This window comes from Plecotus auritus (assembly GCF_963455305.1).
Source record: "Plecotus auritus genome assembly, chromosome: 8".
NCBI lineage: Eukaryota > Metazoa > Chordata > Mammalia > Chiroptera > Vespertilionidae > Plecotus > Plecotus auritus.
Genome location: NC_137782.1, coordinates 65,914,211 through 66,057,266, shown reverse-complemented (window position 1 = coordinate 66,057,266; position 143,056 = coordinate 65,914,211). Strand labels below are relative to the sequence as shown.

Genomic DNA, 143,056 nt, shown 5'->3' with positions numbered 1-143,056 from the left:
AAAATTATTGAAGGCTTCAAAAAACTGAAAAACAAAAAAATTAGTTTGACCTGGTGAGTTAAATTCTATATCACAAAATCACAGACCATATATATAGATTTTTTTGTATATTTATTTTTTTTAGAGAGAGAGGGAAGGGAGAGGGAGAGACATAAACGTCCATGAGAGACATCAACATCAATCAGCTGCCTCCTGCACGCCCCCTGCTGAGGAATGAGCTTGAAATCTGGGCATGTGCCCTGACCAGGAATCAGACTGGTGACCTTCTGGTGCATGGGTCAACGCTCAGTCACTGAACCACACTGGCCTGGCGAGACTATATTTTTTAAGCACACATGGGAGACGTATTTAACACTGTGAACTAAAAAAATCTGGGTTTACAAAAAGAGACTTTATACAAAAGATGATTTCAATAGGGAGAATGCTCTGACCATGGGACTTAAAGGGTCTCAAAGATCAGACAGAAAGGGCTTTTCTTTTTATAAAGAGTGGTCTACAAGGCTAGAAAGAATGGCGGGGGAGGGGGGGCGGTGGATGAGCAGGTAGCCTAACCTACCATTGTGAACACCTTTTACCCTGAGTTTTCGTGCATCAGGCCTCTAGTATTACTATATTATTTTATTTCCATGAAGTTTCCAGAATAGGAACATACATAGAGTCAGAAATTACACAAATAGTTTCCATGGGGTAAAGATGAGGTTGCTAGAGTGTATGGGATTTCATTTGAAGGTGATGAAAATATTCTGAAGAGTTGAGGATCAGTGGTCTCCACTTTTGTTTTTTACTTAATTTATTTCGGTCCTCTCTCTGTTTCTTGATGAGTCTGGCTAATGGTTCATCAATCTTGTTTCTTTTCCAAAACAACTCTTGGTTTCATTGATTTTTAAAAATATATATATATTTTTATTGACATTTTACAGAGAGGAAGGGAGAGGGATAGAGAGCTAGAAACATCGATGAGAGAGAAACATCGATCAGCTGCCTCCTGCACACCTGCCACTGGGGATGTGCCCGCAACCAAGGTACATGCCCTTGACCGGAATTGAACCCGGGACCCTTCAGTCCGCAGGCCGACACTCTATCCACTGAGCCAAACCGGTTTCGGCAATCATTGATTTTTTTGTATTAATTTTTTAGTCTCTATGTCATTTATTTCTGCTCTAATGTTTATTATTTCCTACTGGCTTTTCTGGTTGTTCTCTATAATTCTTTAAGTTATAGGGTTAAGAAGTTTATTGTTAATTTTGCTTGTTTTTTTTGAGGTAGGCCTGTAGTGCTATGAACTTCCCTCTCAGGACTGCTTTTGTTGTGTCCGGAGATTTGGATTGTTTAGTATTCATTTTCATTTATTTCCAGGAAGTTTTTTATTTCTTTCTTGATCTCATTGGTAACCCATTCATTATTTAATAGCATGCTATTTAGCTTCAATGTGTTTGAATGTTTTTGGGTGTTTTTACTATAGTTGATTTCTAATTTCATTCCACTGTAATCTGAGAAGATGCTTGATATGATTTCAATCTTCTTGAACTTGTAGAGAATTGCTTTGTGTCCTAACATGTGGTCTATCTTTGTGAATGATCCATTTGTACTTGAGAAGAAAATATATTCTGAAGGTTGGGGGTGAAATGTTCTATAAATGTCAATTAAATCTATCTGATTCAGTGTGGCCATTACAGTCAGTGTTTCCTTGTCAATGTTTTGTCTAGAAGATCTATCCAGCGGTATATTAAAGTCCCCTAGTGTGACTGAATTATTGTTGATCTCTCCTTTAAAGTCCTCTAAAAGTTTGTTTTATATATTTAGGTGTTCCTATATTGGGTGCATATGTTTACCAGGGTTATATCATCTTGTTGGATCAATGCATTTAGTATTATGTAGTGACCTTTATTGTCTCTTGTGATGGCCTTCATTTTTAAGTCTATTTTGTGAATATGAGTATTGCTACCCCAACTTTTTTTTTCATTTCTATTTGCATGGAAAATTTTTTTCCATCCCTCCACTCTCAGACTGTTTGAGACCTTTGTTCTGAGGTGGGTCTTTTATACACATCATGTAGATGGGTCATGTTTTTGTAGTCATCTACCCTATGTTTTTTTATTGGAGCATTTAATCCATTTACATTTAAGGTTATTATTGACTAGAGGCCCGGTGCACGAAATTCAAGCACTCGAGGGGGGGCATCCCTCAACCTGGCCTGTGCCCTCTCACAGTCCAGGAGCCCTTGGGGGATGTCCAAGGGGTGGGCCTAAGCCGTCAGTTGGACATCCTAAGTGCTACCGCAGATGCGGGAGAGGTTCCCACCACTACTGCTGCACTTGCCAGCCAATCGTGAGGCCAGCTCAGGGCTTCTGAGATGTGGGAGCACACTGACCACCAGGGGGCAGCTCCTGCATTGAGCGTCTGCCCCCTGGTGGACAGTGCGCGTCATAGGGACCGGTTGTTCTGCTGTTTAGTTGATTTGCATATTAGCCTTTTATTATATAGGATAGGCACTTATTGTCATTTTAATTCTGTATGCCTAGGTTTCTCTCTATTTTTTCTCATTACAGAAGTCCCTTTAGCATTTCTTGTAATGCTGGCTTGGTGGTGATGAATGCCTTTAGCCTTTTTTTGTCTCAGAAGCTCTTTATTTCACTGTCTATTTTGAATGATAGCTCTGCTGGATATAGTAATCTTGGTTTCAGACCCTTGTTTTCCATTATCTTGAGTACTTCTTGCCATTCCCTTCATGCCTGCAGAGTTTCTGTTTCAAAATCAGGTAACAGCCTTATGAGAGTTCCTTTGTAGGTAACAGTTTGCTTTTCTCTGTGCCTTTAAGATTTTTTTGTCTTTAATTTTTAGCATTTTATTTATTTTTTTTTTAAATATATTTTTATTGATATTTTACAGAGAGGAAGGGAGAGGGATAGAGAGCTAGAAACATCGATGAGAGAGAAACATCGATCAGCTGCCTCCTGCACACCTCCCACTGGGGATGTGCCCGCAACCAATGTACATGCCCTTGACCAAAATCGAACCCGGGACCCTTCAGTCCGCAGGCCGACGCTCTATCCACTGAGCAAAACCGGTTTCGGCTAATTTTTAGCATTTTAATATGATGGGTCTGGGCATTGGCCTGTTTGGGTTTTTGATTGGAACTTTCTGTGCCTCCTGAACTTGTGTGACTTTCCTTCACTAGGTTAGGGAAGTTTTCTGCCATTATTTCTTTAAACACATTCTCTATCCCATTCTCCCTTTCTGCCTCTTCTGGCACCCTATTATGCGATTGTTGTTTCTGATTGTCCCACAGCTCCCTTAATCTGTCCCTCTGTTTTTCAATTGTCTTTCTTTTTGGTTCTCTGATTGATTTTTTTCATACCCTGTCTTCTAATTCACTGATCCAATCCTCAGCTTTCCCTAATCTGCTGGGTATTCCTTCCAATGTGTTGTTTATTTGTGCTATGTCATTATTTCCTATTGTTCATTTTTCATAGTTACTATATCTTTTCTCATGCTTTTGAGCATTTTTACCATCATTATTCTGAACTCAATATTAGATAAATTTCTTCTCTCCATATCATTTATCTCTTCTTCAGGAGAATTCTCTTGTTCTTTCATTTGAGGGTGGATTTTTTTGTCTCCTCATTTTGGCTGCCTATTTGGGTTTGTGCCTATGTATTAGGTAGATCTGCTACACCTCTCATTCTCTAGCACAGGACAGTGTCAAATACTGACTAATTAGATCAGGCAAAGTCTCAAAGCCCCCTGAGACAGCCTCTGCCTGCAGGATTATGGATTCAGTCTTAAGTAGCCTTCAGGCAATCGTCCATAGGTGTGGTTTTTCCAATAGGGTGTGGCAATTGCTTCTGCCTGGAGGTTAATTGTTATTCTGTTTCTTAATGGGCCTCAGATATTCCACACCAATGGGCAAGGTGTTTTCCAAATTGGGTGGTGTTATCTTCCCCCTAGGCAAAACTGCAAGTGTCTGCATGAGAAAGTTCATCTCCACAGCGTGAAGGAATGGCTCAGCACAGGAAACTGGGGTACCTACCTTCTGAGTTCTGACCCCTGAGCCCTCAACACTGGCTACTACTGACATAGCTCCACTTCAATCTGCTCTCCCTCTGTCAGAGCATAAGGTCAGTGGCTACACAATGAATTTTGTGCATTGGCCCTTGAGGATGGTGCCTGCATTTCCAGCCATCTTTCCCTGGAATATAGGAACCCTACTGCTTTTCACAGCCAGATTTTATGTGGACACCTTTCTCAGTTCTGGTGCTCTTCGTTGGGGGGCCCAGCTTGGGGATTAGACCCCAGAGTTTTCAGTGGCAACACCCCACAGCTGAGATATCTCTCCAAAACTTTAGCTGCTGTCTGTGGGAGCCCATCCAGACCTTCCATGACCCTGGCCTTCCTACACATCTCTATGCCATCTCCACTTTCCATCCTTGGTTATCAGGGATCTCTTCAGCTCATCGTTAGTTGATTATTCAGCTTTTTGTTTGTTTTGTATTTTAGTTGTAATTCCAGTTAAGACCTGGCAGTGTGTCTGTGTAGCATCCACTTACTCCACTGACATTTTTAATCTACTCTGCTCTTGGTTTTGATTCCCTGATGTCGGGATGCTTTCAGAATACAGGACTATGCTTGCTACATAAGCCTGTGCTGTGTCTCTTCTCATTTTACAATGATTAAGAAATTAACCACCTTTGGCTTTCAAAGCATTCAGTGACCTTTGTGTTCAAACCAAAACTGACCCAAGTGTAGAATCCAGATTCAGAAAAAAACATCCCATCTCTGCCCTCCCTCATTTGAAATTGAGAAGCTGGCAGCAATTAGATACCACTGCAATATTTGTGCAATAAATGAAAACTATCCTGTAATTCACTAATACCTGAAGATTAACTCTGGATTCCAGACAGATTGGTATTTATTTTTGTAAAACATCTTCTATTTTGCTCAAAGCAAAATGCTTTTTTAATTCAAAACTTGTCTACATTCCAGGAAAGGAGAAATGCCTGCTGTCCCATTTCACAGATGGGGAATTGGGATGTTCCTTGGCCACCCCTCTCCTGGGCTGGCCAGCCTTGTTCCAGCTCCCATAGGGTCCTCCTACCCCACAGTTTCCCATGCATTTAGTAATGAGACATTTCCTCTACAGAGTGCAACAATTCCAAAGGGAGTGGGGAGGGGGAATCAGCTAAAAACAGTTAATACAAAGAGTAAAACTACTCACTGATTTTGTTCCTATGCCCAGAATGGTGGAAAATCACCTGGGGAGGAAAGAAGGTGACTTTGAACTCAGGACTGGATTTCTTGTTGGCCCTGCCCCTCACTCAGAGTTCACTTCTCAAAAGACAAGTGTCTTCCTATATAAGTTGAGGATGATGAAACACCATCCCAGCATTAGAAAGATAAAAAACCATATATGAAATTTTGACAGTGCCAGATGCTTATCATCCTATATAATAAAGAGCTAATATGAAAATGGTCATCACACCCTCATGCAGTCACACAGTAATGGCTCAGACACTCAACACTGGGGAAAGAGGAATGGGGACCAGCCAGGCACAAATGAGCTCCTGAGAGAGGAATGGGGACCAGCCAGCCTGTGGCCCGGGAGAGGGACAAGCCGCCTGCCCCACGCATCCAGGTGCCAGTGGCTGCACCTGCGGCCTGGGAGAGGGACAATCCACACGCCCCATGGTCCCCACAGTCCCAGGCGCCATCAGTTGTGCCTGCACCTGCGGCCCAGAAGACGGACAAGCTGCCCGCCCCGTGGTCCAGGGCGCCTGTGGCTGTGGCCCAGGAGCGGGACAAGCTGCCTACCCTGCAGTCCTGGGTGCCTGTGGCTGTGGCCCAGGCGAAGCTGCCTGCCCATAGTCCCCTGCGGCTGTGGCCAGCCTGGGTCCTGGGTGCCTGCAGCCAGCCAGAGGGAGGGAAGCCTGAGTCCTGGGTGCCTGTGACCAGCCAGAGGGAGGGAATCCTGGGTCCCAGGTGCGGGTGAGGCAGAGGCGGTTATGGGCGATCAGGCCAGCAGGGGAGCAGTTAGGGGCAATCAGGAAGGCAGGCAGAGGTGGTTAGGGGCAATCAGGCAGGCGGGCAGTTAGGAGCCAGCGGTCCCGGATTGCGAGAAGCAGTCGGACATCCCCTGAGGGGTCCCGGATTGGAGAGGGTGCAGGCCGGGCTGAGGGACCCCCCCCCCACCACCACCACCACGCGTGCATGAGTTTCATGCACCAGGCCTCTAGTTAGTTATAATCACAATCATCTTCACTGTTTACTATGCTCCTTTTACAATACATTCCACCTGAACCCCCTGTGGTATTGGGTCCTCTGGGGAGGTCTCCACCTGGGCAGACAGTGAGCTTTAAGAATAAAAAAAATCCCATGACTTCACCCACAAGAATATGGTGCTGAAATTATTCCAAGATGGAAATGAGATTCCAGCCTCGAGATCATTGCAGACCCAGATGTAGACAGCCCATTCTACAGCAAGCAACTCCAGCACAGCCAAACTGTCTGAGACCATCCAAGGTAGATGTCCCTCACACCCAGCTCAAACCCACACCTGGCCCCTGTCCTCCAAGGCTGCTCCTCCCTCTGCTGTTTGTTTTAGGCCTGGAATCTAATTCCTGACAGTCAATCCCATTGCCAAGCACCTGGATGTGCCCATCACTCACCACTGTTTAAGGGCAGCTCCCAGGTGAACATCTATCACTATACTTGGTAGTTTCACTATACTTTATCAGTAACAACTGCAATACCTGAGCACCTACTATAAGCCAAGCTATGTGCTTGGTGATTTCACTTGTTTTGCTATAGTTATTATGTTCCTCCTATATGCTGGGGCTGAGCTTGGTGATTTCTCACATTTCACCCTAAGAGCAGTTACCAGTCCTTAACCACCTACTGTCTGCAGGGACCTGTACTTACTGATTTCATTCATATGCAAAGAGATTGCTGAGTTCTGAGCACTTGCTGGATATTTCACAGTGTTCTGGGTTGCTTTGAAATTCAAAGTAATGGCTGTGGTGGGGATGCTAAGTTATAGAACCCTCCTCTGTGATCTGTCCTATGAGGTCAGAGCTTCTTCCCTGTACGGTTTCAGTTTTGCCCATCTTGGAAGTTACCCGCCACACTTTCAGACAACATGGTAAAGCTCACATGATCAGTAAAGAACTTACATCACCAGCACCTCCAGCTTCCCTGGTTGGAAAATGGAAATATGTACCAAACCTGTACAGCCTCGACCCATGTAGAGAAAAGGAAGGGATCGTCAATTACAAGAGCTGGCTCCTGGTGAATTTGTCTACAGGGAGGGTGTGATGCTCACTTGTCTGGTGGAGCATGAGCAGCAAGTGGTCACCAAAATCCTTGCCCTGGAGGCCTTGGCTCACCACAAGGACCAGCAGAGATAAACCCTCTGGTGAGGCCTCTACTCCAAATGAACTGCTTTTTAAATTTTATCATTTTTAGTACTAAAAGTAGTAATTTATGCTTCTTATAGAACAATCTCCAAATTTATAGATATAAGTTAGCATTTTGAATGGAACTCCCTTTTCCCCATATTCCACACTCTAAGAGTCACCACTGGTAAGAGTTTCATAAATACCTTGATAGATCCTTGACACCATTTTACATTAAAGAAATAAAGAGGAAGAGAGACCATCCTGTTCAGTGCCTCTTGCTTTCTTCACCTAAGTCACTGTTCATATCATACCTGCCCTTCTCCTTGCTTTTAATATTTTCATGGTCCCTAATCTACCCTACACTTTCCCACCTGGACCAGACACACAGCTGCGAGAAGTCACAACATAGCCATTCTTTGTCCACTCTGTATGACAAAGAACCAGAAACACAATTGTTAACTGAACATTCTTACATGTACATTTCTGTTCTTCTGTAAATTCCTTTCCTATCAAGCACTTTGTGGAGTGTGGAATTTTATAGAAGGTATTCAGGGAGCAATGGAGGGGTCTTTGTCATAATAACACATGATTGGGCTAAGCTAATCAAGATAATATGAGAAAATATTCAAGATTTTACTGCCTACTTTATCTTATATAGCTTTTATTGTATTGAGTCTTACATTAAAGTCTTTAATCCATTTAGTGTTCATACTTGTGTATGGTGTAAGGACATAGATTTGATATTTTTGCACAAATCTGTCCAGTTTTTCCAACGCCATTTATTAAATAGGCTCTTTATTGCATTGTATGTTTTGCCTCCCTTGTAAAATATTAATTGACCCAATAAGTGGGGATTGATTTCTGGGTTTTCTATAGTGTTCCAATGATCTATGTATGAGCTGATGCCATTTCCATGCTGATTTTATTACTAAGGCCTTGTAGTAGAGTTTAATATCATGTTGCATGGTTTCGACAACTTTGCTCTTCTTTCTCAGGATTGCTGGGGCTATTCAGGATTCTAATAAAACTGTGATTTGGAAGATCGTTCCAATTGTCAAATCGGATGCCATTCTGATGTTTTCCAGCATTCAGTATTCACATTCCAAAAGAGAGGTTTCAGCATGAAATTGTAAGTTGTGAGGTCTCTTTTTCATTCAAAATACAATCCAAAATTTTCAACACTATCTGATGTTTCCCTCTATTATATAAATTCCAATTGAATGATCTGAAAGGATGATTTAGGATGGGGAGAATAGGGAGATGGTGTAGCCATTACACCTCAAAAGAGAATGACTGTGATATCTATGTAGCTAGGAATGAAAAGAAAGAAAGGAACTGGAAATAGGAAGGAAATGAAACAAGTATCATTTATATTACTAATTTCAGATTCAGTATTGCAGCCTGGAAAAAGATATCCTCTCTTTCCACATGCTGAATTCATATCAAATTTTCATCCTGGATCTTTTCCATCTGCTAGTTAATACTACATCATTCCTATTGCAGTGTTTTCCTTCTAATAATGGAGTATCTCCTACACAACTCGAATGTGCTGTTTCTTCACTTCATATTACTGTCAAAAGACCATAATTTATGACATCACCAAGTTGTGACCGGAATAAACTGGCAAACAGTGAACGACTTTGGTGACATCAATAATAAACAATGAAAACAGTAACTAAAAAAATATTGACTTAGTTTTTATCTAATAGACGATATGAAGTGTACCAAATGAACTACAACTTCATATGCTCATTGTGAAATTACTTCCATTTTCAAGATGTTTCTGTATAACACTAAACTCAATGAAAGCCATTCCTAAAAACCCTGAGCACAACATATAAGCAACATTTCGTGAGCTATGGAACAAGGAAAATATATGGCATCTTACATGAGACACAGAAATGTAAAAAGCATAGAACTGCAGTAGGAGAATCTCAGAAGAGTCATCAGATCAGGGAGAAAAAAATCAGTGTAATGTAATAGTTGCTTCACATTATAAATCTGTAAGGTTTGTTAGTAAATCAGAAAATGTTTCAAAATAACCAATTTTAATCCATTATTTCCCTTTTCTTCTGAAGATATGAGTACACACATACACACAAACTTCCTCATTACTCCTCTTACTCCTAAATTACATTTTTATGTTACTATATTTACATACTGCATTCAGTGCAAAACAAAACATGTACAGCTGTTATAAAAACTCAGAAAAAGGCCATGCTATTCATATATGTATAAAGATATATATGTATACATTAAATATATATGATAAAATGTTCTGATAATGCAGAAATCCAAAAATTGGGCTTCTAATCATATTTTAGATATTTGTTAAATTAGCATTTGTTAAGGAAAGCCCACTAGTGCTGGATGGTGTCCAGCAGTTACTCAAAAGACCACAGGAAAATTGGAAATAAAAGTTTATAATTCATGGAGGAAGTATACAGAATGCCTGCAGGGGCTAACACAGGCAGGGTAAGACAGAATGCAGGAGGAGTGGCAGTACACAGAGTGTAGGCCTGTATTAGGATCATTATGTGGAGTGTCTTGGGGTTCTCGAGCTATGTCCAGATTGTTCAACTCAAAGCAAAATCAGCAAGGTTTGGCTAGCTCTTCAGAAATCTTACATAAGGGGCATACAAAATGAAGGCCCTGAGGTGCACAAAAGACTATTATTCACAAGGACTGCTGGAGAAGTCATATCAAAAATTTACGTTCACTTGTGACACTTGTGTCTGTGTGCACTAGGGGTTCATGGGAGTTCAGTTCAAAATGTTTTAGCTACACAAAATAAATGACAACACTGAAACACCACACATTTTTACATAAACCCTTAAATACAATCCCATAGATATTTTTTGTAACCATCATAATGTCCCAGCAGGTACAATGAATAAAAAGATAAATTACGGGTAAACTCTTTACACATTATTTAAGGTTTAAGGCCTGTGAGTAAATGATGTCACTCCACTGCATTACAAATTGTTACCCACAATGGTGAATAAGGTGGGAAACATTAACACTGATGGCATGTCAGCACCTCATTCATTACACACCACTGTTAACATATTAGAATTACTTCATCTTTATTAATGAACATATTAAGACCACACATAGTCTAAACAAAGCATTGCCAGCACACTGTATTGCCTTGGGTTGAAATACACATTATAAGCACTCAAAGAATCATGAAATGAATTAAGATATAAATCACATGAATACTTTTGTTTAAAAAAAAAATCAAAAATTCTGTTATACTAAAAAAGGATACAATGGAGGCAAATTACATTTGTCCTAACATTCATCCCCTTGATATTTTGATTTATACTAAAAAATCATGTAACTTTCCTTACTAGATTCTCTAATAAGTACTCAGATTTAAAGTCATATTTGAAAAGTGTTACTGACTTACTAGTTTCTAATGTGAATTCTCTGATATTTTATATTAATTTGCATTATCTACTTTCACACATTTTCTACTTCTTCAAGTCACTTTCACACACAAATTCTGTAGACTTTTCTGAAATGTGTCTTTGGAGGACAAGATTTTCATCACTTATTTCAAAGGCATTCTCTAATATTCAGGAAGACTCTGGGTCCAGGTAAAGGGTTTGCCACATTCTTTGAAGTTTCTCTCCAGTATGAATTCTCGTGTGTCGATTAAGATGTAAATGCTGAATATAGGCTATGCCGAACTTTATTATTTGTATGACTTCTTTTCGGTATGAATTCATTAAAGTTCAGTGAGCCTTGATAAATGATTAAAGGTTTTGACATTCTTTATGTTTCTATTGTTTCAGTCCAGCATGAAGATTATGATATTGACTAAAGTTTCAACACTGGTTAAAGGCATTACCACATTTTATGCACTTGTGAGGATTCTCTCTGGTATGAATTATCTGATATTTAATGAGGTTTGGGCAATGGTTGATGTTTTTTCCATATTCTTTAGATTGCTTCTATTCATCATGTATTCCCCAATATTGAATAGAGCTAGAGCAAGGTTAAAGGCTTTGTCATACTTCTCACATTTCTAAAGCTTATCATATATTTGGTAAGAATTATGCAGTGTAAAGACTTTGCCACATACTCAACCTTCATAAGCCTTCCCTCTGATGAATCCTTCGATGTCTAGAAAGGTGCGAAGACCATGTAAAGGCTTTGCCACATTCTTCACATATATAAGACTTCTGTCCTGAATGAATTCTCTGATGATGGGTAAGGGTTGAAGCCCGGCTAAATGCTTTGCCACATTCAATACATTTATAAGGCTTCTCTCCAGTATGAATTATCTGATGTTTCTTAAGGCTTCCATACTCATTAAAGGCTCTGCCACATTCTGTACATTTATAAGGCTTCTCTCCAGAATGAATTATCTGGTGTCGAACCAGATGTGAGCTCGACATAAATGCTTTGCCACATTCGCTACATTTATAAGGCTGCTCTGTAGAATGAATTACCTGATGTCGACGAAGATTCACCCTCAAGGTAAAGGTTTTGCCACATTCTCTACATTCATAAGGCTTTTCTCCAGAATGAGTTTTCTCATGTTTCTTAAGGCTTCCACACATGTTAAAGGCTTTGCCAACGTCTGTACATTTATAATGCTTCTCTGCAGTATGAATTACCTGATGTCGAATGAGACTTGATCTGTGGATAAAGGCTTTGCCACATTCTTTACATTTATAAGGCCTCTCTCCAGTATGAATTCTCTGATGTGAAATAACATTTGCCTGCCACTTAAAGGCTTTATCACATTGTTTACATTTGTAAGGCTTCTCTGCAGTATGGATTTCCTTATGTATATTTAACTTAGAAGACTGACTAAACACTTTCACATAGTGATTACACCGGAAAGACTCCTCCGGAGCATTTTTACGTTCAGTAAGATTTGATGATTGGTTGAAAGACTTGGCACATTCACGATATCTTTCTGTCTTCTCTACAGTATGAATATTCTGACATAAAACAATATTTGAGCTTTTATCACAGACTTTTGGACATTTATAATTGTTCTGTGGAAGGAGAGTTCCCTGATGGTTGCTAGAATTTGACCCTTGGTTAATGTCTTGCCGAGATTCATTGCATTGATTACTTCTCTCTTCATTATGTGAACTCTGGTAATCATGCAAGAGATAAAATCTTTTAATGAGGGCTCTAATATCATTGCACATATAAAGTTGTTTCCAATTACCTATTCTGATACCTATCTACATCCTCCTACATTTACAAAAAGTATACACTCTGAAACATAGGTGAATATTTCTCCATGAAAGAATAATGGAAACTTCTTTGAGGGATTTGCAAAACTAATTTATAATTTTTACCTCCATTTTAAAAAGACCTACTTTTTAGCAATATTTAACAATTTAATCAAATCCTACATTACATCATTCATAAAATGATTTCCACAATGAACTAGCTGACTTCTCTGGTATTTCAAATTTTACTTTAGGGAATATGCATTTATTTATTTATTTATTTATTTATTTATTTATTTATTTATTTACCTACCTATTTATTCACTTCTTTATTCACTTTAATCCTCACCTGAAGACATGATTATTGATATTTACAGAGAGTGAAACAGAGAGAGAGGAAAACAGAGAGTGAAGAGCATCGATCAATGGCCTCCTGCATGCAACCAGACCAGGAATCGCATCCACAACATTCATTATATAGGGCAAAACTCCAGCCAACTGTGCCACATTAACCACAGCAGAAAATATGTGTTTGTTTTTGTTGTTTTTTTTTTTTTTTTGGTCTTTACATTCAGAGAGACATTGCTCTGCCAACATAGCTGATGAAAAGTAGATATTTTCAAGATTTTTTTTCTCCAAGATGTTTTATATAGTTAATCTCCTTTAAGCAACAAGGATTTTATTAAGGGTAATTGCCCCACTTTAATTATATCCATCAGAACATCCTTTTTTTTTTCTTTTCATATTTCCTCACCCATTAAAAACTTTAGTTAAGTGTAAATTCTCAATGCCACATGTGGTAGATCTTACCTGTAGCATTTTCTGGAATGAATCTTCTACGTCTGACTTTGTAAACAAACCCTGGGTGACTTGAGAAGTCAGAGCTGAAATATAGCAAATTAAGTATGAAACACTACACGCAAGTAAATATTCTTTAAATTCTAATGTACAGAATTAACCTGTGTAAGAAGACCTCAGTGAGATGGCAGAATAGGAAGCACAACAACTTTCTTCCTCCATGGAGATGTTAACTGACCCAATTACCTTCTAAATTGCTTCAGAAGCCAGTTCAAAGACCACAATACTCACCAGAAAGCACAAAATAAAAAAGTCATTATCAAAGAGGAAAACAAGTTACCTACATTTGCCTACAACCTACTCACCCTTTGTGACATACTACAAAATAACTGTGGGATAACTCCCAATTCTCAGTTTCTTCTCAGGATAGAAATCAATGAGTGTACTATGTCTCCGTAGTCTGGATATTTTACAACTGTCTGAGGAACTTGTTTCTCTTTTGAATGACACAGATTTAAAGGAAATGTTAATATACTGTGAATGCATTATGGTACTACTAAGAAGGTAAGAGAGTAATTGTTCAAACACCAGAGAGACTGCAATGCTGAAGAAAGACATCCAAAATGGGAAAATGGGAAATACACACGCACGTGCGCGTGTGCTTCTGGTCAAGATAGCAGCAAACAAAAGCCCTGGTCCAAACGGATTCACAGGGGAGTTTTACCAAATATTCAAAGAAGAACTGACACCTGTACTTAAACTACTCCAAAAAATTCAAGAGGTAGGATCACTTCCAAACTCTTTCTATAAGGCCACCATCACCCTAATTCCAAACCCACATAAAGACATGACAAAGAAAGAGAACTACAGACCAATATCCCTGATGGACATAGATGCTAAAATCCTCAACAAAATTTTAGCAACCCGGATCCAGCAATACATTAAAAAGATCATTCATCATGACCAAGTGGGATTTATTCCAGGAATGCAAGTCTGGTACAATATTTGGAAATCAATAAATGTGATACAGCACATAAACAGATTACAAGACAAAAATCACATGATCATATCAATTGATGCAAAAAAAGCATTCAACAAAATCCAACCTTTTTTGATAAAAACTCAGCAAAGTGGGAATAGAGGGAACATATCTCCAAATAATAAAGGCCATATATGACAAACTGACAGCCAACATCATACTCAATAGGCAAAAAATAAAAACATTTCCCTTAAGAACCGAAAGAAGACAGGGATGCCCTCTTTCACCACTCTTGTTCAACATAGTTCTGGAAGTCCTGGCCACAGTGATCAGACAAGAAGAAATAAAAGGCATTCAAACTGGAAAAGAGGAAGTAAAACTCTCATTATTCGCAGTTGACATGATACTTTACATAGAGAACCCTAAAGACTCCATCAAAAAACTACTAGATTTAATAAATGAATTCAAAAACATAGCAGGATACAAATTTAACATGCAAAAATCTATTTCACTTTAATAAACCAATAGTGAACTCTCAGAAAGAGAAACTAAAATAACAATCCCATTTACCATTGCAACAAAAAAATTAAGATACTTAGGAATAAACTTAACCAAGGAGGTAAAAGACCTGTACTTGAAAAACTACAGGACATTGAAAAAAGAGGTAGAGGAAGATATAAAAAAGTGGAAGAATATACCATGTTCATCGACTGGTAGAATCAACATCATTAAAATATCCATACTATACAAACAATCTGCAGATTCAATGCAATCCCTATTAAAATACCAAGGGCATATTTCACAGACCTAGAACCAACACTCCAAAAATTAAATGGAACCAAAAAGACCCTGAAGTGCTGCAGTAATCTTGAGAAAGAAGAAAAAAGTTGGAGGAATCACAATACCAGATATCAAGTTATACTACACAGCCATTGTACTCAAAACACCCTGATACTGGCACAAATCACCTCACACCAGTCAGAATGGCTATCATCAACAAATCAACCAATGACAAGTGATGGCAGGTCGTGGAGAAAAGGGAACCCTATTACACTGCTGGTAGGAATGCAGACTGGTGCAGCCACTGTGGAAAACAGTATGCAGTGAGTTTCCTCAAAAATTAAAAATGGAACTCCCATTGGACCCAGTCATTCCACTTCTAGGAATATATCCTAAGAAACCTGAAACACTCATCAGAAAGAACATGCACTCTTATACTCATAGCAGTGCAATTTACAATAGCTAAGACTTAAAAACAGCCTAAGTGCCCATCACCAGATGAGTGGATAAAAAAACTATGGTACATTTATACAATGGAATACCACGAGGTAATAAAAAAGAAAGAACTCTTACCATTTGCAACAGCATGGTTGAACCTGGAGAGTATTATGCTGAATGAAATAATCCAGTCAGAGAAAGTTAAGTACCACATGATTTCACTCATATGTGGAATCTAATGAACCAAATAAACTAATGATCAAAAATAGAAGCAGCCCTAACCGGTTTGGCTCAGTGGATAGAGCGTCGGCCTGCAGACTGAAGGGTCCCAGGTTCGATTCCGGTCAAGGGCATGTACCTTGGTTGTGGGAACATCCCCAGTAGGGGGTGTGCAGGAGACAGCTGATCAATGTTTCTCTCTCATTGATGTTTCTAGCTCTCTATCCCTCTTCCTTCCTCTCTGTAAAAAATCAATAGAATATATTAAAAAAAAAAAATAGACCCAGAGTCATAGAAGCATAAACAGACTTTTGAACCCAGAAGGAAGGCAGGGTAGGGTGGATAGGAAGAGATCAACCAATGAACTTGTATGTATATATGCATAACCTGTGGGCACAGACAGTGGGGTGGTGAGGGCTAGTGGGGGAGGATGGGAGTGAGCTGGAAGAGGTTAATGGGGGAAAAAGGAGAACCTATGTAATACTTTCAAAAAGAAAAAGAAAAAAAATATGGAAGTGTAGGTAATTTTGGCACTGGCTTCCTCCCACAACCACATAAAATATACAACTAAACCATAACTCAGAAATGCCAGAGACCTGACTGAAGTTTTAAAACTAAGGATATAAAGAAGAACCTTCATTGAGACTGGTACCAGGGGCAAAGTCACAGAATGGGTTGGTCCCATGTTGAAAAAAATCATGAGATATATTTCCTATGCAGAGGTCATGTCTGAGGAGTGAACAGTCCCAGGCCACCAACCCAGGGTTCCAAAGCAGAGCAGAGATGTGACCATTACTATGGCTTAAAAACTAGCAGTGATTGTGGCTGAGTGAGTCAGAGAGCTGATGGAGACCCAGGCAGTTCCTCTTAAAGGGCTCATGCTCAGACTTACTCAGACTCATGCCTTCTGAGAGCTATGGATGCAGCTCGAAAGGCACGAGGGACATACAGGGAGGAACTGAAATGTCTTGCAAAAGGGAGAGAGCAGGAGGAGGATCTTTCTCCCAGACATGAGTTCTGATAGAAGCCATTGTTCCTTTTCTGAGACATTCCCTGTGAATGGCTATCAGATAGGGGCCATAGCTGAGTCTCCATCGACCTGTTACAGACTTTTCACCCCACCCTGAAGATTTCCTGACTACCCGCCCCATCAGCTTGTGGGGCGACCCAAACTATTTCCACTGGCTTTTCCTTACAAACAGCCTGAATTGGCTTATGCTTCAGTCTTTACTACAGTATGTCAGATAAGCATCAGCTGGCCCTAGTGTGCCCTATACCATTTGCTAAGTAGCCCCAGACCAAAAACTGTATAATGTCTATTCATTGCGGTGTACACCTGAAACTAATACTGTATTTGCAACTATAATTGAAAAATAGAAAATGAATGAAACACACACACACACACACACACACACACACACACACACACACACCAATTACACTTTCTATAATAGGTTTGACAGGCCATTAAAAATCTACCACAGCCGAAACCGGTTTGGCTCAGTGGATAGAGCGTCGGCCTGCGGACTCAAGGGTCCCGGGTTCGATTCCAGTCAGGGGCATGTACCTTGGTTGCAGGCACATCCCCAGTGGGAGGTGTGCAGGAGGCAGCTGATCGATGTTTCTCTCTCATCGATGTTTCTAGCTCTCTATCCCTCTCCCTTCCTCTCTGTAAAATATCAATGAAATATATTTTTTAAAAAAAATCTACCACAGTGGGGGAAAAAGGAGACATATGTAATACTTTAAACAATAAAGAATTTAAATTAAAAAATATATATATGGGCTATACAGGCAAAAAAAAAAATCTACCACGAAGAGGTACACCAAGAGTGTCCACCTCAGGTGATTGGGGAGGCTGAGCCACTGGGCCCTATAGGTCACCTCCCACACAAAGCCACTCCATCAACACAGGGAAGCAGCCAAAATGCTGAGACAAAGAAAGAAAGGGAGGAAAGCAAACTACTGGATATAGAGTTCAAAACCACAATTATAAGATTACTCAAGAATCTTCTAGAAACCGCCGAGAAACTTAGTGAGACCTCTGAGGAACTTAGTGAGACCTTCAAGGATCTTAATGAGAATGCCAAAAAAATGGAAAAGGACCAGTCAGAAATTAAGCATACACTGTCTGAAATAAAGAATAATATATAGAAATCCAACAGTAGACTAGAGGTCCCCAATAATCAAACCAAAGATTTGAAATATGAGGAAGCAAAAAACACCCAACCAGAAAAGCAGAAAGAAAAAAGAATCCAAAAATATGAAGATAGTGTAAGGAGCCTCTGGGACAACTTCAAGCATACCAACATCCGAATTATGGGGGTGCCAGAAGAAGAGAGAGAGCAAGATATTGAAAACCTATTTGAAGAAATAATGACAGAAAACTTTACCTACCTGGTGAAAGAAAGAGACTTACAAGTCCAGGAAGTGCAGAGAACCCCAAACAAAAGGAATCCAAAGAGGACCACACCAAGACACATCATAATTAAAATGCCAAGGGCAAAAGACAAAGAGAGAATCTTGACAGCAGTAAGAGAAAAACCGTTAGTTACCTATAAGGGAGTACCCATACAACGGTCAGCTGATTTCTCAACAGAAACTATGCAGGCCGGAAGGGAGTGGCAAGAAATATTCAAAGTGATGAACAGCAAGAACCTACAATCAAGATTACTCTACCCAGCAAAGCTATCATTCAGAGTTGAAGGTCAGATAAAGAGCTTCACAGACAAGAAAAAGCTAAAGGAGTTCATCACCACCAAACCAGGATTATATGAAATGCTGAAGGGTATTCTTTAAGAAAAGGAAGAAGAAGAAAAAGGTAAAGATAAAAATTATGAACAACAAAGTGACAACAAATACATATCTATCAATAAGTGAATCTAAAAATCAAGTGAATAAAAAATCTGATGAACAGAATAAACTGGTAAATATAACAGAATCAGGGGCATAGAAAGGGAGTGGACTGACAATTCTCGGGGGGGAGGGGGAGAAGGGGATGTGAGGGGTGCGAGAAGAGATTGGACAAAAATCTTACACTTATGGATGAGGGCAGTGGCGGGGGGTAAGGACATGGGGTGGGGTGGGAACGGGGTGGAGGGGAGCTATGGGGGGGAAAAAGAGGAACATCTGTAATCTGAACAATAAAGATTTGTTTAAAAAAAAAAAATCTACCACAGCTGACAGGTAGGCATGGCTCAGTGGTTGAGCTTTGACCTATGAACCAGGAGATCAGGTTTGATTCCCTGGGGCAGCATGTAGAAGGCAGCTCATCAATGATTCTCTCTCATCATGAAGTTTCTATCTCTCTCCCTCTTCCTTCCTCTCTGAAATAAATAAAAATATATTTAAAATAGTAAACACTACCGAACAAAAACAATCTACCACAGCTAATTATTTGTGTTCTCTTGTACAAAGTAATTTCATAAAGAATGTGCAGCTTCTAATGATCTTAAATAGCAGCAAAAGTTCACAAGGCTTACGAAGAAACAGTCCAACCACAGGAACAAAATAAACCTCCATATATTGGCCCTAAGTTAACTAACATCTGTTAATTACCTGACAAAGATCTCAAATAAACCAACATAAAGGGGAAATATTGCAAAATCTAGAAAACATAAAAAACTAAATATTAGCATCAAAACTATGCATGGGAAAAATAAAGTGCGACAAAAAGCGTAAGAAAAAAGACATATATTGGGAGCTGAAGAACACAGTACCTGAATTTAAATATACAATAGAACTATCAGCAACAGACTTGATCAAACAGAAGGAGAAAGAAGACAACTTGGACACCTATCTCTAGTGTTCCTGGTTTGTGAGAACTAAATTCTAGTATCTAAACTGCTTCCCTCACAAATTAATTACATGAGACATAAAAGATTAAAAAGAAATATACCTCACCCAAATATACACTCTCAAAAATATTTTCCATTGAAGCCAAGCTTCCCAAACTATAGTTTAAGGTCTGGATTCCTCTGTCAACCTGGGCCTCTCATCTGGGTCATCTGCTTCCTTCATTCCCACCTACCTGGGTGGATGGATACTGTTCTTTTTCTCTTAAACTTCCAGGGCTCCTTCATGTGCTCCAAAAAGGTGACCAGGTCTGGCTTAGACACAGCAAGACCTGTTTGTAAGAAAAAGGAACAGGAATTTTAAAGGAGATTTTCCAATTTCAAATATATACTGAGCTCAAGTGAGAAGACAGGACATTGTAGAATATCAGAATAGTCTAGAAAAAGTTTCCCCAAAATATTATTTTCTGATATCACCTTTACCATATCAGAGACTACATTTAAAGTTTTCAGAACCTGATTTCCACTTGCAAGTATACCAGCAGAACCCCAATTTCTTTTCTTAATAACATGGATCTGAAACTCTATCATAAAAAGCAGAAGCTACAAGAAGACACTGTACTAATGAAGGAAACAAAACCTTGCAGGTGGAGGAGAAATTCTGGAAGGAAGTGGTCCTCACCCAGGAATACCAGGTTCCTGTAGTTCTGTAACATCACGTCCATGTACAGTTTCCGCTGAGCTGGGTCCAGGCACGCCCACTCCTCCTGAGAGAATTCTATGGCCACATCACTGAAGGTCAACTGTCCCTGAAACTAAAAGAAAAAATAAACAAACATTACTCAAGAGACCATGGGCAGAGGTCATAATGTCACCCAATAAGAAAAGTCCTATTGAACTTTTGTTTTTGGTTTTTGTTAATCCTCAACCTAGGATATTTTTCCATTGATTTTTAGAGACAGTGGAAGGGAGAGGGAGAGACAAAGAGAAACACATGGATGGATTGTCTGTAGCATGTGGCTGACCCAGGGCCTGGGATCAAGCCTGCAACCAAGGTATGTGCCCTTGACTAGAATCAAACCAGAAACCCTTCAGTCTACAGCAGGCGTGGGCAAACTACGGCCCAAGGGCCGGATCCGGCCCATTCAGCTGTTCTATCCGGCCCGCGGAGCCGAAAGAGCAGAGGGTTCTCTTGCTCTCCCTTCCTCTCCTTTACTTTGAATTTATATTAGTTCACACAAACATTCCATCCATGCTTTTGTTCCAGCCCTCCGGTCCAGTTTAAGAACCCATTGTGGCCCTCGAGTCAAAAAGTTTGCCCAACCCTGGTCTACAGTCTAGAGCTCTATCCACTGAGCCAAACTGGCTAGTGCTGAACTGATTTTGAGCCAGGGAAGTATCCTGAGTTATCCAATAACATGACTTTGACACTAATATTCTCTAATGCATTTTGAGAAAGAAGGATGGCATATGATCCACAAAACCAAAGTTGAAGCTTTACTTTTCTAGAAGACAAATTTTAAACATAGCCCAGCCGTCATGGCTCAGTGGTGAGCATCAATCTATGAACCACAAGGTCATGGTTCAATTCCCGGTCAGGGCACATGCCCAGGTTGCAAGCTTGATTCCTGGGGTGGGGCATGCAGGAGGCAGCCAATCAATGATTCTCACTCATCATTGATTTTCTATCTCTATCATCCTTTCCCATCCTCTCTAAAATCAACAAAAATGTTTTAAAAAATAATAATCCTAATATATAAAAACCCTGGGTCGTAATGACCGGTAACAACCAAGGCTTGACCAACCAGAAGTCAGTCCTGCAGTCAGCACTGACTGCTGAGGGGGCTGCAAATCAGGGCCAGAGAGAGGCCTGAAGAGAGAAGCAAGGACTGATCCATTGCCTCTGTGGCAGCTTTTGATCAGCACTTGCCTCTCTCTTTCTCTCCCAGTTTGGCCAGCAGCTGCACCTCCTTTTCTCTTCAAACCTCCACCGGGGCTGATCAGCCCCACCTTTCTGATCAGGCCCCATTGATAGGCCCAGAGATGCTGACTGGCATCGGAACCAACCAATCAGAACCTAATGTGGTTGCTGTGAAGAACCAATGGCTGCCTAGGAGGCAGAGCTTTTGACACTGACTGGCATAGAAACTGACCAATCAGAACCAAATTGGCCAGCAGAGAAGGGCAGTTGGGGGCAGCCAGGCTGGGAGGAAGGGCAGTTGGGGGAGAGATCAGGCCAGCAGAGGAAGGCCATTGGGAGCGAGATCAGGCCGGCAGGGGAGGGCAGTTAGGGGCGATCAGGCAGAGGCAGTTAGGGGCAACCAGGCCAGCAGGGGAGAGCAGTTAGGGGTGATCAGGCTGGCAGGCAGAAGCAGTTAGGGGCGATCAGGCAGGCAGGCAGGTGAGCAGTTAGGAGCCAGCAGTCCCAGATTGCAAGAGGGATGTCCGACTGCTGGTTTAGGCCTGATCCCTGTGGGATTGAGCAGGGATCAGGCCTAAACCAGCAGTCAGACATCCCCTAAGGGGTCCCCAATAGGAGAGGGTGAAGGCTGGGCTGAGGGAAACCCCCCTCTGTGCACAAATTCCATGCACCGGGCCTCTAGTAATAAATAAAGGCATCAACACAGGCATATTCATTTTTGAGTGCTTTGTTTGAAACATAGAGGATCAAGTGTACCAGTATATATTTGTTAGGTGGAGAAGTCATTCTGAGTGACAACTATAAAGTACTTGTAAAATTTTAAGGATTCCTGGGGTGGGGCCTGAGTTTCCACATGTTTAACTAACTCATGTATGACTATGGATAACAATGTGTCTGGTTCATGTGCTTCATTTTACATAGCACAGAAGAAAACACAGGAAAACAATTCATATACAAGACTTGGAACAGTTTTATGGAATTTACAAATCTCATTGATTAGTAAGCCTAACAGCCACAGTCCTTCTTTAATATATTGTTCTAACAGTTTTATACATATTAACCTCAAAAGTAATCAAAGAACAATATTATTCTTCCTTTTTCAAAAAATAAGTTTTTGTTGATTAGAGAGAGTGAAAGGTGGAGAGATAGAAACATCGATGAGCTGACTCATGCATGCCCCCTACCAAGGATTGAATCAGCAGCCCAGGCATGTGCCCTTACTGGGAACTGAAGCAGTGACCTCTCATGGTCACCACTCAACCAACTGAGCCATGGCAATTGTTCCTTTTTTATGAGAAAATTTTGTAAAACATCCAGCAATTGGTAGAGCCTGGGTGTTATTCCAAACTTTACCTGGAATTTGTCAGAAAGAACAAAGACCAACTCACAGACACAACCCTCATGAATGTACACAGCTGTTGTAATTGTAAAGAATAGAAACAAGAAAGTAAGAAAGAAGAGCTCAACGTTAGCATTTTCTGCAAAAACCAAGACATACAAATGGAAATAATGTACACACTGAATGCAATACAAAATAAAATTTTCATGTCAACAAATTACCCTGAAATAAAATCAAGTTTATTAGTTGGTTAGGTTCAGTGGCTAGAGCAGGGGTGGGCAAACTTTTTGACTCGAGGGCCACAATGGGTTCTCAAACTGGACCGGAGGGCCGGAACAAAAGCATGGATGGAGTGTTTGTGTGAACTAATATAAATTCAAAGTAAACATCATTACATAAAAGGGTACGGTCTTTTTTTTTTTTTATTTCAATAGTTTTATTCATTTCAAACATTTTAACAAGAAGAATGTAAACACTAATTATTATAATTTGAAACTTCAAAAAATGGAGGAATCATAGCACAGTAACATACCTTATATTGAAGATGGCAAAGGCAAAATAAAATTGCCTAACAAAGGAAAGGTACAAAAGCCTTTCAAATTAAACTTAAATATAATAAAATAATTTAAAACTAAAACAAATAGAAAAGAACAAAATGTGTAAACGGTAAATTAAACATTTTCTTTAGTGCAACTTCCAAATTATGCCCGGGACGTAGATGTAGATGGCAATGTAGACTGGGTTGAAAGGTTTTTGGTCTTTAAAACATCAACTTCAGTGGGAACAGTGTTGTTGGTCTCCTTTTTAGCTAATGCTCTGATACTGTGCTCTCCAGGGGCGTGTCTCCCTACATCACCACGATAATGTGTCTACCATTCCCAGGGTGATGTCGGGGGACTCGTCCGTGGGCATTACAAGGAGCCTCTGGAAGATTGAGAGGTTGTTCCTTCTACTGAATGGGCGGATATAAATCCGCCCACTCAGAAGAAGGAGCTGCGGCCCTGTTTCCCAGCGTTGCCATGTTAACACTGCTGCTGGTGAAGGAGCCGAGGGGAGAGCAAGAGAACCCTCCGCTCTTTCGGCTCCGCGGGCCGGATAGAACAGCCCAACGGGCGGGATCCGGCCTGCGAGCCGTAGTTTGCCCACGGCTGGGCTAGAGTGTCAACCTGTGGACTGATGCCTGGGTTGCAGGCTTGATCCCCAGAAGAGGGTGTGCAGGAGGCAGCAGATTCATGATTCTCTCTCATCATTGATGTTTCTACCTCTCTCCCTCTCCCTTCCTCTCTAAAATCAGTAAATATATATTTTTTAAAAATTTAACTCTGTAGTTCAGAAATTTGGCAGAGAACACCTCCACCAAGTAAAAATCAGATGCAAAGGAAATCACATCAGGGGACTAAAGCACAGGAAAGGACACATCACTAACATCATGTTATACAGATTTCAATCCACATATACCTCCCAGACTCTGTAAATCGAACAGTGCATTTAAAGCAATGTTCCCAATGTAGGGCAATTTGATATTAAGAGGGGCAATTCAAGAATGAGTTAACAATAAATTTTTTGCATTTCTTATGGTCCTAGGGGCCTCATATAGAATATATGAATATATATTGTGACATATTTATACATTTCAGTTATCTATTATGTTTTGAAACTTTATTTGCTATTTTTTTCATATCACTTCATATTAGTATTTTTAACAATGCCTTAGTGATTTCTTCCTCAGTATTTCAACTGTCCTTTCATTCTTTTATTTTTTCTCTTTCATGGATGCCATGTTCTTTGGATGCTTGTTTAGACCAAGTTAATGGCCTCTTAGGCTTCCTCCACGAGAATAGAAGTTCACTTTTTGAATAATAAGAATTATATGTCACAGGAGGGGTATCAGGATTTTAGAGATGCTTAGGTGGGTCATGGTCAAAAAAAGTTTGGAAACCACTGATTTCAAGAGTAATTCTTTCTGTCCGGCTAGTGTGGCTGTGGTTGAGTGTCGACCTATGAACCATTAGGTCACAGTTCGATTCCTGCTTAGGAATCCCCAGTGTGGGGGTCATGCAAGAGACAGCCCATCAATGATTCTCTCTCACCATTGTTTCTATCTCTCTCTCCCTCTCTCTTCCTCTCTCAAATCAATAATAATATATATATTTTTTAAAAAGTAATTTCTTCTTATCAACATTGCGAGCAAGTCTCTTGTAACGATTTTTCTTTCAGAACCATCTGATCTAGTTGGGGCCTGGATAAATGTGCATTGTCTCAATCCTGTTCTACAGAGCAGATGCTGCAGCTGTACAAAGTCTGAAACCTACATTTCCCATCTACACTTCACACCTCATCTCTATAGGGATCTTGGATATCAATGCCTTCCCATGTTGGTCTGTCACACACAAATGTTTTCAAAAGTTGAAGGTAGGGGTTCAAAACAAGGCACCCTAAGATGTGCTTTAACGGTAGGTACATTATGTTGAGCTGAAGGCACCAAGACCCTGTGGGCTCAAGAGAAGCTTCTGCTCTCCCCCAGAACTGCCTAGAAGAATTTAAATTAGGAGCCTATCCCATGATAAGTGTTAAAACCAATAATGACTTTTTGCCTATCTAGGTGGTAGGCAAACTAATACTTGCTGAACATGTGATCTCTGGTCAAAGATCTTCTGAAGTTTCAAAGTGCATTACCTCATCCCAGGCTCAGAAAGTCTCATATACCAAATTTCCCTTTCAGTCTCTGAACCTCTCTTGCATGTGGGGTCTCTGACTCTGTCATGTGTGCGGAGCTCCCGTACATATCACCTCTATCTGATTAGGCCAGCTGAGAGAGCCTTGAAGGTAGAAGAAAGTATCTTCCTCCCACACAATGGCCATTAACTTATGGTGAGATTCCTATGGGGGACCTGGATGGACACAACAGACAGACAGCTGTGGACAAAAACCCAGAGGTAGCTGACTTTATCTCCCTCCTAAAGGCCTGTTTCCTTGCAGATGTTGAAACTGCTGACGAACTTGAGCAGTTGATGAAGGCTTGACTGCCACATGAACTTCCTGGGGTGGCTCTAGTGAACTACCTGCCATCTTTCCCTCACAGGGCAGGCACTACCAGGTAACCCAATTGGACAAGCAAGTAACCACCAGCAGGCCTTTTCAAACCACCCTCCTACTGTGTCTCAAGCTTGTTAGGGCCGCCAAGCAGAGCCAGCCCCTGAGTCAGCTCAAAGGACCTTCCTTTCTTCTGTGTCATCTCCCTTATCCTTTATTTTTTTAAAAAAATATATATATTTTATTGATTTTTTTACAGAGAGGAAGGGAGAGAGATAACAGTTAGAAACATCGATGAGAGAGAAACATCCATCAGCTGCCTCCTGCACACCCCCTACTGGGGATGTGCCCGCAACCAAGGTACGTGACCTTGACCGGAATCGAACCTGGGACCTTTCAGTCCTCAGGCTGATGCTCTATCCACTGAGCCAAACCATTTATCCCTTATCCTTTAGCAAAAGCCTAAGAAAATATGCCCAGAAATTTCTCTGATAGCTACTCTTGAATTCTATCTTGGAGAACCCAAAACCCCAAATGACAGTAACGTTTTAAAGATGGAACTTGGGCCCTGCCATTCTCAGTGGTTAGAGCATCTGCCCCAGACAGAAGGGATCAGGTTAGATTCCAGGTTAAGGGCACTTACCTCGGTGGCAGGTTCCCCAACACCAATAGGGATGCATGTGGGAGGCAACCAGTCCACATGTTTCTTTCAAGTAGATGTTTCTCTCTGTCTCCCCCTCCTTATTCCCTTCCACTCTCTCTAGAAATCAGTGTGTGTGTGTGTGTGTGGCAGGGGGAGGGTTGGCAGAGAATATATCCTATGGTGACGATTAAAAAAAGAAAAAAAGGAAACTTGGACAGCCATAAGAAAAAAAAGTTAGTAGTTGAAAACAAACTCCCTTTGGCAGGATCATCAGAAATAAAGAAGCAAAGGTCTGCGCCACTACATCCATGAACTGTAGAAGGAAAAGCAGACACATAATTGAGCCAAGACAGCGCGTTTACCTGAGAAGAGGCCATATTGTCTCTTCCTCCTCCTGCTCTGGGTTGTTTTCTCAGGCAACTTTATGTTGACCAATGACACCTGCATCTTGAGGATATGCCGTGCTGCCACCACACTCACAGGCAGAAGGACTTGAAATGCTGAAAAATGTCACACTCCCCTGCCCTTTGTCACAGGAGAGATTAAGAAACAATGAGCCCTAGCCGGTTTGGCTCGGTGGATAGAGCATTGGTCTGCGGACTGAAGGGTCCCAGATTTGATTCTGGCCAAGGGCACGTCCCTGGGTTGCAGGCTCGATCCCCAGTAGGGGGCGTGCACAAGGCAGCTGATCAATGATCCTCTCTCATCATTGATGTTTCTATCTCTCTCTCCCTCTCCCTTCCTCTCTGAAATTAATACAAATATAAAGGGGAAAAAAGAAACAATGAGATGCTACATGAAGACCAAACTGTCAGTTTTCCTTCCTGTCTTCCCTTGCTCTCTGATCACACAAATGTGCACAATTTCCAACCCAGCAATGAGAATGTGGGCTGCACTTCTTTTCCTCCCAAATTCAAAAGAGAACCCTGTTACCTCCCCTGGACCAAAGCCTGCTCTCAACTCTCATAAATGCACCGGGGCAGATAGCTCTTCTGATAAATACTAGCCTCGTTTTGAATCCAAATGACCCAACCCACCTGAGATCTGAGTAGTGTGAGGGGTTGGGGCAGGAACATCTAGACTGCAGATTCCCAGGGTGGATTCCTAGAGGTGGGGTTGTCCTTGAATGGGCATGGCCAGATCCTTGGATACTGTGCAGATGCACCAGGGGAGAAGAAACCGATGTGGTGGCAACAGGGTTGCCCTCAGTATCCTTTCCAAACTACCCTGTCCCCAGTTCTTCGCTCAGTCCCCTCCCATAGGACACATGTACAACAGGACAACATACTCTCTGATGCCGTCCACAGGTGCATCGAGCCTCAAACCCTAAGGGACCAGGAGCAGAAAAGTGTTTCCATCACAGCTTTGTTTGAAAATGAACTAAAGGAGCATAGTCTAGAAGACTGTCACTATATGAGATTGTGAAAGGGCAGAGACTCCATTTTGTGCTAGGCCCTTCATCCTGTCCCCAGAATAAACCTCCCTTCCGGGAAAGACCACAAGAGAGCAGCTAGGCCCAAATTGGGCTATACCGTAGCATGCTCCTTCACCCATCAGGAGGTAGCAGGGCATAGCTCAGATCCAGGAAGGTGTTAATCATTTCCTGCCCTTTGTGCCTTAAGAACCTGCTGTAAAGCCCTGGTGTAAGTCCCTGCTGTAAAACCCTGGAATAAAACCCTGACCTGGAACTGACCAATCGGGGTCAGCCAACTCAGGGGACCCTCCCCCTGCCCCAGACCTCAATAAAACCTTTGTCCTGTTGAAGCTCTCTCTCTCTCTCCACCTCCCCGCTGCGCTGGTGGGTATGTGTGGGACTGAGCTCGAGCTAGCTCGAATAAATGCTCTTTGTTTTTGCATCGGACTCGGCTCCCTGGTGGTCTTTGGGGATCAGGAAATCTGGGCATAACAATTGCTCATAAGCCATTCATGTTCACTTTCTCCAATTAACCCCCAAATACAAAGCAGCTTACGTTCCCTCTTTTATCCTAAGCCCTTCTTTCATTTCACTGTCCCCAGCTTTAATAAACATACTCTCAAAGCCACCTGGGCTCCTGTTGTGAAATCTTTCCTACACGAAGCCAAGAACCCACACACTACCCGTGGCCCAGACCCCGACCGGTACGATTGGGACACGCGGTGTTTTTCTAGCCTAAACCCCGCCTCCCGGGAAGGTGTGCCCTTCCTTGGCATCTGGCCTTTTAGTTACTAAATGGAGAGTTGGGGGGACTCTCCGAAAGGAAGGGGGGCGGTGACTGTAGATTCCCAGGCCAAGGAGGAATCCAGGCCTTAACAGGCCTAGAGAGTCGGGAGGCTGAAGGAGGGGCGCAGAGGGTTTGAGTCCATCTCCCAAGACTTTAAATGGCCTGGGGTGGGAAGGCTCCCCCGTGGAAGGTTTTAGGCAGGAAAACTAAGCGCGGGCGGGCGGTGTGCAGTGGCCCCAAGAAGGAAAGTCCACAGGCAGGGCCGACGCAGAAAGAGTTTAACCAGAAACTAACGCGGAAACCTCAACGCAAAAGTGAAACAGGAATTTTGGGGGGTGAAAAAGACAGGTTTTAGGAAATTTTAGAAATTAAGGGGACCATGGATGCAGTAACCAGACTAGGGGAATAGTGACCAATCAGAGGGGATAGCAAAGCACCAGGATCTGCAGCTTTATAAGCCATAGGGAAAAAGGACTCAGTGGGACCCTTTCCCCCTCCCCACGTAGGAGTCCGTTCTATGGGACTCTTTCCCTCTCCCCACGTGGGAGTCTGTACTTGGTCTTCAATAAATCTCCACCGTTGCTATACCACTTTCTGTCCATGGATTCACTCTTCGATCCAGCGGACAAAGAATCTGGATTCCAGACCAGGGGAACAACACGTGTTCCCATCCAAAAATTCCGTTTCAAAAGCAAAGCCCTAAGGGTTCCAAACCTTTCACGGGGACACGAGACTTACCGCCCTTGGAGACGCGGGTTTGGGGATTTCAAGGTCCGTGGCGTCCCAGGATTCATCTGTATAGGACATTGGGTGGCGATGCTCAGGTTTAAAAGAGAAAGACCAAAAATCGCAGTTACCTCCCCTCTGCCTTAGCCGCTTCCGGGAGTGCAAGACACTGGATGTGCGCGCCTGGAGGCACCGGGGACAGGGGCGTGGCCGGACCCTGCAGGCGACCGACTGGGCTCCAAGCGGCCAGGGAGGTGGAGACCCGGGGTGGGAGGGGCGGGCGGGTGGGGCGTGAGCATGAGCAGGAGGGGAGCCGTCCTACCCCGAAAGGCGCACCCAGGAGAGGGGAGGGCGAGGCTGCGCCTGGGGCGGGGGGTTGGGATGGGGGGGTGGGCGAACTGGCTTGGCCTCAGCAAAAGTGGTGCAGCCCCTGGGAGAGTGCCGCAGGGCGGGTGGAAGACTGTGGCAGGGTCGGGAAAAGAATGTGGCGGAACTGGGCCCAGAGCCGCCTGATGGCAGGAGGGTGGAGCCGAGCCCCCAGAATGTTGGCCAGGGTCAGCTCCGCCGGGGATTATGGCTGGGCCCGGGCTCCAGTCCCGGGTCTGAGTTTGTATTTGCTGATTTCTCAATTTGCTCCATTTCTTTTGTGCCCTGTGAAGCAGGGCTATTTCCTGCCCATTTTAAGTCGATGTTTGAAACAGTGTAATGTAACATTGAGAGTCCGGTGGGCCACTTACGTTGAAAGTTAAATTGTAAAAAAAAAAAAAAAAAAAAAAAAAAAAAAAAGCCCTAACCGGTTTGGCTCAGTGGATAGAGCGTTGGCCTGCAGACTGAAGGGTTCCAGGTTCGATTCCGGTCATGGGTATGTACCTTGGTTGCGGGCACATCCCTGGTAGTGAAAGACCCCTGTAAGACCCCCAAAGGGACCCTTACTCTAGCTCACGGATCGGCGGCAACCCCAATCATCCGCAGGAGGCGTCACTTGATGCAAACAGCAAGAGGCTTTATTCCAGCGCGCTGGGGCTCAACTCCTGACTCACGCGAGCGAGGAGTCGAACCCCGAGCAGACAGTCTTACAAGTATATATAGGCAAAAACTATACATCGGGGGTTACACATGTGAGGGGGAAGAGAGGACAAAGCCGCCAGGAAATTCCAACAGGGCTCGTTAATAACATGTTTAATGACAGGGCCTAAGTTTTCAGTCAACAGTCCCATCCTGTAATCTCCTGTCCTGCTTTTCTTATCTATCAGAGCACTATTTGCTTTATCTGCTCTTAACTCAGTGCTGTTTTCCTGGGACAGGTCCAAGGGTCTTGTTCCCACCACCGGCGAAGGGAGAAGACCTTGGAGTTTTAAGATAAAACGGACAGCTGTAAGAAAACTTTACTCTTTCAGTTAGGGTTTGCTTTTTTCCTGAAGCTCCATTTTCCATTGTTGCTTTTTAATCTCTGGAGTTAAGAAGTTCAGGATTTGCCCCGATAAGATAAAGTAAACAAAATTCTTTACCTTTCACCCCCAGAGGGAGACCCTCACTCTGTCCCACGGATCTACGGCGACCCCAATCAACAGCAGGAGGCGTCACTTGATGCAAACAGCAAGAGGCTTTATTCCAGTGTGCTGGGGCTCAACTCATAGCTCATGCAGGAGCAGAGGAGTCCAGCCCCCAGCAGAAAATCTTACAAGCATATATAGGCGAAATCACACATCAGAGGGGTTACACACGGAGGGGGAGGAGGGGAACAAAGCCCCTGGGGAATTCCCAAAGGGGAACTGGGCTCGTTAATAACATGTTTCATGACAGGGCTTATGCTTAGTCAACAGTCCCATCTGGTAATCTCATATCCTGTTTTTCTTAACTGTCAGAGCACTGTTTGCTCTGTTTGCTCCTTGCACGGGGTTGTTTCCTGGAGCAGTTTTAAGGGTTATGTTCCCATCACTGGCGGGGGACCTTGGGGAGTTGAGATAAAACAGACAGCTTTAAAAAAACTTTTATTCTTTCAGTAGGGAGTATGCAGGAGGCAGCTGATCGATGTTTTTCTCTCATCAATGTTTCTGATTCTCTATCCCTCTCTCGTCCTCTCTGTAAAAATCCATAAAATATACTTTTTTAAAAAAAGAAAGAAAAAGTTAAATTGTCTTTGTTTTAACAGGCTGATAATAGATGTACTCAAAACTGCTAGTGTGAAGTGGTGGACATGCCTGCGCATCTTGGCACAGATGCCAGCTGAACTCCAGCTCTGGATTCTGGGAACCTTGACTTCCATAGTGAGTTGTGGTGAACAATAATTGGATGGAGGAACCATCCAAATAAGCAATTTCATGAAGCAAGGAGTCTGCAGGAGATGCAAATTTGAATGTAAAATTCAAAATTCTACTTTTGTGAAACAAGCCATCACAGACCGACATCTATCAGAACACCATTTCCACTCCTATTCCCCACTCACCCTGTGCTGACTGGTTCTCAGCTGCAGAGAATTTTATAAGGACACGACCTGGAGGGATGAAGCGTGTGATCATTTAGGTCACCATCTGTGAGAAGAAACAAGTCATCTTTTCTGTCAAAAAGCATTTTAGACAGCTGCCACTTTGGACTGCGTAACTTGGCAGCTGCCGTGTTGGCCACAGAAGTAAAGATGTTTGCTTTGCTGCCTAGCTCCCGAGTGTGTTTTGTGTTCTACCAGACCCCTGAATTAGGGGGCTCGCCTTATTTCTACCACCATCCATGGTTTTTGTGTTGTTTTCTTAAAACACAGCAACAACTTGTACAAAATAGATATAAATTGTATTGTACTTTACATATTCGGCACTTGAGGGGAATGATAAACTCAAATACCTTTGCTGAGATAGACTTTTGTGATATCATAATTCATTTGTCATTGACTTTTCTGTATATAATACTGAGAAAGAAAATCGGGGGGCAACTTTGGGGGCTTACATCTAGTTAAATAGTAATTTTACAAGCCCCATTCTAACTGACTTAGGTGGAGCTACAAAGCCCACCCCAAGTGGCCCACCACAAGAAGATATATATATCAAAACCTCCCCATATTGTCAGTTCAGGCTTTGGATCAAAGTCCCCTGAACTAGCAGCACTGCAAAATAAAGGCTTTACTTTCCTGATTCCTCTGGGTGCCGCCTATTGTTCTCTTGGGCCATTTGCCACAACATTCTTGGTTCCCTGACCCAGGAAGCGTCGGCTGGGCTGGCTTTTGGGGCCACCACTGATGAGACCGGACTCCAGGGCACTCGTTCTGGTCTCTGAGACCCTGGGAGGACGCCATCGGCACATTCACTGGTTCCTGGACTCTCGAGATTGCTGTGACTCTGCGCTTCAGCAGACTCACTGAGCAGGAAACAGCTTTCTGGATCCGTGGTTACATTCCCCCCTCACCACCACCACCCAAAGTCCGAGTTCAGGCCTGTCTTTTGGGACAGAGGGACAGAAGAGGTTGGCTGATCACCCCCTAAGCAGTTTATCTGCCTCTGTTTGCTCAGACTGACTGTGGAGCTCTTAGGTAGCTTATCTGCCTCTGTTTTGGGACTTCCTGAGGAGTGTGGATGAAAGGGGTCACATGCTAACATGACAAGCTCAGGGGAGGCCTCCATGGCAGTCTTGCAAACTCAGAGACCTAAAATAACCACAAAAGATGGTCTGAAAATTAAATATTTAACTACAAACAGGTTATAGTGGGTAGTCATGACCTAGGCCAGTATTTTCCCTGACAAAGATCAACTTAGATCTTTACTGAGCCCATTTGTCTTTTTGCCTCTAAGATAACATATCTGTGAAATGTCTGGGTAACTTGTAACTTTTCTCCCCCCCCCCCCCCCCCCCCCCCCGCTCCCGACCCCTCAGGGCACAACAAATGGCACCAGGACATTCCCTCATTGTTCTGTTAATTATGTAAAACTATTCTGTATCCATCTATGTAAAAGAAGCATATGTCCATCATTTCACTTTTTATCCTATCCCAGAGGTTTCCCTGCTTTGCTTTATCCCACCTCCTTAATCTATCACCAATGGATTTCATGTAACCCACTTACGTATTTTCCTTTTTATGGTAAATTTATAAATACAGATGTAACCCGCCATTCTCCAGAGCATTACCTCAATTCATTGAGGTTCTGCTTCCTGGCATATGTAAACAGTTTGGCTCAAATAAACTCGCAAAAATTCTTTACAGGTTTCAAATGGTCTTTTTACCATTGAATGGAAGCCAAACTCGGACTGACTGGTGTGTGAATGAGAGCGTGAATGGTGATTCTCATATGGCTAAAGGAGGTGTCCTCACCTGGGGGACTGAGGCAACCCGGCCCCTCCCTGCGGCGGTGATCCGGTTCCAGGATTTATACAGATTCTCCAAAACTAAGAGACATCATTGACTCCTCCTAGAGAGTGGCCAGAGTGTTTCTGTTGAAACTGTATGTCTTTTTGTTGTTTGTTTAATTTGTTTGAAGATGGGGCAAGTCCTGCTTTGGGAAACCCAGTTAAGCTAGTGAGATTTCTGTCTGTATATCTGTAACGTAATCTTTTAGGGACTTTAATTTTCCTGGTTTATAAATATAGGCCTATACATAATTTTCCAAAGTCTTTGATAACTTAAAGGCTTTGGAGCATTGCTGGCTTAAATGATACTGAAACATTAATTGATCTGAGTTTACCTTCTCTGGAGAATCTAGAGGATGAAGTTGAATCTGTTAATAAAAAGTCTTGCATTTTATTTGAAATCTCTCCTAAAATATAAATGTATTGCTAATCTAAGGAATGTTAATTACTTACATGTCACCTAAAAATTAAGGTTAAGGAAAATATGGCTTTGGTGCAATAAGAAAGCATAGGCATAGAAATGCATTTTGAAGGAGAAAGAAAGTAGTTTCTAAAGCTCGTAATTTCTGAAAGTTATAAGAATGTTTGGGTCTAATACACTTTGATGTATAATCTTTTGGTAAAATCAAGTTTATCAATCCTTCAAAGGTTTAAATTTTAAGAAACTTTCTCTTGACCTAGAATTGACTTTAGATCATCCCAATAGGCTCTGAAATGCCTCAAATGTTTGTTTTCTCTCTCATGAAGGAAAATTTTATACTGAAGGTACATAGGAGCCTTTGTCAAATACAGTTATAACTAATAGTGGTTAGTTATAATATTATAGAATATTGGGTTTTACAGAAAAAATTTGCTGGGGATTATACTGTGAAACTAATTCCCTGGAAGTTAAGAAAAATCCTGTGAATTAGAATGGCCAGCCGAAACCGGTTTGGCTCAGTGGATAGAGCGTCGGCCTGCGGACTGAAAGGTCCCGGGTTCGATTCTGGTCAAGGGCATGTACCTTGGTTGCGGGCACATCCCCGGTGGGAGGTGTGCAGGAGGCAGCTGGTCGATGTTTCTCTCTCATCGATGTTTCTGGCTCTCTATCCCTCTCCCTTCCTCTCTGTGAAATACCAATAAAATATATTTAAAAAGAAAAAAAAAAAAAAGAACATATAAAGTGACTGTGTCTCCTTTAAAAAAAAAAAAAAAAAAAAGAATGGCCAGCCTATGGTGTGGGTTGGCCCTCAGAGGGAACCCTAGATGTCCCAACTGTCAGGGCCCTCTTTGAGGTCATCATGGGTGACCCTGGTCATCCTGATCAATTTTCTTACATAGATCAATGGCTAGAAATAGCTTGGCACAGGGCTCCTTGGGTCCGGCTCTGCGTGTGTAAGAAGGGCCAGAGTAAGGTTTTAGTGGCAGGAGAACAGAAGCAGGTGCCTCAGAAGGAAGCTCAGCCCCCTGTTCTACAGGGTTCCTCTCCCCAGCCCCCCGAGGAAGTGCCGCCAGTTTTACCACCTCCATAGGTGCCTCAAGTGGCACCCAGTGCTCCTTTGCCTGGTCAGGGAGGCTTAGATGCACCACCTCCTTCCGTCTCGCCACAACTGGACTCTCCAGAGCCAGTTGGACAACGTTTGCACTCAGCTGATCAGGGACCCAGTCCCCTCTTGTCTTATTCAGGAGGACCAATCCACGAGGGGCACTTGATGCCTGTAGCTGCTACCCTAGCTTCTCCTGACTCATCAGCCTTCTGAGACGTGTTCAGTGCTGGCCGGCAGCCCCCAGAGGAGGTAAAAACCTGGATGGGAAAGTCAGCAGTGAGAGGTGGGCTCTCATGCCCTCCCCAGGAGAGAAGCTTCTGTGGCCATTCTGACCCAGAACAAGAAACCCAGCAGAGACAGGACAAGCTCCCACCCAGATGAAACACATACCTGCAATTCTGAAAGGACCCTTCCTGGCTCCTAGGAAACTCTGTTGTGGATACCCAGGCTCTGCCACAAAACCTTTACAGCCCCATCATTAAAATGGGATTAAAGAAAACCAATTACGGCCAAAAAAGAAATGAAGAGACATCCAATCTTCTTAGTAATTAGCAAAAGCCAAATAAAACTACACTGAGATGCTATTTTGTCCCTATTCAAATAGCAAAAATAAGGAAACAATGGCTCTTTCCTACACTACTGGTGGGCATATAAATTGGCACTATTACTTTGGAAAATTTTACATTGAACATTCACATACCCAATAACTTGGCATTTCCACTCTTGGCTCAAAAACAAAGGCTCAGAGATGGCAAGTGAGTTTGAAAGCTCACACAGCCAGGAAGAGGCAAGCCCAGTTCTTGGTCCAAAGTCTGGCTGACTTGAGCACACCATTTTTTTTTAATTTTTTTTTTTTTTTTTAAGAACAATCTATTTTATTGAGGGCCTTCAGGGAAGAGTTGAATTGCTGGGAGGACAATGAGATCCCACGTCCTCAGCAGGCCAGATCTCGCAAGCTTTACAACCTCTGAAAACAGGACACATTTTGACAGACATGCTCATCTCCTTCTCAAGGTGCCGAGGACAGAGTATGTGGCAAGGGATCATTAAAGTTTTAACAGACTGATTACAGAAACCATTGCCCAGACACAAAAGCCAGAACCAGGTCCACCAGTCTCCTCCCTCTTGCATCAGCAGCCTTATTTTGCTGTGTTCAAAACACTTCCCCAAGTAGCCTTCACCATGAGAAGCAGACACAGCCTTGCCCACAGCCACACTTCAGACTCCAACACGCATCTGAGAGCAAAGACACGGCCGGTCTCAGGGACTTCAAGAGGCACCGTGTGCCCTCATCATGCCCACCCTTCCCCACTTGGCCCACTCACCCCCCTCCTGGCTACTGGTGCTGCTCCTTGTCCTCTCAGGTGAGTGGGATCTGGAACAGAACAGAACTTACCCCTGGCTGGTCCCGGAGAGGGGCATCAGCTGCTCTGGCATGCCTGGTGGGGCAAGAACCCACCAAGACGGAATAGGTTGAGACCTTTCCTGACCCAGCAGAGCACAGACCTAGTGTCCAAAGAAGCAGAACTTCTTGGGCAGCACAGGGAAGTTAAGTTCCCAGGCTCTGGGTTCTAGGCTCATGCCAGGTGGGTTCTGGTTCGGACACTTGTGTGCCCATGTCAGCTCTTCCACCAAGCAGGCCCGCTAATGGGACATTTCTCTAGAAATGTTGGGAGTATTAAACATAAAAATGGTGAGGTGCAGCCCAGGGTCATTGGTATTATTGGCAGGGCCCTCTCCCTTTCTTGCAAAATGTAAATGCAAGTCCTTTGTCCAAGAAGTATTAAGAATTTTAAAGCTCCTAGCTGGTTTGGCTCAGTGGATAGAGGGTTGGCCTGCGGACCAAAGGGTCACGGGTTTCATTCCAGTCAAGGGCATGTACCTTGGTTACAGGCTCATCCCCAGCCCGGGCCTGGCTGGGGTGTGTGCAGGAGGCAACCAATCAATGTGTTTCTCTCACATGGATATTTCTCTCTGTCTTTCCCTCTCTCTTCCAGTCTCTCTAAAAAAAATAAAAATCAATGGAAAAATATCCTCGGGTAAGGATTAACAACAACAACAAAAATATTCCCTTCTTTATACATATACATATACATATACATATATATATAATTGATTTCAGAGAGGAAGGGAGAGGGAGAAAGAGATAGAAACATCAATGATGAGAGAGTCATTGATCAGCTGCCTCCTGCACACCCCACACTGGGGATCAAGCCCACAACCTGGGCATGTGCCCTTGACTGGAATCAAACCCAGGACCCTTCAGTCCGCAGGCTCTATCCACTGAGCCAAACCGACTAGGGCAAAATATTCCATTCTTTAAAATAATAATAATTTTAAGGCAGCAACAACTGCATAAACTCAAGCATAGGGCCTATGTGACTTTTCACATGGAACAGCCATGAGCCAGCACTGGCCCAGCCTGAGACAAACCTAGGCTCAAATCTCATTCCTGATTGCTCTAATTAACTTCTCTCTGAGCCTCAGGTTTCCCTCTCTGTGAAATGGGGCTAGTCATAAGACCCACCTCCTGACTTTGTTAGGAAGTTCCAATGAGGTTATACCTATAAGTACAGTTGACCCTTGAACAATGCAGGGGTTTGGGGTTCTGACTCCCCAGGCAATTAAAATCCATGTATAACTTTTGATTCTCCAAAAACTCAACTAATAATAGTCTACTGTTGACCAGAAGCCTTCCTTATAAACAGTCCATGATCGCATATTTTGTGGTATATGTACTACTAGAAGCCCAGTGCACAAAATTCATGCACCTGGGTCCCCTCAGCCCAGCCTGCACCTTCTCCAATCTGGGACCCCTTGGGGGACATCCCTCTCACAATCCTGGACTGCTGGCTCCTAATCGCTCACCTGCCTGCTGGCCTGATCACCCCTAACTGCCCCCCCCTGCTGGCCTGGTTGCCCCTAACTGCCCCCCCCCCCCACCGCCGGCCTGGTCACCTCTTACTGCGCCCCCCTGCTGGCCTGGTAGCCCCCAATTGCCCCCCTCTGCCAGCATGGTCACCTGTTACTGCCCCCTCTGCTGGCCTGGTCGCCCCTCATGGGCCCTCCCCCCCCCCCGGGCCGCTGGCCTGGTTGCCCCACGCAGTCTGCTGTTCTTTTGTTTGGTTGTCCCTCACTAACCCCCCTGCCGGCCTGGTTGTAGGCAGCCATCTGGTGAGGGCATGAGGGTTAATTTGCATATTACCTCTTTATTATATAGGATATTCTGTATACATATAATAAAGTAAGCTAAATTTAAAAACTGTTATTAAGAAAATCATAAGCCAAAACCGGTTTGGCTCAGTGGATAGAGCGTCGGCCTGCGGACTCAAGGGTCCCGGGTTCGATTCCGGTCAAGGGCATGTACCTTGGTTGCGGGCACATCCCCAGTAGGGAATGTGCAGGAGGCAGCTGATCGATGTTTCTCTCTCATCGATGTTTCTAACTCTCTATCCCTCTCCTTTCCTCTCTGTAAAAAATCAATAAAATATATTTAAAAAAAAAAAAAAAAGAAGTTTAAAAAAAAAAAAAAAAAAAAAAAAAAAAAAAAAAAGAAAATCATAAAGATCCTGGCTGATGTGGCTTAGGAGTTGAGCATCGACCTATGAACCAGGAGGTCAATCAAACCAGGTTCGAGTCCCACTCAGGGCACATGCCTGGATTGTGGGCTCAATCCCCAGTGTGGGCCATGCAGGAGGCAGCCAATCAATCATTTTCTTTCATCAATGATGTTTCTATTTCTCTCTCCCTCTCCCTTCCTCTCTGAAATCAATAAAAATAATTTTTAAAATAATTTTTTAAAGAAAACACACTTAGAGTGCTGTATGTATTTACTGAAAAAAAAATCTATGTTTAAGGGGACCCACGTAGTTCAAACCCATGTTGTTCAAGGGTCAACTGTACCTGGCACAATGTAAAGATTGAATAACTATTGGCTATTATTATCAGACTCATATATGTCCTCTACGAACATTTAGCTGCAGGCAGGCGTCCTCAAACTACGGCCCGCGGGCCACATGCGGCCCGCCGAGGACATTTATCCGGCCTGCCAGGTGCCGCTGCCTATCCTGCTTAGCAGCCGACTCGCCCCGGGCCCGCAGTGCACATAGGAATTTGTTCATAGTTGTTTTTTTTTAACTATAGTCCGGCCCTCCAATGGTCTGAGGGACAGTGAACTGGCCCCCTGTTTAAAAAGTTTGAGGAGCCCTGGTCTTGAGGATCCTGGGTATTGTTCAGCCTTTCAGCCCAGTACACTGTGATCCACCAGACAAGATGCTTAGCTCTCAACAGGCTCATTCTATCTCTTGCCCATCTGGTCCCTTGCCCCCAGGCCCTATTGAGATCTAGATTCTGTTCATCACACCTTCAGTCCCCCCTACCCCTATGGTAACCCCAGGAGGGGCCCTAGTGGGACTCAGGTGTGGGGCCAGACCTAAATGCTCCCTTGTTCAATGTCTATGACTTGAGGCACCACTTCACTTCTCCAAGCTGATTTCCTTGAATAATGATAGCTAATATTGAGAGAAACTAGCTTGATACGGGCAGACAGGGCAGGGGTCCAGTGGAAAACAAAGGCAGGTGGGACATAGGCCGGGGCATACAAGGCAGTTTGAGCAGCCTAATCACAGAAACCAACCAAGCAGGAATAACAAAATGTTTTTGGACTCAGAGTGGGAGGCAGCTGAAACCAAGGAGGGTCTGCAACAATAAGGTGAACTGATGCACAGGGACAGGGAAAGTTTAGGTCTGTTGCTGGGCAAGAACAATGGAGGGAATCAATCAGGTGACACTGGTAAATATAGAGCAGGCGTAGGGCAAATATATACCTCTAGACCCATGGTCGGCAAACCGCGGCTTCTGAGCCACACGCGGCTCTTTGGCCCCTTGAGTGTGGCTCTTCCACAAAATACCACGGCCTGGGCGAGTCTATTTTGAAGAAGTGGCGTTAGAAGAAGTTTAAGTTTTAAAAATTTGGCTCTCCAAAGAAATTTCAATCGTTGTACTGTTGATATTTGGCTCTGTTGACTAATGAGTTTGCCGACCACTGCTTTAGACTACAAGGCTTCAAGGGGTCAGCCCATTATTGGCGCCCCCCTCATCGTGAGGGGTGTCTGAATCTGCTTATAATAAATTTTCCACACTTTTGCTTAGTTAAATCTTCTGGTCCGTGGAGCTCATTCTTAGGTGTCAGAGACGTGGCCCTGGGAAAAAAACCTCAGCTCACCTTGCAGGTTATCAATATGTTTAGCATTTGCATTGTGCTGAGCCCTCCATCAACTACTGAAAGAAGGGATGTTGAAATCTGACACTTTGTGCATTTGTCTGTTTCTCCCTGCTATTCTATTACTGGGTTTTGCTTTATATACGTTGAAGTTCTGTTATTAGGTACATAAATGTTTGGTATTTATATGGCTTCTTGATTAATTTACTCCTTTATCATTATGAAATAATACTCTTTATTCCTAAAGATAGTGTTTGCTCTGAAGTCTACTTTATCTGATATTAAAATAACCACTCCTTGCCCTAACCAGTTTGGCTCAGTGGATAGAGCGTCCCAGATTCGACTCCTGTCAAGGGCATGTACCTTGGTTGCGGGCACATCCCCAGTAGGATGTGTGCAGGAGGCAGCTGATTGATGTTTCTCTCTCATCGATGTTTCTAACTCTCTATCCTTCTCCCTTCCTCTCTGTAAAAAATCAATAAAATATATATTTTAAAAAATAACCACTCCAGCTTTCTTTTGATTGGTGCTAGTATGCTGAATATTTTTCTATAATTTTTACCTATTTACACCTTTAATATTTATAGTGCATTTTTTATAAGCAACAGATAGTTGGATCTTATTTTTTATCTAATATGACAAGTTCTAACCTGTACTTAAGATATTTAGACCAGCCCTAACCGGTTTGGCTCAGTGGATAGAGCGTCGGCCTGCGGACTGAAGAGTCCCGGGTTCGATTCCGGTCAAGGGCGTGTACCTGGGTTGCAGGCACATCCCCAGTAGGGGGCGTGCAGGAGGCAGCTGATCGATGTCTCTCTCTCATCGATGTTTCCGACTATCCCTCTCCCTTCCTCTCTGTAAAAAATCAATAAAATATATTTAAAAAAAGATATTTAGACCATTTACATCGACCAATTTAAATCTATTATCCTCCTCTCTGTTCTTTGTTCCCTTTTCCTTCTACCTATTATTGGTAATTAAATATTTTTATAATGCTATTTTATCTCCTTTATTGGCTGTTAGCTATAACTCTTTATTTTGTAGTTTAGTGGTTGCTTTAGAGTTTAATTATACACCTTTAATTTATCACCATCTACCTTTTATCATACCATTTCACATATGCAGTCATGCATTATTTAGGGCACGGACTGAGAAAGGCATCATTAGGTGAATTTGTCATTGTGTCTACATTTAGGGTTCATGATGAACAAAGCAACATGAGATTAAATCATACCCAAGAGAAAACGATGCAATCAAGAGCTGCAATAGACATGAGATGTGTGAGGCTGGGCCAGCATAACATGGCATTCTGTTTTAGAGCGTACTAAATACTTCTATTTTAAAAGTAGAAAAAGTACACTCCAAAATGATTAAAGTATAGCATAGTAAATATGTAAACCAGTAACATAGTCATTTATTATCATCATCAGGTATTATGTACTGTACATACTTATATCTATATATATAACAGCCTAAGTGACTGGTCGACTGTTTGGCCAGTTTACAGATTGACTGGTCGCTATGATATGTATTGACCACCAGGGGGCAGATGCTCAATGCAGGAGTTGCTCCCTCGTGGTCAGTGCACTCCCACAATGGGAGTGCTGCTCAGCTGAACAACGGAAACCAGATGCTGGGCTCACGACTGGCAAGCACAGCTGAGGCTGCACACCCAGCGGCTGGTACAGCAGGGCCAGGATGAGTGGGAGCAGGCAGCGTCTGGCCCGGGCTCGGGCTTCTCCCCAGCAGCCTGCCATTTCATGCACTACTACATCCCTTGGAGGATGTTGGACTGCCGGTTTCAGCCGATCCCCACAGGCCACGCCAAGGAACCCCACTGGTGCACGAATCTGTGTACCAGGCCCCTAGTATATATTGTAGTTTTTAAAAAATATACATATTTTATTGATTTTTTACAGAGAGGAAGGTAGAGGGATAGAAAGTCAGAAACAATGATGAGAGAGAAACATCGGATCAGCCACCCTCCATACACTCCCCACTGGGGACATGCCCACAACCAAGGTACATGCCCTTCACCGGAATCGAACCTGGGACCACCCCCCCAAGTCCGCAGGCTGACACTCCATCCACCGAGCCAAACTGGCTAGGGCTATATTATAGTTTTATACAACTGGCAGCGCAGTAGGTTTGTTTACACCATCATCACCACAAGCACATGAGGAATATGTTGCTCTATGACCTTACCATGGCTACAATGTCACTAGGAATTTTTCAGCTCCTCTACAATCTTATGGGTCCACCGTAGTACATGTGGTCCATTGTTGATGAAACCATCATTATGTGATGCATGACTATGGTATAGGAACCTTACAATAGTATACTAACATTTCTTCCATCTCTGCCTTTATTCTATTATTATCTTTACTTAAATAAGCACTATAAACCTCACATTAGAATGTTATTATTTTTTATAAATTTGGGGCCTTGTTTTTCAGATTTGTTAAGTGGGACAGGAGCACTTCTCTCTGAGTAAAGTGCTCTGTCCTGTGTAGTCTACTCATTGCCCTGTGGGTCATGAGGTCTTCAAGTCTGGCTGGTGGGAACAGGCACAGTTCTCAGTCCCGTGCTGAGGGATGGTCACTATTCTGTGCATACGTGTGAGGAAACTACCTGAGGCCAGGGAAAGGCCCACCAGAAAGGATGGAGAGAACAGATCTGACTAGTTCAGATAATGGTGTTTGGGGTGAGTGTTGCTGAACTTCTTGAAATTAAGAACACCAAGAACAAAAGGCATCCCTAGGATTCTAGCATTAAATAGGGGGTGTCACTTGGTCACAACCTTGACTAATAGCACACATCTAGCAGAAGACAGGCAGAAAAAAATATTTAGAGTTCTAAAACCCTTCCCCACATCCTCTTAGAAGGGGATGTTTGCTTCACTGCCCTACCTCACCTCATTTGCAACTGAGAAACACTGTGATATACTGCAAGCTTGTCTTGGAGTGAGACGGAGTTATTCCCAGGGCCTGATGGGAACACAAACCAAGGGCACAAAGCTGATGACTGTGTGGAGCAGAACACTAAGTCACCTGATCTGCACTCAAATCCTGGCCATGACACCTACTGAATGCATGGGTCACCTCAGGTTTCTTCAACTCTCTGACATTAGTTTTCTCATCTCAAAAATAGAGATAATAGCCCATCCAGTGTGGTTCAGTGGTTGAGCATCAACCCTTGAACCAGGAGGTCATAGGGTTTGATTCCTGGGCAGGACACATGCCCGGGTTTCAGGCTCGATCCTCAGTGAGGGGCATGCAGGAGGGGCATCCATGTTTCTATATATCTCTTTCTCCCTTCCTCTCTCTCTAAAACCAATAAAAATATATTTTAATATATTTTACTGATTTTTTACAGAGAGGAAGGGAGAGGGACAGAGAGTTAGAAATATCAATGAGAGAAAAACATTGATCAGCTGCCTCCTGCACACCCCCTACTAGGGATGTGCCCACAACCAAGGTACATCCCTTGACCGGAATCGAACCTGGGACCCTTCGGTCCACAAGCCGATGCTCTATCCACTGAGCCAAACCGGTTAGGGCTAAAAATATTTTTTTAAGTTAAAAAAAAAGAGAGAGGTAGTAAAATAGCGCCCTTCTCATAGAGTGCTGGTACCTATGATGTTCATAACCTGAGTGCAGAAGAACTTCCATCAGTGGCCTCCACCCTCTTTCTCTGAGCTTAGTCTGAGGCCAACCTCAGAGTTCAACCTATCCCCCAGGTAGACTCACTTCACAACGCATCAACAAGCATTGAAGGAGTCACAGGAGGCAGGGAGGGTACTTAGAATGAGCACCACAGCACTTAAGCTATGTGTGCTCAATTTTTTTTAAAAAATGTATTTTATTGACTTTTTACAGAGAGAAAGGGAGAGGGATAGAGAGTTAGAAACATCGATCAGCTGCCTCCTGCACACCTCCCGCAGGGGATGTGCCCACAACCAAGGTACATGCCCTTGCCTGGAATCGAACCCGGGACCTTTCAGTCCGCAGGCCGACGCTCTATCCACTGAGCCAAACCAGTCAGAGGTATGTGTGCTCCATTTGAGGGTTAAGAGCAGGGGCTCTAGAAACAGGCTTTAAGTGTTTGGATTGAGGCTCTGTCACATTTTTGGGGGTGGTGAATTAGTTTGCTAGGGATGTCTTAACAAAGTACCACAGGATGCTGGCTTAAACAACAGAATTTTTTTATTTTTTTATAATTCTACAGGCTAGAAGTCTAAGATGAAGATGTCTGCAGGGTTGATTTACCCTGAGGCCTGTCTTCTTGGTTGTAGATGGCTGTCTTCTCCTCATGTCTTCATGTGGTCTTCCGTGTGTGTGTGTGTGTGTGTGTGTGTGTGTGTGTGTGTGTGTCCTAATCTACTCTTCTTATAAGGACACCAGTCATGTTGGATTAAGACCCACCCATGTGACCTCATTTTAACTTAATTATCTATTTACAGACTTTATGACCAAATGCAGTCATGTTCTGAGGTACATGGGTTAGGACTTCAACATATGAATTGTGGAGGTAGGAGCACCATTCAGCCCATAAACGGTGATCCTGGGAAAGTTACTTAACCTTTCTGGGTACTCAGTGTCTTCTGTTCTAAAATGGGAATGATGCTGCCCACCTCAAGGGAGTGCTGGGAGGAATAAATGCAGTAATACATGCAGTGCCTGGCCATGGTGAGTACTCAAGTGCCATCTGTTATTTGTAAGTTCTCCATTCAATATCTCTGTTCTCTCCAGCCAGTTGCCTCAGCTCCTCTTTCACTTCCATCTCCAGCAACCCCTGGAGTGTCTTGAGCAATTGTTCTCAGTCAGCTAATGACCAGTTTCTGTTAAGCTTGCCTCTTAGGTCTCCAAGTCTTTCCTGCGCAGCTCAAGGCCTTTCTTCATCTATTGTAGGAGTCTCTGAGCGGAGCAAAGGGAATGAGTGGCAGGTGCTGCAACCTGAGGGTCCCATGCTGGTGGCAGAAGGTGAGACACTCCTACTGAGGTGTACAGTGATTGGCTTCTGCATTGATGCCATGATAAAATGGGTCAAGGTGAGCAATCAGGACAAGCAAGAAATTTATAATTTCAAACATGGCTTCTTCCCTGGGGTGACACCCATGATCCAGCAGACGTTGGAGACACTTAGTTGTGACTATTCCATCTATATTCATAATGTCACCAAGGAGCAGGAAGGAACCTACCACTGTGTGAGGTCTGATGGCTTGAGTGAGCACTCAAAAATGCAGCTGGATGAAGGCACCTCAGTGCTTGTGAAGGGTGAGTATCAGGCCCTGCAGGTTAAAACATTCTGCTCTGATCTGTTTTTCTACATCCGTCACTTTTATCCACAATCATGCTGTATACACAAAATCTCAGTGGCACATAACCATTAGTATATCTCACTCACACATTTATAGGCAGCTGGGGTGGTTCTAGTCCATATGTCTTATTCCAGACTGGCCAGAGTGCATTTTCTCATGGAGATGGCAGGAGAACAAGTCAAGTCCTAACACTCCCAGTACATTTCAAGCTTCTGCTGACATAGTATCTGCTAACAGCCCATTGGTTAAAGCAAGTCACATGACTCAGCGTCAATTCAATAGACAAGAAAGTGTACCCTACCATCATGAGGCTATGGCAGAAGTGTGTGGATGTTCCAGAGGGGAGTTAAGAACTGGGGCTGATCATTTAATTTCCTCACTCCCCAAGGAATCAGTCATTTTATCTATAAGTTCACCAATGATGACCTGGATACCTAAATCCTGAGTGTGTCATTCAATAGAAGTGTGTTCTTAAATCAGTCACTTCAGCTCTATGTACTTCACGTGCCTAACTTGAAAAATAGACAACATAATTCCTGCTTCAAGAGTCGTTCGGGTAAGGAACAGATGTTTGTGAAACCACTCTGTAAACTGCTGACATGGAGAGTATCTGTGAGTGTGGTGATGTGGGCGGGGAGGTCCTTTTTCACTTGATGCAAGCATTTCAGGAAGACTTCTCTGACTCCTTCCAAGCTGTGGCTGGTGCCTTCTCTTGGTCTTGCAGTCCTCTGGGTTTCCAAACTCAGGGGGATTTCCAGGGTCATCTCCACAACCAGACTGAGACTTTCTTCAAGGCAGGACATTTGTGTGTCTTTCTGAGCTTCATTTTCCCCTGTTCTAGCATCAACACATAGTCGGTACTGAGGACTTCTTTATTGCCCTGGCTGGTGTGGCTCATCCTTTACACTGAAAGGTTGCTGGATGGATTCCTAGTCAGGGCATATGCCCAGGCTTGGAGTTCGATCCCTTTTCAGAGCATGTGCAGAAGGAAACCGGTCCATATTTCACTCTCACATCGTTGTTTCTCTCTCTTTCCCTCTCCCTCTCTTCAACTACTGAGTAATGAGGTAACATAGGAGGGAGTGGCCGAGTGAAAAAATCAGGTAAGCAGAAGGGAAGAAAGATAGAAGGGTGGAAATGAGTGGACAATGGAAGAAGAGAGAGAATAAAACAAGGATCTGTCTTTGGCTTCAGGAGCTGGGAACCTAGAACCAAACCTCTGGATCATCCAGCCCCAGGAGCTGGTGTTGGCAACCCCTGGAGACACTGTCTTCCTGAACTGCACAGTGCTTGGAGATGGTCCTTCTGGACCCATCAGGTGGTTCCGGGGGTCTGGTCTGAGCCGTGAAGCCATTTACAACTTCGAAGGCATCTCCCAACCCAATGTGACTGCGGTCCAGGCCTCCAGCAGTGATTTCAGCATTCTTTTGCAAGGTGTCTCTACTGAGTATGCAGGCATCTACTACTGTGTAAAGTTTCAGAGGAAGCTTAACCGGCAATACCTGTCTGGACAGGGCACCAGGCTGAGGGTGAAAGGTAAGGCAGGTGGTCTGGGAGGTGTTAGGGAAAATGGGGAGGTTTTCCACAAGGAACTTTTCACCATGTCCCAAACACGCCAACTTTTCTCAGCCTCTGTGCCTTTACATAAACTGTTCCCTCTGCCTGGAATGTTTTCTCATTTTCTATGTCAAACTCCTATTCGTCCTTCAAAGCTCAGCATCAATAGCCTCTTCTCTGTGAAACCTTCTCCTTTTAGCAGGCAGAGTTCATTTTTCCTCATTCTGGACCCCATAGACTTTTCTATAGTAAATGGTTCAACAAACATCTAGTGTGCGCCTGTTGACTGCTCTGCAGTGAACTCGGTGCTGTGGATACTGCAACAAATCAGACATTGCTTCAACCCCAGAGATGCTCAAACAGGTCTAACTAGTCCTTATAGAATAGATACTAGGTTTGACTTATAGCCCCCATCCCAGGTAGAAACTGGCAGGCTCATTTTGGTGACCCCAGCTCCAAGCACAGGGCTCAGAAAGTTGTGGGTCAGAAAGAAAAGTGAAATTTGAGACCACCTCTCTCCCTTGCAGCAGAGCCCACTTCTTCCCAAGAGGCAGAAGCCATCAATCAACATGTAGCCAGGAGATTCCTGTCAGGTGAGTGAGTGTTCCTACCTCCAATGGAATTAACCAGTACCCCACAGGTGAAGGTGGGGCACAGATGGCTTAGCCATGGGAAGGGAGTCGTCCTGTCTAGGGCCCATCTGTCACCAAGAGAGTTCCTAGGACTCCATCTCAACTGCAGAACCAGGAAGGCAGAGAACCTTGCTAAAGCTCCACCAGAGACACAGTCAGTGCTAACTGGTCAGTGGGCGGTCTTGCTTGAGAGGTAGTGGTTTCCCCGTGATTCCTTGTAAGATGACACTGTAAAACTGTGCATAACTGTGCATAAGCACATGGCTCTGGATTGAGCCCCTTTCTCTCTGTGAGACTGTGGGCCGGTTGCCTCACTCCTTGAATCTCTGATGTCCTGCTCTGTGAACTGGGGTGTTGGGTGGGGATCAGAGAGCCTACCTCACAGGGTTGTGTGTGGATCCAGAGTTACATGTGCTGAATGCCCAGAACTGCGTCTTTCACATCACCTGTTAGTACTCAGGGACCCTCGATGACTGGGGGAACTGGGAATAGAGTTTGCCAGGGTGCCCTCCCTGATGCTCAGCCCTGTTCCTGCCATTCTTGGGAGCCCACCACTTCGTTGACACATGTGGTCTGAGCAAATCACTTCCCTACTCTGCGTCTGTCTCCTCATCTATACAAATTGCATTGCTATCCTACCTTGCAAGATTAGTTTGAGGATTCTATTAGGCAATTAGGAAGTGCCTGGGGCAGAGGAGTCACTAGCCAAAAAATGAAAGCAGTTTTCTATTATAGCAGGGCCTTAGATGACGTAGTTTCCATAATTTTGCTATAACGTGAATAAGATGCCATAAGAACTTCACTTTTGTTTATATTAATTAGCCTGTGGTACAGTTGGTTTCATTACAAATATTATATGTTTTGCTTAAAGCCACAGAACCTATGGATGATGTTAAGTGAGGACTTACTGTATTGTCAGAAGTCAGGGATGCTATCAGGATGATTAAAGGTACAAGTAGGATATTGAGCAAAGCCTTTTCAGGCCTGGGACAAAGGGAAGGGAGGTCTTGGATCTCCCCTTCCAGTAATAGAAAGAATGTGGCCCCCGAAGTTAGAGAGCAGCTGAGCCTAAACCTCGCCCACTGATGTATGGGCTGTTGAGGACTCACCTAGGGTCCTTCTTGAACTCTCCTTTGTGTCCCCCAGGCCTCCTGTTGGAGCTCACAGCTGTGGTCCTGGGACTGAAGGCAGTGACCTTGGCTGCACTCCTGCTGGCCCTGGCTGCCTGCTGGAGACACAATGGGCAAGAAGATGTCAAAACCCCAGATCCAGCCCTAACCGGTTTGGCTCAGTGGATAGAGCGTCGGCCTGCCGACTGAAGGGTCCCGGGTTCGATTCCAGTCAAGGGCATGTACCCTGGTTGCGGGCACATCCCCAGTGGGGGGTGTGCAGGAGGCAGCTGATTGATGTTTCTCTCTCATCAATGTTTCTAACTCTCTATCTCTCTCCCTTCCTCTCTGTAAAAAATCAATAAAATATATTTAAAAAAAAACAACACCCAGACCCAGCAAAGCTGTGCTCATCTTAGCCTGGGGCATGGGGCATGGGGCATGGGGCATGGATGAGGGGTTAGCTCCAGATGGTGCTCTGAGTCGGAGAGGGGCCAGGATTCCCCAACCATTTCTCTGCCTCCAATCCCAGCCTCCAGATGTCCCCCAGGACTCATGAGAAACTCCAGTATCCCTACACCTGGTTTCAGTTCACCTGGTGAAATACCCCGCTTGGCACTGGGCTCCCCTCGGATGTGCTTTCCTCTCTCTCCTCAGCCTGTCCAGGCCCTCCTTGTCCTTCAAGGATCTTGCTCCTGCTGCAGTCCCTGTGAAGGGTTCTCCCCCTTCCTTCCCCGCTCCACATTTCACGACCTTCAAACTCTAACTCAGAGACTTCCCAGAAGATATCCCTGAGCATTTCTCACCCAGCCACACTGCCTCCATTGGTATCCTCTTCTACTCTGTCCTGCCTTTTTTCTTCCTCACTGTGGCTATCTTGGGTGGCTGTAATAGTTGGAATAAAGGGTGGGTAAGTTTAACGAAACTCATAAATAACAGTGGTTTAAACCAGAACAAAGTTGGTTTCTCTAGTAATATCTGAGCATAAGCAGACCAGGCAAAACAAAATCCCTGGTATTGAGACCAGGGATTCCTTGATCATGTTGTTCCCGGGTCCACCTCCCAGGCTGCAAGACCAGGGAAAAGGCAATGAAGGGGAGCATGGCACTCCCCTTCAAGGGCACAGCTAGGAATTTGCCCACATCATCTCTAATTGGCTGGAATGTGTCACGTGGTCACACCTAGCTATAAGGAAGGCTGGGAATTACAGTATTCATTCTGGCAGCAATAACTGCAGCTGAAAATTTTCACTAGAGAAATAGAGGGTAAATATCAGTAGATAGTGTAACCCAAGCATGTGAAACTCAGAGGCTAACACAGGCCAAGTAAACAGGTTTAAGTTTATGTGGGCCGCAAAAAAACAAAAGCTTCAATTTTCATAGAAACATAGGTTTATTTCGATAGAGACACGTTGAATACACAGGGCTGAAATAAATGAGTCATCGTTAACATAAAATAATAGAACATTTTAATAAAAATTAATATTTTTTCTTGAACATTAACTTACCAGACACGGAATAACTGCACAAATTAATAAGTGTAGCCCTATCCGGTTTGGCTCATTGGATAGAGCGTCGGCCTGCAGACTGAAGGGTCCCAGGTTCGATTCCGGTCAAGGGCATGTACCTGGGTTGCGGGCACATCCCCAGCAGGGGGCGTGCAAGAGGCAGCTGATCGATGTCTCTCTCTCATCGATGTTTCTAACTCTCTATCCCTCTCTCTTCCTCTCTGTAAAAAAATCAATAAAATATATTTAAAAAAAATTAATAAGTGTAATGCAAATAAACCTATTTTTCTTGTTCTTCAAAAGTGAAATATTTCCTGTTGTGCACACCAAACAAGTCAGTACAGGACTAATGATGTGGCAATGGGCTGCTAAAATATTCACTGCTAGTATTAGTGGAGAGAAATGGTGTGCCTGTGCGTAAGGGGCGTAAGAGAAATGAATGCAACACGATTATAGTAATCAGTCATTAGTGAACATTGTAGTTCGTTATTAGTAATTATGTATAACAGGATGTTATGAAATTTTTATTAAAATGTTTCTTACATACCGTTATATTGGCTGGGCCGCAAAAATATTCGTTGTGGGCCGCATGTGGCCCGCGAGTTTGACATGCTTGCTGTAACCAGCAGTTTCCACCTCAATACCTCAATGACAGACATAGCCTCTTCCTTGCTCTAAGCCACACCTAGTTCAATCCCCAAGGAAATAGCACCTGCAGTAGGACAGCATACTGGAGGGCAGTCATTCTCAAGAAGAGGAGATTTTGCCCTGGCCAGTTTGGTTCAGTGGATAGAGCGTCGGCCTACAGACTGGAGGGTCCCAGGTTCTATTCCGATCAAGGGCACATGCCCAGGTTGCTGGCTCCATCCTGAGTGGGGGGCATGCAGGAGGCCCACATTCCAAAATTGACTCCCAGGTCCAAGGTTGACTCCCAGGTCCCAGGGCATACAACTTCCAGCCAAGTTTGAATGCCCTTTCTTTAACCAGAACAAGGCAATCATGGTTAATAGAGCATAATTAATATGTCCCATAACCATAGCTAGTCCCCAATATTCTATTTTTGCCCTTAACAAAGGTTTCACTCATTTACTTCTTCATTAATTCAGCAAAGAGTCATTAGGGCAATTTAATATCAGTGATTGCAGGTCAGGGGAGATAAAATGACAGCCAATGTTTGCTGAGGGCTTAATAAGTATCAAACATTGCTCTTAGCACTTCCCCCTGAATCCTTGAGCATGCTTCTGAGGAAGGTACTGTTGGGAGCTCCACTTTACACATCAGGAAACTGAAGCTTAGAGAGAGATCTGCCCCAGATTATATAAGCAGGTTTCAACCCCAGGCTATGTGAATCCAGGGCAGGTGTTCTTAAGCCATATTATGCTGGAGACAGCCACGGCCTCTGCTGCCACCGGGATTGCAGCCCTTGGGGAAGGCAGACACTTAATGGGAATGCACATGTAACTGAAAACACAGGTTTGGCTGCCTGCTCCCTACAAAAGTCAAAATCATGAGACAGGTGATGGTGCAAAAGGGAAGAGGTTTAATCAGGTGCCCTGTGATCTGGGAGAATGGTGTTCTCCTGTCTCAAAGCCCATTTCCCCTTTCTGTTCAAGCCCATGGAGGTTTTGTGGGGTTTTTTTCTCTATCCATTCATCTTTTTGGCTTTGGGCCTCTTAGTGTAAGAATCTCCCCCTGCGCCCTCTTGGCCAATGGAGAGACTCCCTGGCCTCCAACTGACTGTCTATGTGATAACAGAAAGGCCTCCTTGACGCCTAAAGGATACCTAAACTGAGACCAGAAGGACGAGTGGGATCTGGTGTTATAATAATGTCATGGTCGTAAGGAAACCCCTCTAATGTGTGAAATGATTATTGTGTGAAATGTTTGCTGTGTGGAGACTCCAATACTCTGAAACGTCCAAATTGGTGAACACCCCACTATCTTGATGTGAACGCCCTAAGCCCTTAAAATGTAAACGCCCTGCTCCTAGCATAAGGCACACTGCCTGGCCCACACCAATAAGACACAAGTTGTTTACTACTGGCTATATAAGCACCGGACCTTCTTCAGTCCACGTCTCCTGCCTGATAAGAGGAGGACTCCACGTCGCTCCGTGAGAGGAGTCCCTGACTGACTGCTCTGCTGTGCGAGCCTGAACCAACTGCCGCTGCCTGTCTGTCTCCGTCTTAGTCGTCCATCTTTCGGTGTGCATCGCCAGGTGGACTTTGCCGGAGCCTAGGACCCACTAGGAATAGGTAAATAAGCCTTGCGTGATTGCATACTAATTCTGTCTTGTGTGTTCATGTGTTCCGGTTCGGCTCAGCTGTCTAGACATTGAAGTACCAGGGGATAGACCGTTATTGCTGACTCCTGGTCACCTGCGTTTGTCCCACTAAGTCTAGACAGATAATTAATTAACTGGGCCCTAATTGGGACATCTGGCAAAGGTAAGAGAAAGAGAAGCGCATCGAGGCAGGTGGCAAGAGGCAAGAGGGCAAAGAAGCTCAGGGCCTAAAAGACAGGATTGTGTCTGAGAAGGTGCCCTTGGGCCAGAGGCCTGAAGAAAGTGAGGGAGCACCTTGCCCAGCAATGAGGGAAAGGTGTACCTGGCCAAAGCAGCAAATGCAAAGACTCATGCATATGCATGTCTGGCACATTGAGGAGCATCAAGAAGGGGATGTGCCTGGAGCAGAGGAAGCGAGTGAGAAGCCTAAGAGATGAGGTGGAGGGGCAGGCTCATGTCACGTGGGTCTGGCAGGCCCTAGAGACTCACGCGGAGATGAGGAGGCACCGAAGGGTTGGAAGAGAGGAGTGACCTGCTGTTCAAGGTCTGCTTTTGTTCCCTAGCGTGTGAGTGAGCAACAGGAGGGCAGGGACTTTGCTTTGCTCGCTGCGGACCGCCAGCCCTGGAAGAGCATCAGGCCCTTGATAATACTCCGTAAATATTTGAACAAGTGGATGAACAAATGAATAAATTAATGCAAAGACCGGATGAGTCCATGATTAATTGACTCCTTCAGCCATCCTGCATTCTATCTACCCCAACGTTTCAAACCCGCCCGGCCTGTCCTCCGTGCCGCTCCAACCCCCGCCTTTGGGCTGCCGCTCTGCGCCACAGCCGCCAGAGGGCGCGGAGCGGTGGCGTTTCCAGCACGGAAGGCTTTCCCTGAGGCACCGCGTGAGGCGGGGCCTGAGGGCGGGCGCCGCTCAGCTGGGCCGGACCCACCTGCGGGCGGAACGCGACGGAGCGGCTGAGGCTGTGCAGTGACGACCGGAGTGGTTTGGGGAGCACACGGCGAAAATGGCGGAGAGGCAGGAGGCTCTGAGGGAGTTCGTGGCGGTGACGGGTACCGAGGACGACCGGGCTCGCTTCTTCCTTGAGTCGGCTGGCTGGGATCTGCAGGTAGGGCCGCGAGGCATGCTGCGTCGGGCAGGCCGGGGGCTGCGTGGCGCGGGCGCCTGGCACGTCCAGCCCGTGGTGGCCGAAGCGCACAGTCATCCCGCCGGGCCGCGGCCCGACTCAGGCCTTAGGGGCCTGCGGCCGCTTGCCAGGCGTTTCCAGCTCAGCTGGGTCGTGTGAAAACGCGGGGCAGCCCCGGCCCGGACCTGCCCTGCCTGGCCTCAGTTTCCCCTCCTGCCTCTCCGGTTCGGCGGGCCAGCGAGATGTGGGACCTGCAGCCACCCGCGTGGATAAGGGGACCTTGGGGGCGTGGCGGCCGTGCCGATTCTCGGTCGGAGGCCGGGCCGAGAGACCAGCTCCGCAGTGGAGCAGCGGTGGGGCCCAGGTGGTCGTTTATTTCCATTTCCGACCGTAGGAGGAGGGAGAAGCCCGGCGAAGAATTTGGCCCACGCCCCCTCCTACCTAATTGCTGGGAGAAACTACCCCCGGGGTGGTGGCTCAAGGTTGGAATGTATTTATCTTTCTTAGTTACCTTATCTGTAAAATGGAAGTCTCGTAGAGGTTATTGTCTAGTTCACTGGCACGTATTAAATATTCATAAATACTTATTAAGACGTTAAGATGAGCCACACACAGGGTTTTTCTGTAAACTGTTTAATCACCCGTATCTGGAACAAGGCCCGGCACATAAAAATCATAGAAAGAATTGCATAAATATTCCTGGCCAGCGTACATCTTGGGTAGAGGATGATTAATGTTTATTGAGCACCTACCAAGAACCAGATGATGTTCTAACTGCTTTACGTGTCTTGAGTCATTTAAACTTTGCATTTTGCAGCTAAGGTTTAGGGAGCTTAAGTTACTTGCTCAAGGCTTCACTACCTACCAGGTGGAAGAGAGAACATTAGAACTCAGTGATGTCTGATTCCAAAACCCAGCTTCTTAACCACCATATGCCAGGCACTTTACATATGATGATTCGTTTAATCCTGGCAACACTGAGGTTAAGACTAGCCTTATTGTTAAGAGGAGGAGTTGGAAGCTCAGAGGGTAATTGATATACCAGGGCTACACAGTCAATAAGTAGTGAGTTTGGGATTTGTACTGGGTCTGCTGACTCCACCATTTAAATTGCTTCCCCAAAGAGAGAAAGCATCACACCTCAGCAGACTCGGTGTGAGCAAAGCTCTCGTGCAGGGCAGAAATACAAAGTGCAGTTTCTGCCTGAAAGACCTAGAAGCTCACAGAGTTACAATTAGCACGTCATCAGCCCCAGTCTCCTCACACTGTAGGTGGGGAAACAGTGTCACGCATGTGACATGATTTGCCTGGCCAGGCCATCACTTGAATGAAGGCACCTCTCAGTGCCAATCACTCATATCCCATGACTGCACACTTTCTCCTGGCAAGCCTGTTGTGTCCTGCAAGTTACTTTATATCCCATGAAGGCACACAGTTCCTAGTAGGATGATTATGTCCCATAACAGCTCACTGCCTCCTTTAAGGCTGGTGACCTTGTGGACAGAAGCCATGTCTTTTTCATCTCTGTAGACCTCCGTGCTCTATTTCTCTGCAAAGTAAGTGATTAGTAAATGCCTGCCCATTGAGTCGATGAGAGAAGCAATCACAAATGGCCAAAAGACTTCCATATTCCTTGTGTATAAAGCTAAGACATGACTCTGTATAAATATTAAAGGGTTCCCTCATCCATTGTGCAGGTTTGGTGGGATGGGTAGGAAACAGCCTCAGAGAGAAAGTAGAAGTAGCATCTGGACTGGCCTCACAGTTCCTGACTCCTGGCTGTCACATAAGAGCAGAGAACAAGAGCCTGCGCACACTGCCTGGGATGGCACCTGGCTCTGCTCCTTACCAATTGTGTGACCTTGGCCGTCTTCTTAATTTCTGAGGACTTCTGTTTTAACTACAAAATGAGAGGATAGTAGTTAAAATTACATAGGGTTCTTTGAGGATGAAGTGAGTTGGCACATGTGCAGTTACACTCAATGTGGCATGTAAGTGCTCAATAATTGTACACGGCTTTTCCTAGATCATGTTTTTAAATAAAATGAGAATGAGTGTCTCCATCCTAGCCTTCCCTCTTGCCTTTTCCCCCTTATAGTAGGTGGAATTTGTTTCGGGTAACAGTTGGTCTAATTTTCTATGACCCTCAGATACATAGTGTGGGCCATATCTTTGTGTCTTTGCTCCTTTGTACTCAAAGGGTATCTGTGTTAGATGAAGGCCTGTGTAAGGATCCCAGGTAACTACCTCTCTGTTTCAGATCGCCCTAGCGAGCTTTTATGAGGATGGAGGGGACGAAGACATTGTGACCATTGCGCAGGCAACCCCCAGTTCATTATCCAGAGGCACAGTCCCCAGGTAAGGGCCAGTTTCAATAATTGCTACATAGGTGTGCTTCCAGTAGTGATGAGGAGCTGTTTCCTAACTTGACAGACGGTTCAGGCCTGGGGATATGGACCAATGGGTTTCAGTGACAAAGTTAGACTGACTGGTGGGTCCTAGTTCTTTGTCCAGAAGGAAACTGGTGGCATTCTTAGAAGCCAAGTTTGTGCTAGCACCTTAGAGCAGTGGTTGGCAAACTGTGGCTCACGAGCCATGGTTTGCCGCTCTGTTGATTAATGCGTTTGCCAACCACTGGGATAGGGGCTTAATCACAAGGAACAACAACAGCCTGTAATTATTGGAATCGAGAGTCTAGGTCAGTGGTCGGCAAACTCAGTCAACAGAGCAGCAAACCACGGCTCGCAAGCCGCATGTGCTCGCAAGCCGCAGTTTGCCGACCACTGCCTTAGAGGAACTCTGTGTTGAGCCTGCCTTCCCCCAATCCAACCCTGTTTGACCTCGCTGTTCCTTTCCTGTAGAGATATGCAGAACACTCTCCAGTGGGGACTCTTAGTGAGTGTGGTTTATGATCGTCCTGGGGGAAACCACAGAACCTCCTTTTAAGATGTTTGAGGGTCTTTTATTTATGAAAGTGAGGAGTGGCCTCCATCTCTGAGGTTTCAGTAGAAACTGAAGGACTTCCTTCCAGGGGTGCTGTAGATGTACAAGATTAGACTTTAAAAGGGCTTTTGTTGTTGTTTTGAATTGTTCGTTTGTTGACATTTTAGGATGCCCATTACCCTATTAAGAAGTCTTAGAGCCCAGCTGGCATGGCTCAGTGGTTGAGTGTCGACCTATCACCCAGAAGGTCATGGTTTGATTCCCGGTCAGGGCACATGCTCAGATTACAGGCTCAATCCCAGGTGTGGGGTGTGCAGGAGGCAGCCGATCAATGATCCTCATCATTGATGTTTCTATCTCCCCCTCTCCCTTCTCTGAAATCAATAAAAATACATTTAAGAAAAAAAAGTCTTATAGAAAACAAATGTATTTGGGTTTGACTTCAATCCTGGAATATAGATATAGTGTTTCTTTGCCAGTGAGTTGCTAATTGTGTTTCTGAGCCTTAAATTACACGTTCATTCATTCATTCATTCATTCATTTTATTTTTTGGTTAATCCTCACTTGAGGATATTTTTTCAATTAATTTTCAGAGAGAGAGGGAAAGAGAAACATTGATGTATGTGAGAGACACACATCAATTGGTTGCCTCCTGCATGCACCCTGACTTCGGCCGGGAATGAACCTGAAACCAACCCAGGTATGAGCCCTTGACTGGGAACTGAACCTCCAACCCTTTAGTGCTTGGGCTGGTGCTTTAACCATTGAGCAACACTAGCCAAGGCACATTTCCTCCCTTCAATAGAACACTAACCCCAGATCTCATTGCTTGCTTAACTTCCTTCCCTATCTCCCATTTCCAGAGGAAAGAGGTTGTAGACAACTGATCTTTTCATTATTCGTAGGTGCTAACCTGTGAGATGTCCTTAATGGCACATCAGGTTGTTACTGCCTGGAACATGGTTATAGGATAAGGGCTCTTGCAGCTGCTGGTATAAATAGCTGATCTCCTGGGGTGTGAGTCTTTCATAGTCACCCCAGGTTACTGTTGGGGTGTTGGCATGTCAGAGATATAGAGTGGGAGAAGTTGAAATTTAGCCTATGATGTCAGTCATGTATTCACACCTCTCTTCTCTAGTAATCCCAAAGTCCTATTAAGGGAGTGGTTAAGAGATCTGTGACCTTGGGCAGGTTACTTAACATCTCAGTCCCTCAGTTTTTCTCACTTGTCAAATGGGAATGATAATAGTCCCTACCAAATAGGAGATTAAATGACTTAATACTTACAAAGCACTTTGAACATGAAGAGCTATTATTATCATTTTATTATTACTGGCATCCATTCTCACCTTCCCCATTTTTTCTTTATGTTTCTTGTCATTTCACAGCAAGTATACATATTTAGAAATAGACATAAAGTAAAAGAATCAAGGAAATGGGAGAGTTTAATGTTAAGACTGAGGGCAATAAAAGGCTGAACACATGCAGACCCAAAGGCCTTGCTTTATTGCTTTGGCTAAACCTCAGACTTGGCATTGAGGGAAAGGAAGGGCAATTTGTTGCATTGTTGTCCTTGTCCAGAAGGAAACACTGACAACATTCTCCGAAGCCGAGCTTGTGCTAGCACAGTGGTCGGCAAACTGCGGCTCGCGAGCCGCGGTTTGCCGCTCTGTTTACTAATGAGTTTGCCGACCACTCTGCTAGCACCTCAAAGGGATTCTGTGTGGGGCCTGCTTCTTCCCACCCCCAGTCCTGTTTGACTTGACTGTTGCAGGACACTTAGCCTCCTCTGGGCTCTCCCCGTGCTCCACTCTCTTTCATCTCAGATATCTTTCATGTCGCGCTGCTATGAATGACAGTTATGACAATTAGTAAGTTACTCCTTTGACTCTAGAGCAAGGTTCTTAGTGGGGAGGCTCTGAACTCTTTGGACAAATCCTTGGAATGAATGTGAGAAGGTTCATAAATTACCTGAGATTGTAGGCAAAAATTTGTTTGTAGTATTTTTTCTGGCAAGGAAATCCATAGCATTTATCAGATTCTCAAAGGTCTTCAGGACATAAAGGTTAGTCATTGCTACAGGAGAAAATCTAAATTCCTTCATAGTAACAGTCATCATTTATTGAGCACTTACCAAGTACCAGGCACTGGATTAAGTCTTTATGTATATCACTTTAGGCCTCGCTACAACTCTATAAGGTGGATACTGTTATTTCCATTTTACAGATGAAGACACTGAAGCTGGGCATTTTCCCAAGATCACACAGCTAGTAAAACAAGGATCTAAATGCAGCATTCTGGTTCCAGTATTCAGTGTTCAGCTGAATTATGTCCTGCCTCTCCTTGTGGACTTTCAGGGTCCTCCAGAGTGCAGTGAACTTGCCATCCTAATCGTAACCCCCCTTTTCTCATTTACCTCACTGATTTCTTGGTGTCTCGATTTTGCCTTGTTTTTGGTTCTTCTGCTTTTGTTTGAGCCTCTTATCTGATGGGGCATGCCTACTCTGGCTTTCTGCCTGTCCAGATCTCCTGTTTCTTTCCGGGTTTTGCTCCATCCCCACCTTCCCTATTGAGCATGTTATCCCCAACCCATAGGCAGGACACCATAACCCTGTTCCTCAGAACTCCAGTCACAACTATAATTCACTTATTTGACGCCTATCCTTTTTCTGCTCGGTAACATCTCTAGTGTGTTTTTGTGAACTCTTCCCCTGACATTTAACTTCGTTTTTTATCACTAAGTAAATCATAAGTCCCAAGAAGTGGTAGGAGCTAGTATTTCAGGAACACCCACATCTGTCTAGCTCTGCCAGATATCCTCACTTACGTTCTCATATCTCAACTAGAGGCCCGGTGCATGAAATTCATGCACGGGTGCGGTCCCTACACCTAGCCAGGTATAGAAGCGCGAGTGTCGTGGAAGGGCAGGTCCCAGCTGACCTCTGGGCCCTGGGCAGCACTTGGGCCCCTGGGCCCCCACACGCCCCCCTCCACCTGAGTCATCAGGCCCCCACCTGGTTCCCTCAGCACCTGGGAGCTGGGTGGCGGCTCCTACTCCTGTCACCATCACTGGTTGCCATCTGTGGGGCGATCGGTGGGGCGATTGGGCCCCACTCGCACCTGCCTTGACCTGGCACCACCTGCTCAACTGCTCCACCATCCCGCCACGGTCCTGCTCTTGTTGGGGCCGGCAGCACCTCCACTGCCACCCAATGCCAGTGCTGCTTCGCCAACACACGCCATGTTCCGCGCTGCCCCCTGGTGGTCAGCGCATGTCATAGCGAGCAGTTGAACTCCTGGTCAAGGGGACAATTTGCATATTATGCTTTTATTATATAGGATTATATTGGATATATAGGATAGCTGTGGAAGTAGGTAGGGTGCTCACCATTTCACAGGTCAAGATGCTGAGCCTTAGAAAGGTTGAGTAACTCACAGTTGCTCTTATGCCAGATTCAAGCCCAAGTCTGTCTAACTCCAGAGTTACTTCTACTTCCCGTTCAGCACCTCTCACCCCTGTACCTAGTCCAGGGTCCACCAAGAGGTAGCAGTTTTTTGTTTTTTTCTTCCATCTAACAAAATATACTTTTTGAGAATTTCAGGGACTACCATTGTCTGATCTAAAGCTATACTGTCCGTTATAGCCACTAGCCTCGTGTGGTTGTTTAATTAAAATTAAGTATTTGTACTTAACCACATTTCAAATGCTCAGTAGCCACATGTGACTAATGGTTCCATATTGGATAATCCGCACTGCAGAAAATGTGATCTGACAAAGGACATTTGTGCCACTTCAGGGTTCCAGGGTAGCCTGCGAGATAGAGTTTTGATGTTGAAAAATTGAGATTTCTGAGACATTTTGACAACTTGTGGAGGACAGAGACAAAATATTCTGAAATTGGCAGTGTCCTCAAGACATCCATACTATTAAGGTAACTCTCAGAGCAGTGTTTCTCAAACTTGAGCATGCATCAGAATTACTTGGAGGGCTCCTTAAAAGCCGATTGCTAGACACTCCTCCATAGTTTCTGTTTGAAGAGTCTAAAGTGGGGCCCGAGGTTTGCGTTTCTCACAGTTTCATAAGTAATACCGATGCTCCAGTCCAAGGACCAACACTTGGAGGGCCACTGCTCAAGAAAAGTACTTGAAATGTGCTACATTATGCATCAGTACCCCGGTTGTTCACAGAAAGCCTATGAGGTTGGTGCTGTGATTATCTCTATTTCCACATGAAAAAACAAAGGCTTAGAAACTTTATTAGTATGCCCAAAGTCCTAGGGTAGGAGGCTAAGTTGGGATCGGACCCAGATATGTGGACATCAGAATCTGTATTAGGTAATGTCAGAGTCTAGATATAAAAACTTTGGGGGAAAGAATCAAACCTATATCCAGAACAAGTGGTTTGCTCAAGCAAGTGTACACATGTGTATTTGAAGATGTTTAACAACAGCCCTAACCGGTTTGGCTCAGTGGATAGAGCGTCGGCCTGAGGACTCAAGGGTCCCAGGTTCGATTCCAGTCAAGGGCACGTACCTTGGTTGCGGGCACATCCCCAGTAGGGAGTGTGCAAGAGGCAGCTGAATCGATGTTTCTCTCTCATTGATGTTTCTAACTCTCTATTCCTCTCCTTTCCTCTCTGTAAATAAATCAATAAAATATATTTAAAAAAAAAAAAAAGATGTTTAACAACAGAAAGACAGGATTTTTTTTTTTTTTACCTTGTCATATAGAACATCAAAAAATGCCCAGGAAGTTGCTCTCAACTAACTTGATCAGGGGATGTATTAGCCTCATCAATTGGTCTTTGTCCTCCCATTTCTAGTTGATGGAACCTCAAAGCCTGTTCTGTCCCCTACTTGTTTCCTTGAAATAAATCTTCAAGACTGAACTAGAACTTTTTCCTAAACAACTCTTCCTTCTCTGTCTAGCCTCACTAAATCTGTATTGCCCTCTTGCCCCCATCTCATAGGAATGCAATTATTTTCTCCTAAGAAATACAGAAAATCCTAATAAAGAGGGAATATGCTAATTGACCCTCACACCATCTCAAAAGATGGAGGCACCCACAGCCAATAAGTAAGGAATATGCTAATTGACTGCCCTGCCCTCAAAGATGGTGATGCCCACAGCCACAAGAATGGCGGCACCCAATCCCCTTAGCACCCCAGCCGCCCAGGGCCGGCCCAAGGTGCAGGCAAGCCTCGGATGGAGGCTGCCCAGCCGACGCCCAAGGTGCAGGCAAGCCACAGATGGCGGCTGCCCAGCCGCCCAGGGCCGCCCGAGACTCAGGTAACCAGGGCCGACCGAGGCTTGCGCTGCCGACAGTGGCAGCAGCAGAGGTGTGATGGGCATCACCTTCCCCAGATCTCGGGGTCGCCTCCCGCCCCTGAGGGCTCCTGTACTGTGAGGGGGCAGGCCGGGCTGAGGGACCCCCCCCCTCCAGTGCAAGAATTTTCATGCACCAGGCCTCTGATCTTACCTAATAATAGACAAACATGTAAATTGACCGTACCTCCATTACGCCCACAGCCAATCAGAGTGAGTATGCAAATTAGAAGGCCAAAGATGGTGGCCGCCCAGCTGCTCCAGGCGCGGAGTGGCCAGGTGGGGCAGGACACCTGCTATGAGAGGGAGGGCGGGGGGTGAAGGGATCTACAGGAGCAGAGTGCCGCAGCAAAGACAAAGATGGCAGACTCCGGCTGGAGTCTGCAGCAAAGACGAAGATGGCAGTGGCAGACTCCGGCAGGAGTCTGCTGTGATGACAAAGAAGGCAGATTCTGGCCGGAGCGAAGGCCTGGGTCCCAGGTGCCGGAGGAAAGCCGGTGCTGGAAGCCAAGGGAAGGAAGGCCTATTGCACGAATCTCTTCATGCATCGGGCCTCTAGTGTTTTTATAAAATGTGTGTCTTGTGATCCTTGAAAAACTAAGATGGTTCTTCGTGGATAAATCTAAACTAGAAAAAAAGTGGCAGTGTAAGACAACATCAGCAGAGGAAATTAATCCTTCACACACCCATTTTTTGTGTGCCTCTCTACCACACCTCAGACAACTCTGCTTTTTTCTGAACACTGAAAATACTTCTTGTAAAAAAATTTTTTTCCCATTTATTTCATAGAGAAAGGGAGAGGATGAGAGAGATAGAAACATTAATGGTGAGACAATCATTGATTGGCTGCCTCCTGCATGCCCCCAACTGGGGATTGAGCCCACAACCCGGAATGTGCCCTCAACCGGAATCGAACCTGGGACCCTTCAGTCTTCAGGCCGACACTCTACCCACTGAGCCAAATCGGCTAGGGTCATTAATAAGTTTTTTAAATAGTGCAGACCCCCATCTTGTTCCTCTCCCCCTTTCTGAACTTATTCTCAATCCTGTGTCACCTTGAAGAAATAAATGCCACATTATTTTACATATGAACTTGGAGAGATTAACTGTCTTCTACAAAGATCCTCTTCCTGTCCACTAAAAAATCTAACTCCAGTGTCCTCAACTCCTTAACAGCTGGTGATGGGGGTTACCTTTTATGAACTTCCCTGAGATAATTTTGTTCTTTTCTGCATCTCTAGCGATAACAGGGTAACATCCTTCAAAGACCTCATTCATGACCAAGATGAAGATGAGGAAGAGGAAGAGGGCCAGAGGTGAGTCTTTGATGGGGGAGCACAGTCCACGGAAAAGTCCTTGATAATGTATAAATCATGGTAATGAGTAAATCATCTAGAAGGATAAACATGTTTGGTTATCATTAGCTATTACTACTGTGGACTAGTCACACGCATAGTAGAAACAGTTTCCCCCTCCTCCCAGAGATAGCTTAGAAGTAATCCCTATCCCCTGTTACTACTGCTTTTATTTTGGTATATTCGGGGTTTATTTTTGTTTTTAATGGTTAAAATACTTATTTGTTGAAGAAAATTATGAGAAGGGAAACAAATGAATAAGAAAGAAAAAAGTAACTTATAATACCACAACCCAGAGGTAACCAGGTATCAATATTTTTTGGTATAGTTCTTTCCAGCATTTTATTTTTAATTAAAGCAATACATTATAGCCCTGACAGGTGTGGCTCAATGGAGCATCCTGTGCACCTAAAGGTTGCTGGTCTGATTCCTGGTCAGGAAACATGCCTAGGTTGCTGACTCGATCCCCAGTAGGGGGATGCAGGAGGCAGCTGATTGATGTTCTGCTCTCACATTGTTGTTTCTCTTCCTTCCTCTCCCTGTAAAAACATCAGTAAAAACACCACATTTTTAAAAAAAATCAATACATCATTCCCCACTGGCATGGCTCAGTGGTTGAGCTGTGACCTATGAACCAGGAGGTCACAGTTCCAATTTTCAGACAGGGCACATGCTTGGGTTGTGGGCTCCATTCCCAGTGTGGGGCGTGCTGGAGGCAGCCGGTCAATGAATCTCTCTCATCATTGATGTTTTTATCTCTCTCTCCCTCTCTGAAATCAATAAAATAATATTTAAAAATAAAATAAAATAGCAATACATCACATAATAAACAATAAAAGGCTTATAAATGTTTATTTCCCCCACTATACACACACACATACTGTTTGTTTTTAACTTTTAGGAATGTTATAATGAGATTAGTGTTCATTGTAGAAAATACAGAATAGTGTAATAAAAATACAAACACTCATCTACTATTTGGTAACTACATTAATATTTTGGCCTATTTTCACTTGGTCTTGGTTCTGTGTATAAATACACTTTGCTTTATATACTGTATTTTACATGGTGATGGTCAGATAATTTTGTTTTTTGCTCTGTCCGGTTACTGCTACATCTTAAATACTTTTTCATGTCGTTAAAATTACAAGTGTTTTCAGTGACTATAATAATCCATCATATGGATGTCCAACATTTAGATTGTTTCATTTTTTACCACTATAAATATTAGTGCTGTGAACATATCTGTCTGTTAATCTTTCACTACATTTCAGATTATTTTCTTTTTTAAATATATTTTATTGATTTTTTACAGAGAGGAAGGGAGAGGGATAGAGAGTTAGAAACATCGATGAGAGAGAAACATTGATCAGCTGCCTCCTGCACACCCCCCACTGAGGATGTGCCCGCAACCAAGGTACATGCCCTTGACCGGAATCGAACCCGGGACCCCTCAGTCCGCAGGCCGACGCTCTATCCACTGAGCCAAACTGGTTTCGGCTCAGATTATTTTCTTAGAATAGTTTCTAGAAGTGAAAATTCCAGGTCATGGCCATGAATGATGAATGTTTTTTGTTTTGTTTTTTGAATGAATTTACTTTAGTGTTTGTTTTTTTAAATCTTTATTGTTGAAAGTATTACAGATGTCCCATTTTTTTCCCCCATTGACCCCTTCTGAGCAACCCCTCCCCCCCCTCCCGCCTCCCACCTCTGGTCTTTATCACACTATTGTGTATGTCCATGGTCTATGGGCATGAATGATTTTAAGGCAATTGGTGAACAGGCCCCTAGTTCATAAGCAAGGCTTGGAGATCCCTTACAGTCCATTGAGCAAAACTTCATCTACCTGGAATGAGCAAGAATGAACTGGCTGCAGCCTCATTTCACAGGTTTTGCTTCTCCGTGGACTCTGCCTTGGTCTGTCAGACATTCCTAAGGAACATTGTGTAATAACCATTATGGAAATGCAATTAGCTTATCAGGGTCATTCTTTGGGAAGTGGGCTGAGAAATTGCATGTGTTTTGTTCTCTGATTTCATCTGAATACACTTTACACTGCCTTCAGCCTTCTTGGATACACTCAGGGTTGAGAAAGAAATGTTAATTTTGGGGTTTTACACTCCTTGAGTGACAGGCAATGTCATCAAGTATGTGACTGCCTAGCTCCCAAATGACCTGTTCTTCCAGGCATTGACCCTTCATTTCACCTCCTAATTACTTCCTTGGTTCCTCAGCATTTTAGACCTGATGACTCTGGTGGTAGTGTTCTTGCCAAAGCCTATAGCTTTGCCTTGCATTTTTTTTTTTTTACACACACACACACATATATATATATATATGTGTGTGTGTGTGTATATATATATATATATATAATTGATTTTTTTACAGAGAAGGAGAGGGATAGAGAGTTAGAAACATCGATCAGCTGCCTCCTGCACACCCCCTACTGGGGATGTGCCCGTAACCAAGGTACATGCCCTTGACCAGAATCGAACCTGGGATCCTTCAGTCCTCAGGCCAACGCTCTATCCACTGAGCTAAACCGGTTAGGGCTGCCTTGCATTTCTTAGGGAATGTCAGGAAATGAAAGGCTGAGACTTATTTTTATAGGTTCTTAATTCCCCCTACCCAGGTAATGCTATTGACTTAGCTGTGAATAGGAGTAATAAGGAGGCAGCTAGCCAGGCTATGTGACTCCTGTTTTTCAGACCCAGGTAAAAAAGTGCTAACTTAATCTCAAGCCATGCTTGGCCCATTGCAACACCCAATGTGGGTATCTTCAGGCTTGTTTTTGAGCTTCCCTGACCTTTTCCAGTACCCTCACCTCAGTGCCCCCCAGTATATGTCACAAGAATAGCAAGGTGAGGTAAGGCTTGGGTGAGCTCTTGGTGCTATATCACCCCACCTTACATGTGTGCATTACTTTGTGCTTATTCTTTTGCATACATCTGCTGATTTGAACCTCATGGCCCTGACTTAAGGAGCAGGTAGGTAGGGCATGTGGTTCTTCCCTCTCATTTCAGAGACAAAGAAAATAAGATACAGGGCAATGCACTGGCTTGCCCGGGGTCACTCAGCAGCAGAGCCAATACTGGAGTCTCGCTGCCTGTACTAACTATGCCATTGTCACCATTAACACAGAACTGCTAGTGGTAGCTGCTTCTGACTGTGACCATAGTTGCTATGTTCTGGAGAGATGTTGGCCACCGGATGGCTAATTGCCAGTGGGACTCTCCGGAGCTGACTTGTTGTTATGCATGCCTGGAATGCCTTTCCCTGATTTCTTCACCTGATAATCTCATCCTCTTACTCAAGACTCAGCTCAGAAGACACCTTTCTTAGGAAGCCTTGATTGTCCTCCCCAGTTCAGTGTTCCTAGAGGACCCCTTATACTGGCCTGTTGCTGCTCCCCCTGCATTATGCCTGCCTGCCTCCTTACATTTGCCCCAACTAGATAGTAAGTTCCTTAAAGATGAGCATAGTACCCTTCTCCTCAATGTGCCCAGAACCTGGTACATACTGTATTTGTGTTTTCAAGTGCGTTTGGTGTTAGATGTGTATTTTCTGCACAGGTTTTATGCCGGAGGCTCAGAGAGAAGTGGACAACAGATTGTTGGCCCTCCCAGGAAGAAAAGTCCCAATGAGCTGGTGGATGATCTATTTAAAGGTGCCAAGGAACATGGAGCTGTAGCTGTGGAGCAAATGACCAAGAGCCCTGGAGAGACCAGTAAACCAAAAGTGAGCATAGAAGGTCATCTCTGTCCACAGGACTCAGGTTCCAGCAAGAGAAGGAGGCCCTCCTCACCCCAGTAGTGACTGAATTTTTGTTTTGTTTTTCATTTGTCGCTTACTCTCATACACAGAAGAGCAGTACGGTTTCTCCCATCCTTTAATTTGAAATCAAGATTTGGAGCAATGTTTTCAAACTTGTGACCTGTGGTTTGGATTGGGTGCAGAACCTAACCCAGTTTTATATGGCCTATCCAATTTGACTTAGTGTTTTGCTTTATTTTGTTTTAATTGAATTAATTGGCACCTGTTTTATATAAAATCTGGATTTCTGTCTCTTTGGGAAAATCAGAAATTCTGTAGTTATCTTATACACCGTTTTCTACATGGTGATGATTAACTAGAGCTGGGAGCAACTGTCCTCTTGAGCCAAGCAGCATTTCCCTTTTCCAGTTCTCACCCTAATCCTGGCCACTTAATGACCAGGCATGTAAATGGCTCTGCAGTTCCGCCTGGGCCTGTAGCTCTACATTTATGGAAAGTCAATCTAGTAGTTAACGAGCTTTTACTACATCAATAGAGTAACCCCACCTCTATTGACCCATTCTTCAAGTCTTTATGAATTTTTCTTTTATAGCCATTTGCTGGGGGTGGCTACCGCCTTGGGGCAGCACCAGAGGAAGAGTCTGCTTACGTAGCAGGAGAAAGGAGGCGGCATTCCAGTCAAGATGTGAGTGTGCATCTACCTTCCTTAGGGGGAAGTTTGTGAACTGTTCTACCATTTTTCAGAGGGGACTGGTCATGTTACACGTGAACCAGCAGCCTGTGAAAGGGAAGAGACAGTGCCCTTGCTGTGGCCCATGAACAGAGAGGCTTACCTGAGAATCTAAGGTAGCTTTCATCTGGCTGGGCAGGGGGCTCTGAGAAGGGATAAGCAGAGGGGATGGACAAACAAAGGAGTCAATTAGCACTTCATGGATCTCAGGCAGAGGGGCAGTATATTCAGGGTTGTCTGGTGGGATAAGCACAGCTGAAGAATGATCTCCAGACCACCAGAAGAGGTGTGAAATGCAACTTTAAAAAGAAAATTTTCTTATTATCCAGTTCTCTTGTCCTTGTGCATAAGGGTCCCCCCTCCAGTAAGACTAATCATACTATATAAACAATTTTGAGGTTGTTTTAATTTAATATTAATGCCATAAACTTTTTTTAAGTTCTCTCTTTTTTTAATATATTTTATTGATTTTAGAGAGGAAGGGTGAGGGAGAGAGAGATAGAAATATCAATGATGAGAGAAAATCATTGATCGGCTGCATCTGCATGCCTCCTACTGGGGATCGAGCCCACAACCCGGGCATGTGCCCTTGACACAGAATCGATCCCAGGACCTTCAGTCTGCAGGCCAATGCTCTATCTACTGAGACAAACCATTTAGGGCCATAAATTTTTTCATATAGCCTTGTCACCATTAGTTTCCATAATGTATTTGTTTTTTAATCATTTTGCTTTTATTCCAAAATAAAAGGCTAGGAAGAAGAAAATAGAAATTCTATTCACTTGAGGCAGCTGCTAATACGTTGGTTTTTTTAGCCTTCTAGACCCTTTTCCATGAATACATATAGGGAGTTGTAGATATTTTTAATGACTGCCAAATAGTCCATAGGTAGTTTAATTGAGCACAAACTACATGCCAAGCACATTGGCAACCCTTCTGATGAGGAAGCCACAGTTTCAATTAAGTCATCTGCTCAGAGCAGCCACTGAGCTAGCGATTGGCAAAATGAAAGCACAGACCCAGGTCTGCTTAAATTAAAGCCCATTCTCTTAATCTGTGCCATATTATTTTATTTTAGGTTAATACTTACTTGATTGGTTATTTCCTGAGCGTACATTAATATTTGTGCGTTATTTATGTATTTATTTATTTGAGAGAGAGGGAAGGAAGGTTAAGGGAGAGATAGAAACATTGACGAGAGAGAAACATCAACATCGATTGGCTGCCTCGTGCATACCCCCTGATGGGGATTGAGCCGGAAACCTGGGCATACGTTCTGACTGGGAATCGCACCTATGACCTTTTGGTGCATGGGTTGATGCTCAACCATTTAGCTACACCAGCTAGGCTGACTGTCTGTGTTTTAATAATGGCACAGCCAAATAGTAAAAACATGCTAACTTGCAGGTTCACAATGGTGTGCTTGCGAGGTTCCTGACAACGTATGGACTGCTTACCTCCTCTTGTCACAGGTTCATATAGTGTTGAAGCTCTGGAAGAGTGGATTCAGCCTGGACAATGGTGAACTCAGAAGCTACCAAGACCCATCTAATGCCCAGTTTCTGGAATCAATCCGCAGAGGGTGAGCAGAAAAATCCTCTTCTAGATTCCAGGTCAGCGAGTGAGATGGGGTGATCTGAATGTTTACTATTTAAGAAGTAAACATTTGTAAGCAGATTTAGCACAGTTGAGGTACAGATTCACAGATCTGCGCCTAAAACCTTCTGTGTCTTTTTCTCTTTGGTTCTTGAGCAGAACCAAGTGACCAAATAAATACAGGTCTCTACCATGCCTTTGAGTAGACAAGAGAGAAGGGGAGGCAAACAGATAGCCATGAGAGTAGCCAGCTTTCTGTGGGGGCCCAATGATTTTCACCGAAAAGTTTATACTATCACTGTCATTCCCATCCTTCTCTGTGTGGGTCCCAACATTGCATTTTCTGCTGCAGGGAGGTGCCAGCAGAGCTCCGGAGGTTAGCTCATGGTGGGCAGGTGAATTTGGACATGGAGGACCATCGAGATGAGGACTTTGTGAAGCCCAAAGGAGCCTTCAAAGCCTTCACTGGCGAGGGTCAGAAACTGGGCAGGTAAGGAGCAGCACAGGTAGGAGCGGAACTGCCTGTTAGGCTCAGCATATCCTGTGTATTGCTCACTTTGTATAAGTCTTCACTCTTTACAAAGTATTTCACATTTTATTTTTATGGGAGGAAAATTATGGAGAATGTGGACTTTGATGTTAATAGACCTGAGTTTAAATCTTCATTTTCTAGCCATGTGACCTTGGACTGTATAGCCTCAGTTTTCCCAGTTATAAAATGGGACTGATGAGAGTCCTTACCTCCTTGATTATTGTTTCGAGGAGCACACAGCAGCCCCACAATGAGCAGTCGGTGTAAGCAGTAAGGGTAACACATTGCTGCTTTGACTCAGTAATTTAGAGTGTGAAGCCTTGTGGCTTAAGGCTGAAATAGACACACATACTCAGGTCATCTGAAATGGGGATTCAGGAGGAATAAGGAATCTTGGACTCTTCCCTCCCAGCAAGCCCTGCAGCAGCATTGTTCAGGATCCAGAAAAGCTCAAGGATACTGTTGAGCAGTGCAGGCTATTGGTCAACCATTATGTTAGCTCTTATCTCTTACTTCTGTGCTCCTTCCTGACACTCACTCTGTCACTTCCTGTGACTTTTCTGCCTGTGTCCTTTGGCACGGCCTCCATCTTGCATTCAGACCCCTGATGGGATCTGGTTAATTGATAGGCACTGTTACCTCTGATAGGCAGAGTTCTTCCACCAGACCCTTGACCATCCTATATGCAGGCTGCCTTCTCTCGGGTCCCATTCACTTTTGGCTATGGTCATGGGGTCACTTGACCATTATTCTTCAGAGGGAACTGAGTACACATGAGAGGCACTCGGAGCATAGTCCTTATTTTACAAAGAGAAAGCTGAGGCTCTTGGACTTTAGGGTTACCCTTGGGTACATGACTGGTATGTGTTGGAGCCAGAACCCAGGCCTTCTAATTGGCATTCCTTCCCACAGTCCTGCAAGATCTGACTTAGATCTGTCAGCTCTTCCATGGCCCTTGCTCTTCTCACCCTCATCTGCAGGGATCAGAGTGTGGTCTATCAACAGCTATGCTCTTTGAGCTGCTGGCTGGCCCTCTCCTAGGATTCTCTACCTCCCTGTCGGCCATCATGCCTCATCGGAGGCAAGGGTCATAGCTCAGGGCATTAGAGACCAACAGATTATAATTTACCAAAACCAACATAGTTAAGTCCATCCTGCTCTCATCATTTCACCTACCACATTGGGGTCCTGGGTTAGTCCAGGACAACTATTCTCGAAGTAGTCCATTTGTAGCTTTCCTATCAGCTATGGTAAGCTTTGTAGAGCACCAGATAATTTTTTCTTTTATTTTTATTGAAATGTGTTTATCTTTTTAAAAAACTAGAAAATGCAGATAAAGAATAAAAACTATTCCTAAACCTAACTCCCAGGTATATTCAGTCAGTATCTTGGAAGTATCCTTCTAGTTTTACATATATTATAGTATGTGTGTAAACGTGCTCTTTTAGCACCTGCTGTTTTGTCTAATCCATATAGTTTTGCTGTCATTCCATATCAGCAGAAGTATTTCTATAACTTTATTTCTAATGCTAATATAATTTTCTGTCCTATGTATGTGCTATAATTGAACCAGTCTCTGCTGTTAAACATTTAGGCAGCTGCCAGTATTATGAACAACATTGTAGTGAATATCTCTAATTAAATCTTTATATGCCCCTTAATCATGGACTAGGAGTAAAATTGCTGGTTCCAAAGGTCTTTACATTTTTTTTTTAAATATATTTTATTGATTTTTTACAGAGAGGAAGGGAGAGGGATAGAGAGTTAGAAACATCGATCAGCTGCCTCCTGCACACCCCCCACTGGGGATGTGCCCACAACCAACGTACATGCCCTTGACTGGAATCGAACCCGGGACCCTTGAGTCCGCAGGCCGACACTCTATCCACTGAGCCAAACCAGTTAGGGCGGTCTTTACATTTTTACGTTGTCAAATTGACCTCCAAAAAAAGGTTTTATCAGTTTTTTTCCCAACAGCAATTATAGGGAAAGGCTCAGAACACCATGAAGTTTGGGGATTGTTCAGTTTCATAATACTAACAGGAAATGCTTTTATTAGAAGATCCAACAATATTATATGTACAAGACTCCACTTCTCAAAAAATGAAAATATTTTTAAGGAAGTCTGTTTTAGCCGATGGGAATACACACTTTATTAGTGTGGAGGATGAACCCACAGATGGAGACAGAGTTTGATAATCAGGTGTGGTGTTTGTCAGCTAAATAAATGTTCATTGCCAGTTCCACTTTCATTTTATTTCAGTTCTGCTGTGTGTGTTTTTTTGTTTTTTGTGTTTTTTTTTTAATTAAGACTAAGAGCTTGGTGAGAGATCTATGATTTTTTTTTTTAATATATTTTATTGATTTTTTTACAGAGAGGAAGAGAGTGGGATAGAAAGTTAGAAACATCGATGAGAGACATCAATCAGCTGCCTCCTGCACGCCCCCTACTGGGGATGTGCCCGCAACCCAGGTACATGCCCTTGACCGGAATCGAACCTGGGACCCTTCGGTCCGCAGGCGGACGCTCTATCCACTGAGCCAAACCGGTTAGGGCTGGTGTGTGTTTTTTTAATGTGTTCTTAATTGATTTTTTGTTTGTTTGTTTTTTAAGGGAGAGAGAAAAAACATTGACGTGAGAGCAAATTACGTGGTTTTTTTTTCTCCAATGATCTGGAAAAATACTTTGAAGTGAATGAATAGGTTGTTCTCAGTTGAAAAAAATTCAGTTACATTACACTTATTTTATTGTTTTAGCTGTTGCAGTTGTTTGCTTGGGAACTAATTTGAAGGTTTGGATAAGACTGCATTTATTTGAGTTTGAGTAACAAACACCAGGAGTTGCACTTGGGTGGGGCTGGGTCATTACAGTGTGGGGATGAGCTTTGGCTGCTCCCCTTGCTTTGTAGTAGTCAATTTTGATGGCAGGGTCTCAGAACTTATAATTGTGGAAACAAAGCATCTTATTGTCCGCTTTATTTTCACTACAAAGGAAATGAGCAGTCAGGTGTTTCAAGCTCTTAATCTGAGTAAGACTCAATTTCCCGGTGACTCATATGATATTTTTAGGGAGACAGTTAAAGAAACTCCTTTTTTAATAGATGTCTGATCTGATCTGACCATTCCTGCCCCTGGATGAAGTGTCCTCACTGCTACAGATGGCCCAGCCACTGCTGGAGAGGAATGACTCAGGTGATAGCAGTTCTCAAGCACCAGACACGGGCTGGGCATCCCTTGAATGGATGCACATGGCTGTCCTACATGATGATTAGAACAATATAGATCTAATGTTCTTTGAATGTCTTGTTTCAAATTAGAATCACAAGGCCGGTATTGAGGTTTCTCCTCCACTCCCTACCTCTCAGCATAGGCCGGAGTGCCTCTCAGGTGACCTTCCATTTACAGCCCATGGGTAGACAGTAGCATCTCTGAGTGATTTGAGTCCATCATTTAAGCAAACATAAGTGGAAGAGGACCTTGAAGAATGATAGCAATCAGCTATTTGATTGTTCTACAGTTAACTAAAGTACTATACTAAGCATTTTATATGTATTATGGCCTTTAATCCTGTTTTGATCCACATTCTACAAATAAGGATTCTGAGGCTTTTTTTTCTTGTTATTGAGTTTATTGGAGTGACACTGGTTAACAAAATTATACAGGTTTCAGGTGCATAATTCTACAACATGTTAATGTAAAAACATTCAAACCTGTAAGAATTTTTGTGAGTTTATTTTAGCCAAACTTTCGACAATTGCCAGGAAGCAGTATCTCAATGAATTAGGATAATGCTCCAGAGAATGGCGGTCTTTCATCTATTTTTATACATTGCAATCACAGAAGGAGACAGGTGGGTTACATGAAATCCATTGGTGATAGACAAGAGAGGTAGGAGAAAGCAAAGTGGGGAAACCTCTAGGAGTGGATAAAAAGCAAAATGATAGACACATACTTAAGTGGGTGCAGGATAGTTAACAGTCAACAATTAACATGACAACAATAACAAGAGGAGTTTGTGGTATCTGTCCTGGCATCCAGGCACATTAGGTTGTGCCCCAAGGGTCCCAGAAAAAGGGAAGTTACAAGTTACCCAGACGTTTCAAGAATGTGTTACCATAGATGCAAAAAGACAGGCTTGGTTAAGGTAAAGGTTGACCTTGTCAATGAAGATACAGGCCTAGGAGGTGACTACCCCCAACTGCTTTTAGTTAAAGTTTAATTTCAGACCATCCTTTGTGGTTACTTAGGTCTTTGAGTTTGCAAGACTGCCATGCAGGCCTTCCCTGAGCTTGTCAGGTTAGCATGTGGCCCCTTTCATCCACAAACACATAATCTGTACACTTATTTTGTGTTTACCACTCCAAAGTGGTAAAAGTCTGTCCATCACCATTTATACCCCCTTTACCCTTCTCCACCTTTCCTAATCCCCTCTCCCCTTTGCAATCACCGCACTGTTGTCCGTGTCTATGAGTTGTTCTCTCTCTCTCTCTCTCTCTCTCTCTCTCTCTCTCTCTCTCTCTCTCTCTCTCTCTCTCTCTTTTTCTGTTTTGTGCAATTCTCTGTCCATGAGTCAAGTCACGCCCAAGGCCAGTGCAGAGCTGGGTTCCCTCCATACTGCATTTTACCCTGGTATATGTATATATATTTCAGACAGGAAGGGAGAGGGAGAGAGAGATAGAAACATTAATGATGATAGAGAATCATTGATTGGCTGCCTCCTGCATGCCCCTCATTGGGGATCGAGCCCACAGCCCAGGTATGTGCCTTTGACCGGAATCGAACCTGGGACCTTTCAGTCAGCAGGCCAACGCTCTATCCACTGAGCCAAACCAGCTAGGGCTACCCTGGATGTTCTTCCATAGCCGCATAGACTTTTATATGTGTTTCTACTATATTCTGGGTATGGTGCATTATTTTTAGCTATTAGTAATTATGGGAGATTTTGTTTAACTCCCATTTTATTGATGAGGCAATTTCATCTTGGTAATGTTTCTGAAATCAAGTCTAGGTCTGTCTGACTCCTAGACCTGGCAGGAGAGTGTGGTAAGTGTTAGGAGCACAGGACCTAGAGCTAGACAGCTTGGATTGTATCCTGGCTTCACGTAGAACCAACACTGGAATTTTGGGAGAGTTGCTTAATCCCACTGTGCCTTGGTTTCCTCATCTGTAAGTGGAGATGATGAATCCCTTCCTCGCAGGCTGTTGTGAGGATTAAATGAACTGATACTTGTAAAGTGCTCAGCACAGGGTCCAACTTGGTAATGGGTGCTTCGTAAACATACACTACATTCATCATGCTTCCCTAACCCACCTTATTTTCAGAGTATGCAAGAGAAACAGTCAGACGCATGGCAAGTCCATGTGTCATGCTTTCTTTGACCTTCTAATGATGAGCACCAGCTCTATGCAAGAGGCTGTGATAGGAAGAAAGCCAAAAATATCAGTTGCTTTCTTGTATGGAGTGTCTTGTCTTGGGCATTCTGCATACATTATCTTATCTAATCCTCATAGCAGAACAGTTCCTTGTGCTACACATGGAGAAACTGAAGCCCTGGGAAATCAAGTGACTTGTTCAAGGCCAGTCCTCTTGTTTAATTTAGTGGTAGAGCTGGGACCAGATGGCCAGTCTTGTGCTGTTTCTCCAGCATCACACTGACTCCTGAATAATAATGGCTGCCATTTGGTAGACTGAAATTCTCTGCAAGAGATCAACAAGTGTAACATGAAAAGGACATGGTGCTAGAATAAGTTTGCCTTAACTGCACAATCTCTCAAGACCTTTAATACGCTAGTGCCCCATGATGCTGCTGGTGTAGTAATATGTGGCATTTCTGAAACCTTCCTGGATATCTCAAGGGACTAGGACCCCAGGAAGCACACTTGGGAATTGACTTCCAGTTGAATGTGCTAAGAGTACCCTTCTTAGGTTTAAAGATCAGAGGGAAGGGAGAGGTATAGGGACTGATCTGATTAGAGGCTTTGAGGGGAAACAAGATCTGCAAAGGCCTAGGCCAAGGCATCTGCTAAGAGAAAGGCTGCGAGTGAGATGTATGTTGGTTTACAGGAGAGAGACAAAGATCAGTGAATTGGGAGTTCTATGTACATTTTGTGTTTGTCAGCTACCCTAATTGCTTTATTTGATTCATTCTTCAAATTCCCACAAAAACTGAGCAAGACTGGTAGCCTTAACCCTTGTTAAAAATCCTTGTTACTATCCTTGTTGAAACTAAGGGAGCTTAAGTAACTTGCTGAACACACCATGGCTAGTGGGTGAATTCCAGCCCTGGTCCATCTGGGAGCTCTAAACACTGCAGCAGACACTATGTCTTATTCATAAGATATAATCAATCCCTATGGTGCCGGGCACTTAGTTGGTCTTCAGGAAATCCCGCACCCACCCCCCTTTCTCATAGTTGGCACATGAGTATGAAATAGACACATGAGTGAGGTTTCAGTAGGAATGCAGGCCTGAAAATTCCATCACAGAGAAAGAGTCATCCCTTATGTCCCATCAGCCACTGCCAGGCTGCCTCCAGTGCAGACTTAGAGTGCTCCTCTCCCCATTCTGCCCTCCACCTCTCTCATTGAAGCTAAACGCATCCTGGTTTGTTGGACCCTCCAAGTTTCAGCCATGGTCTCTGCCACCCCAGGCTGTCTTGCATACAGCTTTCCTCTCTTTAAGCCCTTATTCATGTGAGGACATCAAGGAAGAGGGGATTGAATAACTTGCCCAATGTTACTAGGAGTGAGGGGGAGCTAGCAGTAACACAGAGTCTGAGGCAAATTCTGCTGGGCCTGTAAGTTCCATGAGGGCAGGCATTCTGTCTTAGCCTTTCCTGTTTCAGCAACACCAAACACAATGCCAGGTGCAGCAAATGCTTAGTAAAAGTCTAAGACAGGATTTCCCTTCTGCTACGGGCCTTGTTTTTGTTAGTGTCCTGACACGATCCTCTCTCCTCAGCACTGCACCCCAGGTATTGAATACCGTCTTTCCAGCACAGCAAGCAGAAAATGAAGCCAAAGCCAGCTCTTCCATCTCAATCGACGAGTCACAGCCTACCACAAACATCCAAATACGGCTTGCTGATGGCGGGAGGCTGGTGCAGAAATTTAATCACAGCCACAGGTACCTTATGTTGTCTGGCCTACCTTATTTTAGGAGGGTCCCAGAGATTCCCACAAAAGGGGGAAGCAGGGGACTGTTTTTTCTTCTAACCTCAGCAGGCACTCCATGCCTTTCGAAAAGGAGGCAGTGGAATGGAAAGCATGCAAGTCTGAAGCTTTTGGCCCCTACTTCCATTAAATGTGGCCAGTGACTGCTCTCTTGCCTACTGTGGTTCTCATTCCTTACCTGTAAAATTAGGGGATTGGATTCCTTAGGGATTTTTCAGCCATCAAACTCTTTGTTCAAAGGAAATCTCATGCTAAATCCCAAATGTAGAACAGATAAAATTTGAACAGCTGTGCTTGATAGAGAGGAGAGGAGACACAGTACCAGCATCCCACCCATGGCTTTCTCCACCTCCTTCCCATAAGGGGTCTCTGAAAATGACCAGGCTGTTAAGGTCTCTTCCAGATCTGGCATTTGAGAATTCCAGAACACCTGCTCTACTATCTCAGATCATCTGGCCTGGATCAAAGCAAACTGCCTCCCTCATTTTAAAGACTCAGAGTGATTAAGTGATTAGCAGGGGAAGATAGAGTAAAGATATTTGACAACTCCTTTTTCTAGACCAGCAGTGTCTAAATGTCATCAATCATAGGCCAGGTGAACCAGAACCCACATGTGGGACTCAATGAATGGCTTGACAATCCTTGAGTGTTGACAAGGTTCACATGTCGGGTAAGCTGTGAAACAGGCCCCAGGAGCACATGGAATCTTTGTTCAAACATTTCTTGTTCAGTAGGAACTATTCACTGCACTGTCAGGTGCTTTGTGTTTAAGGGAATTAATTCATGCCACTTGTCTGAGTTCTTTGCCTCAGTTTCATTTCACTCAGTAACTCCAGCCTTTCAGCATGAGTGTTGCTCACTCCCCCGGGTGACCAGCCCATCCCAAGAGTTTACCAGCTGGTGGGTAAGAGGATTCTGCTGGAAGTCTCAGACTATGTCATGGATGTCTACGCCCTTAGATGTGCCAGATTGTGAATTGCATAAATTTTAAGTGTTGGAGGTAGAAAGAAGTTTCTGTTTAAGCACTCTAGGGGAGAAGGCTGGCTCTTTCAATTGACTCTTCTCATGGTCACCAGGTTCAGGACACAAGCAGTATTTAGAGTAGGGATTCCTGGCACTCAAGGGTTACTGACCTTCAGTGATTCTTCTCACTAATAGTTTTAGTGATTTTCTAAGAGACATAATATTTGCTGCCCTTATGGAATTCATGTTCTACAGCGGGAGACAGACTTTAATCATATCCCAAAATTGTTTAATTACAAACTTGATCAGGACTGTGGAAGCAAGATCAGGGGATGGAGCTTGTGGGGAAGGCTGCTCCAAGGAGGCAGCATTTGAGCTGAGGCCTAAGGTTTGTTTAGGATTACAGGAAAAGAATCAGGCAGAGGAGCCTGTAGAAAGAGGGACTCAAATGTAGACAGGGAGCATAGCATGATAAGGAACTGAAAGAAGGGTGGTGTAAAATTGGTCAGGCCTTGGGACCACAGTAAGGAGATGGGCATTTCTCCCAAAGAAAATGAGAGTAACCTTGAAGGGTTTTAGGCAAGGAGTGACCTGCTCAGATGGGCTTCCAAAGGAGAACTTTGGCCACTCCCTAGATGGGGCCCAGGGAGGGGGCTTGGGGGATGTGATGCATCCTTCTGAAGGGTGGGGTTTGTGGGCAGCAGAGAAGGGCACTGCTCACCCACTTCCCACTTACCCCTGCTCCACCAGGATCAGTGACATCCGACTCTTCATTGTGGACGCCCGGCCGGCCATGGCTGCCACCAGCTTTGTCCTCATGACTACTTTCCCGAACAAAGAGCTGGCTGATGAGAACCAGACCCTTAAGGAAGCCAACCTGCTCAACGCCGTCATCGTGCAGCGATTAACATAACCACCCGGCCCTACCAGGTGGCCTCACCTTCCTCCTGTGTTTCCCATGGCCAGCTGCCCCATGGAGACTGCCCCTTCCGCCCCCTCTTGAACACCCAGCAGTCCAGTGCCGTCTCCTCCGTAGCTCTGGGTTCTTAGATCTCCGTTGGACATTTGTTTTCTCCTTAGTTGCATTTCCTGGGTTTTTGTGACGATCAATGGACTTTAAAGAAAAAATAATAATAAAAACAACTAAAAAAATTGAAGGAATATTGCCAGCATGTTATAGGGAACCTTTCCCACTGAAATAGGCTTTGATTGCTTTAAAATAATTTCTCTCCTGGGCGTGTGAGAAGAACCTTTCCTTTCTGCATAAAAATTGCTTGTGGCCCACAATACCCATCTACTTGTGTGTCCACCTGCCTCTCCCACGATAACTAGTGGAGGATTTCCCCCTTTATAAGGAAGGAAGTGGAGGACTTGTAGAAAGAGGATTTGCAGCCACTTACTCCCATAAGAACAAATCTCTTGCCCAGATAAAACCAGGCAGCAGCAAAAATCTTCTAGATCTAGATGCACATGACTCCTTCAGATGGAAATAAATACTCCCTGTGCTCCTTTCGCTCAAACCCTGGGAAGTTCGAACCAGTTGAGATTCTAATTTCACCTGTCTGCCCCAGGCCTTTCCTCCCTCATCATCTGGGCCATTGTCACCCTGGTGATTCTCAGCTGCTCTGCCATTGCTTTACTCCACGTGCAGAAGTGTGTACCTAGGGAATAGATGGGGTATCTTTTCATTGGGAAACAGCTCATGCCAACCTGAGTTCAGAGTCAGGGTATCTTAGTGAGAAATAATCAAAATATTACTGAGCAGCCTAGCCAGTGTATCTCAGCGGTTACAGTGTTGGCCTGCGCATTGAAGGATCTCAGATTCAATTCCTGATCAAGGGTGTGTACCTGGGTTGCAGATTTGATCCCCTGCCCTGTCAGGGTATATTCGGTAGGCAGCCAATCAAAGTTTCTGTCTCTTCCCCTTCCTCCTTTCCATTCTCTCTGAAAAAAGAAATGGGAAAAATGTTCGCTGGTGAGGAATATATATATATATAGATATATTCTATCTATCTATCTATATATATATATACATATATATGTATATATGTTGCCTAGCTATTCGATAATGATGTGTGTGGCAAATCAAATGTTGAAAGGGGAGGGGAGGCCTGTGCTGAGTAAATTTTAAGAGTAAGGGTAATGTCAGTGCCTGGCTTTGGTGTGCAGGTTCCGCCTCACAGTTCTCTGCCCTACTGAGTTCAGACTTAGCAACTTAGGCAGTCTGATAAAGACCTCCCCCATAAGTAAATGTGCTTTTTTTCTGTGCAAGTTTGGGAAAGGAGGGTCACTGGGGTCTTGAAAGCCTTTTCACCTCCCAATTAAGTGAACCACAGATTTAGAATCAACACTGACTCAGAATCTCCTGGTTTTGAATCAATATGCCTCAATCCTCTTCCAAGTACTCATCACCAATCCTGCTTCACACCCTGCAACAAGCCTAGAACCAACACTACTTACATCCAGAGCTGGGGAATGGCTTGGATTTCCCCAAGACCCATCCTGAGAAAGGGACTCACACAGCTTGGTGCTTCTGATTCCAAATTGGCACGGGCCTGCCAGGGCTGCAGCATCTGCCAGTGTCCTCCAGCAGGTGGTAGCAACTGTGGAAACAATGCAGGTCTGGAAAAGCTTTGTAAATTATTGTCAGCTTGACCATGCAACCAGGTACATGCCCTTGACCGGGAATGAGGACAATGGCGTTTGATACTTTATAATGGGTTTGAAGAAGTGTAATAGCAACCATTGTAAGTACATCTGTGCCACAAGCATCCCATTTTACAGTGAAAAACCTAAAGCCCAGCGGGTAAGTGGTAAGGTTTACTTTCTTCCAAAGGTCATGCTCTAAACCTTGATGCTCCACATACATACACGCTGTCCCCAACCCGGGCCCTGTACACATACACTCAACCCCCTCCTACCCTGCTTCAGAGTTTTTTTCCCCAAAGATTTTTTGTATTGATTTTTTTTAAGAGAAGAAAGGAAAGGAGAGGGAGAGAGAAAAACATCAATCAGCTGTCTCTGACATGCCCCCCTACTGTGGATAAAGCTTGCAACCTGGGTATGTACCCTGATGGAATCAAACCGGCAACCTTTCGGTGCACTGGACAATGCCCAACTAACTGAGCTATACTGCCAGGGCATGCTTTTAAAAATTTTTTTTATTAAGATTTATCAGAATTTCTGCTTAAGTTTCATTAGTACATACCAGAAGAGATCACAGAAACACCCCTTACAACCTGCATTATCTAGAAAAGCACAAAGGCCTTTGGGATTCCCAGCCTGGGGAAGGGATCTAATGCAGCCATCACAGTTCTGACCATCCCAAGGTTAGAGAGCTTGTCAGCCACAGAGTGAGGATCACACAGTCTGGATCCAGGCTGGTTTCAGTCCTGGTTCTCTCTAGGTGGTCCAGAGGGAAAGGTTCATCCACCCACTGATAGGCTTTCACAGTGTTTTTTTAAATATAGGATACTCAGCCACTGGTTCTGGGGCTTCTGAATTCAGGGCATTCATTCTTAACTGAGGCATTTTGTTAATTACTAGGGACATTTTGGATCATCCCAAAATTTGGTTGGCAAGTAAGGGAACCTCCTGGAGTTAAATAGGCCAGGCCAAGAATATATATATTGCAATGCATGGGACATGTTTTGATGGAATGACATCCACAGTGAAAAAGGCAAATTAGTTATGAGGATGCCCTTCCTAACAAGTTCAGCTTAAACTACTCTCTACTGTGGGGCATATGTGGTGTTTCTGTTTGGTCTTGTAAACCACACCATGCCCAACAACCCTGTAGGTACAGTTTGGGGCACATCTGGTCGCTTCCTCAGAAGCAGGCATGTGCGGCAAGAGCTGAGCATGTCTTTGTGGCTTTGGACAGTATTGCCAAAGTTCTTCCAAAGCGGCAATGCCCTTTTGTGTACCCACCAGCGCTACAAGACATGCTAGTCCCCACCAGGAACTCCTTCAAGCTGACTGAGCTCATTCCAAGGAAGCAGCTGGTGCAGAAGTGTAGGTTCTCTGCTGCCCTCTACCAGTGGTCGGCAAACTGCGGCTCGCGAGCCGCAGTTTGCCACTCTGTTGACTAATGAGTTTGCCGACCACTGACCTAGACTCTCTATTCCAATAATTACAGGCTGTTGTTGTTCCTTGTGATTAAGCCCCTATCCCAGTGGTCGGCAAACTCATTAGTCAACAGAGCGGCAAACCGCGGCTCGCGAGCTGCATGTGGCTCACGAGACGCAGTTTGCCGACCACTGCTATAGCCCAACCACTAGGATTTCCAGAGGAACTGCTGTCAGGAATTCTCCCTGCCAAAGCCAAATGAAAGAAAGTCTTTTTTTTTTCTTTAAAATGGATTCTCTCCCCCGTCCCCCCCCCCCCCCCCCCCACACACACACTTTTCTTCCAGGTCCACTTTTCTCAGGCCAGGACAGGGAAGCACATTGTTGACTTCTAGTGGCCAATCTGGCCCCAGTTGAGCAAGCTTCTGTGCTGTTTGACTGTATCACTTCTCACCCCACATCCAGTCCATGAGCAAGTTCTCAAGGTTCTGCTGCAAATGTATCCCAAATTCAGCCACTTACCATCCCTACCCTGCAATCTCCCGCGTCCAGCCTCCATCTCTCACATGGACAACTGCAGTGACCTGGTTGGTCCCTGAAGAACCCTGCAGGACCTGGCCCACTACTAGCTATCCATTTGCCCTGCTTTATTTTCCTTATTCTGTCTCCATGTGATGCATTATATACTCTCTGTGTTTGTTTCCTTTGTCCTTCCACTGGGTTATAAGCTCCATGACTCTAAGCACTTGGCACAGTGCCTGACACATCTTAGGTCTTCAACAAATGACTGGTTGTATGAACTTGTGAAATGGAGATAAGACTTCCCTATCTAAAGGGTGAAGGTGATGATGCTTCAAGTGTCCCATGAAGTAGTGCTTAGGTAACTGCAGTTCTTCCCTCTCTCCCAAAGTAGGTTCTCATTCAGCCACAGGGGGGCATTGTTCTAAAGCACCTGTAGCTGCCAGTAAAGGCATCCAGGTTCTTCCAGCAAAGACACTAAGAGAAGGTGGAACTAAAACAGATATGGCCCTAGCCGGTTTGGCTCAGGGGATAGAGCGTCAGCCAGCACACCAAAGGGTCCCAGGTTTGATTCCATCAAGGGCACATACCTAGGTTGCAGGCTTCTCCCCAGCCCAAACCCAACTGGGCCCTTGCAATCGATGTGTTTCTCTCACATCGATGTTTCTGTCTTTCCCCTCTCTCTTCCACTCTCCCTAAAAATCAGTGGAAAAATATCCTCGGTTGAGGATTAACAACAACAAAAACCCACAACAAAGCAGATATGTATGTGGAGTGGGAGAGCAAGATGTGCAGGGGGTGCCTCGGCACCTTCCCCACCCTGACAGGATTGGACTCAGAAGTTTAAGGGCCAATCACGCTCCATCTTGAGCACCTGAGACCCTCAATGCCAGGACCAGATCTTCAGCCACGACCAATGATAACAGCAGCTGCCATTATTCGAGCATAATTTTGTGCTAGGCCCTATATGTACCTTGCCTTGTGTAGTTTGACAACAACCCAAAGGTACCATGGCTAGCTTATTATGGGGGAAGACACAGGCTCAGCATGGAGAGGTCACATACCACGTAAAAGGCACAGCCAAGATTTGAACCCCCGACTGCCTGAACCCTTGGCTTTAGGAGGAGTTGGGTCAAGAGCCAAGTTATAGTAACCTCTGCCAGGTGGTTTCAGCGAGGGCCATAGGGGTCTATACCACAATCAAAGGGGTGGACACAAGGAAATAAATGATTCACAAAGAAGCTTAATATAGTCTCACTACAAAACCTCAAATATGCCCCTTTCTTAAAGAGGGTCAGAGGATCCCATAATAAGGTGTTTATTTCCAAGTGGTCACAAGATGAAATGCACTTAACTGCGTGCAAAACTACCTGCATCGCCTTCTCCACCACCTCTGCCATCTTCCACCACTTCCTCTCTGTCACCATCACCTTTACCACCATCTGCACAAGTACCAGTACCTCCACCTCTATGTCCACCACCACCATCTCCACAATCTCCACCATCATCTATGGGACATTACAGTCTCACCCACCTGCCCTCTCCCAGCTTCCTGTACCAGATCCTCATTTTTTGTTTGGTTGGGGTTTTTTGTTTGTTCCTTTGTTTTGAGCACTTTATTACTTTCCATCACAACAAGATGCTCCAGGCTCATCCTGTATGTTTCCTTTCCCAGTCCTAGAATCAGCCATGGTTTCTTTACTTGGAGAATTGTATGGGAAACCAAGATCTGGGCACTAGGCAAGCTCATTGCTCTTTGGGTGTCTTTCTTTTAGGCCATCTTAGCTAACAGAGTAAAGAAATATATGCCTGAATACTAACTCACAATATACACATATCCATGAATATTACTATATGTAACCATCTGTATTTATATTAAATTAAACGAGCTCTTCACAGAGGCTCTTTTTTTTATAATGTGTATTTCATCACTGAGATTTCTAATTTTTCCTTGTTTCAAGAGATTTGTAATTGATTGTTGAAGCATTTTTATGATGGCTGTGTTTTTTTTTTAATATATTTTATTGATTTTTTACAGAGAGGAAGGGAGAGGGAAAAGAGACATCGATGAGAGAGAAACATCCATCAGCTGCCTCCTGCACACTCCCTACTGGGTATGTGCCCGCAAGCAAGGTACATGCCCTTGACTGGAATCGAACCTGGGACCCTTGAGTCCACAGGCCGATGTTCTATCCACTGAGCCAAACCGGTTAGGGCTATGATGGCTGTTTTCAAACCCTTGTCCTATAATTCCATTTTTATGTTTGTTTGTTTTTAAATAATATTTTATTGATTTTTTACAGAGAGGAAGGGAGAGGGATAGAGTTAGAAACATCGATGGGAGATAAACATTGATCAGCTGCCTCTTGCACACCCCCTACTGGGAATGTGCCCGCAACCAAGGTACATGCCCCTGACTGGAATCGAACCTGGGACCCTTGAGTCCGTAGGCCGACACTCTATCCACTGAGCCAAACTGGTCAGGGCCATTTTTATGTTTTTAATTGATTTTTTAGGAGAAGAGAGAGAGAGGGATTTGTTGTTCCACTTATTCATGCATTCATTGGTTGATTCTTGTATGTGCCCTGACCGAAGATTGAACCTGCAACCCTGGTGCATCAGGACGATGCTCCAACCAGTTGAGCTGCCTGGCCAGGGCTAACATCTAATTTATCTCAATGTTGGAGTTAGTTGATTGTGTTCTCATTCAAGTTGTGACTTTTTTATTCTTATTTTTATGGGTGATTTTCACTCTGGGTTCTATTTAAATCCTTTGTTTTAGCAGGCAACCACCCTGTTTAGGTTTAGCACACAGCCTACCTTTGTAGGCTGTGGTTCCAATGACAGTTTGATTTGCTTGGATTATCTGGTGTTAAGGGTCTTCCACCAGCTTCTGCTTAAGCTGCCATGAGGGTGGGAGGAGTTTCCCCAGGCCTGGCCACTATGTGTCTCTTGGTGGGGAGGGAAGTGTCAGACCTACTGTGGTTGCTTGTTGTGCCAGGTTCCCTCCTGCCTGTTCCACCTGCTCACCTTCCCCCGTGTCTCCCTGTGGGAAGGGGAGTGCTCCCCTCCCTCCATGCTTACTGTTAGTGAGGCTATCTGACCTATTAACAACATGGATTCTCCGAAGGATGAGAATGAGTGCTTCCATTTCACAGGGAAGGAAATTAAAGCACAAACAGGGGCAGTGGCTTGCCCAGTGGGATCAGCAGTGTTGGGTGCACCTATCGCTGGCAGAGGGGCTCCTATTCAATCCAGGGCTGCCTACCTGGGCTACCTTCTGTTGCTAGGTTGGGGTGAGGAAGTGCCAGGTCCAGGTTCCTTCTTCTGTGGGGTGGGGGAATATCGGAGGCCCTGCCTCTGTGTTGCTTTTTCAGTCCTGGGCTGTCACCTAGCCCCTTTTGTTTCAGTATCATCTTGTGGACTAGGGAAACTTCTGTTCTGGTTCACCTTCCTTTACCACTTGTCATTGGGCTCCTTAGGTTGCCTCTTGGTTTACATTGTGCTTAACCATGAAGAAGAGAAGTGGGTCTGTGTCATCTTGTCCAACCAGAAGTCCAGTAAGCACACTTTTAACACTACGGATTTGTGTGTTGCCAGCTGCTTTCTTGAAAGGCCATTCTAGCCCTGGCCAGTTTTGTTCAGTGGATAAAGCAGACTAAAGGGTCCTGGGTTTGATTCCGGTCAAGGGCACATGCCTGGGTTGTGGGCTCAGTCCCCAGTAGGGGGCATGCAGGAGGCAGCCAATCAATGATTCTCTTTCATCATTGATGTTTCTATTTCTCTCTGAAATCGATAAAAATATATATTTTTTAAAAGGCCATTCTAATATATATTGCCTCAAAAGATGCACAAGGGCCTATTCTCATTTTACAGTGTAAGATCACCTGCCCAATGTCACACAGGAGCACATAGCAATGCGGAGACCTGCACAAATCCTGTGTTCTCCTACATCCCCACATGCTGCCACCACACTCAGCACCACTTCCCAGCGCTCCAGGAAGCTCACAGCCTGGCAAGGACAGCAGACTCAGGCGTTAAGCTCTGAGAGGGAATGAAAGTGGAAGGGCACCCAGGCCTGAGGGTGAAGAATCAGTCCAGAGAGGACGTCCTTGAGCCTGACAAGATGCTCTGCTCAGAGCCTCTGCTCCTGCCTCTTCCAGCCCTCTGTGTTCAAGCACTTCAGGCTCCAGGCCACTGTGAGCACTGCAAATGTGGATTCAGACTCCCCAACTGTGGGGACTCCTGCATGTCACTGCTGATGATTGCCACCAGTCCTCGGGTGGGAAATGGGGGGCAGGTCCAGGCACCTGTGACAGAACAGGCACTGCCAGCCCTAGGAGAGCCTGGACACCCAGCCCCAATCCTGGCGAAGCAGATCCCACTGGGCAAACCACTGCCCCTGTTTGTGCTTTAATTTCCTTCCCTGTGAAATGGAAGCACTCATTCTCATCCTTCGGAGAATCCATGTTGTTAATAGGTCAGATAGACTGTAAGCTCTGTTAAAATGTGAGAGTTGGAAAGCTTTAAAAGGATAAATCAAATCTTGGCTCTCTGGCTCAAAACCATCCAGTAGCTTCCATTACATTTGAACTAAAACCAAGGCCTCATGTAGTATTTGAATTAATACCCTTCACTCCTCGTGCTCTTTTACCCTGTTCTTATTTTCCTTCCTAGACTTATCACTTAGTGTGTGTGTTTCTTTTCAATCTCTTCCCAGAAGCTCCATGGAGGCAGGAATCATGTCTTCTTCAATCCCTGAGCCTAGGACAGCATACCACAGACTCCTGCCTTCCTGCCCACAGCTCTTCCCACTGTACCACGCACCTCACCCTGGAAACTGTTTTGTGTCCCTTATATTTCTTCTTCTCTGTGACTGGCTCATCTCTGTAGGGAAACTGTTCTGTTCTGGTGCCCTGACAACTTTGCACATGTCCACGTAGGCCATATAGGCAAGGCTTAACCACAGCTGACCTATGCCTTGATGGAACATCCAAGGAACACGAGAAGTCAGGTGGTCATGAGAGAAGCTGCCACAAGGCCATTTCTATCCCCTGTAAGGCTGCAGCCATAGGCTCTTTCTCATCTGCCTCCCTGATTCTGATGAGGTGGGGGTTCATCCCCTTCTACCTTACCTTCCTTCCAGCTTCAGGCTGACAAATGGCTTAGCTGCAGCATGGAATTGGGGTCCCATTATTCTTGTTTCATGTCACCTAGCCCCTTTTGTTTCAGTATCATCTTGTGGACTAGGGATGCTAACACCATTGCTGATCTTGCTTTTGCTGTCCATGTAAATAATAACCCCCCTCAAGCCATTTGGGCTTGATGTATTTCCACCTGCTAAATCTATGACAGAATGACACTCTAATCTAGCAGTTTCTGATACTTGGAATTTGTAAGTCTGCCTGACAATATTATTTTCATGTCAGCATTATTGTCCCTCTCAGGAGCATCTGTCGAGCATCCCTCATCCTGGGTTGTGCCACCACCCCTCCTCAGGATCCATCCACTAGAATCCTCAGTTATTCAGAAGCCTGAACCAAGGAGCATTTTCAGACTACCACATGTAGCCTAAGACCAATCTGGTCAATTGCTTACTAAAACAAAAATATCACCATCCTCCATAGGAGTTTAAAAAGACTGAGCATTGTATCATGACATCAAAATGTTCAGGATATATTCCAATATTATTTGACATATTGTTAGGGTCACCAAAGGAGGAATGCACAAGGACAAAAGTGGCAAGGGATTACAAATTTATTAGATCATTTGGAGACCAGATGAGCTGAGCCAGAATGGCATCAGCAGCCAGGGACGGAGAGTCAGAAATTTTAAATGACTCTAGGAGGGCTTTTTCCATGGAGAATTCTCTGGGCAGGTCCGGATCCTGGGCAAGTCTGGAGGGGAAAGTTACTGTTCTTAGCAAATGGATTGTGGTCTAAGCGAAAGAGAATGTCAGTTGTGAAATGATCTAAAGGTCAGTTTCCAGAGGAGGCGAAATCGATTCGATTATTTGATCAGAGCTAACACATATGAAGAAACATGAAAATCTCAACTCACAAAGGAAAAGACAATCAACAGATGCTGAGAATACACAGCTGTTGGGATTATCTGACAAAGTCTTTAAAGCAGCTACTATAAACATGCTCCAGCAAGGACAAACCATCTAGAAACAAATGGAAAGATAGAAAGTTTAAGCAAATTCATATGTAAAAACAAAATGGAACTATTTGAACTGAAAAATAAAGTAACCAAAAATGTAAAAACTCTTTGCCCCTAGCCGGTTTGGCTCAGTGGATAGAGCATTGGCCTGTAGACCAAAGGGTCCTTGGTTTGCATTGTACAATGATTGCAGGCTTCTCCCCCCCGCCTTTTTTTGGGGGGCGGGGCTCTTAATACCTGTTCTTTCCTTCTTCGATAAGCTCAGAACTCCTATTTTTCATTGGGCACACAAGAAGCTAAATTTGGCCATACAAATAGGTTGTAGCCAATGAGACATGTGAAGAAGAGATGTGTGCAACTTCTACGTCATGCACCTAAAGGGATCGGGTAAGCTTTCACTCCCCCTTTCCACTGGTTGGAATGCAAGTATGTTGGAGTCAGCTTGGGCCATGCAGAGGAGGGTAGGATCCTACAGATGGAGAGGCACAAGTAAAAGGAACACAATCCTCTGGAGAGCCTCTGAAGCCAAGCTGTCTGTCCTCTCTGCTTCTGGACCATTAAGAGAGAGAGAGCCAGCTAGCTTAGCTCAGTGGTTGAGCGTTGACCTATGAACCAGGAGGTCACGGTTCCATTCCCAGTCAAGGCAGTCAGAGCACAAGCCTGGATTACAGGTTCCATCCCCAGTGTGGGGTGTGCAGGAGGCAGCTGATCAATGATCCTCTCTCATCATTGATGTTTCTCTCTCTCTCCCTCTCCTTTTCTCTCTGAGAGCAATAAAAATATATTTTTTAAAAATAGCCCGGCTGGTGTGGCACAGTGGTTGAACATTGACCTATGAACCAGGAGGTCACGGTTTGTGATTCCCCATTGGGGCACATGCCTGGGTTGCAGGCTCCATTCCCAGTGAGGGGTGTGCAGGAGGCGGCCAATCAATTGATTATCTCTCATCACTGATGTTTCTGTCTTCCTCTCCCTTCCTCTCTGAAATCAATAAAAATATATTTAAAAAAAATAAGACAGCAGTTTCAGTCACAAGGTCCCTGAGATTGTAGGGAAGGGAACACAGATGATGGGAAGAGTGTCAGAGAACTTTGAAGTCATATTTGAAACACCTGAGGAGCACACGCAGATCCTACTGTCACAATGCTCCCTCATGTCATAATGCTTCCCACCTGCCACAATGCCTCCTGCGTGTTCCTTCTGCCTCTCCCAGCTCAACACACACAGCTGGTCAACTCTTTCAGGCCTTGGCTAAACCTAGCTACCTAAGGAAGCATTTCACTACACTCCAGGCTGAGACAGGCCTCTCTATTCTATGTCTCAGAATATAACGTCAGGGATCGCTCTCTCACAGAACTTACAGATTTGAAACTTTACATTTACCTGTGTGGTTATTGGTTGTCTCTCACCAAAATTTAACTTCCGTGAGTTCAGGGAATGAGTCTGTCTCCTTCACTGCTGTTTCCCCAGCACCTAGCACAAAATAAGCTATGAATGAATGCATGAATGAATGAATCCAGGGTACATAATGACTCCTCCTCCAACGTCGAAAAGCAGAGCTCCTTATCTTGAACCATTTATTGAACGCTAACATGAACGCACATCTGCGCTGCACTCTCACAATCATCCTTTTTACAGGATGAGTGTGTACTTAGAAGTGTGAACCTGCTGAAAGTCACCTATTCATTTACCGGCGGAGCCCCAAATATCCTTCCCATTTCTCAGATGCAGAAACTTGATTAAAGAGATGCCGACCTGGCCGGACGCTAAGAGAAAGGAAGCGGGGCGGGGGGGCGGGGTAGGCCTAGCGTCCAAATGAGAGCATCCGCAAGGTAGCAACCGCAGGCCTCCGGACTTCCGGTTCCCGGGCGCGGGGACGTGCGCGCCGTGTGTGTGGGGCGCGCGCGCAGGGCGGGGCGTGCAGGGCGGGGCGCGCGTGCGCAGGCGTCGCGCGAGGGACGGGGCAAAGCCGCGCAATCGCCAGATCCGCTCTCGGTCCACGCCGTCCATCGCGCTGCCCGCCCGCCCGCCGGCCCGCCCGCCCGCCGCCGCCGCCGCCGCCACCATGGGAGTGCAGGTGGAGACCATCTCCCCCGGAGACGGTGAGTAGGCGCATCCGACGGTCCTGGGGCCCCCGCTGCCGTGCGCATCCGCTCACCGCGCCCGTCTGTCTGTCTCTTCAGGGCGCACCTTCCCGAAGCGCGGCCAGACCTGCGTCGTGCACTACACGGGTGAGTCGGCGGGCCCGTAGGTGGGAGGGCCCCGCCGGGAGGGCGGCCTGGGGGCAAAGACCTGAGGCGTGGCGGCGGCGAGGCCCGCGTGGCCAGAGGCCGAGGCCTGGGTGGTGGCAGCGCCCCCGAGGGGGCAGCCTCAGGCCTGTGGAACCCGCGACCGGCTGAGCCGGCGCTGGCGAGCGCCGACCTCAGACCGGGTGTTACCTTGCCCTTCACAAGCAGTTTTGTGCCTCAGTTGCTGCTCCTATGCCCACTGCACCGATGAGGAAACTGAGGCTGGGGGAAGCGAAGGCTCTTGCCCAAGGTTACGCTCAGGAATTGGCAGAGCCCCAACCAGGGACCGTCAGAAAGGATTTGTGTCCTGGTTGACACCCTACTCCCCACCCCCACTTCTACCCTCATCCCCCGCCCGCACCCCACCCCCACTCCCAGCCCCGTTCCGGCCCTCCCTTCTTTGGCGATTAGAAGGGTGAGGTACTTCCCAATCTGCGGAGCTGCCTTTCGCCCCGGGAAGTCGGGCTTCAGTCCCTCTGCCGGGGAGGAAAAACGTCCCAGTTCCTAAGTCATTGCTTTGGCCCAGCCTGGCCGTGGAGAAACTAGATCTGCACGGTCTTTTACCTCTTCTTACTTTTGAGACACTTACACATCCAAGCTTCAGTGGCATTGATGGCCCTGGCTGATCGAACATGTCATTTAGTCCCCCAGCCCTACAAGTAGACTTTTCTCATCTCCATTTTAAAGATAAGGAAACAGGCCCAGTTAGGGTAACAAACAGTAATGTAAACCAAAGGAAATTGTAGACCCTCAGTCAGAATTCACATCAGAGTCCAGCACCTTGAGACCATCTTTTACTCCATGCCCTTACAAGGTCCTCCTGGGCTGAATTGAGGAGGGGGTGGGGAGACTGCGCAGGCGGAGACTCCCTGCCTGTGGGTGGAGAGGGGGGGAGATTGGTGTAGCTACAGTTGCTGATATGAATCACTTTCCCTCCCCCTTCTTCTCCTACCTCCCCCTTCCCATCCTTTCTTCTGTTCCTCTTCCTTCCTCTGTTTGTTCTCTCCTTTCTCTTCTGTTACTTCGCCTGGGTAGGAGGCTGTAGGCAGTTCTGAGTTGCTCAGGTCGACCTTTCCAAGCTTTACCCTTCTCTCCCAGACCATGGGGGCAGCCCTCTCCTCTGTTGAAAAAAGGCATTTAACATCTCCCTTCAGTGTGCTGTTATTTCACTGGCCCTTCCCTATGGGTTGAAATGCTAAGGACTAGAACCTTTTAAAAGGCTATGGAAGAGGAGGTATTGAAATCCATCTTTGTAAGGAACAGTCTGATGCCTGTGAAGGAAACTGGAAGGTGGTTTTGACATTTTAAATGACTGTCTTTGTAAGCCACAATCAGCACCTGAACCTAGGGAGGCGTCTGGTGGAGGAAAGCTTGTCAGTATGGTTATTTGTGATCAGCGGGATGAGAAGAGTAACCATTGCCTTTCACTGTGCTGGGGTGAGTGGGCAGTTCATTCACTTCCCACAGCCAACTGGGCAGAGAGGAGCTCAGGTGATTAGGTGACTTCTGCGCCCCTCCTCTTACCCCCCAGTTTGTAAGTAGCCACATTCAGATAATTGGCTACTACATTAGTCCTACCCGTCTGCTGGTGCTGGTGGCAGAACTGGACACCAGTACGTAGGCAGAACCACATTTCACTGTGCCTCTTGATGAATTGTCCCCACACAGCATTCCTGGAGCCTTTCTCTAAGAGAACAGATGGTCGTGGGACCTAGAACACCATCAGGGCTCCCGGTGCCTCTTCTCAAAGTCTATGTTTTTCCTTGAGAGTGGCACCCACCCACACGTTCCCAGAACAGCAGCAGGACCCTGGCATACATTAGGACAAAAGCTTTCTTTTTTATTTCATTTTTTATAAGCCCTACAAAGGCACCTTAGTGAGAAGTCAGCTCTGTCTCATGCTCACAGAATAGGTTCTCAGGTGGGTGGCTTTGTTCCTGTGGGTCTTTGCCACCAGCTTCCCAGGAAGAACCTGTTTAAGACCTGTGGGGGCGTGAGAGGAATGGGTGAGCACTTTGAGATTTCATCTGTAGTAGTTAAGGCTTTTATGCCATTGGGAACAGATCCACCTTGTGGGAAAATGATTGGCAGGGAGGGGGGCAGTGAGATTATCATAAAAATCCAAAGGTCTTCAAAGGCAGGAAGCTCCCTGGGCCTTAAGAAGGGAGAAGGGTTTCTCATGATACCCCCTAGTTTTCATATCTGCTTTTCTCTGCCTGGCTGCCTTAATAGTTTCCTGTTACAGATTTCTGTTTTTCTGCTCCCAAGTGGTAGAAGTCCCTTGTGTACCCCCCTCCCCCACTGCACCCCAATCCCATATCCAGTTTCTGTGTCTCCTTTTGAATACCTACCTCTAAATACTTCTGGTGGCTATCAGTAGTAGCCTTTGATGTCACTCTCAAGGTTTCTTCTGGTGCCTTCTAGCAGAACACAGCATGAGTATGGCCTCAAAGAAAGGCCTGTGACACCTTTTTGTGGTGCCAGAAGGGAAAATGAACACTTACCAGCTAAGCACCTCCCAATAGCATGCTGTCATGCTATATTGAGGTGGAAGGGAGGAGGTGGAAATATAACCTGCCACATATGTGCCTTGAGGATCAAGTGGATTCTCCCTCCTCTCTCCTTGCCTCCAAGTAGCTTTGTCATCTTGATTGTTGAGTTGTCCTGACACAGAGCTAGGCTTACATCCCTTTCACTCACATCAGCTGCCCACGTGCCTCCCATTGTCAGAGCAACCTCAAGTGGATTGAAGGCATTCTTTTTTTATCCTCTTAAATAGTAGTTGACATCATGTCCTTGGGATCAGATTTGTCAGAACCCTGGCTTCTGACAGAAAAACCAAGGTACCTCAACCCCATTTCCTCAGGAGGTCCAATTGGAGGGTGACTGAGCTCCCCGGGCAGGTGTGGCCACTTGCCTGCAGCCCTCTCCAGCGCATTGCTTTTCTTCAGCCTCCGTTTCCCCTCTCTCTGTTTAATTCCATCCATTTTCCCGCTGGGTGTTTCTTGGATGATGATCTGATGTCTGGAGGAAGGCACACCCCTCAGATGGCTTCCCCCATGCTGTCTTCAGGTAGACAGACTATAACTATTTGAGCTGGGCTGCAACAGGCCCTTTCCTTCCTACAGCAGATGTTTAGTTTCCTTCCTACGGCAACAAGCCAGGCAATAGGGATGTGGCCAGTGAGGTAAATAGATAAAAACCTAATCTGGGGGGTCTTACCTGGGTGGTAAGACTAATAACATGAAGGTAGTTAGAAGCACTGTGGAGAGATTAAACAGGGCTAGAGAAGGCATGGGGAGCAGACTTGCTTTTAGTGAGGGTGGTAGAAAAGGCCTCTGACAAAATGGCACTTTAATATTTACCCAAAGGAAGTTGGGGAGTGAGTGGCATGACTGTCTAGAGGAAGAGTATTCCAGGCAGAGGGAAGAGCTAGTACAGAGGTCTTGAGGCTTTGTGTATATTAGGGGAACAGCAAGGAGACCAGTATGGATTGTATAAGGAGGGGGATTGATAGAAGATGAAGTGATAGTGGAGTCTGGTAGATTGTTATAGGAACACTAGAGGCTCAGTGCAGGAATTCTTGCACAGGTGGGGTCCCTCGGCCTGGCCAGCGAGATGGGGGCCGATTGGAGCCGACTCAGGGGAGGGACCGCAGGAGGTTGGCCTGCTGTGGGAGGTTGGCCTGCTGTGGGAGGTTGGCTGTGGGAGTGCACTGACTACCAGGGGGCAGCTCCTGTGTTGAGCATCTGCCCCCTGGTGGTCAGTGCCCATCATAGCAACCCGTTGTTTGGTTGCTTAGGCTTTTATATATATAGATTGTCTTTCTCTGGGAGTAAGGTGGGATCATTGGAGGGTTATGAGCTGACCTGGGTTTTAATAGGCCCCTTTTGGCTATTGTGTGGACATTGAACTGTTTGGTGGCAAGGGCAGAAACAGGGCCTTGGTTGTATCCTGGGTGGGTAGAGTGTGCCAGCTAGGGCAGGTGTGCAGAGGTGGTGCCAAGTGGATGTGAGCCCCAAGAGGATATGTGGGTCCTTTGTTGGGTTCACATCTTGCCTCTGCTGTGTGTGACACGTTATGAGAGTTTGGGAAAATTGTCCCACTTTTCTCAGCTTCCATGTGCCATCTGTATAATGGGAGTGACAATGCCTGGTGTGAGGAGTCACTGGGGCAAGTTCATTCCCAGATGGGCAGTGAGAATAGTGATGCTGTTATTTCACATACTGTCATTAAGGCTCCCTGTGTCCCAGTTGTTCTGCCCCCACATCTTTTGTCCAGCTAACATGATCTGTGATGTCTAGAGGAACCCTGGTGTGAGTCTAGCACTGCAGCTCCTGGTGTGGCCCAAATGTACGTGCACTTTAGGGTCAGTGGAGGGGGTTGGGCTGAGACCTCACTCTCCTTTTGTTTTACAGATAGGGGAATAGGTACCTATAAAAAAGAGATGAATCTGAGCTAGGATTTATCTTAAAATAGGCCTGCATGTTGCCTGCAGAATATAATGGCAAAGAAGGCTGCAGCAGTTTTCTTAAATTTGAGGACCACGGGAGGTTTTTAGTGTTTGTTACTGTTTTTTGTGGGTATGAGAGGGACGAGGTTGGGCTATAGCAGCTTGGCTATGTGGGTAATTTAAGATGCCAGTCCTTTTTCTCCTCAAGTTTTCTTAACATCATGAGATTTTAACATTTTGAAAATAGACCTTGGTATAGGCATTATTTTTTTCCCTTTGAGATTGTGATCATCATAATACAGAATCCTGCAGATGCTGTTGCTCGTTTTAAATGAACCAAAGGCCCCACAGCATTCTTGTGTGTATGTGCTGCTATTATTTGTAAAGTTTTCAGACATAGAGAAAAATAAAAATGGAACAGTAAATATCCATGTGCTCACCACCTATGTTCCATGATGGTTGACATTTTGTCACATTGGCCATTTGTCTATTTACAGAATGAATATATATATATTCATGGGTTTTGTTTTGCTGAGCCATTAAAGTTACAGACATGACACTTTACCTCTAAATATTTGAGCATGCTCTAAGAATGAGAATAATCTCCTTATTCTCCTATTGGTCATATCTAAGAAAAATGATTCAGTAGTATGTAGAACCAAATTCATATTGAAACTGCCACAGTTGCTTTCTGCCTTGATTTCCTGTACATTGGAAGTTGAAATGTCTGAATGGTTTAAAAAAAATTTTTTTTTAATTAGAAATAATTGTATTGTCGCCCTGGCCAGTGTGGCTCAATTGGTTGGAGCGTCCTCCCATGCACTTAAAGGTCGCAGGTTCGATTCCTGGTCAGGACACATACCTAGGTTGTGGATTCGATCCCATCAGGGTGCTTGCAGGAGGTAACCCATGGATGTTTCACTCTCACATCAATGTTTCACCCTCTCTCCATCCCTCCCTTTCACCCTTCTCTCTTCCACTCCCTCCTCCCCCTTCCCATCTCTCTAAAAATCAATGAACATGTTATTAAATACATGGGGATTAAAAAAATAATAATTTTATTTTTGACACTATTACATGTGTCCCCATTTTCCCTCCCTTTGCCCTGATCTACCCAGCCCCCACCTTACCCCTTCCCTCTGGCCGTCATCACGCTGTTAATCTGTGTCTGTGGGTTATGCATATATTTTATTTGGCTAATACCTTCACCTTTCATATAGACCCCCCCTTTCCCCTGACCCCTCTGACAGCTGTCCTGGACTGGTCCATGTATCTATGTCTCTATTTCTATTTTGTTTGTCAGTTTATTTTGTTCATTAGATTCTACATATAAGTAAGATCATACAGTATTTATCTTTCTCTGACTGGCTTATGTAACTTAGCATAATAATCTCCAGGTCTATCCATGCTGTCATAAAATATAAGGTTTCCTTCATTTTTTATGGTCACATAGTATTCCATTGTACCACATCATGGTACAATGTACCACAGCTTTCATATCCACTCATTTACTAATGGACACTTGGGCTGTTTCCAGATCTTGGCTATCTATATATATAAAAGCCTAAGTGACCGGCCAACTGGCTGACCAACCAGTAGCTATGATGCGCACTGACCACGAGGGGGCAGATGTTCAACGCAGGAGCGGAGACCACAGGCATGGAAACATGGAACAGACTGATGAATCTCAAAGGGAACTGGGGAGGAGGGTGGGCGGGAAGAGATTAACCAAAGATCTTATATGCATAGTAGAGGCCCCGTGCATGGATTCATGCACCGGTGGGGTCCCTTGGCCTGGCCTGCAGGGATTGGGCCAAAACTGGCTCTCCGACATCCCCCGAGGGGTCCTGGATTGCGAGAGGGTGCAGGCCAGGCTGAGGGAACCCAAAGGTGCACAAATCTGTGCACCGGGCCTCTAGTTATAAATAATACTATGAACATAGGGGTGCATATATCCTTTTGAGTTGGTGTTTGGGGGTTCTTAGGATATGTTCCCCAGAAGTGGGATAGCTGGGTCAAAAGATAGTTTCATTTTAAATTTTTTAAGGAAACAAATCTGCACTGTGTTCTACAGTGGCTGCACCAGTCTGCATTCCCACCAACATTGCACTAGGGTTCCCTTGTCTTTACATCCTTGCCAGTCAGTACTTGTTTGTTGATTTATTGATGGTAGCTATTATCGCAGGTGTGAGATGATACCTCATTGTGGTTTTAATTTGCATCTCTCTGAGGATTAGTAATGTGGAGCATTTTTTCATATGTCTATTGGCCATCTGTCCTCTTTGGAGAACTATCTATTCAGGTCTTTTGCCCATTTTTAAATTGATTTTTTGTCTTAATTGGTGTTGACTTGTATAAATCTTTATGTATTTTGGGTATTAACTCCTTACCAGATGTATCATTGGAAAATACGTTCTCCCATACAGTGGGTTCCCTTTTCATTTTGCTGGTGGCTTCTTTTGCTGTACAGAAACTTTTTAGTTTGATGGAGTCCCATTAGTTTATTTTTTCTTTTATTGCCCTTGCCCTGAAGACATATCAATAAAAATATTACTACAAGAGATGTCTGATATTTTACTGCTTGTGTTTTCTTTTAGGATTTTTATGGTTTTGTGACTTACATTTAAGTCTGTATCCATTTTGAGTTTGTGTGTAAGTTGATGGTTTAGTTTCTTTCTTTTTTTTTTTTGCATGTACCTGTCCAGTTTTCTCAACACTATTTGTTAAAGAGACTGCCTTTATTCCATTGTATGTTCTTGCCTCCTTTGTCAAATATTAATTGACCATCTAGGCGTCAGTTGATTTCTGGACTCTCTGTTCTGTTCTATTTATGCATATGCCTAGTCTTATGCTGGACTGTTTGGATTGCAGTGGTCTGTGGTATAGTTTGATATCAGGTATTGTATCCAACTTTGTTCTTCAGATTGCTGAGACTATCTGGGTCTTTTTGGATCCATTTAAATTTTTGAATATTCTAGATCTGTGAAAATATGCCATTGGTATTTTAATAAGAATTACGTTAAATCTATAGCTTGCTTTGGATAGTATAAAGACATGCTAATGATGTTAATTCTTCAAATCCGTATACGTGGTATATGCTTCCCCTTATTTGTATCTTCCTTAATTTCTTTCTTCAATGTCCTATAGTTTTCCGAGTACAGGTCTTTAACCTCCTTGGTTAAATTTATTGTAAGGTACATTATTTTTTTTTTTGTTGCAATAGTAAATGGGATTGTTTTCTTAGTTTCTCTTTCTGATAGCTCCTTATTGATGTATAGAAATACCACAGATTTCTGGATATTAATTTTGCCGAATTCATTTATTAGTTCTGGTAGTTATTGGTGGAGTCTTCAGGGTTTTCTATGTACAGTATTATGTCATCTGTGAATAATGAGAGTTTTACTTCCTCCTTTCTAATTTATATGCCATTTATTTTTTCTTGTCTGATTGCCCTGGCTAGAACTTTCAGTACTATGTTGAATAATATTGGTGAAAGTGGACATCCCTATCTTATTTCTGATCTTAAGGGAAACACTTCTTTTAAGAATATTTTTTTTTATTGGTTTCAAAGAGGAAGGGAGAAAGAGAGAGAGATAGGAACATCAATGATGAGAGTGAGTCATTGATCAGCTGCCTCCTGCATGACCCCAACTGAGGATTGAGCCTGCAACCCAGGCATGTGCCCTGACCAGGAATTGAACTGTGACCTGGTGGACACAACCACTGAGCCATACCGGCTGGGCTTAAGGCAAGCACTTTTAGTTTTTGCCCACTGAGTATGATGTGGGCTGTGGATTTGTTATATGTTCTTTATTATGTTGGGGTATGTTCCTTCTATTCCCACTTTGCTGAGAGTTTTTATCATAAATGGGTGCTGGATTTCATCAAATGCTTTTTCTGCATCTATGTGTATGATCATGCGATTTTTATCCTTCATTGTGTTTATTTGGTATATCACGTTTATTGATTTGTGAATATTGTACCAACCTTGCATTCCTGGCATAAAGTCCACTTAATCATGGTGTATGACCTTTTTATTGTATTGCTGGATCTAGTTTGCTAATATTTTGTTGAGGATTTTAGCATCTATGTTCATTAGGGATATTGGCGTATAATTTTCTATTTTTGTCATGTTTTTATCTGGTTTTGGAATTCAGATAATGCTAACCTGGTAAAATGAGCTTGGGAGTTTTCCCTCCTTTTTAATTATTTGGAATACTTAGAGAAGGATAGATATTAGTTCTTTGGAGTTTGGTAAAATTCATCTGTGAAGCCATCTAGTTCAGGACTTTTATTTGTTGGGAGGTTTTTTTTGTTGTTGGTTGTTTGTTTTTTTACTGCTTCAATTTCACTAGTTGTAATCTATCAGATTCTCTGATTCTTCCTGATTCAGTTTTGGAGGATTGTATGTTTTTAGGAATTTATTAATTTCTTCCAGATTGTCCAATTTGTTAGCATATAGTTGTTTGTCATTTTCTTTCTTTCTTTTCTTTCTTTTTTTTTTTTTTTTTGGTTAATCCTTACCCAAGAATATTTTTCCATTCTTTTTTAGAGGGAGTGGAAGGGAGGAGTGGGGAGAGAGAGAGACATCGATGTGAGAGAAACTCATTGATTGGTTGCCTCCTGCACGCATCTTGATCGGGGCCAGGGGTTGAACCTGCAATCCAGGTACATGCCCTTGACTGGGAATCAAATCCACGACCTTTCAGTGTGCAGTCCAACACTAACCACTGAGCAACACCTTGTAGGTAATTACCTGCTTTTCTCTTGCTGCTTTTAAGATTCTCTCTTTGTCTTTAATCTTTTGGAATTTTAATTATGACAAGAGGCCTGGTGCACGAAATTCGTGCACGGGTAGGGTCCCTGGGCCTGGCCGGCGATCTGGGCTGATCAGGTTCCCCGCTTCCCTGCCTCCTTCCCCGCCAGCCTGCAGTTCCCTCCACCTCCCACTTCTCTCCCTCAGTGCCCCTCGCCGCCACTGTTTGCCCGCCATGTTCCACGCCGCCCCCTGGTGGTCAGCACACGTCATAGCGAGCGAGCGAACTCCCAATCAAACTTCCAAGGGGACACTGTGCATACTAGCCTTTTATATATATAGACTAGAGGCCCGGTGCATGAAATTCGTGCACGGGGGTGTGTGTCCCTCAGCCCAGCCTGCATCCTCTCCAATCTGGGACCCCTCAAGGGATGTCCTCATAGGATCAGGCCTAAATGGGCAGTCGGACATCCCTCTCACAATCCAGGACTGCTGGCTCCCAACTGCTCGCCTGCCTGCCTGCCTTCCTTCCTGATTGCCCCTAACCGCTTCTGCCTGCCAGCCTAATCACCCCCTAACCACTCCCCTGACAGCCTGATTGATGCCTAACTGCTTCCCTGCCAGCCTGATTGCCCCTAACTGCCCTCCCCTGCAGGCCTGGTCACCCCTAACTGCCCTCCCCTGCTGGCCATCTTGTGGTGGCCATCTTGTGTCCACATGGGGGCAGCCATCTTTGACCACATGGGGGCAGCCATCTTTGACCACATGGGGGCAGCCATCTTGTGTGTTGGAGTGATGGTCAATTTGCATATTACTCTTTTATTAGATAGGATGTGTCTTGATATGGGTCTCTTTTGGTTCGTCTTGTTTGAGACTCTCTGCACTTCCTGGACTGTGTGTCTTTTTCCTTCAGGTTAGGGAAATTTTCAGTCATTATTTCTTGAAATAGATTTTTGATCCCTTGTTCTCTGTCTCTTCTCCTTCTGGTACCCCTGTGATGTGCATGTTGTTACATTTCATGTTGTCCCAAAATTCCCTTAAACCAGTGGTCGGCAAACTGCGGCTCTGTTGACTAATGAGTTTGCTGACCACTGGGATGGGGGCCTAATCACAAGGAACAACAGCCTGTAATTATTGGAATCGAGAGTCTAGGTCAGTGGTCGGCAAACTCATTAGTCAACAGAGTGGCAAACTGAGGCTTTTTATTCCTTCTGTGTATACTTTGAATATTTGTGAGATACGGTATTTTTCATTTCTGACTGATTCTTTTTTATGGTTTCTATGTCCCTTTTCATGCTGCTGTAGTTCTTACTAAGTTCCTTGAGCATCCTTATTATCATTACTTTGAACTCTATATCTGTTAAGTTGTTTACCTCCATTTCATTTAGCTCTTTTTCTGGAGATTTTTTCTGTTCTTTCATTTGGGGCCTGTTTTTTGTTTTGTGTTGTTTTTTTTCTCCCATTTCGGTTGTCTCTTTGTATATGTTTCTGTGTATTAGGTAGAACTTCCATGACTCCCAGGCTTTGTGGGGTGGCCTAATGTAGTAGGTGTCCTGTGGGAGCCAGTGGTATAGTCCCCTTGATCCCCTGAGCAGGTGCTCTAGAAATGTCCCTTGTGTGGATTATATGGGCGTTCCTGTTGTAATTGGGTCTTCATTGTTGTTGACCCATTTGTTGGAGAGATCAATCTTCAGGCTGGCTGACTGTGATGCTCAACCCTGACCAAGGCATGCATGCTGCTGTACAGGTGCCATTTTCACTGGAATTTTATACGCATCTCCTCAGAGCTGCACCTCCTGAGACTGTCTGAATGGTTTCTGGTTAAACATTTGAGTATGAAGACTTCACATATGATGCTGTTTACTTCATACTCAGCATCACTATTAGTAATTTTAAATGTGATCTTTTTTGTAAAGGCACATTTTCCCCTTTGCAAGGAGCAGGCAATCTGGGAGGTACTTGCACATCCTGCAGATGCCCTGCTCCCTTCTCCCTACTGGCATTTACACCAATGATAATTCATACTGGAGGAAATTATTTCATTGCCATTTTACAACATGGCGATTTTAAAATTCTTTCATATCTTGTACACTTGTTAGCTGTAACTCTATAAAGTGGGGTAAAGCTTAATTCTTTTGATTACTATGGTCTCGTGATTTTAACTGGAGACCCCCACATTTTTAAAGTGAGAAGTTGGTTTTATAGACATTGCCAATGGTGGCAAGTGACTTTTTCCTCCTCTGTTTGTTTATTTTTAGTATACTGTGAACTCATAAATTGTACTCAGGGTCTTAAAATAATTATATTCATTTCTCTTTTTGATACACTGTCTCAAATTTTGCCAGTAGGAGTCCCTTCAGGCTGGCTCCAGTACTTTTTTGACATGCTCCCACTATTTCTTAATCACTACCTTGGTTTTACTGCTCTGGCCTTGGTAGCATTAATCTCTCTAAAGAGCTCTGGTTCCTTTTATTGGGTCTCATGGACTTTTGTTTTCATTAGCAGCTTTATTGGATATAATTTGTGTACCAAAAAATTCTCCGATTTACCCAGAGGTTTTTTAACTTGAACATTTTTAGTGGTTAAAAACTGATTTTTTTGTGAAGTCTAATGGATTCACTGTACCCGCAAACTGGGAAATCATTTGTCTGCCTTGGGATTTTCTCTAAAAATAGTATTGTCACCTGCTATTTCCTGGAAAAGGCCAGGAGTATTTTGTATAACAGACATGTACTGTCCAGTTCTTCCTTTGGTGCTCTTGGTAATGTTTGCTTGTTTTCATTTCTGTTTTCCTTGTCCTGTTTTGTTTTTGTTGTTATTTTTACCTACTAAGGAACTGAACTGGGTCCTTGCATTCCTTCCACCAGCACCCTTTAACTTGAACCAGATAAATTCTAGCAGTTTCAGAAAGAAGCAGGAGGGGAAAGGAAGAGCGCAAAAGAAATAATCAGCTCCCGGATACTGCTGTCTCTGCTCTCATTGCCTTTACACTTCCTTCCCAGGACTCAAACCATCCTGGCTTGCATTCATTTCCTCAAGCACACCAAGCATCCCCCTCCAGGAAGGACTCTGCCTCTATGCTTATGTGCCACCACATTGCCCCCACTCCCCATCACAAGGCAGGCTGTTATTGCAGCTTAATTGATACCCTTTCAGTAGCTCTCCCATGACCCTTGATCCTTGACCCTCTACACACCTCTGATTCTCCAACATGGCACCTGTCCATTTCCTTCTTAGCCTTCCTCACAGTCTGATTTGTGTTCTGGGATCCTGTGTGTTCTACCCCTCATGGGCCCTCCTTTAAAAATACACTTTTAGTCATAGAATCTAGAGGGATTTAGCCAAAGGTTAGAAGCATTTCCAGATGGGAAATATTCTTGCAGTCATTTTGTGTGGTGGAGAGAAAGAAGCTGGTTCTGTCTTTAGGTAGGCATTTGACCTTTGTACCACAGTAGGTTCTCAGAACTTCGATTCAGGAATATTGCCATGTATATGCAACCTCAGAGACCTAAAAACAGGACAAAGACATGAATTTTGAATTAATATCTCTTAGCTACCTCAGTGTGTAGGATCTCTTTTTACCAGTCAGGGTTGGGACAAATGGATGGTTCATACATTAATCATAAAAATGACATATCTTCTGTAAACATTTTAAAAATATATATATTTACTGACTTCAGAGAGGAAGGGAGAAGGAGAGATAGAAACATCATTGATGAGAGAGAATCATTGATTGGCTGCCTCCTGCACACCCCCTGGGCAGGATCGAACTCACAACCTGGGCATGTACCCTTGACCGGAATCGAACCCAGGACCCTTGAGTCCTCAGGCCGATGCTCTATCCACTGAGCCAAACCGGTTAGGGGTCTTCTGTAAACATTTTAAATCCAAACATAAATCATAGGCTAAAAGACTATGTCTTTCTTTTAGGATGGCTCTTCTGGGGGAGTTAACCATTAAGGTTCTTGCAAAACCTAACTTTGGCTTCTTTTAAAGTGGAGCAAGGGCTATCATAAGGTCATTTAAATGCCAAATCTTTCTAGATTTTTAAGATTTCTTTCTCCAAACATATATTGGTCTCACCCACACATAATTATTCACCAGCAATAGATAGATAGATACAGATTATTTTTAATCCTCACCTGAGGCTATGTTTAGAGAGAGGAAGGGAGAGAGACATCAGTGAGAGAGAAACACTGATCTGTTGCCTCCCTTATGTATGCCTCCCTTATGCACGCTGACGGGAATCGAAGCCATAACTTTTTGGTGTATGGGATGATGCTCCATCCAACAGAGCCACCCAGCCAGGGTACCAGCAATATTTTCTAGTGACTTGTGTTTATTGAGTCTTTTCAAACAGTCATCTAGGGCCACTCTTTTTCTATTCACACTCATATATCATTTGTTTACATACTATTATGTTATTAATACTCAGTAAGTAAAACTGCCGTAAATGGATTTGGGAATAAACATAGCTGACCAACACTTGGTAAGCATAGAACTCATATGGGAAAGGAGTGAGGCTGCACTGGAGACTGGGGCAGGAAGGAGTCTCCACCCGGACTGGGGCTGTGCAGGCTGTGGTTCTCTCTCTTTTTTTTTCCAGAGAGGAAGGGAGAGTGAGATAGAATCATCAACAACAAGAGAGAATCACTGATCAATTGCCTCCTGCACGCCTCCTCCTGGGGATCGAACCTGCAACCTGGACATGTGCCCTGACTGGGAATTGAACTCTGACCTCCTGGTTCATAGGTTGATGCTCAGCCACTGAGCAACACTGGCTGGGTTGGACTGTGGTTCTTATAAGTCTCTGACAAGGCAATTAAGTAAAAGGTGTTTGAGAGAGCTTCTGTATACTAGTATAATAAGAAAGAAGAGAAACAGCTAAACCTAAGTTAGTATACCCATTTGTACCTGGGTCATTACATCCATTTGTATGAGAAATGCTCCAGGTAGCTTCAAATGCAAATCTGCAGAAAAGTTGGCAACTTTTGAATTAGTATCTCTTAGCTACCTCAGTGTGTAGGATCTCTTTTTACCAGTCAGGGTTGGGACAAATGGATGGTTCATACATTAATCATAAAAATGACATATCTTCTGTAAACATTTTAAAATATATATATATTTACTGACTTCAGAGAGGAAGGGAGAAGGAGAGATAGAAACATCATTGATGAGAGAGAATCATTGATTGGCTGCCTCCTGCACACCCTCTGGGCAGGATCGAACTCACAACCTGGGCATGTGCCCTTGACCAGAATGGTGGTGGTTCCCCCACCTCCATTCAACCATTGTACTTTTTGTACTTAAGAAACTACCTATTGAATTCAAAATAGAAATCCTTTCTCACCCAGCTATAAATGACAAGAACTTTTGTTTTGGGAGTTTGGGATATTCTCTTTTGTTATTGCCATTGTTTGATTTAGGTTTGAGTTTTTTGTTGTTGTTTTTTTAATCTTTGGGCTCCTGTAAAATGTTGCCTATGAAAACCACCTGCAAAGATTCATGAGCAACTGAAAACCATATTGTGAGTCATGAGCTGTAACAATTGCTAAAGCCATAACTCCACAGATGCCTTCTTTTTTTTTCTTTTTTTTTTTTAAAGTACAATTTCCACTTATTTTTCCCCCAGAGAACTTTTTTCACTCCTTAAGGACTTAACTCCTCACATGGGCTTTGGTGGAGATCATGGGGCAGCATCCACAGGTCTAAATCAGGTTGAGGGGATTCAGTCCTTCCAGGCTTTATGAGAACGATTGCTGACTACCTTGCTGTGAATGGCACAGCTTACACAGTAATGTAGTTTTACATACAGTTTGGGAAGCACATAGGTGTCAAAGACACTTGCTTCAGAGATGTCCCTAATGGCTGTAGCCTCTACTATGTTTCTAATGACAGACTTCTTAATGGCCTTGTCCTTGGGCATGCATCGGGTGCAGTTGGTGCAATGAATAGGCTGCACGTGGCCTCGGCCTTTTTTTGGCACGACTGTTATTCCTTCTTTTCTTGGTCATCTTGGAAACAAGGACCTGAGAGAGTCCACAGATGCCTTCTTCAGTTATCTTTTCTTATCCAGTTGAGAGTATATGGTGACTCTGCCTTCCACAAAGCAGAATACACTGGAAGTGGTTCTATTTCTGTTGGATTATTAGCAAAATAATAACCCAGTAGTCCTCTTGAATATCTAAATCCTGACCTTGGATCTTAACCACTGCTTCTGTGACTTGGGCCAACCACCAGGAACACAGTCCTGGGGCACTTTACTCAGGAGCTGCTGGCCAAGGCTGTCTTTGATGGTTCCTTCTGAGCGAGAGCAGTTTCAAACACATGAGCAGCAAGAAAGAGCAGCCTGCTAAGGGGTAGATGAACTCAAAACTCCTCCCCACGCCTTTTGTTGTTCTTGTTAAAGACCATCTGCTCCCTCTCCAAGGATTTGAGTCTCGTTCTTCCCCAAAAGAACAGCTAAACAATTTGGGAAGAGACCCAGACACAGGTGACATCAAACTGCCTTGCAGCCAGAGGTTGCTTTAACAGTCCCTCGCAATATAACTCGTTCCTCTCATAGTTTTGTGATTTTTAACTGAAGACTCCCAAATATTTACATTTTTCTCACTGATCAGTAACTTAAAGGTGCTGAAAGTAAAATCTGCCACTCTGGGATTACCCCTGATTCTTTCTGCATGAAGGGAAGAGGTCTAAATATGGAAGCCTCGTGCTTGTCATGCTAATTCTTAAAAATCATGCAAGTGAAGCAAATCCGAAAGTACTCATGAGTGCCAGCATTGTGAGTGCCAGGGGTTAAGCTAAGTGCCACAAGGACATAGAACTCTGAGTCCCGGTCTGTGACCTCAAGAGAGTTCTTGAAATCGAGAATATGGAGCTATCTCAGGCAGATTCTGGGTCATGCGGTATATAGGTTTGTTGTGTAGTCAGAAATGAAATCGGTCATGCTGATGATTTTTGCTAAGAGTGCCCTTTGGAGCCTAAAGAATGTCAGCTGTCGTGTCTGAACTATAACTTCAGTTGCCTTTGCGCAGCAGAGCATGCTTTCTCTAGGAAATTATGGCACTAACTTGGCAGGTGGTTTCACTGTTGAAGGGTTCCAGGCCCTGGCACGGAGATGTCTAGAGTTAAAATGGAAACAGCTGCTGAGACTTGACTTGCTGCCTGCTTTACCTGCTCCTTCCCCAAACAGGAAGCACCTTACTGTTTACTGCCAGGTTGGGTGTAGTAGGTAAACATGCAGGATTTTAGTAAATCTCACTTTTTTTTTCCTTTAAAAAAACAAACACAGTTTATAGAGGCATAATTGACATCCAATAAACTGGTCATATTTAATGTGTACAATTTCATAAGTTTTGATGTTTCTTTGTTACCCTTCCTTCCCATCTCCAAAAACCACATGATTTTTTCTGTCAGCATAGATTAGTTTGCATTTCATAAAGCTTTATATAAATGGAATCATACAGTATGTACTCTTTAATTTTTCAGTTATAGTTCACATTCATTATATTGGTTTCAGGTGTTAGTATGTACTTTTTTTTTTTTTGGTCTGGTTGCTTTCACTTGGCATAATTATTTTGAGATTTTTGTGTTAGTCCATGTGTTAATAGTTCGTTCCTTTTTATTACTGAGTAGCTTTCTTTTTTTAATTGATTTCAGAGAGAGGGAAAGAGAGAGAAACATCAATGATGAGAGATAATCATTGATTGGCTGCCTCTGCGTGGCCCCCACTGGGGATCCAGCCCGTACCCCAGACATGTGCCCTGATCAGGAATCGAACCGTGACCTCCTGGTTCATGGATTTATGCTCAACCACTGAGCCACACTTCTCCAGCAATGCTATATGCTTTGCAAAGTTTTTTTTTCTCTGTCTTGTGCCTTAACTTTGCATTCTCTTTAAAAAAAAAAAAAGTGTCTTTTAAAGTACAGAAGTTTTTAATTTTGATGAAGTTCAATTTATCCTTTTATGGATTATGCTTTTTGGCTTCATATCTATGGAATCTTTGCCTAAACCACAGTTGCAATGATTATTCCCCTATTTTCTTCTAGAAGTTTTATAGATTTCTTGTTTATATTTAGATCTGTTACCCATTTTGAGTTGATATTATGATGTGAAGTGCAGGTTTAGATTTTTACTTTTTGCCTGTAGATATCCCATTGTTCCAGCCTAGTGTATTTTTCAGGCATTGTAGTTTTAATATCTGGAAGTTTGGTTTGGATCTTACTGTCCTTCTCTACTAATTTTAACATCTGTGTCAGTTCTGGGTTGTTTTCAATTGATTGATTAGTCTTCCCATTGTGAGTCATGTTTTCCTGCCTCTTTGAATGCTTGGTAATCAGATAATACACATTATGAATTTTACCTTTTTGGGGGTACTGGCTATTTTCATTCCTGTAAATCATCCTGAACTTTGTACTGGGAACCAATTAATTTGCTTGAAAGCAGTTTCCAAGATCTTGCCTCAGATCTTCCTGGGTATCCTACCCAGTGCCTCATGAACTGTGTCTTTCTCCTGTCTGGCTAGTGGGAACAGGTGCTGACCCTTTTAAACATTTTGGATGGTTCTTTTCCTGGCCTTAAGTAGTTTCCTCAAACACATGCATTGATTAGTACTCTCTGAATACTTAAGGGGGACCCTCTCCAAATCCCTGGGGATCTCTCTCTAGTTCTCCACTCCTTGGTACATGTCCTGTAGACTCGGGCTGTCTTGAGCTCCATCCAGTTCCCTCTCCCTGGAAACTCCCAAGGATATAAGCTGGGGCAGTCATAGGACCCATCTTGTTAGTTTCTTTTGTGTGGGGGTGTTTGTTTTGTTTTTTTATTTGTTTGGGATTTTTGTGCGTTTTTTTTTGTTTTTGGTTTAGATGGGAGGGTAAATCTGATTCCTGTTTCTCCATCTTGGCTAGAACTGTGACCTGTTTTGATGTCACAGCTTCTCTTACATTCTACATTCAACACTGACCAGCCTAATTCCCACTTCAGAAAATACTGTATGCACATTCGTTCCTGTTGCTTAGTGGACACTGCTTCCTCTCCTGAATCAGCTTCTTCCCCAGGCTAAACACTTACAGCCATATATAAAGTGGTCTGTGGTCTGTTCCTCCCCTTTGCAAGGAAGCCCTCCTTCTAGCACAGGGGTGGGCAAACTTTTTGACTCGAGGGCCACAATGGGTTCTTAAACTGGACTGGAGGGCCGGAACAAAAGCATGGATGGAGTGTTTGTGTGAACTAATATAAATTCAAAGTAAAGGAGCAGAGGGGAGAGCAAGAGAACCGATAGAACAGCCGGAACCGCCCTGCGGGCCGTAGTTTGCCCAAGGCTGTTCTAGCACCTCCTTGCCCCTATAGCCTTTGCCAGTTGTGTGACTTTATGCTCAGCTCTGGGGATATTGTTTACCTTTTAGACTTAGTTTATAGGAAATCCCCTCCTCAGGCCAAAGGGACCCCATCATTTACCAACACCACCACTCAGCCCTTCTCTGTGAAGATTTCTCAAAGGAAGTAGGAGAGATTGACAGTTGGTGACTATGGGCTGATGTTCTGGAGCAAGGCTCATGTACTCTTCCCAGAAACAAGAGCTCATCTAAAATTGAGTAGGAGAATAAGATCCTTGGCAAAGCTCCGGCTTAAAGCCCCTTTACTCAGAAGTCCTACTTCTTGGCGTTTATGTTTCTTAAAATAATAGGAAGAGGCTTTGCCCCTCAGTGTCCCAGAAGAGTTTAAGAAAGACATTCTCCCAGACCTGCAGTCTCTTTGCTGAAGAGCTCTGGTTCTCTAGGCTGGCTCAGTAGCAGGTAGAGGCTGGATTCCATCTTGTGCTTCCAGCTTGGTACCAGTCAGACACTAAAGCATTTCACCTTTAGGCAAAGTGAGATGGATGCACATCTGGAGAATGCTTGGCAATGCATTTAATCAGGAATAAAGGCAGTCTGTCTCAGTACCCTATGGTTAGGGGCATGTTCAAATTTGGCAGGAAATAGGATAATTCTTTCATAGGTTTACTGTATTTAAAAGTGAGTTGCAACCCATTAGCGTATCATAAAATAAATTTAGGGGTCACAGTCAGCATTCTTCTTAATAGTGAGAAGTGTGTCCCATGTAGTAACTATTACATAATGTAAATATCTCAATCAGTTATAGCTCTTTGTGGGGTAGGTGGTTGAGTTCCATTTCTCTGTTACTCCTCTCTTGGCAGCACTGCAATTGGGTATGCTAAGTAAATGTCAAATAACTATGTATCTCATACCAATTAGGTTATTTTCAGCTGCAAGTAACTGAAAACCTGACTTAAGGCAAAGCAGACTTTCAGTCATCTTAGAACACAAGTCTTGAGGGAGGTGGTTTGCGTCTGGTTTAGATCAATGGGACAACTACTCTGTGGTGCTCCTGACCTTTTCATGGTTACAAGGAGGCTGCCATCCTCACACAACAGCATTCAACAGGAAGGGAGAGCAGGAGCTTTATTCCTGTGTTTTTCTTTTTTACCACTGAGACAGGTCTTTTCCTGTAAGATTTCAGTAGACTTCACAGTTGGTCTGAATGCCCAAACTGACACATATGCCCCAACCCTGGTATAAAAGAACAGCTTAGATCGATTCCAGTTCATGTACTGGCCAGGCTGTTGCTGCTCCTGGAAAGTTGATAATCAGTTAAAAAGGAAGGGAGGGGTGCTGAGTTTGGAATGTGCCACAGCCTGGGTTCCAGGTGCCTCTCTGGGCAGGTATTTCTCTGTGGGTTTTGTTCAGCTATCCTTTGCAGACATTCAGGGCTCGGGGACCTCACCCTTCCATCCTTGGCTCTTTTCCCGAGGGTTTCCTCACCAGTGACTTACCCACCATAGCCCCTCAGGAAGCCCTAGGGGTCCTCACATGCTGCTCTATAACGAGCAGACCAGGAAGAAGCTATTTCTCCTCATTAGCCTCCTTTGTAGCTCACAGTCCCCATTGAGCTAAATAAAGCCTTTTGGTAGAGCCAGACCCTACTGCTCATTGGCTCTGACCTTGAGCAGGTTACTGAACCTGGAAGTTGGTTCCCTTATTTCTGTTACACACAGTCTCAGGAGAGTGAATGGGAAGGCTCCCTGCCTGGCAGACAGAGAATCTGAGAATCCTAGCTGTTCATGGCCTGCTCTCACCCTTAATGCTGAGTTCAGCTGGGTTGAGTTCAGTGTATGAAGCAGAGCCCAATGTGTAGAAAAGGGATCTCTACAGTGAGTATTGTGACGAGTGGAGACCTGTTCTTCTCCCAGTTACTCATTTATAGAAAACTGTTCAAGTCCTGCCATTTGTCATTTCTTTTACCAGATAGTGAATGTGTTTTGGCAAGGAGATGAGCTTCATGTACAACCCAACTTGCTAGTTCTGGGTGCCAGTTCCTGGCCCTGCACTTGGCAGGGGTGGATCCCTGTCCTCCTATCTTCCTCTCAGTCCTTAGCTCCCAGTTCCAGGCAGTCTCAGCATGTACTCTGCCCCAGGACATCTGTCTCCCCTCCTCTGTAGGGACAGCAGTTCCTGTCTACCTCCCTCCCCAGTTCCCTATTTTGTCAAAATACGGATAGTCTGTTGCCTGAGATAAAGCTCTCACTTGATCTCTGCTTTCCTATCCCACCTACAAGTGTTGACATTTTTAGGTTGGGATTTCTCTGTTCCTGTCAAAAATACAAACATAACTAAATTCTGTATTTTATTGGGTCTTCTGAGTGATGCTTAGAACCACGGCAGGTGCCTACCCTCAGCCTCCAATGGAATTAGCTTTATATTATGTGACAACTGGCTGACCCCTTCCAGTCTGGGATCCTGGCGTAAGAGTTTTCAGGACCGTAGTGACAGTTATCACAATTGGCTGACAGTCTTTTAAAAAATATTTTATGTACTTTTATTTTTTTAAAGATATTTTTATTTTTATTGATTTCAGAGAGGAAGGGAGAGGGAGAGAGAATCATGGGTCAGCTGCCCCCTGCATGCCCCATACTCTGGGGATTGAGCTTGAAACCCAGGCATATGTCCTGACCAGGATTTGAATCATGACCTCCTGGTTCATAGGTCGACGCTCAACCACTGAGCCACTCTAGCCGGGCATGGCTGACAGTCTTTTTTGAACAAGGAGTTGCAAATGTCTGTTCCTCTTTTCTCAGGGCACATCTTCATCCCTGGAATTCCCCCTTTTAGGAAGGTGCCATTGTGGTTTGTCTGGTTTCTGGGAAACTGGAATAGTAAAATGAACATGGTTTTTGGATTTATAGTCTAGCTTTATTACTTCAACAAGCTACTTCACTACTCTCTGCCTCAGTTCCTTCATCTGGGAAATGGAGACAGTGCCATGGGGAGGATTGAGTAAGTTTTATATGGGAAGTGCCTCGCTCAGCCCCTGGCTTGGGGTGGAAGCACTGCCCACAGTTCAACTGGAGTTGTCAGCAGTTCACTAGGAAGAGGTTTTCTGTGTCTTTTCCAAAGCCGCTCCTCTGATTCTGACTAGCTGGTGTCCTACAACTCAGTTCAGTTCTGCCACTACCCACATTTCTGTAAAAGATGACGGGTGAATTAAGGAAGGAATAGTGCTGCTTACCCTGTATGTGACTTTGAGCCATTGTGTGTGTCTAAAGGACCCACAGTTAGTCTGGGAGGAAATCCACAGGGTGTACTGGAAATTCATGCAAGCAGTGTGTACACTTCTCTATTCTCCAGACCAAGCAAGGTACATTGCTGCCTGCCTCTCGTGGTCAACTTACTACTTTGAGTTAGGGAAGAGCATTCACAAGGCCTGGGTGGAGGACTCCCGTACTCCTTAGGGACCCACTGAGCCCTCCCTGGACTCTGCAGTCCCTCTTCAGGCTTAGATACCCTGCCAGGCCCTTCAGTTCAGGCATCTGGGATTTGCACTCTGCTAATGGCTTATGACTTGCCTCATGTCATTACTCCTTGTTGCTCATGTTACAACTGCCCTTTTTCACAGGGATGCTTGAAGATGGAAAGAAATTTGATTCCTCCCGGGACAGAAACAAGCCCTTTAAGTTTATGCTAGGCAAACAGGAGGTGATCCGAGGCTGGGAAGAAGGGGTTGCCCAGGTATGCTCTCATTTGTTTTGTTCTGTTTCTGAGTGTCTACCTTTTAAACTATATTTATGGTTGGAACATTCATATGGTTCAAAAATATGAAAGGTATAAGTAAAAAATTCTATTCCCATCCCACCCGATCTTTCCAGTCCCCCCCCCCAAGTAACTCTTGTTATTAATGTTTCTTGTAGAGTTTCTTTAAGCATATACAAAAGCATATACTTTTTTTTTTTCTTTTAGACATACACACACATTGTTCTGCACTTTGCTTTTTTACTTACTCTATTTTTAAAACACTTTATACCAGGGCAAAAAAACCCACAATTTTTCTTTCAGCTGCGTAGTGTTTCCTTAGGTGTGTGCAATCTAATTTACTTGACCTGGACTCTGTTGATGGCCATTTGGGTCGTTTCCAGTGTTTTGCTATTGTAAACAGTGCTATAGTGACTAACCTTGTATGGACTTTATTTTACATTTGTCAAGTGGTGCCTGAGGCAAATTCTCTGTAGTGGGGTGAGTGGTTCAGTGGCTGTCTTTGATACTGCCAAGTTGCCATCCGTAGGGATCACACTGAACTGCCACCAGTGGCCTCTGAAGCTTCCTGTCTCCTCTTAGCCCTGCCAGCAGTGTGTGTTGTTAGACTTTTGGCTCAGGGCAATATGAGTGGCAAATGTTATCTTGGGGTAGTTTCAATTTGTGTTTGTCTTATTGTGGACCATGTTGTGTCAGACCACTTCTGAGAGATCATATTCATGGATAAAGTAATTTTGTTTGTCTTGAGTCTTTCTTCACCTCTCCCTCCCCATTGTGTAAACAGCTTTTGTCTGCCAACACTACAAAATTCCCAGTACACAATAGGGTTGCCAAATTTCAGTTGGATTCTAGCCTTCCATGGAGTCCAGAAATTTTTTTCTTGGCCCTACCAGGTAAAGGGGTGTTTACAGTGGCCTGAGACCCAGCAAGCTTTATAATTAGGCCCTGAATGATAGTTATCAGTCGGTTTCCCTCTCACCAAAGAGAATTGGGAGATTTAACCAACGTGTAGAGAGATTTCTCTCTTTTTTTGTTGTTAATCTTTACCCGAGGATATATTTCCATTGATCTTTAGAGAGAGTGGAAGGAAGGGGGAGAGACAGAGAGAGAGAAACATTGATGTGAGAGACTGATTGCTTGCTTCCCACATGTGCCCTGACCAGGACCAGGGGTCAAGCCTACAACCAAGGTACATGCCCTTGACTGGGAATCGAACCTGGGACCCTTCAGTCTGCAGGCCGATAACTCTATCCACTGAGCCAAACTGGCTAGGGCTCTCTTTCTCTTTTCTAGAATAGACGTTGCTCCACTTCCTCAATAAATATCAATGATTTACCTCCAAATAAATTGCTTAACTTTCAGGAACTTTAAGCCATTCCACTCCTAGGTATCTAGATTTCTGTTCCTGCAGGGCAAAGGGTTGGCAGTATAAGAAGGAGAGGATCTTTGTGATTTACTTCCCTTTGGAAACCGCTTCAGCTGTACCTTTCTGTCTCATTCTATCTCCACTTCCCTATGTCTGGGCAGCTCTTGGTCTGTAGCCCTTCCCCCACCTCCCATGCCAGCCATACCACAACTCATCTTCTGTGGCTATTCTAGCACTGGAACAATAATTGCGTTTTGTGTTCCAAGAGCTGTAATTGTCACCAAGGTAGTATTATCAGCCTGTTTCACATCCCAGGCTTGGTAAGGCATGACATGGTACTGGGAAGATGCCCAGATGCCCCCTGGACCCAACGTGCTTTGAAGTCAATCACAGCTCACTTGTCAGAAGTCTGGGTGCTCTGAGACCTCTGCAGGGCATCTTCCTTTAAACTCCTCTACAGATATTACTTCAGCAAGTGAGCTAAAAGCACAGAAAGACAGGGGATAGTTTTTTGCCCCTTTCCCCTTCTTTTGATATTGTTTTGTTTTTAAGTGTTCACAGGTATGTAATCCTACCACAAGTACTATTTTGGCAGCTTGCTTTTTTCATTTAACGATGTATCTTGAGCATCTTTCCATATTAATATATTTAAAGTCATTATATTCTTTCTAGTGGCTAATCCATGGTGTGCATATGTCTTTGACATGACTCCTCTTGTAATGTGCATTTGGGGTTGTTAGCAGAAGATTCTGGAAGTAGAATTGCTGGGCAAAAGGATATGATTGTTTTGAATTTTATTAGATTAACTCATGCTTTTAACTGTCTTTACCACCTTGGTCTAACATGTCCTTGTTTTTGAAGGGAGCTGTAGGAAGCAAGGCTTTTGAGTTTCATTGGAAACTTCATTGTAGCCTGCTGCTTCCTTTTTAGTCACTGTCTCTTAGTCTGGGTCAGAGATAGTTACAGAATGGAAATACAGCAGAAAACCTGCTCATGCTTCAGAATAAAATGGCTAGTTAAACTTATTTGTGTATTTGATTAGAAAATGAAAAAAGTAAAAATTATTTTTCTTCCTCCCCCTCTCTCTCCCCCTTCTCTCTGTCTCCCTCTCCCTCTCCTTCTTCATTTTAGAGAGGAAGGAAGAGAGAGAGAGAACAATGGAGATATGTGAAAGACACATCTATTGGTTGCCGGGGATCAAACCCACAACATAAATGTGTGCCCTGACTGGGAATCACACCTGAGACCTTCTGGTGCATTGGACAACGCTCCACTCAACTGAACCACACCAGCCAGGGCAATGTGAATATTTTTTTTTTAAGTGAAAAATTTTTTTCTTGTCTTTTTTTGTTAATTTGATCAGTTGCCTCCCACCTTGGCCAATACTATCTTCTCCCTATAGAAAAATGCTGGTTTATCTAGGCGGGTACAAATATATAAATATTTTCACACAAGTGATAGATATTGTATCATGCTACTTTGTACTCCAGAAAATCATACTGTCTTTTAAAAACTTTTTCTATATTTCTGAGGTATGAGTATAAATATAGGAAGTGCAGAAAAGTAGACTACCCTCCTGCCCCCAATATTACTTTCTCTGTGTGTTTTTTAAAGCAAAGTTTTGGACAAAGTACTGCTTTTTCAAGAGCATAGATGCCACTTAACATGTCCTTTGACTGAGCAGGCCACTGAAGGACTAGGTGGTGACACTTCCCGAGTGTTGGCTGCCTAGAGTCAGGTTAGTAACACGTGGGCAGAAAGGTTGAGGACCTGACCGTTTCAGGAATCAGAGGTTTTTATCTGCCTTTGGGCCCCTTGGAGCCAGATGCAAGGATCATCCCACCTGACTGCCAATCTCCACGTCCTGCACAGCGGAGTGCCCGGTGCCCATGCAGCTGCACAGTCACTGTAATGTCCTACTCGCATCGTCCTGGGCAAGGGACACCCAGACTTCTTCCGGAGACAGTTGAGGAATGCGTCCAGCTAATTCTTTTTTCCTTGTTCTTTCACAGATGAGTGTGGGTCAGAGAGCCAAACTGACTATCTCCCCAGACTATGCCTATGGTGCCACTGGGCACCCAGGCATCATCCCACCAAATGCCACTCTCGTCTTTGATGTGGAACTTCTAAAACTGGAATGACAGGAATGGCCTACTCCCTGAGTTCCCTGTGCTTGGGTAAGGAACTTAATGCTAAAGAACCTTTAAATTACCTTTGCTCCTCCCATGTTATGCTCAGCATTTGATGGGTGGGTAGTAGAGAGAATGAAAAATGCCATGGGCTGCCTCCTCCCTCCCCCCCCTTCTTCCTCTAGTTATCAGTGTACACCTTGAATGTAAAGATTGGTCACCCTATGAAAGGATGGCATATGTTCTTCAATGTATTTATGGGGATGGGGCAGCTTAATGTAGCTGTTTAAATGAAGTATTTTTTAATGTAGCTTATAAACTAAACCTCAGTTGGGAGCTGGAAATATTAGGCTGATTTTTAGTGCCAATATTTTAGTTCTTTAGAAGTAAGAGTGTTGGTGACTTTGCTTACCCTGTCCTGGTTTGTACACCTTCCTCATCCATAGTTTGTGGCTACCTGCTTGGGGAGCAAACTCTGGATAGTTGAGGCCAGCAGGCCAGCTTCTTATCAGTGGGTTGAAAGTGAGGCCTCAGGATGTTATTGAAGTGTAAAGGTTGCTCTCAGACAGTCATAGGAAGGAATCTTAGGGTGTCAGCCTTCCTATGCAACAGGTGAGGAAACTGAGGCTCAGAGAAAAGGGCCTTACCAAGTCTCATTTAGTCAGTGGCAAACTAGATCCAGACCAGAATCCCTTTCATGTTTTTCTTTCCTAGACTTTTTTTCTTCCCATTACCTTCATTTCTAGGAAACCAAACTCCATATCCTAATGACACATAACTTTTCATGTGGATGTTAGAATCATAAAACACATGAATGTTGTCATCTTCTTTCCACTTGGCCCCACACCTCTATGTTTGCTCCCCTCAGGAACCAGAGGACCACAGCCAGTGGCTGGGAAGAATGCTTTTGTTTGAAAGCTACAATAGGTGTCTGCCAGCTGTCAGTTATGGTGTAACCTTGTCCTGTTTGGGACTTAAGTAGAGGGGCTTTTTTAAAATTAATAGTTATTTTCTCTCTTAGTGGTTTGAACCCTACACACCTGGGTCATACAGTCCTGGTCAGGTTTGATGACTTTGGCTTCTCCATTTGTCATTTCTACCAGGGGGAACTCCTGACACTTTAGAGAGTCTCCCTCTGCCCAAAGGTCTACACCTAGTCCAAACCCTCTTTCCTGTTCTTTGAGAGCTAAGTCCTTTGAACATAAATGTATTTGAGGGAGCCTTGGAGTTATTCTGATTTGGGAACAGGCTTTCTGTAAATCTGATAGGATGGAGGGTGGGGAAGAAAAGGAGAGGGAGATGACTGGCTAAAAGTCACTCTGGTCTAAGCCTCCCCATGCACTGCCACTGAGCATCTCAGAGCTTCTTGCAAGACTGCAGACATTCTCTAAGTATGTTCAACATGGGGAATATCCGCTTAGAGCTTTGCACATTAAAGGTACCTGAGAAGCTTTTAAAACTCTCCTGATGGCTAGGCCACCGTTGACCACAATCACTGGGAGTGAGATCCAGGCATTAAAGATTTTAAACACCTCCCCACCCCCAAGCAATTCCTATATGCAACCAATGGTAATAGGAACCTGTATTTGTTAGTGGCCTTGGTGGACTGCCCCTCCTGCTGTCCTCAGCAAGATAAACTTACCTTAGGTATATAAAAAAGAACAACCTATTTAAGCAGGAAGGAGGCTGTTCATCTGGGAATCCAGCCCGAGCCCAGCGACTCTCCCAGCTCAAGCAGAAGTAGCTTGATCCAAGTAAGACCTCCCAGATGTTGGGGAAGGGACTTGGTGTGGCAGCCAGCTCTGTGGTTGTCCCACTGCACACAAAGAGCACTGAGTTGCTGGAACTCACAAATTTTCTGTCCCCAACAGATGTGCCATGGAGGGATCTGGCGCCCCCGACGCGCACACGCGAATCCGTGCGGAGCTTTTCCTGATGTTCCACTACACTTTGTATAAACATCTGCCCGACTGAATGTGTTCTGTCACCCAGCTTCGCTCTTCCCCTGTCTCCTCGTATGTGTGTTGACCTAAACTACATGCCATAAACCTCAAGTTACTCTTTTTATTTTTGTTTTGGGGTGAAGATTCAGTTTCAGTCTTTTGGGTCTAGGTTTTCAATTACGTATTAGTCAAGTATTAACAGCACAAGTAATGGGTTAACTTTAGACTAGGAATTGGTGTGTGGGGGATGCAAGAATCTTTATTTTATTTTATTTTTTTGGATGAAATTTTTATCTATTATATATTAAACATTCTTGCTGCTGCGCTGCAAAGCCATAGCAGACTTGAGGCGCTGTTGAGGGCCGAACTATCTCCAAGTTGAGAGATGTCTTTGGGTTGAATTAAGAGCCCTACCCAAAACTGAAATGGGGAGGGGAGAGCCCTCACCTCCACTGCCCCATCCCACTCTCCCCTTAAACCCTCTGCCTTTTAAAAGCAAATCGTTTTCACTGCGATGTTGGACACTACAGGTATCTATCCCCGGGCCAGCAGGGACCTCTGAAGCCTTCTTCATGGCCTGGCTTTTTTTTCCCCCCATCCTGTGGTTTTTTTCTAATAGATATTCAGGACTTTTATAATGTCATAGCTATCCAGGCTCCACTCCCTAAATTTTAAGAACTTTAATCGAAAGTTTAAATTGAAGGTGCTGTTTGTAGACACTTAAAACCCAATGAAAGCCCAGCCATCATGACAAATCCTTGAGTGTTGTCTTAAGAAAATGATGCTGGTCATCACAGCTTCAGCATCTCCTGTTTTTGATGCTCACCTCCCCCTGCTGAGCTCAAAGTTTTCTGGCTTCTCCTTCCCTCCTCTCACTCCTTTGCTGTCCTATGTAGTGATCTGGTGAGAGAAATTATGGCTGCCTATCCCCCACCCACTCCCCTGCATTACATATGAGTTTCAAGTTTTATTATTGCAATAAAAGTGCTTTACGCTGGCTTTTCTCAGCTTGGTGTGACGGTGGTTACTTTCAGGTTCCGCCCCCTGCCATTTGGTGCAGCAGGATGGGGTTAGAGGTATGACAAAGGGGATATAGTGTGGGAGGTTGTGTCTTGTCAGAAGAACCGCAGCAGGAACTTCTTCCCCATTGGTCACTGGAAGCAGGGGAGTGGGGGTACGTTTGTCTTTTTACCAGTGGAGAGAATTACCTGGAGGTCAGGCTGGGGTCATCAGGGAGAACCCCCTCACCCATTATCAAATGTTTATTAAATATATGTTCTGGGTAGAGCACTATGCTGGGTTGTCTGGGGTTACCAAGAAGTTGGAGATGCACTTCCAGCAAATTGATGAATTACAAAGGGAAGATGGGATTTTAAATGGGTTTCCTCAATAACTTTTGGTGTGGAGTTTTGTCATGTGGACAGGCTGGGTGGTTACAGTACCTTCCTGGCCCCTGCCCTGTATATGCTCCCCTCCTCCCTTTTTACAGAGACCACCAAAAATGCTCCCACATCGATATAGACGTTTTCCAAAATTGCCCTAGTGAAGAGCCTTTGATTTTTAAATAGGTTGTTCAAGGCCTTGCTTAATGATTTTCCAAATCCACCTCTTTATTAATTTAAGTCACCAGAGTATTTCGGGGTCGTATCTATCATTAGAATTCAGTATTTGATTATATTTTGTACCCTAAAACCCTACAAAAAGAGAATGTCACCATCTCAAAGTTTCCTTATGCCCCTTCCCAGTCAGTCCCCGCCCACACCCAGAGGTAACAGTGCTTTAATTTTTCTACCATAATGTTGCTTGTTATAGAATTTAATTTAAATGAGGTCATACACTATGTCTTCTTACACTTAGCACTCATTGGGGTACCTTCACTCAGACACATAGGGAAGGTGTTATTTCTCATTGAATTTAAAGTTCAGAGAAATCCTCTGGATCGGGACAGGGTCTGTGATAGGCAGAACCATGGCCCTCAAAGATGCCCACATCCTAATTTTTATAGCCTGTGATTGTTTCCTTGCATGGCAAAAGGGAATTTGCAGATGTGATTTCCTTAAGGACCCTGGGGTGGCGAGTTTATAATGGGTTATGTGGGTGGGTTAATTGTAATCACAGGGTCCTTAAATGAATCCGAGATATCAGGGAAGGAAATATATCTGAAGATGAATGCTCTGGCTTTGAAGGTGGAGGAAGGGACTATGAGCCAAAGAATGCTGGTGGCCCCTAGAAGCTGGAAAAGTCAGGAAACGAGTCCTCCAGCCTCTAGAAGAAACTAGCCGACACAGACTTAGCCCAGAGAGACTCATTTTGGACTTCTGACCTCCAAAACCATGAGATGATAAATACGTGTTGTTTTAAACCACTAAGTTTGTGGTAGTTTGTTACAGTGACAATAGGAAACTGACTGTTGTTTCTCTTAGTTTTAATGTGTAGCAGAAAAATTAGAATTTTAAAAAATTCTCCAAGATTCTACCACCCTTAATCAGACTTCAAATTTCCCCCTTCCCTTCTAGAATTCTTTCCTTAGACACTTAAAATTTTTAGTTTTAATCACAGCCTCATACAAATATTGTATTCTGCTTCTTTCCTCACTTAATGACTTACTAAGAGTATTTGTCCATGTTGCTTTATGGTCTTTATAACTACTAAAAGAGAACTGTAATAAAAATCAAATTAATATACTAAATTTATTTAACCACCAAATGTTAAAGGATAACATTTTTTTAGAAAGTAAAATGATTCAGATACAAAATGAACATATTAAAGGTTTTATTTAACTCATTAATGAGAGAAGCAGAAAGATGTTTTATTTGGTTCAAAGGAGAATTCACAGAGCAAGTAAATGTACAGTAAGTCCTCACTTCATGTCATCCATTGATTCTGAGAACCTGTGACTTAAGCAAAACCATGTGTGATGAAACCCATTTTACCCTTGCCTAATTATATAAACAAGAGTTAAATTCCTATGGCATGTTTCTGGTCACAAAAAATAACCAAACTTCTAAATAAAGACCCAAAACACTTGTAATATGAAACACTGAAATAAATGTGAGCTATACTTAGATTTAAGAAAGATTAATAAAAACATAATTATTTCACAACCCATTCAATCCAGTTCAGTGTTGAAGGTGGCCAGAGCCTCTCCTGGCAGCTCAGGGCACAAGGTGGGCACCCACCTGGACAGGACACCCTTCCATGGCAGGGCACACTCACATACACCCACACTCAGACTGGGACAGTGGAGAAACCGATTCACCTAACGTGCATATGGATGGGATGTGAAAGGAAAGCTGAGTCCCAGAGAAAATGCATGCAGGCATGGGGAGAATGCACACTCCCACAGACAGTGGGCCCTGGCTGGGACTGGTCTTTTTATTGTTATTTGAAGACCTGCTATATAATAAGTCCCAAAGAACACTAGGATGAATTTGCATAATACAAAAGTGGCATAGTTGGCATTAATCACTAACATTCCATTGAATGCATTTCTGTGGACAAAAATTAATGTGCATTATCAGTTTGCCTCTATTTACATTATTTTAAAGTACTAGTAAGTAAAAGAAAGTGAGGTGGAGACACTCAGAAGGGTAAGCTAGATGGAACACCCAGTAATCAGGTAGGGTCAGAACCTATTTCAAAGTCCCACAGTGCTTTCTGACACCCACTTTTTCCTCATGATCATTGGCCACAATTAAATATGAAGAGTTGACTGGTCTGGACCACCTGAGGACCCCACCCTGATATACACTAGCGATGGGGAAGGGACCAGGGCTTCGGGGGCCTGAGCCCTTCCCCATTTTACTAATTCTTACGAATGAAGTGGGGAGGACATCAGTGGGCCTGGCTAGAACTGGCTTATGTTATTACTGACTTTTTTTTTTCCTTTTTGTTTTATTTCCGAGAAGCATGATGGTTATAGTCAGTCCTGGGATCCAGGAACACTTCCTAATTCTGCTTCTGACTTCTGCTGGGGCTTTAGACACCAAATCCTGTTTCTGAGTTTTCCAGTTTGTTCAATGGACTTGGGGTGGGGGGCCAAGGTGTGGGTGGTGGGTCTTATTGTTCAGATGAACATAAGATAACTTCCAACTCAAAAATTGTAAGTACTTAAGTTTGATGATCACATGAGGAACTTCCTGTCGTGACAGCCACACACACCCTCCTCCCCTAGTAACCATGATGACGATTTGACTACAAAAAGGCATTCCATCTATCTCCTCTTGTTCCAGGAAATGGCTGGCCACAGAAAACCCTCCACCCCTTCCTCTTTTGATATGTCCCCAAACTGCTTTTTTGTCCCTTGGCAGCTAACTGTGATGACCAAATGTACTTGAATACCAGCTGGTCTCCTTCACTCCACAAATCCTACCTTAGTAGGACTTTTCCCATTGAGACAGTGGGTCAGCATTTCCTTTTTACTTAGTAAAAAGTACTCCCTAACACCTTTGAACCCCTGCTGAAACTGGTGACGGCAGAAGGGTTTTTTTGCTCCAAGTTTATGAGCAGGTTTTATTAATCTTGTCTTGAACTTTATCTTTCACACATGTGGGATGTGCATCTCAGAATTCTGCACTTAACATGCACCTGCTTCCTGGATAAATGTGGGTTTGGGTTCACTTTGGTTGACAACCTTGGACTGCACTGGCTTCTTAGGAGCCGTCGAGAAACCATAGTTTAGGGATTCTCATGGGCCCTCTAATTAAATGTGAGTTAAAGAGGGACAGCTGACACCAAAAATGGATTAAAATTAAAATGTCAAGGCCAGCACTCCCTGGCTTCTGCCCAGAATGTCTGATGCATTCCTCTAAGTTCCCCAGGTTCCATGCATGCACAGGGCAGATTGCCTTGCTGCAGCAGCTGCCCCATAGGGCACACAGGAAACAGCTGTCAGCTTTTATTAGGAAGGTAGGAATATTTGCCAGTGGGTATGTAGGACTGATACATTATTGGATCTGTCTGCTAATTACCACTATCGTTTTTCCTATTTTGGAGTTAGTACATGTATTTCTCAATGCAGCGAATACCCAAGATTTAGGGAAATAAATTCAGTTAAACAGTAGAATATATTTATGGTATGCCATCCCTGTGATCAGTGCTGTCCTAGGTGCTAGGAGTGAATCCAGGATAGGACAGAGAAAGACACTGCTTCCAAGGAATTTAATATTCTAGTGGAGACCCAAAATAGGAAGAAATAAATAATGTCAGCTATCCAGAGTGTGAAAGCAATGAGGAGAGTGAAGTAGCCAAGTGAAGGTTTGGAGGAAAACTTCTAGGCTATGGAACAGCAGGTGTAAAGGCTTTTCAACCCACTTTGAGGAGTGGTGAGATAGGGGTGCTTGGGAAACACCAAGACTAGTATGGGGAGAGCAGAGGTGTGAAGGACAGGCTTGGGCAGGGGCCAGGCAATGCAGGGCATTATGTTACAGATACAGTGAGCATGATGATGCTATTGGTGGATTTCAGATGGGGTGTGGTATCTGTTTTTAAAATATGTCTCTGTGGGCTTGGCTGGGCAGCATGTCTGCCCACGCACTGAAAGGTCTCAGGTTTGATTGCTGGTCAAGGCCACGTACCTGGGTTGTGGGTTTGCTCCCCTCCCCGGTGGGGGTTCATGAGGGAAGCAACAAGTCTGTGTCTCCCTCACATCGATATCTCCCTCTCTCCCTCCCTTATTCTCTTACCCCTTCCTTCCTTCTCCCCCTCCTTCCCTTCCCGCCTCCCTCCTCCCTCCCTCTCTCCCATTCTTTCCAAATCAATGGCAAAAATCCTAGGGTAAGGATTTTTTTTTAAAAAAAAAAGATGTCTCTGGAAACTGAAAAATTGCCTGAAGGGGATCATGATAGCTAGTCTCCAAAGATGGCCCCCAATGATCCCTGCATTCCTCTTGACTCTTGGCTTGACCATTAGCAAGCAGTGGAAGGAAAGTTCTGGGACTTACAAGCCCAGGCCAGAAGAGGACTGCCAGCTTCCACTTCCTTCCTCTTGGAATGCTAGCTCTTGGGCCCAAGCTACACAGAAAAGAATTGAGGCCCACAGCCCACCCCAGCTGAGGACCCAGCCAACTGCCAGCACCAACTACCCGCCAGGTTGAGTAAGCCATCTGGACATTCTGCCCAGTCGAGCCCACAGATGTCCACAGCCCAGCAATATCACATGGCTAGAGAACACCCCTCAGCTCAAGAAAAGCACAGAATTGTGAGATTTAATATATTGGTTTTGAAGTGGTTTATTTCATAGTGATGGATAACTGAAACGGGAGCAGGACACCAGTGAGCCGGCCATTGGGGTGATTTAGGCAAGAAATGGAGGCTTTGACTGGAATGGTAGAAGTGAGGGTAGATCCAGGACACACTTTATTAACATAACTTTCGGGCTGGACAGAGGGAAAGAGTCGTAATAAAAAGCAGTTCCTTGCCTGGCCCTCCTCACTCCAGACTGCTCTGTAGAGAGAACTGTCTTAACTCTCTTATAGTCACCACTATATAGCACCAATTGTTTATACTGTGTTTTGTTTTTTTAAGAAAGAAAATAAGATTAAAGTAAACTTTTATGTGTAAAGAGTCTTTATCATAAGAAACAAAACCTCAAAGACCTAAAGGAAATTATTTGTAGATGTGGCCACTGCAAAATGGATAAAAAATAAAAGCTATCATAAAAGATACCATACAGTTAAAAGATGAGCCATAATGGAGAGAAAATATTTGTAAAATATAACAAAATCCTTATATCCTAAATAGATATACAATTCTAAATCAAAAGAAAATCTAATGGAAAATAGCATTAAGCTGCTCTAAGAATTTTATATTATGCTTCTGCATCTTCCTGTTTCACTTTTCTACATCTTTCCATGGCCTCTCATCCTCCATTAGACATGCCTAGGCTTCTTCACAGCATGGTGGTTTCACTTCCAGGTAGGTAAGAGGAGATACATCAAGGCCTCTTTAAAGCCTTGGCTGTAGAACTCACACAGTGTCACTTCTGCCACATGCTATTGGTCACAACAAATCACAAAGCCAGCCCAGATTCAAGCGAGTGAAGAAACAAACTACCTCTCACTGCAAGGACTAACAGAGTTACATTGAAAGGGGGCTTGGCTGCAGGGAGGAGTGATTCATTGGGGACCATTATAACACTTGAACACACAATTTCTGAAACTGCCTTCTACCCTCACAAATGATTGATAGTTTGGCTGGGACTGTTATTCTAGACTAAAGGCCTGGTGCACGAAATTCATGCACGGGGGTGGGGGGGTTTCCCTCAGCCCAGCCTGCACCCTCTCTAATCTGGGATCCCTCTCACAACCCGGGACTGCTGGCTCCCAACCGCTTGCCTGCCTGCCAGCCTGATCACCCCCTAAACACTCCCCTGCCAGTCTGATCAGCGCCTAACTGCTCCCCTGCTGGCCCAGTCCCCCCACAACTGCCCTCCCCTGCAGGCCCGGTCCTCCCGAACTGCCCTCCCCTGCCAGCCTGGTTACCCCCAACTGCCCTCCCCTGCGGCCCGGTCACCCCCAACTGCCCTCTCCTGCTGGCCATCTTGTGGCGGCCAGCTTTGACCACATGGAGGTGGCCATCTTGTGCAAGGGCGTGAAGGTCAATTTGCATATTACCTCTTTATTATATAGGTTATCATTATCCCTAAGAATGAAGTCATTGCTGCATTGTTTTGTAGTCTCCAGTGTTGAGAAGAGTGATGCCGTTTTGATTTCTGTTGCTTTATGCTGTATGTGATCTCTTTTATTCCTCCCTGAAATATGTCAGAATCTGCTACCTATGATTTTTTTATTGTTTGTTTATTTGTTTGTTAATCTTCACCAGAAGATATTTCTCCATTGATTTTTTTTTTTTTTTTAGAGAGAGTGGAAGGGAGGGCCAGGGATTGAGTCTGCAATTGAGGTAGGTACACTTGACTGGAATCAATCTGAGACCCTTCAGTCTGCAGGTCAACACTCTAACCACTGAGCAAACTGGCTAGGGCTACTTATCAATGGTTTGATGAAATTTCATAATATGGCTTTGTAGGGGGTCTTTTTTTTTTTTTAAATTGCCTCCTAGCTTTTTTTTTTTTTTTAATATATTTTATTGATTTTTTACAGAGAGGAAGGAAGAGTGATAGATAGTCAGAAACATCGATGAGAGAGAAACATCGACCAGCTGCCTCCTGCACACCTCCCACTGGGGATGTGCCCGCAACCAAGTTACATGCCCTTGACCGGAATCGAACCTGGGACCCTTCAGTCCGCAGGCTGACGCTCTATCCACTGAGCCAAACCGGTTTTGGCTTCTTTTTTTTTTTTAATCTTCTTTTCCTCCTGTTTTTCATTTACTCTGCTGGGTATTTGGAAAGTCATTTTAATCTGGAAACATGTCCTTCAGTTTGGAACTTCTTTTTTTTTTTTTAATATATTTTATTGATTTTTTACAGAGAGGAAGGGAGAGAGAGAGTTAGAAACATCGATGAGAGAGAAACATCGATCAGCTGCCTCCTGCACACCCCCCACTGGGGATGTGCCCGCAACCAAGTTACATGTCCTTGACCGGAATCGAACCTGGGACCCTTCAGTCCGCAGGCCGACGCTCTATCCAATGAGCCAAACTGGTTAGGGCTGGAACTTTTTCTTATGTTATTTATCTGATAGCTGTATTTTCCACAAATACATTTTCTCACAAAATATATTAGAAGAGTGGTAATTTACATTTTTGCAAATCTCTTTAATGTTTGACTTAATAGAAGACAATTCTCACATCTACCTCTGCATTCCATCTGTTGCAATGTGCTGTTTTGGTTGAAGTGTATGAAGAAATTCCAGCTAGGCACATTTACAAAAGAGCTTATGTCTGAACAGATAGTACAGAAACCAATATAATTAGAAACCTGGCAACCACCTGTTTATCTTAGGACTTGGCTAAATGGGGAATATTCAGTCAGTCATCTTTTCGAAAAGAATATATCCAACCTTATATTGGTAGAAAATAAAACTGACTGTCTCCCTGTATAAACACCACTTAACACTTCATTTGGAAGTCTGAATGTATAATTTTGTGAAGAATGCTGTCAGAAATCATGTGTCCACTAGGTAAATATAACTAGCCGGAGAGAATCTACAAAGTCAGATAACCTCCTAGCTGGTCTGACAGTTGCCATCACAAAGTGAATCAGCTGCTCAGAGTAACAGCCTTCTTCCATCAGGGATTTGAGTGCATGGTGGACAGAAGACAAATCTTAGAGACCCTGAGAATGTGGGTAAGGCTGTTTAGTGAGGCACTCAACTCATCACAAGCCACCAGGTATTCAACATGAAAGGATGGTGACAGTTGCATATGAAGAAGGTGTCGATATTCCATAGAACACAGCAATGTAAGACCAAGGTTATAAAACCCTAAAATTTTCTGGCAAGAGAATGACTGTGGTTTTGTTTTTTTTTAATGCACTTTGGTCTGAGCAGGTAATTAGCAAGTAAATGATGGAGCATATCAATTCAGGTATCCAGAAGAAAACATCCTTTTACTCGGAAATCTTATCCTACCCATGACTTGAAATAAGTACCAAGTAATGCATCTAAATTTTCCTCCCTTGGATCAAAGAACAGGAACCTGGAGAGCAGAACCATAGCAAGGGTCATGGCAGGAGCAGCGGTGGTCCATTGGCTTTTGGTATCTGTCAGGCAAGAGCAGAGGGTAGTGACAATCCAAGTGAAAGCACAGACGAAAATATCCTGGAATACTGCTCAGCAATATGAAGGACTAAACGGCCAGTACACCGGTGATGCCAGTGAGTCTCAAAGACATACTGAGTAAATGAAGGCAGACTTTACCAAAGAGTACATTCCATGTGATTTTTTTATCAGAAACTCTAGAAAATACGTCTAATCCAGCTAGAGTGACAGGAATCAGATCAGTGCTTGTCTGAGGCCTGTGATGGAGAGAATTGACTGGGAAGGGGCACAGGAGGGTTTTTGGGGTGATAGAAATGTTCTTTACCTTGGCTGTGGTTACATGAGTGTATATATTTGTCAAAACTCATGAAGATGTAACTTGTAAATGGATACATTTTGCATAAATTGCACCTTAAAAAGTTAATTTAAAAATATATATGGTTTTCAATTTTCAGACAAGATGGAGTAAATGGGTTTCACCCTATTCCTTCTACTTACTACGAGTAAACATTTGATAAAATACATAAAGCAACTATCAGGGTACTCTGATAGTGGGGAAAAAGAAGGTGGACTGGTGAGGCAATTTGGTTCTCAAGGGATGACCTAGTCAGGGGTCTTCAGGAGCTTTACTTTGTCCTGTATCCCAGCCTTGGCACTAGAGAAAGTCATGACCCAAAACTACCACCAGGCACAAAGTCCCAAGGAAAGCCTGCTTTCTTACATTAGAAGGCTGGGGAAGGACAGCAGTTAAGGACATGTCTTTTTCCAATACTTGCTCCTCTCCAGGCAAATACCATGAAAGAAGGCCCTCCCTCTCCCAGCAGGCTCTGCAGAGACTATGGTGTGAAGCTTGTCAGCTATCCCTTCTGTGCACTAATGTGTGGGCAGCCACCCCCTCCCTAACAGGGATGACTGTGATATGGAACTCTTATCAGCTCCACTTTGCCCTAATGTGATCAGAGGGGGTACTCTGGAGACTGAAGGGGAGCCCTGCCACGATCCTTGCCCTGCACTAAGCAAAGGTAACAATGAGGCAGCACCCACTCCCTCACAGCTTGAGTGCATGGGGAGGGGTACAGATAAGAGGGAGCTGCAGAAAGAGATTCCATTTGTGTATGAAGTCCAGGCCACAACCCCAAGTGACCTATGTATGAAAACCACCAGAATTAATATAGCAAAAGCTTTGAGAACTGAACTATGAGATGGAATACTGTGTGGTTTCAGATTGGCCTCTGGGTAGCACACAAGCAGGGCAGACCAAAATAGCACTGACTTTTGAAACTAAATTGATATTTAAACTCACAGAGCACAAAAGTGAGCCATGATGTGTGCATTCTGAACTTAAACAGGTTGAATGCATGCTAAAATAGAAGATTTAAAAAGGAACCAGAGTCTCATAACATAATACCCAAAAAGTCCAGAATAAAATTAACTACTGCTTATAGCAAAAACCAGAAAGTCTCAACTGGAATGAGAAAGGTCAATCAACAGATGCCAGCGTCAAGATGACACAGATGTTGAGATTATCTGACAAGGATTTTAAAGCAGCTATCACAATAAAAATAAAGAAATTTTACAAAACTTCAACAAGCTTTAACTACAAGTGTTTAAGCTATAAACACTCTTTGTTGTTGTTAATCCTCATCTAAGGATACTTTCCATTGATTTTTAGAGAGAGTGGGAGGGAGGGGGAGAAACAGAGAGAGAAACATTAATGTGAGAGAGACACATTGATTGGTCGCCAACTGGGCCAGGGATTAGATGGAGGATCGAGCCTGCAACCAAGGTACGTGCCCTTGACTGGAATCGAACCCAGAACCCTTCACTACATGGGCGGGTGCTCTGTCCACTAAGTCAAACCAGCTAGGGCTACTATAAACACTCTTAAAACAGAAAATAGAAGGGTTCAGCAAAGAAATAGAAGATATAAAGAAAAAGTGGGGAAAAAAGAAAAGATGGAAGTTGTACAACTGAAAAATACAACAAATAAAAAATTTACTGGATGGGCACAGAATGGAGATGGCAGAGGAAAAAAGCAAGGAACTTGAAGATAGACCAACAAAATTTATACAACCTGAACAGATAATTTATACAAAGGAACAGAACTTCAGGGCCTGCAGGCAGTACCAAAATACATTTATGTCATTGGAGTACCAGAAGGAGAGGAGAAAGAGTGTAGTGTAGAAACAGCCCGGCTGGTGTGGCCTCAGTTGGTTGAGGGTTCAATTTCCAGTCAGGGCACATGCCCAGGTTGTGGGCTTGATCCCCAGTAGGGGGCGTGCAGGAGGCAGCCGATGGATGTTTCTTATGGGTGCTTCTATCTTCCCTCTCCCTTCCTCTCTAAAAAATAAATAAATAAAAATATTTTTAAAAATTCTATATCTATAGATATATAGATATAGAAAGAGAGCAGAGGTTCTAGGTAGATAACGATGTCACCTTTTAACCAATCTCAGCTGCAGCACAGTCCACCAGAAAGGAGAGGGCTGAGTGACAGGATTGAAAGAAGATGTCATTTTGACCCCTGGCCAGCACTCTGGGGCCTCTGTAACAGCAGGACACTGGGAATGCTGGGAAAAGAGGTGGCCCCAGTGGAAGCCATGAGACAACTCCAATGGCAGGGTTGTTGGGAGTTGGAGATGTCCAGAGCTTCGGAGAACAGCCTCTTCATGTAAGGGGCCCCTACAGAACATTAAAGGCAGCTGAAGCGGGAGAGAGAGAAACATTGACGGGTTGCCTCCCGTACATAGTCCAATGGCGAATCGAACCCGAGATCTAGGTATGTGCTGTGACCAGGAATCAAGCCTGAAACCTTTTGGTGTATGGGACGACGCTACAACCAACTGAGCCACCTGGCCAGGGCTGACGGTTATTGTTACTACTCACTTTACTTTGTGATTAATAAGGACAATAACTATGTTGCATGAGGAGGGACAGAAAGCAGCTGCTGCCTGAAGGCTAACTCCGTGTCAGGTTGACTTCACCTGAAACTTTGCATAGACCTCTGAGAGGGGCTTTTGTAGTCTATTTTTTCAGGTGAGAAACCAAGGCTCGGTGAAGGGGGGAAATGAACGCAGGGTCACACAATAAGTGGCAGGAGGAGGACTCACGCCCAAAGTCGGCCTGACTCCAAAGTGCATGTCTGAAATGCTCGCAAGTGTTGAGATCCTGCCTGAGCAAGGCACAGGGATGTGGGCGGGTGGTCAAGGGGGGCTTGGAGGATGAGGTGCTGGGAGGGATGTCTACAGGGGAGGACAGTGAAGCTTGAGGACCATGTGAGGAGTCGGAATGGGGGCTCTAGCTTGAGGCCTGTCACTTCCCGGCTGTAGTTTTCAAAGGCCCAAGATTCCATAGATAAGACTAAGACAGTGGTCTGGGCAGTGAGCTTGGCTGGTAAGTATGACCTTTCCCTGCCCCATGTCTAAGAACTGGACCCCCAATTTCCTGTGGCTCACCCCACCCTGCACCTTAAGTAAGGAGCCCAGCCCTGGCTGGAAGTCTGATGGCTGATGGTTAAAAACATAAACCTGGACTGGCTGGTGTGGCTCAGTGGTAGTGTTGGCCCATGAACCAGGAGGTCATGGCTCAATTCCCAGTCAGGGCACATGCCTGGGTTGTGGGCTCAATCCCCATTGTGGGGCATGTAGGAGGCAGCTGATCGATGATATTCTCTTATTGACTAGAGGCCTGGTGCACAAAATTCTTGCAAAGGGTGGGGAGGAGGAGGGTGTCCCTTAGCCCAGCCTGCACCCTCGCAGTCCAGGAGCCCTCGGGGGATGTCTGACTGCCATGGAGGTGGGAGAGGCTCCCACCACCACTGCTGCGCTTGCCAGCTGTGAGCCCAGCTTCTGGATGAGTGGCACTCCCACCAGCGTTGAGTGGGATGGGGCCAAAACCGGCTCTCTGACATTCCCCGAGGGGTCCTGGATTGCAAGAGGGTGCAGGCCAGGCTGAGTGATCCCACCCGTGTACGATGGAGGCCAGGGAGGGCTCCAGGGCATGTCTGGCCCATCTGCTCAGTCCTGATCTGCCAGACCCCAGCAGCAAGCTAACCTACCAGTTGGAGTTTCTGCCCCCTGGTGGTCAGTGCACGTCATAGCGAGCAGTTGAGCGGCCTTAGCATATCATTAGCATAGAATGCTTTGGTTGAATGGACAACTGGACACTTAGCATATTAGGCTTTTATTATATAGGATGTTTTTATCTCTCCCTCTCTCTAAAATCAATAAAAACATATTTTAAAAAACACACCCATAAACCTGGCTTGGAGTCCCAGATCCACCACCTCCTTCCCAGATAAGTGACCTTGGACATACCACTTCTTTTCCTTAACCTCAGTGTCCTAAGCCATAAAAGTAGGGTCATCCTATTGACCTCAAAGGGTAGTTGTGATAATTAAATACTAATACCAGATATTTATTGGATAATTCTTACATGCCAACACTCTTCTAAACGTTCTCATTGAAATTAAATCTTCCCAACCACACTATGAAGCTATTATTGCCATTTATAGGTATGACAATTGAGACCAGAGTGATGATGTCACTTGCCCCACCCCATACCTCTGTTCTGCTTAGCTCAATGCCTGACTCACAGGAAAAGGTAACTATGATCATAACTAGTTCTGATACACTGGCCCCACACACATCTTAACGTTTCTGGAATCAGGATGTGCCCCACCATTGATGCGGAAGGAACATGCCAGCCAGCAGGCGGAGGGTGACTTAGTCATTGTCTGCTGTCCAATTGCTTGGATGGAATTTTACCAGATCTCAAATATTGCATAAAATGACTTCTAAAATGATGCCACCTGAAAATAAAAGATTATTGAGTGTATGGAAGGCTATCACTGGCCAGGCAATGCAATTAGAAGTGAAAATCGCCAAATTCAACCAAGGAAAGTTTAGACTCTAAATGTGAAGAATTTTGATCAAATCACCAATGGACATGTGTTGTACAACTTTATAAGTACTAAAAACATAACCAATGTCAGTTATTTATTTATTTGTTTATTTCCTAACATGAGGCTATTTTTTCATTGGTTTTTAAGAAGAGAGAGAAATATCGATGGAAGGCAACATGGGTTAGTTGCCTCCTGCACACACCCTGACCAGGGCCTGGGCCTGGGAGGAGCCTGCAACCCAAACAAGGTGTCGTGCTCTTGACTGAATTGAACCCAGGACCCTTGGGTCCTCAGGCTGATGCGCCATCCACTGAGCCAAACTGGCTACGGTCAGTGTTAGTTTTTTATAAGGGGCACCGCTGATATGCTTATTTTTTCACCCAAAAGTTGTTATTAAATAGATATATTTTCCTTTTAAAAACCATCTTATAGCCCTAGCCAGTTTGGCTCAGTGGATAGAGCGTTGGCCCAAAGACTGAAGGGTCTCAGGTTCAATTCCAGTCAAGGATACATAGCTCGGTTGCAGGCTCGATCCCTGGCCCTGGCTGGGGCGCATGGGAGAGGCAACCAATTGATGTGTCTCTCTCACATCAATGTGGTTTTTTTTTTAAATATATTTCACTGATTTTTTACAGAGAGGAAGGGAGAGGGAGAGAGAAACATTGATCAGCTGCCTCCTGCACACCCCCCACTGGGGATGTGCCTGCAACCAAGGTACATGTCCTTGACCGGAATCGAACCTGGGACCCTTGAGTCCGCAGGCCAACACTCTATCCACTGAGTCAAACCAGTTAAGGCAACATCAATGTTTCTTTCTGTCTTTCCCTCTCCCTTTCACTCTCTCTAAAAATCAATGCAGCCCTAACTGGTTTGGCTCAGTGGATAGAGCATCGGCCTGCGGACTCAAGGGTCCCGGGTTCGATTCCGGTCAAGGGCATGTACCTTGGTTGTTGGTTGCGGGGACATCCCCGGTGGGGGGTGTGCAGGAGGCAGCTGATGTTTCTAACTCTCTATCCCTCTACCTTCCTGTCTGTAAAAAATCAATAAAATCTATTTAAAAAAAATAAATAAAATAAAAATCAATGCAAAAATATCCTCAGGTGAGGATTAACCAAAAATAAACAAATAATAAAAATCATAATTGATGATGCTATACAATCAAGCAAAACGGTCAAGACTCTTGGTTGGAGCAACAGAAAATCCATTTCCAACTGGCTTAAGTGAAAAGGCATTTTATTGACTCTTGAACTTGAAAAGCGTAAGGATAGGCATAGCTAGATGGGAGGGATAAGGCTACATCAACAGGTCCTGATCTCCCGGCCCCCAGCTCTGCCTTCTTTCCAACATCTCCGTTCCCATGGCTGCCAGCAACTCCCGCCCCCAACCCTGCCAGGTTTGATGCTTCCAGACTTATCTACAGTGTTTCCACATCTTGTGGTTCAAAGTCGAAACCCACCAGCTGGCTGGCTGTCACTGAAAGTCATCTGTGGGAGGGAGCTTGGCTGGAGCAGTTTGATTGGTAGTGGGAGGGGCTGGTCCTAAAGCTTCATTAACATAATCAGCACCTTATTTTATCTAGATGGTGCATCTTTTTTTTTTTTAATATATTTTATTGATTTTTTACAGAGAGGAAGGGAGAGGGATAGAGAGTTAGAAACATCGATGAGAGAGAAACATCGATCAGCTGCCTCTTGCACGCCCCCTACTGGTGATGTGCCCACAACCAAGGTACATGCCCTTGACCGGAATCGAACCTGGGACCCTTGAGTCCGCAGGCCGCCGCTCCATCCACTGAGCCAAACCGGTTAGGGCTAGATGGTGCGTCTTTTTTGGGTGATGGAGAGGCTTTTGATGGGGATTTGAAGGGGTTAAGCACCCACCAGCTCACCCCTTGGTGCCATTCTTGTCATCACCAATTTAAATTAGAGGAAACAGGTGCTGGGTTTAGGAAGCTCAGTCAGCCACAGGGGCAGCTGTGGTACTGAGCAAGTCCAGGCAGCACTTTGTTGACAACTATATCCAGCTTTTGCAGAATACATACACCCCATTCTCCACACACCATGTGAGGTCTCTCCAGATACAAGGTGGGCACCATGGCTGAAAAGTTTGACTGCCTCTAATGCAGAGGAAGAGGTAGGGGAGAAGGATGGCCACCACTCCTGCCTCAAGTGCTCTGACAGGTTGTGTGTCAACACCTGTGTGGAATGCCACCAGCCCATCAGTGCGACTCCAAGGAGGAGCATTGTAAGAACGGCTACGGCTTCCATTGTGCAAGGTGCCTTCAGCCATTGGCCAATGAGACCTCTGTGCCCAAGGACAAGATCCTGTGCAACAAATGCACCACGTGGGAGGACTTCCCCAAGTGCAAGGGCTGCTTCAAACCAATTGTGGAAGGAGTCAAAGGGACCATCTGGCACAAAGACTGCATGCGAGTCATTGGGACTGGAAGCTTCTTCCCTAATGGGGAGGACTTGTATTGCATGACTTGCCACAAGGCCAACTTTGCCAAGTGTTGCATGAAGAGCAACAAGGGTTGCTTCTTCTATCCTAAGCCCTTCCTTTGTTTCACTGTGCCCAGCTTTAATAAACGTACTCTCAAAATCACATGGACTCATATTGTGAAATTTTTCCTGCACGAAGTCAAGAATCCATGCACTACTGGCCGGCCCTAGGCAGACCTGCTCCCAGCCTGGGCCCTTTCTGGTGACACATGGACAAGATTTTTCCAGCCTGGTAGGACTTTTAAACAAGGATGATAACTAAGGACAATATTTATGACAAAGAAATCTGTCAATGATACAAGTGAAAAAGGGAAACTGTGAGAAAGTATATACAGCATGAGTGTGTGTGCGTGTGTGTATGTGCACGCACGTGTGTAAAATTTACAGTGGTTAAGAGCATTGGATCTGGAGCTAGATTGCTTAGATTCAAATCTTGCTTTCACCTCTTATCTGGGGCATTTTACTTAAACTCTCCATACTTCAATTTCTTCATCAGTAAATAGGGCTAAAATAGGTGTAAGGCAAGGATTCCATGGGATAATCCATCTAAGGCAGTGGTCGGCAAACTCATTAGTCAACAGAGCCAAATATCAACAGTACGATTGAAATTTCTTTTGAGAGCCAAATTTTTTAAACTTAAACTTCTTCTAACTCCACTTCTTCAAAATAGACTCACCCAGGCCGTGGTATTTTGTGGAAGAGCCACACTCAAGGAGCCAAAGAGCCGCATGTGTCTCGCGAGCCGCAGTTTGCTGACCACTGATCTAAGGTGTTTAACTCAGGTCCTGGTGTTATCGGTGGAAGTAGGGTGTCCATTGGTGGAAGTGAGGGGATCCCTTTCCCCACTGGGTGCTGGAGGTTGGGTTCTTATGATACCTTGAGAAAAAGACTTTTCTAAGACTTACACGATGGAATGAATGATTTTTATTAGCATGGAGTTATATACCTCAGTTTCAAAAGTCCAATTTCCCTTAATCCAGCCTGGAAGAGGTGAAGCTGGGGATTCAGCAGAGCTAGAAGCAAAGCCAGTGTGCAGAGTTTCTGTTCCATGGTGGAGCTAAGTCTGCACAGAATCAGGCTAGCAGCAGTCCATCAGCACATTACGTGCGGGGTCCACGTGGCTGTGGGCTACATGGGCAAATGCAAAGCGGGAGAGCCCTGCAGGCCAGGCACCAGGTGAGCAGCAGGAGATAAGGGGCAAGAGGCCTGGAGAGGGGGCTCCCTTTGTTTAGGAGCTTGTGAGTCTCAGATTTCACGCCCTTGCAGTGGCCACGCTTATTCTGGCCAATGACCTGCTCCCAGGTGTGGCTGACAAGTAATCACCTTTCCCAGTCATTCAGACCTTACTGGGCATGCCTATACTATTCAGCCTTCCCTTTGCTCCTTTTCTGTTAATTAATAACTGGGTTAATTACAACGGTATTATTGGCATGCAGTAAGCGCTCAGACAATGTTAGTGGTTAATCTTGTCAGTCTCCTGTGCAGGGGCCTCGTTCCCACAGTCTCCTACAGCCGGCTCCACCCTGCTCCGGAACCCAGCACCCCTCTGCCGCTGGCTGCCCATTGTTCCTGCCTTCCTGCTCTGGCTGCTCCAAGAATCCTGTGGGAGCAGCTCCAGCCCAGGCTGGAAAAGCACCGGCTCTGGCTGCCCCTCCCCCTCCTTTATGGGCCTTCAGCCAGGCCTCTCCCGCCTCCAGCACCCACCTGGGGAGGGAGGGAGTAGGGTGAGAAGCGGTGTGTGAACACTGGACTGCGAGTCCTGGGGCCTCAGTTTCCTCTCTGGAAAAATAGAAAACCTCGCAGGGCCACATAAGGGTTCAACGAGACCACATGTGCAGGAGGCTGAGCCCCATGCCTGGCTTCCCACCGTGAACACTTCTGTTCTCAGAGGTATTGTCTCACTCAGGTCAGCTTTCAGAATGCGGCTCCCAGCCCCTAGTGTCTGGGCCTGAATGGATCAGGTGCCTCTCCCTGCAATTACCCCTCCACCAGCACCAGGCAAAAAGTGGGTGAAAGGGTTGGGCAGCTTTCCCAGGCTGACAGCCAAAAGAGAGAGACAGGGTCTGGAGTCCTTGCATCCTGGCTCTGCTACAGAAGTGCTGTGTGACCTTGTGCAAGGCCTTCCCCCTCTGTGCCCCCGTTTCCTTCCTCTCCTGGCTTAGGGAGGCAGGTGTGGCTCCTCCGCCTGGCTGTCCCTCTGGCTGTTTGGGTTACTCTGGCAAAGTTGACCCTTCCAGGGCTCAGTTTATCTGCAAAATGGAATGCCCAGGGAGATTAACGAGAGGACTCCTGGTCCCCAATTTCTCTGTTCAGAAGAGGAACTGTGCCACCCAACTGGGGCAGGCTATGTGAGGCTTCCGTAGAGTAAATCTGAGCCTTAGCAGCATGTCTTCCTGTGCTGGGCAGGACCAGGCCAGGCATTGGATATGCTTTCTCCTCATTCCGATCCCCGGAAGCAGAGAGAGCCTCTGTGTCTACAGGCTGGCTCTGGCATGCCATGGACACAGGGCAGCGTGCCCATGGTGCCGGAGCGAACCCCCTGTCAACAGAGGGAGTTTACTCAAGATCTCAGGGGAAGGAACTGGGGCTTAGACCTCACATCACAGCTTCAAAGCTAACCCTGTTCTCAGAATAACTTTCCCTGGAGATTACTGTACCTGCTGGCCTCTCCTTATCACGTGGCCTTCCTTCCCGTTGCCCTCTTTTTTGCTCCCTAGTCTGTGGACTGCTGCAGGAACCCCCAAATCTTCTGTTGCACAGACAATTGATCTCTTTCCAGTTTTGATGGGGACAGGTGTGGGGGGCTTGGACGCTCCCAGATTCTCCATCCACTCTCTCAGAGCCATCTCAAATAAAGGCACCCCCAAAGACATCTTAGGAACGTATTGTGCCTCAGTAAGCACACACAGCCTTGGAAAAGCCCCCTCCAGCCTGTGTCCTCCAAGCCCCTCTTCGCCAAGCTCCTGCTTTCGAATGTGTCCACCCGAATTCATCGACGGGCTCAGCAGGGCAAAGGCTTTCCACCAAAAATACCGCCTTCTGTGGAAGGCTGCTTGGAGGATCAAGGCACATTTCCCCATGCTACTCACCTGTTTCAATGAATCTTCACTGAAGTTCCTCAGGTCAGGAAATACTGTCCCGATTTTACAGTAGTGGAGCCTGGGCTCCTGGGCAGCTTGGTGGGTAGGACTGTCGGGCATCACAGCCCTAGCTCTGGAATGACAGCTGTCCTTTCTTCTCCTCAGCATCTCAGTCCCAGGTGGGTCCCAGCAGGCTCCACCGCCAGACACAGCTGCCCCCCCCCCGCCCCCGCCCCTGCACAAGTGCAGGGTAGACCCTGATCAGAGGCCTGAGGTCATCATCAGTGCCATTCTCCATATTATTTCCCAAGCTCTGCCTTCAGGCAGTGGTGGGATGGCATATCTCCGCACCCTTGTGATTGGGTTGGGGTCATATGACTAGTCCTGGCCAGAGAAGTATGAGAAGTGACATTTGTCCTCTCAGCCTGGAACCCTTTATTGCCAGGTGAAGACCCTCTCCCACTGCGGAGGCTACTGGTAGCCTCTGAGATAGATGGTGGCTGCAAAGCACCCTGGGCCCTGGAGTGAGGAGCCCTGAATAGCCCTGCCAGCCCCCCACGGGTATGTGGTGTGTGTATCTTCATGCAGCGTGACCCAGCCTACCTTGCCTAGTCCACATCTCCAGAAAGCAAAACCCAGGTGGGAGCTGAGAGGTGGCCTGGAAGACCTTCTGCCTCTGGAGACCTGTTTATATTCTTTTAGGAGTTGGCCAGTCAGGTACAGCACAGAGGAGAGGCTCAGAACAAGTTTCTTATACTCTCAGGTCCTAGGGACAGGAGGCATGCATGCCACTTAGGGCCACGTGGTCTCTGCTGCAGGTGGCCCAGCCACTGCACTGGGAGAAATACAGGATCCGAGGGATAGAATGGAGAAGGTGATTACTTCTAGAGTAACCATCTCAGAGAGAGTCCAACCTAAACTTATGGTCCAGAAAGGATGCTAGTAATTTCTGTATGTCGGATCTTCTACCACATTAAGGACAGTAATGGATAGTTTTCTCACTTGGATGATGCAATAATCCAATAACATGGATGGAAATATAATAGTTCAAACGTAGCTAGCACGTCCCCTGAGCCAGGCATTAAGCGAGAGTACTTTATTTGTGCTAATAAATACAAAGTGAAACTTTCCCCATCTCACAGGTGAGGAAACGGAGGCCCAGAGAGCGCATTTGCCCAAGGTCACATAGCCTAACAGCAAGGATTTGAGCCTAAGCTGTGCCCCCTTCAGGTTGTCACGTCGGGGTATTGGCTTATAGGTCAGGGTCTCTAGCCAGTGCCTGCACTACCAGGCAAGGGGCTGAGGTGCTGGGTGGGGCTAAGTGGGGTACAAGTGTGAGGAACTGTCGGACACTAGCTTGCTGGGCATCTGACTCGGCTACCACCTGGGACACCTGGGACTCAGCCGTGAGGGATGGAAGATTCCTGGAGCCCAGGCAGCTCCATGCGATTTACAGTCAAAGCCTGGCCTTCCCCCTCAGGCTGCATGGTCTTGGACAAGGTGCTTCACTCTCTGAACCTGGGGCTGCTGTGAACAACAGGGGAAACTGGGTTATGCCCCAGGCCCAGCAGAGCACCCAACATGGAGAAGGGCCAACCAACGACCTCTTCCTGTTACCATCATCCCCCGGTGAGGATACAGCCACGGTGACATACCATCCAGATCCATGCAGAGGCAGGAGTGCACAGCTGGGACGTCTCTCTGCCCAGTACCCTGCTGCAGGTAAGACCATTTTCACTTGAACCAGATAACTTGTATTTCTGTAGCTTATAGCTGGACTGATTCCATGAGGAAGCCGGAAACTAACATTTATTGAGCGCCAGCTGTGTCCTAGGTACTGTGTATGACTAATTCATTTAATCATCAAGATAAGCCTGTAAAGCAGGTCCCAATATCCCTATTTGTAGATGTGGAAACCGTAGCTCAGAGAGGTTTCCTAATGGGCAACATCATAGATCTGGGCCTCAGATTTGATACTGCAGCCTGCCCAGCCCATCTTTTATCTATTTATTTAAAATATATTTTTATTGATTTCAGAGAGGAAGGGAGAGGGAGAGAGAGAGATAGACACATCAATCATGAGAGAGAATCATTGATTGCCTGCCTCCTGCAGGCCCCACTCTGGGGGTCGAATCCAAAACCCAGGCATGTGTCCTTGACCAGAATTGAACCTGGAACCCTTCAGTCTGCAGGCTGACACTCTATCCACTGAGCCAAACCTGCTAGGGCCCAGCCCATCTTTTAAATACGTGAGCCATTAAGTTTATCACTGTGATTGATTTTTCTAGGAGGGGTATTTCTTCATTCAGTAAGTACTTACTGAGAGCCCACTGTGTGCGAGGCCCTCCGGCAGGGGTGGGAACATCTGGCCCTTGGGCCGAATAAGACCCAGGAAATCATTTGGTCTGGCCCTGCCAAGGCATTAAGGGTGAGTTAATTAAATGTTTGACCAAATATAGCAGGCTAATTTTTAAGTTGATAATTTTGTTTGGCCTGCAAATGATGTTATAAATATCCAAATGGCCCTTGTAAGAAAAAATGTCCCTCTCCCCCCCGCCCCCCATCCCTGCTTTAGGATTAAGAACCTCCCTCACGGACAAGCCCCTGCCCTCAAGGAGCACCCACCAGGTGGCACAGAGGTTTCACCTCAGGGCGGAATCCCGTGGAGGTAGCTGTCTTTGACTTTATCGTGAGAGGAGTCTGAGCCACCCCTGGGCTCAGCAGGGAGGACAATCAATGGCTGGTTACTTAGGTCTGACAAGGGTGCTGTTAGGGAGTTTCTGATTGTATGCTGCATATTAGATTTCCGTTTTAGACTTTTGAAGATTGTTCGTACAAATGTGTAAGAAAGCAGAAATATCTCCTGGTCAGAGCACAGTTTCCAATTTTATTTTGAATATAGTTACTGTAAACCTAATTACTAGGCTCTGCCTTCAAGGAACTTAGGGTCTAGTTGGTAGCCTACAGTACTCATGAACAATAAGAGGTGATTACTATCAAAGAACAAACTGGAAGGTCTGATCCAGCCCTCAGAGGTGGGACAGGCCACACGATGGGGGTGACCAGGGAAGCTTCCCAGAAGAGGAGCTCAGTGGATCTGGCTGGGTGGAGTGGGGGCAGGGGGGAGGCATTCCAGAAGCAGTAGCATAGGCAAAGGTATGGAGGTATGGGGTGGGACTTGGACTGGAGAGGATTCCGCCTGGCTAGGTAGAGGTGCTGGGGAGACAAGGCTGAAAAGGTAATAAATGAGTGTGGGGGGTAGACCTGTGGCCTCAATGTGAGGTCGGGGAGTTTGTCTTACCCTAACCCACCCTTGTTTCACCCTTCAGTAGTGGACCACTAAGGACTTCAAGCAAGGTCATGCCCAATGAAAGATACTTGTTGGTGGCTGAAATAGGGATGTTAGAGATGGGAGGTGGCTAGCATGCTATGGAACATGTACGTGGGGGTTCGGGGACCTGGGTCCCAGTCCTAGATCTATATCGAGGTGCTGTGTGACCACAGGCAAGTCCTTTGCCCTTCTGGGCTGGTTTTCCTCCATCTTCTCTTAAAGGCCCTTTCAGACAGACCATGACTAAATGAACTGAGGTGTGTGTGGGGGGGGTGGAGGTGGGGGGCGGGAGTCAGGATCTCTATTGGTTTAGTCAGGATCTCTATTTCCTACT

At 44.6% G+C, this 143,056-nt stretch overlaps 4 protein-coding genes and 1 pseudogene across 11 annotated transcripts; 3 read left to right on the top strand and 2 right to left on the bottom strand.

Annotated features, from left to right (window-relative positions):
- Positions 1-3,070: 3,070 nt before the first annotated feature.
- LOC308256225 (KRAB domain-containing protein 5-like) lies at positions 3,071-31,099 on the bottom strand. 5 transcript variants are annotated; one of them, XM_080684317.1, is made up of 7 exons: positions 30,972-31,099; positions 29,476-29,531; positions 26,899-27,061; positions 20,283-20,415; positions 19,837-19,932; positions 13,403-13,476; positions 9,655-12,508 (listed from the first exon to the last, which is right to left on the bottom strand). In XM_080684317.1, the coding sequence occupies exons 3-7, from the start codon at positions 26,911-26,913 to the stop codon at positions 11,489-11,491; spliced, it is 1,338 nt and encodes a 445-aa protein (XP_080540443.1). In that variant the 5' UTR covers positions 26,914-27,061; positions 29,476-29,531; positions 30,972-31,099; the 3' UTR covers positions 9,655-11,488. The 5 variants fall into 5 exon arrangements, with proteins under 5 accessions (XP_080540445.1, XP_080540443.1, XP_080540444.1 ...); XM_080684319.1 differs by lacking the exons at positions 9,655-12,508; positions 30,972-31,099 and adding an exon at positions 3,071-5,252 and having other exon boundaries at positions 29,476-29,624; XM_080684318.1 differs by lacking the exon at positions 26,899-27,061.
- Positions 31,100-36,500: 5,401 nt separating this feature from the next.
- SIRPB2 (signal regulatory protein beta 2) lies at positions 36,501-49,531 on the top strand. 2 transcript variants are annotated; one of them, XM_080683835.1, is made up of 6 exons: positions 36,501-36,682; positions 45,450-45,589; positions 45,722-45,815; positions 47,054-47,395; positions 47,944-48,009; positions 49,195-49,531. In XM_080683835.1, exons 1-6 carry the CDS (start codon positions 36,613-36,615, stop codon positions 49,365-49,367), a joined length of 885 nt encoding a protein of 294 aa, XP_080539961.1. In that variant the 5' UTR covers positions 36,501-36,612; the 3' UTR covers positions 49,368-49,531. The 2 variants fall into 2 exon arrangements, with proteins under 2 accessions (XP_080539961.1, XP_080539960.1); XM_080683834.1 differs by having other exon boundaries at positions 45,450-45,815.
- Positions 49,532-53,884: 4,353 nt separating this feature from the next.
- On the top strand, positions 53,885-79,634 carry NSFL1C (NSFL1 cofactor). 2 transcript variants are annotated; one of them, XM_080686947.1, is made up of 10 exons: positions 53,885-54,067; positions 56,346-56,443; positions 63,596-63,670; positions 66,664-66,696; positions 67,282-67,447; positions 68,076-68,168; positions 69,686-69,795; positions 70,162-70,299; positions 77,303-77,467; positions 79,228-79,634. In XM_080686947.1, exons 1-10 carry the CDS (start codon positions 53,966-53,968, stop codon positions 79,388-79,390), a joined length of 1,143 nt encoding a protein of 380 aa, XP_080543073.1. In that variant the 5' UTR covers positions 53,885-53,965; the 3' UTR covers positions 79,391-79,634. The 2 variants fall into 2 exon arrangements, with proteins under 2 accessions (XP_080543073.1, XP_080543074.1); XM_080686948.1 differs by lacking the exon at positions 66,664-66,696 and having other exon boundaries at positions 53,887-54,067.
- An 11,501-nt stretch (positions 79,635-91,135) lies between these two features.
- FKBP1A (FKBP prolyl isomerase 1A) lies at positions 91,136-120,256 on the top strand. The gene is made up of 5 exons (XM_080683418.1): positions 91,136-91,327; positions 91,409-91,456; positions 113,678-113,790; positions 117,190-117,354; positions 119,178-120,256. The coding sequence occupies exons 1-4, from the start codon at positions 91,291-91,293 to the stop codon at positions 117,316-117,318; spliced, it is 327 nt and encodes a 108-aa protein (XP_080539544.1). The 5' UTR covers positions 91,136-91,290; the 3' UTR covers positions 117,319-117,354; positions 119,178-120,256.
- Positions 106,388-106,736, bottom strand: LOC308256177 (small ribosomal subunit protein eS26-like; annotated as a pseudogene). Its single transcript has one exon. The product of its transcript is annotated as a small ribosomal subunit protein eS26-like (transcript).
- Positions 120,257-143,056: the final 22,800 nt, after the last annotated feature.

What these genes read in the sequence shown, in the direction of transcription:
- FKBP1A (XM_080683418.1), top strand. Translation starts at nt 91,291, where the DNA reads ATGGGAGTGCAGGTGGAGACCATCTCCCCCGGAGACG. An exon ending in CTGCGTCGTGCACTACACGG is followed by an intron (nt 91,457 to 113,677) that starts GTGAGTCGGCGG and finishes CCTTTTTCACAG; the next exon opens with GGATGCTTGAAGATGGAAAG. An exon ending in GGGAAGAAGGGGTTGCCCAG is followed by an intron (nt 113,791 to 117,189) that starts GTATGCTCTCAT and finishes GTTCTTTCACAG; the next exon opens with ATGAGTGTGGGTCAGAGAGC.
- SIRPB2 (XM_080683834.1), top strand. Translation starts at nt 36,613, where the DNA reads ATGCCCACCCTTCCCCACTTGGCCCACTCACCCCCCTCCTGGCTACTG. An exon ending in GCTGCTCCTTGTCCTCTCAG is followed by an intron (nt 36,683 to 45,449) that starts GTGAGTGGGATC and finishes CATCTATTGTAG; the next exon opens with GAGTCTCTGAGCGGAGCAAA. An exon ending in CACCTCAGTGCTTGTGAAGG is followed by an intron (nt 45,816 to 47,053) that starts GTGAGTATCAGG and finishes CTTTGGCTTCAG; the next exon opens with GAGCTGGGAACCTAGAACCA.
- LOC308256225 (XM_080684315.1), bottom strand. Translation starts at nt 29,544, where the DNA reads ATGTCCTATACAGATGAATCCTGGGACGCCACGGACCTTGAAATCCCC. An exon ending in CAGGAACCTGGTATTCCTGG is followed by an intron (nt 19,933 to 20,282) that starts GTGAGGACCACT and finishes TCTTACAAACAG; the next exon opens with GTCTTGCTGTGTCTAAGCCA. An exon ending in CATTCCAGAAAATGCTACAG is followed by an intron (nt 12,509 to 13,402) that starts GTAAGATCTACC and finishes CATGATTACCAG; the next exon opens with AGTTCACATAATGAAGAGAG.
- NSFL1C (XM_080686947.1), top strand. Translation starts at nt 53,966, where the DNA reads ATGGCGGAGAGGCAGGAGGCTCTGAGGGAGTTCGTGGCGGTGACGGGT. An exon ending in CTGGAATCAATCCGCAGAGG is followed by an intron (nt 69,796 to 70,161) that starts GTGAGCAGAAAA and finishes TTTCTGCTGCAG; the next exon opens with GGAGGTGCCAGCAGAGCTCC. An exon ending in AAATTTAATCACAGCCACAG is followed by an intron (nt 77,468 to 79,227) that starts GTACCTTATGTT and finishes CTGCTCCACCAG; the next exon opens with GATCAGTGACATCCGACTCT.